The sequence below is a fragment of the Pelodiscus sinensis genome, chromosome 5 (assembly GCF_052426305.1).
Source record: "Pelodiscus sinensis isolate ZL-2025 chromosome 5, ASM5242630v1, whole genome shotgun sequence".
In the NCBI taxonomy this organism is placed as follows: domain Eukaryota; kingdom Metazoa; phylum Chordata; order Testudines; family Trionychidae; genus Pelodiscus; species Pelodiscus sinensis.
In genome coordinates, this window is record NC_143056.1 from 10,129,109 (window position 1) to 10,273,287 (window position 144,179).

The 144,179-nt window shown below is 44.1% G+C and overlaps 1 protein-coding gene across 4 annotated transcripts; it reads left to right on the plus strand.

Moving 5' to 3' along the window:
* Positions 1–2,535: 2,535 nt before the first annotated feature.
* On the plus strand, positions 2,536–62,113 carry TMEM260 (transmembrane protein 260). Of its 4 annotated transcripts, XM_075926284.2 has the most exons (17): positions 2,538–2,722; positions 13,589–13,620; positions 14,359–14,510; positions 31,711–31,833; positions 32,023–32,200; positions 36,437–36,550; positions 40,526–40,705; positions 45,316–45,356; positions 46,792–46,875; positions 47,232–47,349; positions 47,971–48,143; positions 50,382–50,553; positions 53,125–53,273; positions 56,019–56,195; positions 58,194–58,247; positions 59,606–59,696; positions 61,114–62,112. In XM_075926284.2, exons 1-17 carry the CDS (start codon positions 2,614–2,616, stop codon positions 61,384–61,386), a joined length of 2,220 nt encoding a protein of 739 aa, XP_075782399.2. In that variant the 5' UTR covers positions 2,538–2,613; the 3' UTR covers positions 61,387–62,112. The 4 variants fall into 4 exon arrangements, with proteins under 4 accessions (XP_075782398.2, XP_075782399.2, XP_075782397.2 ...); XM_075926283.2 differs by lacking the exon at positions 40,526–40,705 and having other exon boundaries at positions 2,536–2,722; positions 61,114–62,113; XM_075926282.2 differs by lacking the exon at positions 31,711–31,833 and having other exon boundaries at positions 2,540–2,722.
* The last annotated feature ends 82,066 nt before the right edge of the window (positions 62,114–144,179 follow it).

A 144,179-nucleotide genomic window follows, 5' to 3' on the forward strand; every position in this document is an offset into this window, starting at 1 on the left:
GTGCCCCTCAGAATTTGATATACAGAATTTCAATCATGTCAATCCTTAATCTTTTTTTAATGACTGCAAACCTAATTTTCCCAACGTCTCCACTTAGATTTAATCCATAAGACTGTTTATCATGCTCGTTACCCTCTTCTATACCTTTTGTCATTTGTATTCAAAAGCCTTTCTTTAATCTGCCTCAGTACTCCAGGTACGGCCTCACTAGTCTTTTGTACAATCCCATAATGATTTCTGCAGATGTGTTTTTATTCTTCTATCGATACCTCTCAGTATTCTATTTACTTTCCCTAACAACTACCACACAGTGAGCTGGTGTTTTGAATAGTCTGTACACTGTAACCTACAATCCATTCCTTGATCAGCGTTTTACCACATATGCCCATTCAAGGTGTTAAATCCTTAATACTGTATTTGTATAGTTTCTCAGCTGTTTAGTGGGTAAGATGCTCAAAGCAAAAATCCAAAACCACATTAATATGATCCTTGCTCTGAGGTCCTGATTCCATGCCTCCTAACAGTGATGCAACATATTGTTTTACTCCTGATTTACACAGGCGTATGTCAGATGAGAGGGACCTACCTTCTCTGCCTAAGTTCATGAACTGTATGTATAACAATCAGAGTGACAGGGGCAGCAAGAGGTAAACTGAAAGAGGAATGAAATGGGGGTGCTCTTTGTATGTTCCAAGATTAAGGGGCATCATAAAAAGTTTGAAATCAGGCTGGGGAAAGAAGACTGAGAAGTGCAGAAAACCAAAGAAAAGCTGTGCAAAGAGTCGAGCATATTGTGTTTTTATAACACCTACCACAATGGGGCCTTAATTCATCACTTGGAATCTGAGGTGCTACAGCCATAAAAATGGGGGGCTCGTCTACACTGGCCCCTTTTCCGGAAGGGGCATGTAAATTTCACCTATCGTCGTAGGGAAATGCGCGGGGGATTTAAATATCCCCCGCGGCATTTAAATAAAAATGTCCGCCGCTTTTTTCCGGCTTTTAAAAAAGCCGGAAAAGAGCGTCTACACTGGCCCCGATCCTCCGGAAAAAGCGCCCTTTTCCGGAGGCTCTTATTCCTACTTCAAAGTAGGAATAAGAGCCTCCGGAAAAGGGCACTTTTTCCGGAGGATCGGGGCCAGTGTAGACGCTCTTTTCCGGCTTTTTTAAAAGCCGGAAAAAAGCGGCGGACATTTTTATTTAAATGCCGCGGGGGATATTTAAATCCCCCGCGCATTTCCCTACGACGATAGGTGAAATTTACATGCCCCTTCCGGAAAAGGGGCCAGTGTAGACGAGCCCAAGGTGTATGACGTTGCTCAAACAGATGTTAGGGGTTTGATGCAGAGATTACAATGTGAGGTTTTGTAGACCGTGCTATGCAGGAATTCAGACCAAATCATCTTAATCGCCCCTTCTCCCTTTCTTCTTTAATCCCTGTCAATTCAATGACAAAGGGACAAAATAGACTTTTTCATTCTTCTTTGGGTTTCTAGGGTCTAATGTTTGACCATGACTTCAGGGCACACACTTGGAGAAGCTGACATGTCCTTCATTTGTGTGGCTGCTGCAAGTTTCCTTTGCTAGGCTTAGCATGCCAGCGGAAGGAAGGTGAGGACAGTGCACGTGCAGCTGCCTGAAGCCACTAGTGAGAGTTGAGTGAGGCACCGGGCCCAACTGCAAGCAAACCTCCTTCTATGGGTGCAGCTGTCTACTGTGCTATTGACTTCACCCTATATACCCCTTCTCCTGCCATTAACAGTAAAAGGGGGGAAGGAAGGAGGGATGTGGTCGGAGTGGTGGAAGAGGGTGATGCTCATGGCAGCAGTGGGTTGCTCTGATGGAAGGTGGGAGAGGAATGGCCCAGCAACGCCCTTCACCATGCACAGCTGCAAGGGTTGTGCCAGTAGCCCAGAGAGGACAAGGTGGCTGAGAGGAGCTGCACGCTCTAACGGCTGCAGGAGTGGCGCTCCTGAGGGCCCTGCTGCTGCGGGCGAGGGGGAGGCCGGTGGTGTGGTCAGTTGGGCACGCTTGGGTGTAAATCAGGGCCCAGCTCAGCCCCCTCCGCAGGCATGAGGGGCTGGCACAGCAGCTGGGAGGAGCCATGCCCCCAGCAGTGCATGTGCCAGGGACAGCTGTGCCATATGCCTGATTGGGCCAGAGCGGTACCCACGGCATCCCCTGAGCATCCCTACCCTGCGCCCTGGCTAGGCCTGAACTCACCTAGGCTCGCCCTGCGCCCCTCCCCCACTCTCCCCCTGCGCCCCTCCCCCACCTCCTTCCCTCCCACCCCTTCTCTCCTTACTCCAGCCTCCATCCTCCCCCTCCGAGATGGTTTCTCCCAGCCCCCCCCCCCCAGTGGTTTCTCCCGCCTGCAGTCCCTCTCACTACCAGAGAGGGCACCGGGCATAGCGGCATCCCCTCACCCTTCCTCCTTCCGACCGTACCAACACCGACGGGGGGCAGCAGGTGGAGCCAGGCTCGCACCACTCTACCGGTCCTTTGCCCCGCTGCGCACCCATCCCCCCCGCGCGGCCCGCCGCAGTGGATCCGCCCGCCCCGCCCCGCGGCTCTCCCGGAAGGAACGTTGCGCTGCCTGCCTGGAGGCGGCACATGGGTCCCCAGCCCGGCGGGGCGGCTGGTGTCGCCGGGGCGCTGGGCGCCGCCGTGGCTGCCGCGTACGCGGCCACGCTGCCGCCGTCCGTGCCCGGGGGAGACTCGGGTAACGTACCCAGCCCCCCCCCCCCCCCCCCCGCGACCCGGCCCTCGCCCTCCCGGGAGCTGCAGCTGGGCCAGTGACTCCTGCCCCGCCCGGGTCACCCCGCGCCCCAGCCCCCGGGGGGGGTCTTACTGTAGCGGCTGTGCCCCCCCCCTCCAGGTGTATCTCCAAGGGGAGAGACTGAACGAACCCCCCCTCCATACACACACCCCGCATGAGTGTGTGTGGGGGGGGGTACAACCTGCCCCCTCGCCCGCCCAGGTCTGTTTGGAGTCTGGGAAGGGCGGGCAAGCGAGTGGGGGAGAGCGGGAGACCCAAAACAACGAAGGAGTTTGGGGCAGCCGGTGCCAAAGCAGGAAGGGGAATTGAGCCCAAGGGTCAAAGTCTGGGTTCTGAATGGGGACACCGAACAGAAAACTTCAGATGCCCCGTTGGGTCCCTGTGTGCTGGATGGATGTGTTTGCAATACTGTTTCCAGAGAGGAGTTGATCAGAGGTTCCTAATCAGATTGGAAGGGCATATTGAGTAGGTCCTGCAGGAGGCCGGTCTGTTTCTGTTCCATATTTGTATCAATGATTTAAGTAACCTCAGGGAGAGTCCCTTGTAAAGTTTGCAGCTGTTGAGTGGTTGCAAGTGCTTTGGAAGCTTCAAAATGATCTGGGCAAACTGGAGAAAAGACTGAAGTAAATGGGGTGAAATTTAATAAGGACATATGCAAGGTACTCTACTTAGGAAGGAACTGTGAGTTGCAGTTCTACAAAATGGGAATTGACTACCTAGGAAGCAATACTGTAGAAGAGGATTTGATTATCCTAGTGCGGGGTTTCCCAACCTATGGGTCAGGACCCAAATATGGGTCACCATTACATTTCAAAAGGGTCGCCAAGTGTCTACCCAGGTGGCTTTTTGAATTGCCTTGGGTCACCAAGTTTTCCTGAAGTGTCAACATGGGTCCCCATTTGGAAAAGGTTGGGAACCGCTGTCCTAGTGGATCACGAGCTAACTATGAGTCAGTATAAGACTGATGGAAAACAAAGCACATATTAGTCTGGGATATATTAACAAGAGTGCTATAAGACGTGATAAATAATTCTTCTGCTTTCCTCTGTGCTGAAATGGCCTCAAATGGAATATTGTGTCCAGTTCTGGATGCCAGAAACAGGAAAGATGTGGACAAAATTGGTGAAAGCCCAGAGAAGAGCAACAAAAATGATTAAAGGTCTAGAAAATATGATCTATGAGGGCAGATTGAAAAAAAAAAATTGGGTTTGTTCTGTCTGGAGAAGAGAAGACTGCGGGGGACATGAAAACAGTTTTCAAGTACATAAAAAGTTGTAAGGAGATGGGGAGAAAATTATTCTCCTTATCCTCTGTTGATAGGACAAGAAGCAATGGGCTTAAATGGCAGCAAGGGCAGCATAGGTTGGACATTTAGAAAAACTTCATATCGGTGTAGTTAAACGGAAGAATAAATTGGTTCAGAAGGTTACGGAATCTACATCATTTGAGATTTTTTAACAGCAGGATAGACAAAAACCCATCAGGGATGGTCTGGAATGGATAATACTTAGTCCTGCCATGCGTATGGAGGACTGGGTTGGATAACCTCTTGAGGTCCTTTCCAGTCCTATGAGTCTATTAATCATTATTTGGAAATAAGAACATAAGAACGGCTGTACTGGGTCAGATCAAAGGTCCATCTAGCCCAGTATCCTGTCTGCCGACAGCGGCCAACATCAGGTGCCCCAGATAGGGTGGACCGAAGACAATGATCAAGCGATTTGTCTCCTGCCATCCTTCTCCAGCCTCTGACAAACAGAGGCCAGGGACACCATTTCTATCCCCTGGCTAATAGCCTTTTATGGACCTAACCTCCATGAAATTATCTAACTTCTCTTTAAACTCTGTTATAGTCCTAGCCTTCACAGTCTCCTCTGGCAAGGAGTTCCACAGGTTGACTACAGGCTGTGTGAAGAACTTTCTTTTATTAGTTTTAAACTAATCTGGCTATTAAATCGGAAGGGCCAAAAGAACAGGGATCAGCTGATTGAGGGGGACAACAGGAAACGGAGGGCAGGTCAGAGTTTCGCAATCAGGATTTTACAGAGAGACACTGAGCAGAGAACCCCGGGCAGCACCCACTGCCCTTTTACCGCAGGAGACACTTGGGGTGGAAATGAATGAGCAGAGGCTTTTCCCAGCAGGTGAGCATTGAGGCGAGTATATGCCAGTTGTTGCCCTACCAGGCCCAGGAGCGTCTCATGCCCGTCCCCTACTCTCCCCTAGCCGGGCAATAATGAGCAGTAACAGAAGTCTTAGGAAGACCACTGTCCAGTCTGTCTGTAGCCTGTCCATCTGCTTGTCCTGCCTCTTTTTAACTCGACTTCTCAGGGTGAGTGTTCACTTCCTCTGTGCCCAGTAGCTATGCTCTGTATCAGTGGAGGGAAGGTCTTGAAACCTGTCAAGATGCCAGCTTACTCTCTGAGGTTTATATTAGAACAGCACCCCCAACCATGCTGATTTCATGTGGCATCAGGTTTTGTGACATGTGTCTGCATCCGGTCTTTCAGTTAGGGATTTAGGAGGCAGCCTTGGGGGGGACAGTTTGTGTCCAAGGCCAGCTAGTGTCGCAAGCGGTATTGGACTGCTTGGGCTCTTGCTGTTTTGAGCATGCATTTGGCTACATTTGACATGGCAGCGTGTTGACCAGTCTGATTTGTTCTTCTAGTAGTAGAACTAGGCAAAGATGGGAAACAAGCTCCCTTCTTCTGCCGATAGGAAGGTAAAATGTCTTTTCCTCCTGTTCCTTAGGGAACTTGCAAATTGTAAGACTTGTCCTGCTTAAATTTCAGATTTGCGTGATACCTGTTGGATGGTATGATCATTACCTATGGCTAAGTCTGCACTGGTACTTTACTGTAACTTTCTGGCTTAGGGGTGTGAAAATACACACTCCTCACTTCCTCCCCCCTAAGTGCAGCATGTTCAACGCTGTAAAGCGCCTGAGTGAACCAGGCTGCTCTCCTTGTGCAGTTGGATTACAATGAGCACTGGGAGAGCCGTCTCCCCATGCTCGTGCAGTGGCCGCAAGTTCAGTTTAAACTCTTAAGCATAGACAAAGCGCAAAGGTACTTAGAGACGGATCTGCTTTCCCTTTCCCAGCCCATGACACAGCTGAGCAATTTATCAAGGCACTGTCTCTTAACCTCCGAATTCAAGAAGTTTCTTGTCTCAGTTTAAACTGTCATTGCCTCTTGTTGGAAATTGGGATTTAATTAAAGCAAGTAATTTTAGAACTGAAAACCAATTAGACCTATATTTTCATTTTAAATGATACTTTTTCACTTTTTTTCTAGATTTCTGGCCCATCGTCTTTGGGGTTTTTTTTAGTAACATATAACAATATTTCCTGCTTAATATGTGGATATTTTACATTGGCAGCATTACACAAACAAGTTTAAGGCAATATACTTTGCATAATTGCATACACTGAAACAACGTTAAATAGTGTTTCAAGTGATAGGTCCTTAAGGACTGTGTGAAAAATTGTGTTTTCTTTCTCCAAAGTCTTCCTAATAAAGTGCACATTTGGGTCCCTAGATATATGACATGCCTGTAAGTAATCTGCAGGGCTGTAATTTTAGTATACCAGCATTTAGAGACTCTGATTAGGACTGGGCCCCTGTAGTGCTAATGCCACAGAGTCCCTACCACAGAGAGTTTACAAACCACATTTAATGCAAGATGCAGTAAATGGGCAAACAATGGGGTGATGAAGGGAGAGACAGAATGGGGTACCAGTGTCATTTCATTGACTAGCTTGGGCACAACTTAATGACTTGTCATTCTACTAAATATTTTTTTTATTTTAAAAATCTTTCTTTATCGGTTTCCATTTTTAACTATATTATATGTTAATCTGGGATGAACAAAATATTTACAGTAATTACCTTTTCATCTTCTAAAATGATCCTTGCTGGGATACATTCCTGTCTTACCTTAAACGATGCCTCTGGATCTTCACTATAATGCATTTTTACAGTGTGCGGAAAAAGATCTGTGCTATTTTGATTGTGATCTTGCTCAGTTTTTATATCTAGGATACAAATAGGTATAACAAATGTGATATATGTCTCTCCGTGTCTGCTGAAGGTACAAGAAGTAATCAGCTTAATCTGTGGCAAGGTAGATTTAGGTTAGACTTTAGGAAATCTTTCTAACTCTAAGGATAGTTAAGTAGTGGATTAACAATGAGGAGTCCCTGTGGCACCCTTCCCCGCATTGTTTCAAAATAATAAGCGGAGCGTTCACGCTACGAAGCCCATTATTTTGAAAAAATAGTAGCCCAATGTCTGTCTGTAACGCTGAAATGCTGGCTGTTGCCTCTGGGGGGTGCTGTTGCCTGAAATGCTGGCTGTTCCCTCTGGGCGGCGCTGTTGCTGAAATGCTGGCTGTTCCCTCTGGGCGGTGCTGTTGCCTGAAATGCTGGCTGTTCCCTCTGGGCGGCTGTGTTGCATGGGGAGTGCGGGGCCCAAACGTTCGCTTGTACTGCTTGCTCCCCCGTGGCGGCCTGGCTGAGCGGGGCAGAAGTCAACCGAGCGCCACGGCGGGCGGGGAAGGGGGGCGGGGCGGTGATGTGCCGCGTGACAGTGGCTCCAGGCCCTGCCCCCTGACTGTGAACGTCACCACCCCGCCTCCCCCTTTGCCTCCCGCCGTGGCGCTCGGCTGACTTCTGCGCCCCTCAGCCAGGCCGCCGCGTGGGAGCAAGTGGCACAAGCGACCGTTTGGGCTTCATGCCCCCATGCAGCACAGGGAGTGCGGAGCCCAAACGGCCATTTGGGCTCCGCGGTCCCCTGAGTGAGAGGCAGGAGGGGGAGGAGAAGAGAAAGAGAGAGACGGAGAGAGAGAGGCAGGAGGCGGAGGAGAGCTGAGAGAGAGGGGGGGCGGAGACAGAAGGAGGAGGAGGAGAGAGAGAAAGAGACAGGGAGCGAGAGACCGGAGGCTCAGTAGAAAAGACCGACGTGGAGGAGAGACCTGAAAATCCCGTCTTATGACGGGCTAATTGGCTAGTTTTGAAATAACAGGCCAGTTATTTTGGAATCTGTACTCCTGCTTTCCTCAGGCAATAATGCTTATTTCGAAATAGTTATTTCAGAATGGCATTAATGTGGATGTTCTCCTGTTGCTTTTTTGAAATAACTACTCCCCAGAGTCATTCAAAGTAATTACTCCCCAGTTTCTTGGGGCTCTTAAGTTGAGGTAGCATGTCCACATTAACAGAGCCTGCCTCAGACTAATTTTGAAGTTCCCCTGTAGTGAGAACACGCTATTTCGATTTTGCTATTTCGAGAGTTATTTCAAATTTCATAGAATCATAGAACACTAGAACTGGAAGGGACCTTGAGAGGTCATTCAGTCCGGTTCCCTGCCCTCACGGCAGGACCAAATTTAGTTATTTCATAATAATTTCCTAGCGAAGACGTGCCCTTGCAGACCAACAATACTTCCTGATTAGACCATGAATTAAAATGACCGTAGTACCTTGGGCACTGAATACATCTTATGGGAAGTATATATAAAAAATAACATCTGAAATAAAACAAATGAGAAATGCTTGATTTTGTCCCTTAGATCTGTTTGCTCATCTGTTGTATTCATTTACTCCATTCCATGTCTTTTTAAGTTGTAAATATTTTTATATTGTAAGCTCTTCATAACAGGCCTTGTCCTTTTATTCGGTGCTTGTCTGATGCCTAGTACAATGGGGACCTGGTCTATGATTGGGGTTTGTAGGTAGTACCACAGTTCTGCTAATGATAACCTAATGCGATGATAACCTAATGCGTTATGGGCAGGGCTCGACAAATATGCTTATCTACTTGCCTATGGCGAGTAGATTTCAGCCGGTCGTCCCGTTCACTGGCGGCATGTACATGCGCAGTGCAGGTCTGGAGCATGCACGGTACGGGGCTGGTGAGTGGGTTTTCGCCGCAGTCGTCGAGCCCTGGTTATGGGTATGACTCTGCTGTGATGTGTCACAGCCTCGCTGTCCAGTGTAGTATGATTAGCTGTCCGTGATTACAAGAGGCCCTGATCTTCAATAAGAAGAGTGTTGCCGCCAAGATAGCCATAGGGAAATGCCTGCTTTACATTCAGAGGGTTGCCTTGTAATACTGCGAGAGAGAGTCCCGAAAGGCGGACTGATAGATTCCACTTGTAAGACAGAGACATAAGTGATGGTCTTTGCACGTGTGCTGGGGTTTGAGCAGTTGCAGAGACTGAATGACCCTGCGAGGCAGATAATGTGGGATGCGCTCCTGTAGTGTGCCCCTCCGGCTAGCTTCTCTTCTTTCCATTTCATTCTGAGTCAAGTACCAGTGACCCTCTCTGTGTCTGTTGGAGCTTCACTGCTAGATCTTGCTGGGTACTTGGTCATTTCCAGGCCCTCTCTTCCTAGCCTTCTAGACAGGCTTCCACTTAAAATATCTGACTAGGTGTATCTAGGGTTCTTCCACACCATGGCTCACTGGGAGGATCGTGCTTTCACTTTCCAAAATAGTGACTGATAGTGATAAACTGTAGCGGATTGAATCGATAAATGCAGTGCTACCATTGTGATAAGCACTTCTGCTTAAGGCCCAGGGCAGCTCCTTTACCCTTACTCCTGGACAAAAGAGTCCTTTGTAAATTTTGTCCCCTAGAATCTGGGCTCTAAGACCCTGACCCTGCAAACCCTGAACTTCAGTGGTAGGAATAGTTCCATTGAAGTCACGGGGATTATTCATGTAAGTAAAAGTGCGCATGTGTTTAAGTATTTGCAGGATTGGGGGCTAAGGCTGTATGTTGGTTTGAGAGACGGCCTAATATTAAAAAAAAAAAAAAACTGAATTAGAAATTATATATTTAAAAAAAATCCTTAAAGTATAGCTCCCAGAAAATGTAAATGCCAAGAATGACGTATTTATTTTCAGGGGCAGCTTTCTCAGAGTGTTTTGCCATTGCTGGTATTATAATAATAATAATAGCAAAGAGAGCAAATAAAATGTACAGTTCAAAAACTTCTGCAGACATTAAACCAATTTAAAAAGGATCATACTCAAGTTGAAAAGAACGTTTCTCCATTTCAGACAGCAGCGACAAACTTGGCTGGGGATAAATCAGTTTTCAGCGACTGTCAGATTTGCATCCTGAACAACTTTGGTGGGGAAGTCAAAATAGAGGGCCAAAAATGCATTTACACATAGATTTTGGGGGAACAAACTCTTAAAATTATATTCTAAGCCTTAAGACCCACCAAGCTGTCCTCTCTTTTTAAAGTCAATTAAATTTATATTAGTGTCACACATGCCCTGTTATGTCATATTAATACGTAGTGCTTTATAAACACTAATGCCTGCAACATGGCTTATTATCCTCATTCTGCGGATGAACAGGGAAACTGAAGAAGATAGATTAAATGGCTGATGATTTACTCAAGGTCACAGAATTAGGCAGGGTCAGAGGCCAGATTAGAATCAACAAGTAGCCCTGTGGCACTTTAGAGACTAACAAATATATATATAGAATCATGAGCTTTTGTGGGCAAAACCCACTTCTTCAGATGAACTTCAGGAGGCCACAGGCTCACTCGTTTTTAAAGTTACAGACTAATGCGGTTACCCCTTAGAGACAGATCAGAATCTGCTATTCCTGGCTCTTTGTCCTTTGTGCATACCTACAAATCACAGACCCTTAGTAGTTTATCAAGACTGGCACCATTTCCTTTGTCACTTTTGCACAGATCGGTGCATCAAGTGTGGTAGAAGTTTTGGTATGTGTGTTAATACTTTTTTTAAAAAGCTCTGTCGCAGTGCTTGAAAACTGACAGTGCCTTGCATCCTATAACTTTTAACATTGTTTTTTTTTGGTGGTTTACATAATAGGCATTGTAAATAAATATGTCACCCAATATTCTAGAAAGATTCAGTCGAGTCCCTATCCAATGAATATAGCTTGTGAGGTTGTTTCAGATGTTGCCCTATTCTTGGCTCCTGTGGCTGTGGCTTTAGCTACAGGTTAGTACAAAAATTGGCAACTGCCGGCTCTGTTGAGCCTGGTTTTACCTGCTGTTAATCTAACAAATTGGATTATGGCTAATTCAGCTTCTGTGCAGGTATGCAGTTATCGCAACCCCTTTAAAGTGGCAGGAAGCCTAATTCAGGGTTCCCCTTATTAGTGTGGCCTTTTGCTACATTCACAGAGATTGCTAATTCTGATCCTCATGACTCTCCCTTCCACGATGCAGTGTGCTCCACGTGGTTTGCAAAGGAAAACAAGGAGCCGTAGTCAAAACTAGGGATGTAAGCGACTAGTTGAGTAGTTGACTACCCGATAAGACTAGGCTTATCGGGTAGTCAAGTGACTAATCAACTAGTTGCTTTCTTCCCTGCCCCCCTTGCTGCCTCTGTAACAGAGGCAGCAACGGGGGGAGAGGAAGTGGGAGCCGGCTTAAAAGCTGGTTCCCCCCAGTACTGTCTCTGTGGTGTGTGGGGGGCAAGGGAGGCAGAGCCACAGCGGTCCCAGACCTGGCGTGAGCCAGGACGGCTCGGTCCCAGCTTGTGCGGGCCCCGGGAGCTATCCCTGCTGCAGCTCTGCAGTTTAAATATAGCTGCACACCAAACTTCGACTACATGTAAATTGCAGAGCCGCAGCGGGGGCAGTGAGCGACCCCACCCCCCATCGAGTAATTGGGTAGTCGATACAAATTGTATCGACTACACAATTAGCAAATTACCTGCTTCTTAACATCCTTAGTCAAAACTGGGTAATCACTTGGAAGAAATCACAGAGGTTCGCTATGCTAATGTGCCCTAGGCAGTAGTTACAAAAGCTTATGGCCAATACTGCCTGGATGGTGTGTACTGGGGTTTGCACTTTGCTTTCCAGCATGCCTTAATCTTGTTGCAGAGCGTTCACCTAGGAGGAATTTTTGCCTGAGATCTTTAATAATTTTTATGGAACAATAAAGCCAGTGGACACAAGGGGTAAAATCCTGTTACCACTGAAGTCAATAGCAAAATTCCTGTTATGTCATAATTCCACCTTAGGTCTCTACACCCACTCCCGTCTCTACCTACTAATTCTCTGCAGAAGCAAAGAGATAATCCTAGCTTCAGCAAGTTGCAGATAGGGGTGCATGCTATTGAGTATTCTAGAAGGCTCAGTTCCTCCGAGTTGCCCATTTGCATGCAGAATCAAGCCCTGCTTGCTTTCTTGGGTTTATAAAGCTCAGAAATGCCATAGCTGTATTGGTTAAATGAAATGTAGGGGATGAGCAAATTTCAAATTCCAACTGTGTGTTTTGTACAATTTATATTACATGGAAACTTTCCTAAAATAGAGTAGTAATAAAAATAGGACTTGCTTCATTGCACAACAAAACTTAAGGGCTCAGAGGTTTTTGTTAGCAGAGGCAGACCGTGGGGTTTTTTAAATGCTCTAGTTGAGATCCATAATTTTACAGCAGTGACTAGCAGGAAGTGTAAGTTGAATAGCATCTCTTTTTCCAATTGAGTGGTATATCTGTGTGTGTGTGTGTGTTTTTTTTTAAACTTTCTTGTGTAATTCTGATCTGTTATAGCATTATTTGGACACTAAAAATACTGTTATATACACTTAGCTGTTTGTATGGAAAAAAGCAATGCAATTCATACTGTGTTTGTATCATAGTATCATTTGGCCATACATACTCCAAGCACAAGCACCTTAAAATGTGTATAACAGAAATAATAATGACCAGTAATATTGAGTACAAGAGAGAAACTGCAACTCTCCATTGAAGAAAGGGAATAGACGTTAACGGCGTTAGTGATAGAAATGTAGCCGTGTTAGTCTGGTGTAGCTGAGACAAAATACAGGACTATGTAGCACTTTAAAGACTAACAATATGGTTTATTAGATGATGAGCTTTCGTGGGCCAGACCCACTTTCTCAGATCAAATAGTGGAAGAAAATTGTCACAATTTAGAATGTCAGGTAACAACCTGTCCAAGGAGACTTAAATCCTTGATGTTCCATTTAGTGACAGAATATTCCCATTAACTTTGAATTTTGTGACTCTTGTGTGGTTGCCTTTATATTGTTTAAATGTTTGTGTGTGTTAAATATATTGAACATAATGTTTGTAAAATGCTTCAATAATATAAAACACTGTGGAAGTGCTAAGTAGTATTATGCTAACACAATTCCTTTCTTGTTTTTTTTAAATCACAGAAAATGCAAACAAATACAAAGTCTAAACTATATTATATAATGATGCTGTTAGCTGAGTTTAAAATCTAAGAGCAACAGAGTTACATTTTTAAATAAATAATGCTCCAATTTCAAATCGCATCATGCTGTCGCTGCTCTCCTAAATAAACTGATACAGGCATACACATACAATGATTATTTTTGCCCTATTTAAAAATATAAAGCTGTATTTTTTTGTTCATGAGAAATAACCAGATTGTTAAGAAATAATGCAATATAAACTATACAAACTCTAATACTATTTTCCCTGAAAGATATTGCAACAAGCAATCCCATTTTTTTTTAAAATAATGCCTGTAACTTGAATACATCAGGCCATTCTTTAATGAAGCCTACCTATACCTTTACTTATCTATCCATACTAGTCTTGCAAAAAAAACATACAAAAGATATTTTGTGCAACGACATCAGAGGGAGAAAATATTCTTAGAAAATTTCATGCTGTTAAATCTCTACAGATTTACAGTTTTATCCAGTCAAATTAATGCAAAACCCCAATGCAAGCATTTGGATTTTGAAAACTTTGGAGGAGTGTCATTTCCTAATAGTAATTATTGGTTTTACATTATTTTTTCACAGGGGAGCTGATCACAGCCGCATATGAGCTTGGAGTAAGTATTAGTTTTATTGTTTAATCAATGCTCTCATTAACAGTTTTAGGAATTAAGGAAGTTTAATTAAGCATGGAGTAAAGTAGATTAATTTATTTTCAAACCACAGTTTTTACTAACTTATAAGTACAGCACGCGACAATTTACTTCAAGTTTTAAATCCAATTAAACTAAATTATAAAGCAAAGGCTTTACTGTATATACAGTAGCTGGCTTATTATCAACCCAAATTTTGTATAAGCTGGGGAGAATAAAATAAATCGGGTTAACAATTTTAATAAGTTTTATTATTTAATAAACTTTATTATGGTGCATGATCCCTTTAGGCAAGACCTTAGGACTGTCAGCATGGTGGTAATCCGATAGCAGTGTGGTCTTTCAACTTGCTAACCAATAAAATAGTTCAGAATTTGCTTTTTAAAAACAGCCTTTTGAATGACCCTAATATACTGTGACCCCATACAACAAGCAGTTTAAGAAATCATAATGAAATGTGTCACCTCTTTTCTAAGCGAGTCATTATTATGGGTGATGTGTGTAGCCAAATCGACTAAAGAAAATATTTGCTAAGTTAAAATTGGCACAAAAAGATTGTTACAGAGAAGCTTCTGTTCAAAGACTCTAGTTAATGGTGAGATAGACCCTAGTGTACAATACCAGGCTAATGAAGAAGATACTTAGAATGTCATTGCAATTTTTACTTCAGCTGTTGTGAACTTGCTACTGGTTTGTTCATAGGTTGCCCATCCTCCTGGTTACCCTTTGTTCACTCTGCTGGCCAAACTGGTAATTGGTCTGTTCCCTTTTGGTTCCATTGCCTACCGAGTAAATCTTCTTTGTGGCTTATTGGGAGCAGCTGCAGCATCCTTGTTTTATTATACAGTTTTCAGGTAAAGTAGTTACTAGTATTATTTTTTTCTCCTGGCTATCTTCCACCTCTTGGAAAGTTGGGTTAGATTAACCAGCAGTACCTCCTTGCCTTTTTAACCACATTTTATGCCTTATGTTTTGAACTGTAATAAATTCACTTGAATCAGCTAACAATAGTTTAATCTAAATTGGCCTAGGTTCCTCCACAAAAATATCCTTTGAAAAAAATCCATCTTTCTTCTTAAGTTTTTCAGTCTGATAATTACAAATCAATCACCGATCAGTTTAACTAACCAGAACTAATGAAGTTTGTCATTATATAAAGATGCAGATGGTCTGTTTAAATTAACAAGATGAGCTTTACCTATGGGTAAACTGTAAATTTAATTTAATTGCTTGTATTAGAGGCTATGGGCAGGCTAGTGCCTGTCCTTGGTACCTGATTTGTCTTCATCCTGTGCTGCATTCTAGTTATGTCAATGTAATGGATATTTATTTTAATTCAAAATACTCGCAAGAAGAATAATGCAAATAGCAAAGATCAATATTAGCTGCTCCATCTATTGCAGTGGTTTGCTGCTTTCTCTCACTGTAGGTGTTGCATCTGCAGGAGAATTAGAACCTTCTAACCTCTCCATTTTCTCTAGACCTCTAACCTTGTAACAAGACGACAACTGGAATTGCACGTGGTTTGGGATTTTGTTAACCCTGGTTGTCTTTGATGTGGTAGTTCCCTATACTCTTAACCTTAGCCTGACCCATATCACAGAGGATTATGGCAAAAGATAAACAAATTCTAATTCTCTTTTGCAGTGAAAAATAGGATACACTTCATGACTTGAAAATGTTACCAAATCATATCTGAATATTTAAGATGTTCTTTGAATGGAAGCACAAAATGTGACTTAAAATATACCTAAGGAAAAAAATTATGGACTTGAGGCTGTGTGAGTTGGAGTACCCTGAACTCTGACTAACTTCAGTAGACGTTGAGAGCTCTCAGCCATACAGGAATGGGCCCTGTCATTAAACAAACTTTTTTATTAAGTAAAAATTGATATTTTAACATAAGGTACACACCTTAAAACCAAATATGGTCCTTCGTACATGATTTCAAACTTTATCCGAAGTGTACATTTATAGATTGAAAGATCTTTAGCTATATTATCTGCTAGAAAGTTTTCTATAATAGCATATACATAAAATTTAGCGCCATCATTTTTATCCTTAAACAATAATAAATGTAGTTAATGTGTCTAATTAAAAAACTAATTTTTAACAGTATATTTAGCGTATAAACTCTTAGGGCAGGAATTGTCCTTTTTATGCACAGCACCAATTACACTGTCAGGGCAAACAACATAATAATGCTTGAATTAATTAGCAAGAACACTTTCTTTCATGCTCTAAAAATTTTTCTGATTGATTATTATTATATTTCCTATTATACTGCTATCATTAAGAGTCTACCCTGGTTCTTAATTTATAATGCAGACATAACCTTGCATGTGCTGAAACTTGGCCTATGAAGCCTAGTAATTCCCTGTTCCCCACATGCGCGCACACACTTAAAAAAGTTTTCTTACAGGAAAGCAATGTTAAAATGGCAAACTAGCTTTGTGGACTTTTACGCTTAAAGGAAAACCAGGGATTGTAAAGCTAAATTGTATTAGTTCAATTATGTTTAAAACTTATTCAAAAAAGCAGCAAGAACTGGTCAAAGTAACAATCAGTTGTAATCTTTTATGTCTTTGAAATAGCTTTTCCTAACTTAATAATATGTTACTGTTGTTGGCTTTGTTGAGCTTACATGATAATTGATAATGTACATTTTGAACCATTGTGCATCAAATGTATTTCAAAAGTATGGTTTGGTGTTTTAATAAATCAGGAGTGTTTAAAGATGTCTATTTCACAAAAATGCTGTTGCTTTCTGGATCTGTTACACATTTGTATATTTTTCTGAAAATGTACTGGCACGATCTACTTGAAAAGCTTTTAAATTTTCTGTGCTGTTGCTGGTTTTTTTAACTAGGATGCTATCTAAACCAGCTTCACAAATCTTTATATATCTTTGTGCCATAATTTTAATGTAACTAATTAAGTGGCTTCTGAAAACCTGTCAGGGTCAATGCTCATTCTTGCTGTATGTATGCTGCCGATGTTAATAAGAAGATATGTAGATGTTAAGAATACAAATAATTGATGAAGTATGTATCCTTTGGGAACAATGCGGTTCAAGTGGCAAATCTCTCTCCTCAAACAATAGGCACCCTTCAGAAAGGAGCAAGCCATCTCTATGGAAATAGGACTAACAGTGCCCTATTGATTGAGTGGAAGAAGACATTATACAATGTCAGTTGGGTTGTTACAATTTCATTTGTCGTGTGACCTGAACTTAACCTCTAAAAACCTTTCTTCTGTGAACGTAAAACCACCAGCAGGGCACGTTTGCTTACATACCCACTACAGTGAAGTATTGTTTTTTTTTTAAATTTTTGTTGTATTTTCTTATTTCCCAGCATATGTACTGTCAATGTATTCCTTGAGCAGGGTTATTCCTTTGTCAGGCGTTTGTTTGAGATATTTTCATGAGTTTATTCATTCACAGGTCAGAACAATTTATTTTCATGTTTAATGAGAGGCTTTTGAGTCACTGAATAGTGGCATTCTTTCTTATTTAAGAGGACATTACAGTACATACAGGATTAGTGTTGAATGGTGTTCAGTACATTTATTCTTTAAACAGATTTATACTTTGACCAGGTAATTGTTCACATGGTGTTCTCTCTACTTACTGCTGGGATAGATATAAAGAACTCCTGTTCCTTTTTTACCACAGATTTTGTTTCTTAAAACAAAGCCCACTTGAAATGTGTTGATGTAAAAGGCTGTTTTCAGTAAGCAAGACTTTTACTGAATGAGCAGCTTGCTTTTTAGAGCTGCAATTACAAAATATCAGGTTTTTTTCCTCTTTACATTTTAAGGTCCATAAAGTGGCATTTAGAAAGAATTCTCTTCGACTGTTGATAATAGAACTCAATAATTCATTAATTTTTTCCTTTGTGATACTGAGAAACTATATTATAATTTCAGTATGTGGAAAGTATGAATGATTCCTTAAGTTAATGTTCATTCATTTTACAAAACTCTTTTGTGTTTGTCTAATCTGATTTGCAAAATATATTTTTTGGCATCGAAGGTGCATTCTCTATTGTAGAGAGAAGCTCAGTGTTCTACATTTCGTTGCTTTAAGTATATATTTTCTATATATTCATTTCATAGTTGGGTATTTTAATTACCTATGTTGAGTAGCATACTTAGTGTGCAGCAGTCATTAGAGAAGCAGTTATACTTGCAGTCCTAGAACTACAGTAGATGTAATTGTTTCAAAAGTTTCTCTTTTAAGTTTGCAGCTTCAGTGTCAAGTGATGTTGCACTTTGTAAGCTCATTTAAGCTATTGAAAAGAGAAAATAAATAAAAATCTGGCCATAAATAAAAATCTGAGACGGAGCCCAATACCTAAAAGTAACACTTTATTATGGACTCATCTTGGTATTATGTAAATGGACTCTAACATATTAAACGCTCTGTGGTTTATTCCATCATTTTCTGTTTTGGAGTTGTGATCTGCAGTTGGAGAAGAAGTCTTGCAAATCTTGTGTGTTGGAAGGTTAGCAAAATTTGTGATCATTGTTGTGCTCTCCCAAGTGCATTCATGATTAATGGCACGAGGCAGAAGCAAATGTTATCTTTGTTATCAGAATATGTTGCTGCTTTAAAAACAGAACTGTGAGGGGTTTCCCCACACTTGATAGCCTGTCTCCTGGCCTCCCTCTACCCTTATGGGTGCATCACATCTCAGTTTGCTCCTGCAGAAGTAATTGCTGAGCAGTTGAATATTTTCGATGGATTTGAAAGGAGTCCTAAGCGCAAGAGAAAAGTGAGTCCTTATTGCATGTCAGTGTTAACCTAAAAGCACGGAAACTAAGCAGTCATATACAGTAGATAGAGAGGTTCATTTTATATGTTGACCCTGCAATGCACTGAGCTGATGAAATTATAGTTTAGAGTATTTTCCATATTTACATTTTGATTATGTTCCTTTTCAGAAAAATTAATTTATCAAAGTTTCCGTTAGAGGTAGTATAGGGATCCAGGGCAATTTCAAATATTCCAAAGCTATAATGCAGACATTTAATTTATTAATCTGGAATAAATGGGGAGTACTTTACTGCAATCAGAGAACCTATTCTTTTCAATGGTTACACCTTTGACCATCAACCTTTTCAGCAAAGAACAGAACATTAAAATACAGTACCTTAGAGAATGAGGAATCTTCTGACTAAGGTATATTTGGATTTTCCAGATTAGAGATTATATTAGATTATTGCCATTCTAGCATAATATAAAGATCGTCACAATTTCAAAAGCAGCTGTGCATAAGTAACAAGTAGTTACCAAGTTTTAATGAGGGTGGAAGAATGGAAAGTACTCAAATCTTAATTTCCTTTTAGAAGACTATCTGCTGTGACCCCTGGCTAATTGATCATATTTTTTTCCCTCATACTTGATATAAAATAGCATTGAGTTCAGGCTGCATAACGACATTAACAGATCCGTTCATTTGCATTTTGTTATAAAGTAGGCACATTAGGCTTGAATAACTGTGCTTCGTTCTGAAGAAAAAAGCAGGGCAAAACTCCCCCCCTTTTTTTTTTCTTCTAAAGACTGAAGAGTCTTTCCTGACAGCTAGTCAGAGTTAGAATTAGTTCAAGGAAATGTTAATAATGCACTGCCTAGCTTAATCCCTTTGATATCACCAGGTATCCTCCTGTTCATGGGTTAATTGCTTTAAAAGCGAAGGCAATATTCTGAGCGGTGGGCCGCTTCACCTTTTCACAGCTGTTACCATTGAGTGACAACTAAATCCCATGTGTAAGATGAGGAAGAGCTCAATCTCCAATTGGGAGAAAATTTATGTAAACCGCAATCCCTTCAGAATGTACGGAAGTCATAGACTTTCTTGATTTACTCTGCTTTTCCCAGAAAGCTCTATTGTTCACTTTCCTAAGTCCCATCAACCCTTTGTAGCAGAATATCACAGCGGCAGCAGATAGCTTGAAATATATAAATGCTATCATAGCTCTGATTAATAGCAGTGCTTATGAGTCAAGTCTGATAACAGTGCAGCTCTCCAGTCAATTTCAGATACTGCTAATGGAATCTGTCTTCTCCAATTGTAATATGAGAAGGCCTAATTTGCTATGGAGCTTGGAGCTGTCACCAGTAGGGGATTGTGGGGTCAGATGGGAGCTGCCAGGTTTTTGCCCTGCAGCTTGTATCTCTCACTTTGAATAGAGCAGCCCCCTGCCTGCCAGTTAGCTGATAGGCCGCCGTGGGGTTTATGCCACTTCATACAATAGGAAAGGGCTACATAGGCTGACTTTATAATTGTGAAGCGAGCTCATATTTCCACAGCTACTGTGCTGCATAATTTCTAATAAGTGGTTTTAACAAATGTCAGATTATGAAAAGTTTCTTCAATTACAAAAACTTATAAAACATTTAAATTGCTAAATCTGTTTCCTACAGAGTTTCTGCCACTGGAACTAGGCACCACTTATTATGACTCTAGAGTACATATTTCCTAAAGATTTTTTTAAAAAATGTGTTGATCAAATAATAGATCATAACTTATATGCCTCCTTGCTGTTTACAAAGACATGAAAAGAGCAATTCCTCTCTGAATTTTAGCAACTTGAAATACTGTTCTTATAACTTGTGTAATGGGAAGCTATTAACGGTGAACTATTTTTCTTTATGAAGTTCAGTGTATGTGCAGTTTATTGCACTGTTATGGTTAATGCTGCTCATTAAGTTACTCAAATATAGTTTGTGTCAAATCATTGATTTTAAGCATTCATCTGTCTTATTTCTTTGAATGTTTATAACTGTAATAAGCAGGATATTTTTGGTATTAATCATTATATACTTCAAATACTTTTTCTAAATTAAATTCCTTGGGATATGGAAAGTTTCATGCAAAATACTCCTTACCTATAGGCCTGATTTGCAGCCATTTTCGACTGATTACAAAAGTCTGCAGGATCAGGTCCCTGAGATCACAGTCCTCTAGTCTGAGCCATGCAGGCAGATCATTTTGCCGATGCAGAGTCCCGAGGACGATCCCATTGCAGGATCAGGGCCTATGGTGGTAGTGGCTGTCTCATCCTTTCTCGATGGATAGTAGTTTGAAACCATTGACATAACTAAAACTAATTCTCTGTTAAGATTTGCGTAATAAAGGCTGTTCTTCCATGGAAGGTAGACCCACATGGTTTTAAAAATTTCATTGCAGGCTGAAAGCACTTCCTGTTGAATATTAATGTTGTTGTAGCAGCTAGGGGATACATCTTACCTATCTAGGTCATGGGTATTCTACCATAACACCCTGCTTGTCAAATATTGTTAGACAGGGATGAGGGTTTGGTTGAGAGGTTTCATTATGGGAAAGTTTGCAAGCCCCTAATCTACATATTGATATTACCCCTTTACTTCAGTACTCAAGTGCCTCCACCATAATCATCTTTGTCTTCTTAAACCCTTGTACTCTGAGCGGAGCATAGGTTACCTACAAGTCTCCTCCACTTCACTTTGTCTTGAGACAAAACTTCTAGCTGACTCTAGGAGTACCCCAGTTGTTGTCCTTCAGTCCCAGTAGGTCTTCTCCACGTTGTCCGAGGTCTTCCTCTTTTGCGTTTTCCTTGCAGGTTCCATTTGAGAGATTGACGGACTATGTTGAATGATGGTTTTCTGATAGTATTGCCTAGCTATCCCCACTTTCTTCTCTTCATTTGAATGTCAAGTAGTTCTTGTCCTGCTCTGTTTCAAAGCTGCTCATTTCTGACAAAGTCTTGCCATTTGATGTGAAGGATGTACCTCAGGCATCTGTTTATGAATGCCTGTAGCTTGTGATTTGAAGACTTTTGAGTATGCCAGGTCTCGCATCCATACCAGAGCACACTCTTCACATTATATCCACCATAATATCAAATCCCTATTGTACAAACACTTCCAAAGACTGGCTCTCAGCCCTGAAGACTTCAGAGTCTAAGAAATGGAAATAAAATTCCCAGGCGCTCTCTCTTTTTTGTTATGAATGTTGAGGCTGGTCTGGCTCTTTTTAAGTGGGAGTAGAACCAAACATTGAGTTTACCCAACTGTTCTCCATTATTGTAACCCAAAACTATTTCCTGTATATTTTGCAGGGAGTAGCCCATTAAGCAAGGTAATCAGATGGCCGAGGAGAGGACAGGTTAATTGGCTTGAAGCACCAGTTTGTTACCTAACCTCCTGGTGTCCATGTATGCTGTGCGTAAAACTCCTCTCTTCTCACTCTTGATCTCATAAGTGATTGTCTCAGTAGGGCATTGCCTTTTGGGCATACACTGTCAATCAGCGTTTGTGTGTCCATTTTAAAATAGTTGTAATTTTCCTTTTGATGGCCAGTAATGGAGATAACCTGAACTGAGTGTTGTTTTAGGAACTGAGTGTCTCCTCATTGGTGCACAGAGGGTGAAATCCTGATGCTGTGGAAGACAGAAACTCACATGATTGGGATCAGGAGTCCAACTGGAGTTCCTCTTGCTGTCAGTGGATGTCTTTTGTGCATACTGAGGACGTCAATCTGCCCCTTAGTTGCTACATTATGATTTACTCTTCAAGGCGATGGTTGAGGATAATGGTTGAAAACCACCATCACAATATTTGTAATGACCGTGTCCGCAGAGGCTAAGATTGAAGTGTCAAGATTAAACTACCTGTTCATCTCTAGGGATGAGACCTGTTAGGGCAATGCTGAGAAACTTACCTGTTCTAAAAGAGGCGTTCATTGTCCCGGCCCATAGGTCTATCACCATTGTACTAGTTCTACCTTCAATAAAAATTGTTGGTGGTCTGTGGTTCTGGATTGAATACAAAGGAATCCTTTCTATCCCTCCAATGATAGGCAGCCTTATAAAATAAAAGAGGGCCGTACTGGTATGTTGAAGGCAGTGAGGAAACTCTTACTTCATCTGTTTTGCAGCGTTAAACTTTGCTGCTCTAGCAGCGTGCTCTGACAATGTGAAGTGGTTCTTCTTTCAACCTGGCTGAATCAAGCATTGTGTCAGGAAGGGGGACAGGAATTCTGTACCGAGAAGCCTCCGTTGTCCCTTTTGGTGATGCTCTGTATTGTTGACTTGTCCGAAAACTGTTCTGTGTAGTGCAGAAGTTTAAGGGTATATAATTTGGACAGTCAAGAAAACAAAAACTAAAAATCACCAGCACTGCTACTACCCCTCTTCTCCCCTCCCCCACTATCCTACTGAATAACTGGGGATGAGTACCTGGTCTGTTCATTCCCTCTGGGGCATCTGGCATCGGCCACTGTCAGAAGACAAGAAGCTGGGCTAGGTGGACCTTTGATCTGACCTAACATGGCCTTTCTTATGTAAATTCTGATGATTGATTGCTCAGAGTAAACTTTAATTTCTGACTTCTCTAATTTATTATCTTTTTTTTTCAGTGTTATGTTATGGAAAACTTTTCATTTGTAAAACGTGATTATCCTTAAAGTAACTACAAAAGTGCCTTTGTGGTTCTCTTTTCATTCGTGTGGTTTATGTATCAAAGATTTTTTTTTCTCTGAGTGTCAGCCCTGAAGACTCAACCTGGGATCTGAAACTCAAGCTGTGTTCTTTCTAGTCTTTTGCTTCTTCCTGAGCAATAGATACAGCAGTCAGAACTGAAGTGGCAATTCAACTAACGATACTTGAGGAAGAATTCTAATTTAGTATTCCCTATAGTATCTCTTTTGGCTATTCAGTGCTAAGAGCTATAGAAATTTGCTTTTCTTTCTTCAGAAAGTAAGTGAGAGTAAAAGATCCATGTCGCAGACACTCACACAGGGAGGAGCTGGTTTTGTGTAAATCGCTGTCACTATAAGGAAAGAATTTCTAAACTCCCATCTTACTTTCATTTGCTTTTAAAGTAATTACATTTTAGCTTTGCAGTGCGTAATATAGTTGAAATAAGTGCGAGCACTTGAGATGCTTCCATTTTTACTAGTGATTGGGAAATGAGCAAGCCTTTTTTTGTTTTGTTTTTTAAAGAAGCACTAAAGAGAAGATGCTGATTGAAAGAATGATGGTCCAAATAATTTAAGTGAGAAGAGAAGCTCATTAATACAGTCAGGCCTTCAGCTTGTGTCTGCTAGCATTAGGGAATCTACACAGGAGACTGTAATGGGGTAGACTCACCACTGTTTCGGATGGTGTTTCACCAGCCATCACTCTGCTGTCTCCACCAGTTCAGACTTGCGTTGCCTCCAGACTACGATGTTCTCTTCGGGGCATATCCCTCTGACTGTGCGATAGCCCGTTATCTCCCCCACTCTGGGGGCTAGCAGTTCTTTGTCCCAACATTTGCCTCAGTGGCCAACTGCAGGCTCTTGTGTAGCTCCTTGCTTCCGAGTCAACCTGCAGTCCGGTTACTGGCCACTCTCCTCAGTGGCCCGTAGGTTGCAACCAGCTGCCTATTGCTCTGCCTTTCTAGCAAGCGGTCAGCCAAGGTCAGAGAGAGATTCATTTCTGAGCAGCCCTTTATATCTGGATTGCAAGCCCTTTCCTGATTGGCCCCCAATAAGCCCTCTTCTCATTGGTTGGAGTTCCATGCAGTCTTTGCAAGACTCTCTTGGCCCCCTCTATTTCTTGTGTGGGGCAACCGCTCTACTACAGGTACACTCATCTGGATCTCTTGGGTCATTAGATAAAATACCAGACATGAAGACACTCAAGTTATGTGGTGCCAAAAGTTTTGGCTTTGAAGACTTTAGGTTCCACTCTGTCATCTTATTTCCCCTTCTCTGTTTTGTCGAAGTGGGTCGCAGGTGCATGCACTGGTCCTTTGTGGCTAAAAGAGAAAACAAAATAGATAAATAGGTGAGAAAAAGAGGATACATCTAGAGAGGCAGGCAAGAAACATTTCTCACAGAGAGCTACTTCACCGCTCCTCTCCTGGGTCTGTCTGTCCTGTCTTTGCTACTTTGCCTTGGAGTCATAGACTTTAAGGCAGGAAGGGCCTCTTGTATATCACCAAACACCACCCAGCCACCCCTGTGCCCAGCTCAACAAACAGAATTAAACCAAAATGTTAGAGCCCTAAGGAGACTAAACTGTTGTGCACTACGGGGGGAGTCTGGGAGGGACCGTCAGTGGCAGGGCATTTGTTGAGTGTGATGCTCTAAACTTCTGCCTTCAGCAGTCTTGTGTCCTAAACTGTATCTAGCTGCTTGGCTGGGGAACTATTAGATGCTCATCTCCAAGCCTCCACTGCCTCCTGTGACGGGGTGTATCAACCCTGCAGTAGGCCCAAAGCAATTAACCTGGAAGAGACCCCACCCCTAAAGCCCTGCTGGGCGTGCTCCAGCCAGAGGCTGGCTATAAAGGCCTCTGGAGCTCCTCAGTCAGGACTGACTGCCGTGGGGGAAGGAGTGGCTGCAGGAGCTTCAGGGGAGGAACCACAGCCGGACCAAACAGCGGCAGCTAGACTGAGAGGGACTGTTGTGTTATGTGCTGCTCAGACAAAGGAATAAGGAAAGTATCCTGCTCGATGCTTCCCAATCTAGGATAAGCCCCTAACATTTGAGTTTAGCAGCCACTGCCCAACTCTTACACCAGAGGTTAGAATAAGGTTTTAGTGTTTTTGTTTGTGTTTGCCTGCAAAGGGAGGGGAGGGAGTTTTTAACACAGTAGGTTTTAACACAGCATTGAAGTTTCATCCAAGGAAGGATTTACTACTTATCAAGGGAGAATATTCTGGTACATAAAGATGATGGGAAATTTGTCTCAGACTTTGTTTTACATTTAGAACTGTATAGTGGGATTATTTTACTGCATGAATTCCCGGAAAAGATTCCACAGTGGGTTAAAGGCTTTTTCTTTGGAGCCAGAAGTTAGGCCTTGTCTTCAGTCCGCAGAAGATCGACGCTGCTGGAATTGATCTTCCGGGGTTCAGTTTAGTGAGTGTGAAGACTCACTAAATCGAACTCAGAAGCTGCCCCTGCCAGCCGCCGGTACTCCTGTTCTTGCAAGGAGTAAGGGAAACCGTAGGGAGCGTTTGCTAATCTCGGTTTAAGGTAATCCAACTACAGATACATATTCTAAGTCACTGGAGTTGCGTACCTTAAGCCGAGCTTCTGGATCTAATGTTGACCTGGACTTGGTGGTTGAGCTGAGAATTTTAAAAAGATCCAGCCAAGACTATGCAGAGACGTTGCTAAACAATGTTGCTGGATCACAACCTTCTGCTCTTACAACTTTTTTCAACCTCAGTGGGTTGAGGAATAGACTCTACCATTGCTTTACTTAATTTCTGTAATGTCCCTCCTTATCAATCCTTTTCCTCCCTGACTGACTTGAGTATTTGGTGAGGAAAGAAAAATCATTGAAACCTTTGTCAGCTTACTGTCCGTGTGATGACGTTCAGTGACACTGTTTGCAGAGGAGCCTTTCAGAATTGAAGGGTCAAAGTCCATAAAGTTCAGCTATATTTAGTACCACTTCTGTGCCTCTGTCAAGTGACTCCTGCAGTTGTATTATATTATTTGTGGTAGAATGTCTTAATTATTAATTATCCTGATTACTACAGGTTGGACCTCTCTGGTCCAGCACCCGTGGGACCTGACTGCTCCCAAACGAGGGAATTTGCCGGACCAGGGAAGGCCCCCTGCAGCTGGTTCCCCAGACCACTGCCTCTCGCCTCTGCCGGGCTGCCATGGCCCTGGTTCACTTGCCAGTGCTGCAACCCCAGCTCCACTACCGGGACTGCTGCGGCCCTGTCCGCAACTCCGCTACCTGGGCTCCACTGCCAGGCCTCCAGCCCCACTGCCAATAGCTCTGCCAGGCTCCCAGCTGCTGGCCCTCCTGCCGCTGGACTTCCATCTGGGACTCCCTAGTTCAGGAACATCTGTGGCCCTACCGTACCATATGGATGTTGCTGGACCAGAGAGTCCCGGTTATGGGAAGTGCAACCTGTAGTTGAATTGCATTTTATCTGTTAAGGGTTTTAAATTCCTGTCCCAATGTAAACAGTAATGATGTGTAAAATGGCACTTTTCTGTTACCATTTGTTTTGATTTGTATTTTCATAGTGACTAGAGGCCCCAAACTTGTGCAGGGTGCTCGCCACACATTGTAACTGACTATCAAAGACCCTGATCCTCCAGAGGCCTCATTGTGGGTAGACCCTCTGCCTCATTGGCAGCAACCATGCTCTGCAAGGGTCTACCCATATTGACCTCCTTGCAGGACTGGGGCCCATAGAGACAAGACAGACACAGGATGTGTCGGCTACACTCGTGCAAGCCAGTTGCAATCACTGGAATTAGGTGACAGAGAGTAGTTCCCTAGTTGGCCTGGAAAGCAGAATTTGGCCTGTAGAATGTGAACTGGCACAGGGAGGGAAGAATCCAGGGATGCTTGGAACCCATATTGAGTTTGTATGGATGGGCAGTTAGAAACCGAGCACACCTCACATGGAGAGAGCATCGAAATCCACAGTGCCATTTTTAAGGAGTTGTTTTTTAGGTTAGGTCTGCAGACCAGCAGTTGGAAACCACTGGTTTAGGTAAAGTTGCAGCGCTTAATCTTCAAAAGCGGCGAGGAATCCTGTGGTTAATCTTGTAGGTGTGGCATTCTCCCTACAATGCATCTAAAATAGACCCTTGTAATTCAACTACTATGCACAGAGGACTTTTGTAAATATTCAGAATAGATATTTTCTTCCTAATTTGTAAGAGAAAAGTAAAAAAGTAGTTATCACAGTGACTAGCATGGATGTGTAGATGAGAATTTTAGACCAAGACATAGATACAACCATCAAATGAAGAGTTCGGATATCTTGTGCTGCACCTCCTGACTACATGAAGTAGACTTGGCCAATCAAAGAACCTGAACAAATACCATATGCAACAAACAACAGTGCATGGCCAGTTCCTACCATCGCAACTTGAAATCTACACTGAATTCACTGTAGCTATGAGGATAAGAAGTGCACGTGTCCAAATTCACCTGCCGATTTTCCAGTTAGTATAGATTCACTGTTCTTCAAGAACATCTTTGCTCTGAGTGGAGGCTAATTTAGAAGTGCCTAACATATAGGAAGTTCTGGGAAGCAGCAGCTGCTTGTGCTATTTGCTATCTGTAAAATGGGTATAGTGATGAAGGGCCAATAATAAGCATCTATCTCCATGAACTTTCACTGGGATTCGGATTAAGGATGTAAAATCCTGTTTAATTAGTTAACCAGTTAAACTTTATTTAACTGGTTAAGAGTTAAATGGGGGCAGATTGAAAGGCCGCTCCAGCCTCTACCAGTTAACCGTAACCAGTAAGGCTATGTCTACACTACACTTCTTTTTTGGAAAAAGGTATGCAAATTGCGGAGTGCATGTTGCATACCTTTTTCCGATTCTTTTTTCGGAAGAGGTTCAAAATCTCCTCTTTTGGAAAAGCCTTTCTTCCTTGTGAAACAAGGTTTACAGGGATTTTGGAAGAGCGCGTCTGCTCTTCCAAAAAAATTTCGGACGTGGCGGAGTTTTTCTGGGATACTTCTGGTATCCCGGAAAAACTCCATACTGTATATATAGCCTAAGCCTCACCCATTAATTTCACATCCCTAATTCGGATGCCTGACTCCTGCAGGCCTCTGAGAGTTGCAGTACTGCAGAGATGGTGAAATGCAGTTCCAAAATGCCTTGGAAAGGAGTCTGCATTCATGCCAAGGAGACATGATTGCTGTGCTTAGATTTGTCTGTTGTGACCAGGTAACTTTGCACAGTAGGGTCGTGAATGGGTGAGTTCTAGGGGCCTGCATTTAGCTAACCATCAGGGTTATTTCAGGACGTTTGTGATTTTTCAGTCCCACAAAGAGCCTCGCTAAGGGTTCTGATCTCTCAAAGGCATGTTTATCGTCACAAATTAAGTTTAGTTTAAAATGCCACTATCAGGGTGGGATTTTAAAATCTTATTTCTATTTTGTAGATCACTGGTTCTCAACCGGGGTGCACAGAGGTCTTCACAGATCAGCTCATCCAGATATTTGCCTGGTTTTACAACAGGCTGCGTAAAATGCACTGGTGACGTCAGTAAAAGCCAGAATTTCATACCACAACTTGTTTATAATGCTCTGTGTACTGTGCACTCAAATGTAGGCACAATATTTAGATTCCAATTGATTTAATTTATGATGTGGTAAAAATGAGAAAGTAAGCAGATTTTTCCAGTAGTTGCATATGTGACGTTTTTGTGTTTGTATGTTGGATTTTGTGAGCAAGTAGTTTCTAAGCGAGGTGAAACTTGCTGAAAGAGGTACAGCCATCGGGAAAGGCTGAGAGCCGCTGGTGTAGATTTTCCCTTTAAGACTTGATGCCCAAATCTGTGGTGCTGCGATTGTAAACGTGGCTGGTGACTGGGGCTCTGCGGCGTAGCTGTGATACACACAATAACAATGTTACTTGGCTAGCCCATAAATGATTTTGAGTGTTAAGGGGGAAAGCCCTAAATGTGCCACTTACAGTAAACATGGTGTGTCAGTTAGGCCCCATGTAAACTCCTCAGGAGTGCAAAGACTGTATGTGAAGATTGATCCCATTGTTGGGAGCCCAGCACAATGCTAGCAGAGGCTGTGCAAACTTCAGCCAGTTGTGCCAATGTCTCGCTCCCGTGGTGCAAAAAACCAGCTTCCATTCCCATTTGCTGCCTCTTCTCAGCAGCCTTGCCCGATTGCATGGTGGTGATGGGGTGGGGATGTGGGTCAGACCAAATTCACATTCCCCTATGATGAGCTACATGAGGATTTGAATTCAGTGCCCATAGGGGAGAGGAAGGCTAGTGCATCGTCTTACTGAGCCACGTTTCTCTCCTTCCCACCAAATGAGAGCAGTTGTTGTGAATGCAGACATTTCAAGCCGGATCCATTGAAAGCAGTGGCAAAGCTCCCATTGATTGCAACGATTCAGGATGAAGGCCTTGTTATGCTATCCCTGCAAATCCAAATTACGTGCCTCATTTTATTTGTCCACCAATTTCAGGAACCAATTTACTGGACATGTTCATGGAAGCATCTTCTCTTGGGGAAAAAAATTCCCCTTCAGGGGCAAATGTTGTGATGAAATCTATTTTTGGGGGAGGGGGAATGGATTTCTTTTCATGTTTAACTGTGGAATCCTGTGATCTGGTGGAAAAGGAGGCTGTGTTTTCAGAAATGTTACACAGTGAGTCTAAGCTACATTAGAGCTTCTCGTTCTGCCTCCTCCAACCAATCAGCAGCCAGGAGATGATAACACTGAGTTCATATAACACTTTTTATCCATGGGTTTCAAAGCACTTTACAATGGACCTGACTGTCATTATCCCCATTTTTCAGATGGGGAAACTGAGGTACAGGGTGATGGTATGTCTTGCCCAAGGCCATCCAGCAAACCAGTGGCAGAGTCAGGATTAAAGACCAGCTGTTCTGAGTCCCTGTGCAGACCACTAGTCACTAGATCACACTGCCTCCCATCTGTTATTGATCCAGTATGGCTTTGAACTTCCATTCCAACTGCCTGAGCCTAACACCTGTTCGAATCCTTTGGCTTTGCAGTGTTTGCTAAAGTTGCTAAGTTTGTGCTTCTTCAGATCGGGGAGGGGTAGTGTCTCAGAGGAAAGGAGCATATGTAGAGAATGTTTTGCTACCAGCTCCCTCTGTTTTATATCAGGGAGGGTTTGCCTAGGATCTGTGCCCCTGTTCATCTCAATGTTACTATTTTTATATAAATACCTAGTAAGCAAGTGTTGTGTTGGTGCATTTCTCATTCATTAAAAACTGAAACCATTGAAGTTGAATAACCAGTGATTTAATTCCAGCCATATCAGTATCCAAGGGCACGTGATATTTAACAACAATTTATAGCTTGATGAAATCTCTTTCTTATATGAACTTAACCAGTGTGTCAAATACCCGTCTCCAGGGAGAGGCAGGGTGTTTTAAAAAGCAAATCTAAATGGGAGCAGCAGAGACGACAATCCCCAAAATAAACTAACAGCCGCCCTCTCGGACAGAATCCTGGACCACGAATTAAGCATTATACCCTGCTCTGGAAGGCAGTAAGCACAGACTAAGTCACCCTGGGACATGGGTCTTCTACTAGAATGCCCTTAAATCATAAGAACTGTTAGTGTGAGTGCTTCACCTGACACCATTTTAATGGTGACTCAGTGAGAGGCCAGGTCTCCCAGGTAGCCAAACTCTGAATACTTCAGGATTTCATAGATCCAATTAAATAACGAATAGAATAGGAAACCGGAGTAGTTGTTGAGGAAGGGATGTACAGTAGACTTCCGATAATCTGGGACCTAGGTGGTGCCGGATTATCAAATATGCCGGACTATCAGGAGGTACTATAAGCTGGTTATATATACACTGTATACATTATATACTGTATATAAAGTGTTCTTAACCCTTTTTATTGTACATACTGTATACAGTATACTGTAATGTTTTAATTTTTTAAAGCCTTTTTTTACCCTTTTTGCTCAGTTCAGCTGCTGCCGCTGTTACCTTGTGACTCATTTTTTGCCGAAGCTCACTCACTAGGCTCTTGCCATTTTGATTCCGGACTATCAGGAGTGCCAGACTATTGGATGCTGGACTATTGGAGTTTTACAGTAATATGTTTCTTGGGGCTAAATAGCATCTAATGGGCATTCTGCACCTGCTGCAGTAAGCCAATCTGGAAGTCACAAAGGCATCGATTATTGGAGTGGAGTTTGGGCTTGGCAGAAAAGGTTACAAACGTCCAAATGCTTCATGTGTTGCTTGTGTTTTCTTTCTCCTTGCACGTTCACACTTGTTTCTTCCCTTTCTCGGCCATGCTCCAAAGTGCACTTTTCATCCCAGTGCCCTCTGTGTTCTATTTCCACCTCTGCCCAAAGAAACCAAAAGCTCCCTCCTAGGAACCATCCATCCATCCAACCTGCCAACCATCACGAATAACTATAATCCACTCTTTATCCAGTGTCTTGCTGCATTTAAGACTGCACCATTGCTCAAAAATCTGTCAGCTATGAGTATCTGGTTGAAAGCTTGACTCTTTGGCTTGGTGCATCCCGACCCATGATGTCCTCTCTCATCAGGATTTCTAAATTGACTCAAATACCAGAAGTCATCCTCTATGCTGGAAAGAAATATTGTGTGATGCTTGCTAGCCATTGGCTATGGAGGAAGTGCATTCTCTACCTTGCATCATGTACAGTATGGTTAGTACCTGGCCTTCCTCGTTTAAATCTTGTGCAAAGAAATTCGTTAATAATTTATTAACCATAGAATGTTTTGGAAGGGTGCTGGGTGGCAGTCATAATTTCTGCTGCTACAGTATGTTAAAAAAAGGACAATAAAGTAGGCTCTTTTTGTTGGAAAAGAAGATTTCATGTTATCTGTGTTTGCAGGCTTTCTGGCTCATGTGCTGGAGGAATCCTTGCTGCGGGGGTGTTTTCATTTTCTCGTCTAACATGGCAGTGGTCCATTGCAGCCGAGGTTTTTAGCTTAAACAATCTGTTTGTGGGGCTGCTTATGGCACTTACTGTACATTTTGAGGAGGCAGCCGCTGCGAAGGAGAGATCAAAGGTAACCTGTTTTGATCCAAGTAAATAATATTTGTTTTAACATTTATTTATCATGTGCGTGCCTTGTTGGTTTTGAATTATTTTGTTTGGTTTAAAAATTAAGGGCCAGATCTTCAAACGAGCTAAGCTCTTGGTGTTCTGAATGGAAGCTGCGGGATGCTGAGTGTGTCTGACAGTCTGGCCAGACTAGGTAGATTTCAAGCTTCTAAAAATACAGCCACTTATGAAGGCTCTAAGTCAGAGTCATTGGGTGCTGTACAAATGGAAAATTATGATGCAAACAGAGAAAAGTGGCTTTCATTGAAATTTTCTACAGAAAAGTGCAACTTTTTTTAGTTTTCAGGTTCTTATTTTTAAATTAGAAGTCTCTATTTTCCATGGGAACTAGTACACACAAATATTAAGTTTAGTTTAAATCCCCCATTTTCTTTTGCAAGTCTGGATGGAAAACTTTGATCAGCTTTGAAAGTTTGGCTCATACATCTGAGATTACACACTCCATGCAATGGTGCATCCAGACAGTTTTTAAAATCTGATAGTGTTTTCTCTCCATACTACCTAAGCACACTGAGGTCACATTTCTTCTTCTTTTATCAACTGTTTCTCATGACCACTGTAAATTCTCTGAATAAAATTAGCTCTTTAAAAATAACTCAGATTTTTAGACGCTCAGACTAATTCTGCGCTGCTGTAATGGGTTCTCCGAATCATATTTGTTCCCTGGCTGGTGACAGAATAGGGCTTTTTTATTTGGCCTCAAACATCACAAAGAACAATTGTTTTATTGGTTACCACCATTTCTGGATTGCTGACGGCTCTATTGCACCAAGATGTGGTTGACATTCTCAGAGCCATCCAAGGGATTCACATTCCCAATTTCCAGTGGAAGTTAAGGACATGATTTTCAAAAGGGACTAATGGTTTTGATTGCTTCAACATTTGGAGTATCCTACTATGTGTACCTAAAAGGAGGTTGAGTATTTAGAGGGAAGGTGCTCAGGACTTTCCGAGAATCAGGTCCATCCATTTGACACGTCAAGCTTATCACCCAAAATCACTAGTTCCTTTAGAAAATATGATCTGGATGTCTGGCTCTGTTGAGTGGATTTGAAAGTCTCAGATGCTAATACAGGTTAGACATCCCTGGTCCGGCACCCTTGGGACCTGACTGGTCCCAGGTGAGGGATTTTTTCCAGACCAGGGGAGGTCATTTCTGGTCTCCCTGCTGCCACTCCCCGGCCCTGCCCCCCATTCGGGCTTCCTGGTTCCCCCCACAGCCTAGCGTAGCTGAACCGCATGCTGGTTCCTCCTGGCCCCTCAGCCCACTCCAGCTGAGCTATGCTCCCGTTCCCCCCTCTCTCCCACTGCCTAGCTGAGCCGCGCCTTGCCCTCCCCCATATTGCACCAGGCTCCCCACCCTCCCCGGCATAGCATCAGGCTCCTAACTCCTCCAGTCCCCTACAACTCTCTGGGGGACTCTGATCCTGGAACAGCTGTGGTCCAGGTTTATAGGGGTGCAACCTGTATCAGAAACCCTTTGCTGATGGTGAAATCATATTAAGTGTCAGATTATTGAGAACTCAGAAAACAACAAATAGTCTATCAGCACCTTAGAGACTAACAAAATACATAGATGGTATCATGAGCTTTCATGGGTACAATCCACTTCTTCAGATGAATGGAGCAATAAAAGTCCAGGTCCAAGAATAAATAAGGGAAAGGGGATGGAAAGGAAAGGAGAGAAAAAAGTGAATTAGAGTGTTCAAGAAGCTGAGAAGAACAATTTGCACTTTGTCTAAGTGCCCGTTGTTTACTTGGTTAAGTCATTAGGATGTGGAAGGTAGTGTGCTAGTTAGCCAATGTCTTTATTCATACCTCTATGATAGGAATCAAACTTGTAAATGAAGTTAAGTTCCAACCCTTCCCTGTGTATTCGGCTTGTGGAATTGGCCTGAGACAACACGGTGACTTTGAGATCCATTAATGAGTGCCCGGGCAGGTTAAAGTGTTCTCAAACAGGTTTTTGTGTGTTGCATTTTTGGATATCTGATTTGTGTCCATTAATTCTTTCCCATAGAGACTGTCCAGTTTGGCCAATATCCACGGCAGTGGGGCATTGCTGGCACTTGATGGCATAGATCACATGAGTAGATGTGCAGTTAAATGAGCCCAGATGTAGTGGCTGATGTGGTAGGGTCCAGTGATGAAATCGCTTGTGTAGATGTGTGGGCAGAGTTGGTACAGGGCAGCACACCTCCATCATAATCATCCAGGAACACACCCCTGCAGTCAGCCCAGTGCCAACTCCGTCTTTAAGGTGCTGCTAGACTGTTTGTTGTTTTTTAAGTTTTAGCTGGTAAATAATTATATACTTGAACCTCTTTAATCCGGCCACGCTGGGAAATAGGGTGTGCCAGATTAAGGTTTTTTTGGAGGGCTCTGTGGCAGAGTCTGGGAGGCTGCGTGAAGGGGCGTTCACCTGATGCCCCCAGCTGCTCTCGGGCACTTCCCCCTTTCACTGTGGGAGCCCCAGGAAAAGCGCTTACGCATGCTGCCTTTCCCCCCGTGGAGGGGGAGGGGAAGCAGCAGCGTGTAGAGCTGCTTCCTTTTCCCCCTGCCAGGGTCTGAACTAAGAGCGTTCCCAGATCATGTACGGAGGTTCTGGTGTAGTTCCATTAACTTCAATAGATCTCTGACAATTTTCACCAGCTGACGATCTGTCCCATTGAAATGACATAGGCTGGTGGCAGGCATATATTGCAGACAAAACATTAGACAAAAAAAACAAGGAAGAGAGATAAACAGTGAAGTCCCGTGTACGAAGGCTTAGGTAGCACAGATTTCAGAGTGGTAATCCAAGGGTATTTTTTTAATAATCCTCATGCTCAAGAGGCCGTTCCTGAGAGATTGAAGCCATCAAGCGTTTTGCCATTGGTTTCCAAAGGGCAGCATGGAGAACTTGTAATGTTCTGGCATGGAAGAAAGATTTCGATCTGTAGAAGCTTGGGATGGGTGTGTAACAAAGTAGGGAAGGCATTAGCCTCCCCCCCACTCTTAAAATCTTGGACCTAAGCTGCATGCTTTGAATGTGCTACATGTTTGAGAGAGAACCTGTTTTAACACGGTTTTAATGCATTTACGAATAGTTATTGGTATTCTTTCAAATTCCCCCAGCTTGTGAAGCAAAGGTGCTTAAGTTACTCCGATCTGTACATCTGAGAGGGAGAGGAAAAATCATTGCAAATAAATCTTCAAAACCGCTGAAATGACCTAAAATAGTTTCTCTGTCTAGAGCAGTGTTTCCCAAATCGTGTTCCGCGGAACCCCGGGGTTCCGCGAAGTGAACATAAGGATTCTGCGAGAAAATTCCAGTACAATCCCATTTTATGATTTAAAAAAAATGCTTTTAAATACGTGCAATTTAAATATGATCTCATGACCTTGTTTAGCATTTGTTTATTATTATCCTTACTTATTTGCAGTCTACTTTTTCAGCTCCATATGTAAGACTGTTATGAGGGATTCCACAAAATTCTTTCAAGTTTAAAAGGGTTCTTGGCTAAATAAAATTTGAAACACTGGTCTAGAGTAAAATCATGTTTTTAGAGTCTGATTTCTGGGAAGTACTCTGCTCTAGAAGTGATTCCTCCTTTCCAGCAGTGTCCAATTCCCTTTCCAGCCTTCATAAGTTGGGGGATATTGGACTTGAAACCTGTCACTAGAGCGGCCTTGGGCCAATATAATTTTAGGGGAAACTGCACTTTTGGGGAGAAGAAGGCAGGTTATTAGAAGCTACTGTCAGATTGGGGATGGTAGAAGCACCCCAGTGGACACTGGATAGGTGAGGTGATCAAAGGTCTATGACACATGTAGTTAACTACAGGGATAGGCAGTTTATCACTCTGGCATTGCAATTTATCATACAGATACTATCATCATGCACATGGTATGTCACAAGTACTCCGACCACATACCTGTGTGTGCTAGCTAATTATATAGATCTTGGTATAGAACCATTTTTTAAAGACTGAGTCTAAAATAGTTCTTAAATAGACTTCCAGGAAAGCACCTGGCATACTCGACATGCGAGATTTTCTTTGTAAATATTAATAGAACATTGCACACAATATAACTGCCTTTCCATTGTAAGACCACCCCCGGTAGCATTGATGTAGTGTCACTGTTTGTCTGTTTTGCATATGTTTATGAATAATTGTGAGTCCTTTCTTCCTTTCAGATATCGAAAATTGGTGCCTTTTGCTGTGGGCTTAGTTTGTGCAATCAGCACACCATAGCGTTGTATGTGTTGTGCATCGTACCCTGGGTTCTGTTCCAACTTTTCAAACGGAAGGTAGGTGTCTGACCTATTGCTGAGTAGAACGTCAAAGTGTGTCGTTTTTCCAGTGCGGCTTTAAGGGCCGATTGTAAGTGTTAAGTGTGAACACGTATTGCGTTTCCTTCTGACACTGCTTTTTTTATTGAAGCAGCATATGGATGTATGGGTGGCAACAGTTCATGATATGCCGAAGCTAGTCATAATCCACCGACATCATAAAGTCCCAATCCATCAGGCTGACATCACAGCCAAGGATTATAACTTGGATGGATTTTGAAGCTGTCAGGCACATGAGTATTCTCCGAGCTGTTCATTTCTATTGTAAACTCCCTGGGTCATAGAGCATCTTCTGACCACCTTAAAGGTAGCTAGAGCATTGTTTGTACTGTGATGAGGCTACTAATGGAAGTTCTGAGTGTGTGGAAATAGGAGCATATTCCGTGTTTTCTTTAAAATGACCTTCCGCAGACAGAAAAGCAGATCAAATTGATGGTGACTGTAGTCCTTTAAGGAGATGGGTAGGAGCAGTCAGGACCTCACAACTCAGGCTGATGGTGGCAGGGAAATCCTTTTAAACCACAGAGCTAGTCTCCATGTGATGACTTTCTCCTGGTAGGAAATAGAGATCACGTCTCGATACTGCGCAATCTCTTTGCAGCTTTTGTCGCTGTCGGCCGCATCCAGGCTGGTGAGACGAGACAGCCCAGCAGTGCGATGGCTGCTGTCATTCCTCACCATAAGACTCAACTTCATTGTCAACCTGAAACTAGTTGGAGAGGGGGAGAGATGCCATAGGCTGTGCTGTCAGCCGTACACGAGCAACCCCATCCCGCAGATCTCCTTTTCCACAAATGCTGCCAGCGACGATTCAAGGTCTGCAGAAGATCAGCTTTCAGATGAAAGCATCGGGCAGAAAAACTCATCCTGGCCTAGACCAACCTGAAACACCGTCCTCTCCTTCCGTCAGATTTCTCTATTTGCTGAAGTTGTGCAAAATCTCACAATTCGTGGAAAAGTGGATAATTAATTGGGGAGCAACAGTGGTGTTTTCCCACCACCAGCTTGCTAGGAAACTGTACACCTTCCTCCCAGGTAAGGATCCAGCCAGAGATCGGACATCTCTCACTTTCCAGCTGTAAATTGCTGTAAATCGTTGCTTCTGGCTGGATGTGGATGGAATGCAGATGCTTCGGAGGGCACAAAATGAGGTGCCCTGCTGCCATAATAATAGTACCTAGCTCTTATATAATGCTTTTCATCAGTAGATCTCAAAGCACAACAAGACGCAACTGTTCATAGAATCCTAGGGTTGGAAGAGACTTCAGGAGAGTCCAAAGTAGGACCAACCCCCAACTAAATCATCCCAGCCAGGGCTTTGTCAAGCCAGGACTTAAAAACCTCTAGGGATGGAGATTCCACCACCACCTTAGGTAACCCATTCCAGTGCTTCACTGTCCTCCTAGGGAAATGATTATTCCGAATATCCAGTCAACCTGGACCTCCCCCACTGTAACTTGAGACCATTGCTTCTCATTCTGTCCTCTGCCACCACTGAGCATAGTCTCTCTCCATCCTCTTTGGAATCCTCCTTCAGGTAATTGAAGGCTGCTGTCAATTCCGCCCCCCCCCCTCTTTTCTTCTGCAGATGGAAACAAGCCCAAATCCCTCAGCCTCTCCTCGTATGTCATGTGCTCCAGCCGCCTAGTCATTTTGGTTGCCCTCTGCTGGATTTTCTCCAGTGCATCCATATCGTTTCTGTAACGGAGGTCCATGAAATGGAATCAATACTCCAGATATGGCCTCACCAATGCCGAATAAAGGGGAATAATCACTTCTCTAAATCTGCTGGCAGTGCTTCTACCAATGCAGCTGAATGTGCCGTTAGCCTTCTTGGCAACAAGGACACACTACTGACTCGTATCCAGTTTCTCATCCACCTCTCATTTCCCAGGTCTTTCTGCCAAACTGCTGCTTAGCTAGTCTGTCTCCAGACTGTAATACTGCTTGGGATTCATCCGTCCCAAGGGCAGGACTCTGCACTTGTCCTTGTTGAACCTCATCAGATTTGGTTTTGGCTCAGTCCTCCAATTTGTCTAGGTCACTATGGACCTGAGCCCTGCCCTTTAGCGGATCTACCTCTCCCCTTAGCTTAGTGAGCACATTATTATAGCTCCAGCCTTTGCAGTGGCTCCCGGTTTTCTCCCATTGCCAGATGAAGATCTTGAGCCTGACCTTCAAAGCTGTCAACAGGTCAGCACCTGGCTGCATCAGGCATCGCTGATCCTACAAAACGGCGACTCTTCTCTGGCAGTGGGCAGCCAACTAAGCCCGGGATGAAATATGTGAGGTCTGGGGGTAAGCCCCCTGGACTCATCTTCTAGAGAAAATGGTCCACAATCTGACTTTATTCTGCACTGTGAGAAGTCCTGTTTGCCAAAATGTTTCCACCCTTGCTGGCACGACACTCATTTAATTCTCTAATATTCCCTAGGAAAAGCCTTTGTTTAACCAGAGGTGGGTGAAGAGGAGAAAACTCCATGAATGCCAATAGAGTGCATGCCATACAGATTGGAACGCACCTCAGAAATACTTTGCCACTGCGGTTCTGTGCTACAGAAAAACTCTGTTATAGGCAGGCTATGGGATTTAGTAAAATGTCTTCGGAATTAGCTCTACCTCGGTCTTAGGGAACTTCCGCCATCAATTTTTAAACGGCTTTTCAGCGTGGGGAAAGTTATTCTAAACGTAGCCTCTCCCAAAGACACCCAAATAGAAACATCTGTTTTAGTCTAAATGCCGTTCATGACTAGGGTGCCCTGTACGCTGTGCGCATGTGATGCCGCTCAGGAGAAACTCAGATGCTTCACAGCTGTTTAGCAAATGACCCACAGCTGGGTTTTGTGTTTCTGTAGGAATGTAAATTCCTGTTTAGTTAGTTAACTGGTTAAACATTAAGTTTAATCAGTTAATTGATTAAATGGAGGAGGGTGGGAGTGAGCTGCACCAGCCCCATTGCGGCTGGGCTAGAGCAGCCCCTCACTGTGAGCTGGGACCGCTCCTGGCCCCGCACGGGGCTGTTGCTTCAGGCCTGCATGGGAGCCGGCAGTTCTGCGCAAAGGCCCAGCAGGGCTGGCGCATCCCTCTGCCCCTGGCAGGCCACAGGTGTGGGGCTGCTCCTGAGCTTAACCATTACCCCGTAAGCATCAACCCTTCAGGGTGACGCTTACCAGGTAACGGTTAACTGGATATCCATTAACATCCCTTGTTTCTGTTGGTGGTGCAATTTGCACATGCATTGGTGCATGTAAAAAAAATTATTCCACACATGAATGGAAAAGATGAGAGGGAACGTTGTTCATAACCCCCCGAATAAGCAGCTTGAAATAGCCAAAAGTAGGATTTTCAGAAGTGCTTAAAGAAGTTAGGAGCAGCCATCCCTCTGAAAGTCTTGCACTCCTAACTCCTGTAGGCATTTTTCAAAACCCCACCGCTGAAGTGGAACGGCACAGGCTCGCCGGTGTGATCATGATAAAGTAAATGGGAGAACTGACTCCTAAGGAGGATGGTGAGGGGAGCAGTTACATGGGAACAGCCTTTTTTTTTTAATTTTATTTTTTTGCCAGATGGAATACCAGCCAACTCTTAATCACTGGAAAGTGGGTTATCTCAGCCTTGCAGTGCTTCAGCCATCTATGCATGTCATGACATGATTGAAATGTAAAAGATGCAGTGCATATGATACTCATGAGTCCTCGCTAATATTATTTGCTTCACTTAAATTTCACCCTGCCATGCAAAGGAGATCAGTTTGATGCAGTTCCCAAGTAATCCACAAAATCGTAAGGTTTAACATAGCATTTTGTAGGGACTTACTATAAATTGAGAGATCAACTCTGTGTAAATATATTTGATGTTTACTGTATCTGTTCTTGAAGTTTCAGGGTGATTAAAGAAAATAAATGTTGTGCAATATGACCTATTTTGGTGCAGGAACTGTCCCTTGGCCATTTGCTGAAGTTGGGCTTATGCTTCTTGGCTGGTTTGCTGCCTTATCTCTATCTGCCTATCTCATCCTACCTAAATCAAGCGCGCTGGACGTGGGGAGACCAGATGACTTTGCAAGGATTTTTGACCCACTTTCTCAGGAAAGAATATGGGACATTCAGTCTGGTAAATAGAGGTCATTTTCTAACAGAGAAAAGTCTTCTTGACATTATGAGGTAGCAAAGCCTTTGCATTCATTTAGGTCAGCGTCCTGCAGGAGAAGACATTTAAAACATTACCCTTTTATCACTTTATTCCTGATTTTAACCTATTAGTCTATGAGGTTGTTTCTTGGGATAATAAAAGTTGGCTTGGAGAGTGGAAAAATAATGTAATCCACCTGCATGCAATTCGGGGTAGAGTTATTTATTGGAAAATGTACTAGTACCTTCAGTCACAGTCTTGTAACCGGTGGGTATTGTCACAAAGAATAAACAATATTTAAGAAAAGTTGAAAAGTAAATTTTAAATTCCTCTCAAGTGAAATTACTCAGCTTCTTTGGTGTGTTTTTTTTAATGGTAAAACTTGGGAAACTCATCTGTTTAGAAAATGTCACAAACAGTTTTCATTGCTCCCTTTTTTTAAAAGAACGTACTTCTGTTGTGATTCTTAGTATAAATATTACATAAAATGAAGGGAGATTTTTTTTTTTAGTTCCTTACCTCTCCCACAATTTGAAACATTTTTTGATGGTGCACCTCTTCCTGAAAATACGGGAGTTAGTTCATACTTGTCTGTGGTGCTTTGGGGCATGCCCAGGCCAGTCAGCTTCTCTGCCTCTGGTAGCACAAGCAGAGTGGTTGTTATCAATCCCTGCCTTCATGCCTCCTTCAAAGAAGTCATTAGAGAAGAGAAAGTAACTAAAATCTCATCTGGCAAACTCTGAAATCCCATAGGCTCCCAGAAACCAAAGAGTCTCTGTAGAAAAGTCTACTGTGCACAGTAGCATCACAGCTTTTTGGTGCAAGTTCCCTCCTTCTGAAAGGAATACCACTACAACTTCACCTTTGGGCAGTGTGGTGGTAGTATTTTTGGCAAAGACTGCACTGCCTGCAGAAGGTAGCTTATTCCCCAAAGTTCCTGCAGGTAGGAAGAGAATGATCTTCTTCAGAAGGGACTTGGAGGCTTCTTCTGCTGTCCTTCAGATCTTCTCTGTCAACCATCACCTTCTGAAAATCAAGCCACAAGCCAGCTCAAGGAGTTGATCCCTGACCAGCTTGTCCCATGTTCTGCTCAGCTTGGCCTACCCAAGATGAAATCCTCGCCCAGAGTGAAATGTACTCTGGTAGTCTCTTTCAGGCTTCCACCCCTTCAGAGATGGCCAGAGACTGAACAAGATTCTCTTATTTACATCAAGTTAGGAATACCAGCCTGGGGAAATGCAGTGTTCCAGCTCTTCTGGGCTTCTTGTGTTTTGTACATGAGGCCCACATTGGAACTGAAGACTCTCCCACATCTCAGCTCGGCACAAGAGCAAAACTGCAGGCATAGCCAAATGTCTGGTAGTCGCCTGCTAGTTCAAGGCTACTCAAGTTCTAACAGGTATCCAGCTAAAAAGCCAGGTCTTTTTCTGACCTGGGACCAGACGACAGTGTTAAGAGTTCTTGATAACATGCCTTTTGGAGTTGACAGTATCCTTTTTCCTGTAGAGACGTGCTCCCTTGTCATAATCATATTGGCAGAAAGAGTCTCTAGATCCTGTGCTCTTGGAAAAGCATGATCCTTTCTACTTATTCCACAAGGCTGTTGTCATTCCTCATGCTCCACAGTAAGGTTGTTTGTTGTTGCTGTTTTTTTAATGAGGATTAACTCTTTCATAGCTCTGAGGAAATCTTTCTTTCTTCATTTATCCCAAAGTCTCAACACCCAAAGTGTGGTACACGGTAGATGAAAAGGGAAGCTGTTGCCAGTTAGCTAATTGGAACCAGCCACTTCCAGGGAATGTCATCTTCATTTTTTCCCCATCCCAAATGTGTTTGTCCGAAAACATGTAAATCATGTACATGTGTGAATAGCTGGGTGGATCAAGTGCTGAATCCGGGCATATTCCGCAAAAGTGAGGAATACTGTGGCACCTTAAAGATTAACCGATTTATTTGGACATAAGCTTTCCTGGGTAAAACCACTTTGATGTATGGATAAAGTGAGTTTTATTTACAAAAGCTTATGCCTAAATTAATCTGTTTAGTCTCTAAGGCTACGTCTAGACTGCAAGCCTTTTTCAAAAGAGCCTCTTTCAAAAAAGAGCATCTAGACTACAACCAGTAGTTTCGAAAAAGCAAGCCGCTTTTTCGAGAGAGAGCACCCTGGCAGTCTGGATGCTCACTTTCGAAAAAGCACAGTTTGCATTATGTAGCGCCATTTTTTGAAAGAGCACTTTTGAAAAAAGGCATTCTTCCTCGTAAAATTAGGTTTTCTGCGGTTGAAAAAATTGCCACGTTCTTTCGATTTACTTTTGAAAGAACTCAGCAGCAGTCTAGACGCAGGGGAAGTTTTTTCAAAAAAAGGCCACTTTTTTTGAAAAAACCCTGTAGTCTAGACACACGTTAAGGGGCCACAGGAATCCTCATTGTTTTTTGCAGATACAGACTGACACGGCTCCTTCTCTGAGATATATTTAGCGGCATATAAATTAGTTCTAGGACTCTAACCTATTTGGCCCACTTTCGCTGCATTGTCCGGAGTGGGAAGGCCATCATTCCGCACAAGGAAACCTACAAAGCTACAACAAGGTCATCTCCCTAGTTAGTTTTATAAAGCACTAGAGGTTTGACCTCCTCTCTTCAGCAATAGCATCGTTCATCAGGAGGCTGTTGTAAAAAGAGATGTCAAAATAAATGTTGCTAGTTGTAGGGAAGTGGGGAATCCTTTTCCTGTCCTTCCATTCACCTTTCCTTACTGCTCAGGACACCCTCAAGGTCTCATTAGGAGGGTGGTGATTTGGAGTCAAGAATGGAACACCTGGTGATTTCCCTTTTTGGGACTGATTTCTCCTCCTCTATGCTCTAGGGGAACATCTACACTGCAGGGGAAAAGTCGAATTAAGATACGCCACTTCAGCAACCCGCTTCCTTCGCCTGCTCTTACTCCTCGTTAAATGAGGGTTACAGAAGTTGGAGTAAGGAATCTGTTTCGAAATTAGTTTGAAATAACAGGCTTGCTGTGTAGATGCTTACTCTGTAGATGCTTACTCTGTTGTTTCAGAATAACGTGAGTTATTTCGAAATAAGCGTGCAGCATAGACATAGCCTAGGTGAGCTAAGTTCTGTTGGTACATTTGCAACAACCTCTTCTCTGGTCCATGTATGTTGTTAATCCAACGAAACAAAGTGCTGTTGCAAAAAGCTTAATTTTCTCTGCTGCTAAGAATCCCGTGCTTCTATGCAGCTTTGGCAGGAGGACCAAAGGGGCATGTCTATGCTCTCAGGACATGAGGACAAACATGAGCTGCTGCCAGTATTTTCAGGAAGAGAGGTGCAGCCCAAATATCTCAAATTGGGGGCGGTGTGCATCCGAGACAATAAATAAATTAGTAACACATTTCCCATGTGGGCTGCTATTTTTACTGTGTATAAAGGTGCCTTTTTCAAAACTCCACACTGCAATCATGTTCTTTTGAAAAAAAAATTGAAAGAAGATAGGGGTTTTTCCAACGTTGGTAAACCTCTTTCTACAACGAAGGTGCCTTTTCCGAAAGAGCTCTTTCGGAAAAAGGCATGTGTGGATGGGGAAGAGGGAGTTCTTTCGTAAGAAGAGGAAAGAGGAAAAAGCACAGGTGCCCCGGAGGCTACTCCATCCATAGTAATCACAGCTGACATGTAAGATAGCGTCCATACAGTGTGGACGCTATTTGTTGAGAAAGCAGATTGCTTTTTCAATGTGTTTTCGTAGTGTGGACGCTCTCTTTTGGAAGAAGTTTTTGCAGAAGATCTCTTCCGGAAAAGCTTCTTCTGAAAGAAGCCTACAGTCTAGACATAGCCTAAACGGCTTCTATGTGTTTTTAACCGTGGGATGCCTGTGTAGGACAGATTGTCAGGACTGTCACAAAGCAGACATATGATACACATGCATGTTTTCCAGTGAAGATTCTGCAAAGTATATACAGTAAAAGGTTTGTTATCCGTCACTCTGTTCACCGGAAAACTTTAACCAGTTTTGCCCCCCAACCACAATATTGCTGCTTCTTCAAGTGTGCACGCTTGACTCCTGCCTGTCCAGCCGATTGTTGTGGGGCTTCTAACAGCCAGCACTGTGGCCGACATCATCAGCAAGCGTCTCCTTCCCCCTCAGCCTGCCCAGAGCTGCCGAGAGCCAGATCTGCCAGTAGGGGGAGGGGCAGAACAATAAACTTTGTTATCCGGCACATTCAGTTAACCAGCAACCCCCACTCCACATGAGTTCTGGATAACAAAGCTTTTACTGTGATGTTTCTGAAAGGGTGGAAGAAATAGTAATTTTGTAGCATTTGAAATGAAGGAAGTTCTCATTGCACGTATGAAATAGAGTACAATTTATAAGTGGATGTTGAAAGGAATATAAACTGCTGGAAGACTATCACACAGCATAGCTCCCACTAGAGTTTTGCCTTAAAAATGTGAGCTCATTGCTATGATTTGTGTTACGGTCATGCCCCAAGGCCCTAGTTGAGGTCTTATTTTACTACCACGTTGCACCTATACAGTGAAAACGAAAAAGCTTGCAGTCTCAATCTATGTTTTTCTTGCTTTGTGTCTAGGCCAAATCGGAGACAGGATCCCATATGAGAGAAATGTTGCTGTGAGTAAAAGCTTCCATGCACCCCAAAGTTGCAGAGTCATTCCTGTTCCCTCTGCATTATTTGGAGTAATTATTCCTTTCCTGTAACTCTGAGTTTATGGACTTCATAGCTTGGGTGGGGGAGGTCTAGACTGTATGTGGCTGTGCGGGCATGTATGTTTAGACCCAGCGTTGGGCCTGGGATGAATGCACATGATTCCTGTTGACATTCACTCTCTACTGAATAAAAATACTCTAAGGGTGGCTGCCCACTGAGTGGGATGCTGATATTTCCCCCCTGATGCCTAGCAGAGGTGATGTATGCTGTGTAAACCAGAAAGGGCTGTTTTGGAGCAGGAGAGGCTAAATTTCATTTGCTGCACCCAGCCCAAGCAAGCTGGCGGTACACTGGAGTGCCCTGCAAAGGGAGTAATTTTTCCACCAGCCTCTGCAATGGGGGGAGAGCCATTCTCTGGCAGCGGTGTCAGCCCTGGGGCCCAAGGGACAGCTGTGGTTGTTGCAGGCAAGAGGAGTTGATTAGCATAGTGTCCAATTTTCCGCCACTCGCCTGTCAGCGTCAAGCACAGGGCGGCTACTTGCGCACTAGAGGAGGTTTAGCACAGAGTAGCATTGGAGTCTGCCAGCCCTTCCTAATGACTCTCTTTCCAAGTGCAAGAGGGTACGTGTACTCTAATGCAGTGGTTTCAAACGACGGGTCGTAACCCCGTACAGGGTCCTGGAGTGCGGGGCCCCGGGTCTCCTTGCTGCAGAGTGGTCAGGTGACCAGTGGGGTTGCTAAGGCTGCCACCTGCTTGTCCTGGCCCCACAGACTGCACTGCGCCCTGATAGTGGGAGCGAGGGGGGATGAGCGCACAGGGCTCCACGCACTGCCCCTGCGCGCTAGCTCCTTGCTCCCATTGGCTGGGAACCTACTGCTGGCGGCTTCTGGGGCGCAGCATGGTCTGCGGTGCCAGGAGAGGCAGGAAGCTGCCTTAGTGCCCCCACTGTACTGCTGACTGGGAGCCGCTCAAGATAAGCCCCTCTTTGCCCCAGCCTCCTTGCCCCAGTCCTCAAGATAAGTCCCTCCTTGCCCCAGCCCCCCAAAACCCAATCCCTCTCCTCCAGCCCAAAGCTCTCCTCCCCAGCCCCAGCCCGGAGCCCACACTCTAGTCAAATTATGTTGGGTTGCGGGCACTAACAATTTTTTTCAACTGGGTTACGAGGAAAAAAAGTTTGAAAACCGCTGATCTAATGCACTTTTGGGAAACATCCAGACCAATGAATGGTCACTGTGCTGTCTAATAAAATCAATACAATCAGGACAGCGAAAGACAGCGTCTAAACATATTGCAGCATAGCAGGAATAAATTACGCTGTGCTGACGCCGTTCTTTCATTTGACATTACACGCACGCTGGGATTTGAGGGGGACGAACTGATCATTGGTTTCTCCATAGTTTTCAGGTAACGCACATGAAAACAGAACTTGCCTATGCTGTCCCGGCCCTCGCGATCGCGGCGTGTTTATGTACAGCAGTGCCGTAAGTCGGAGTGCATTTGCTCTAGTGTGTCTTTGGTTATTGAATCTTAGCTTTCAGTGACTGCACTGTGCAATCGCGGCACATGCTTTCAAGAAACCTGCTGCTGTTCTTGCTGTTCTGTACTGAGTTACATTTTACTTTGTTTCTGATGGCCTAGTGGTTCTTGTAAATTAAACTTAAACATTTAAAGTGTAGCTCTGGAATCCTGTGCACTTTAGAAAGACAAAAACTTCTATCATTAGTAATGAGGCCAGTTCATTATCTTAGATATACATATATTATTTTTTTTCATAATAAATGCTGTTTTTCTGCCTCCTTTTAATATTTTTAGTAGAGTGTTATGTTGTTTCTTTTAGGGGTAAGCTGGAGAAGTCATCAGTGATATGGTTATTTACTGGAATGCTCTGCGTTTATTCGCTATTCTTTGCTTGGAGGGCAAATCTGGATATTACAAAACCACTTTTTATGGGTGTGGTAAGTTTCATTGTGTATTAATGCTTCAGAGGGGTAGCCAAGTTAGTCTGTAACAGGAAAAACTTAAAAAACAACAAATAGCCTAGTAGCACCTTAAAGACTAACAAAACATGTAGATGGTATCATGAGCTTTCGTGGGCACAATCCACTTATCTGAAGAAGTGGGTTGTGCCCACGAAAGCTCATGATACCATCTACATGTTTTGTTAGTCTTTAAGGTGCTACTAGGCTATTTGTTTTATTGTGTATTAAAGTTACAAAGAAGCACCTATCATGTTCAGTGGGATACTTTTATCTCTCCTAACTTACTTCATTAGAGATGCAGTGCTACATAAAACTCAGTAAGAAGGTAGTGTACTTTCTTACAAACGGTGTGACATATGAACAGGCTGTTGTCTAGATATGTATGCTGGAAGCAAAGTGACTCATATTTTTAAAAAAGCCCCGTTTCTTGTTCCTCTTCCTTTATCTCTGTCCACCCTTTACCTGTGTCTCCGAGCAGAGTCCATTCTGTCTCGGGAACTTGGAAAGGGCCGGGCACACTGAGCTCTGCCACTTACAAGCAAATAAAGACAACGCACCTGGCAGCTGGCTCCATTCTCCCTGTGTTTTGTGCCTTAGGTGGAACGGTTTTGGATGCAGAGCAATGCAGTGGTTGCTGTCCTAGCGGGGCTAGGACTCGCCTCTCTTATCTCCCTTGGAAATACAGTGCTTGAGAACAGTCGTCTACTGCACTGCATGGAGTGGCTTGCTGCTGCTGCTCTTGTTTCTAGTCAACTGTATGCCAGTTACAGGTAACCGATACCCCCAACATGCTTCTTGGTAGGACTTTGTGGGCTTGTGGCATTGTGCGTCTCAGATTGGTGGCGGCTCTAACCGGGCATCTTAAATCTGTGAGCTGCTTCTAACGTTTTAAAAGGCCCATTTTTGGCAATGTTGTGGAGGATTTGGAGTGATTTAAGAGCATGTATTAAGGCAGGAAAAGGCCTAGGGGCTGTTTTCTCTGCTGGCTTTGGGGAAGGAAGGTCGCAGGTACAAAGGCCACATCCAGAGCTGGGTTTGGTGACAGGGCAGGGTCCTTATGGCAACTTCTTGAAGACCTTTTGAAGTGCAAGTGCTGTGTAGCCTCCCACTCATCCTAGAGAAGCACTTCACTATCCTGAAGGCCCTTCCCCCAGAACCCAAATGCCTGGAGCCAGTGTGCCCTGAGATATATCTGTCATCAGGTTTTGTAGACGCCATCTTTCTGATCCATGCAAGGGAGTGCCCACCCACTCTGTTGGCACCACCCTCTGCATCCTTCTATGCTGCTCCTCTGGCCTATGCTTTGAGCTCCCTTTCTAGCAAGAAAACAGCCCCCATGCTTCCGGTGTTCAAACCTGACGGCTGGAGCCATCTGGAATATAATCCCTATTGCCTTCCCCAACTCCTCCTCTGAGGTTCCATTCTGAACCAGAGAGCTGAGACCTCTTGGAGTGGAGGAAGGAAAAATGGTGGTGAATTAAATTGTTTTCTAACAAACAAAGCCATACATTTGGGTGGTATCTCAGCAAGAGGGTTGCACATATCACTAGACCCAAATGGAGACCTTCCGCTGTTGTACTCCAGCTTTCCGCTTGCCCTTTCGGCCTCTCAGGGTACTTTGGGGGTATTAAGGTCTCAACAGAGCCCTGTTCCATGGCCAAGACAAAGATCCTCCATCTAGGATATGAACTAATGTTTGGTGGTTGCAGGCCGAGGGGGAGAGGTTTCAAGAGCCAGAAGCAGTGACCAGTGGGAAGTGGCCAAGGCCAAGTGGGATATTTTGGCTTTGAAAAGGGTTCAGAAAAGGGCAACTAAAATGATGAGGGGTTTGGAACAGGTCCCATGTGAATAGAGGCTAAAGCGACGGGACTTTTCAGTTTAGAAAAGAGGAGACTAAGGGGGGATATGATAGAGATATATAAAATCACAAGTGGTATGGAGAGGGTGAATAAAGAAAAGTTATTCATTAGTTCCCATAATATAAGGACTAGAGGACACCAAATGAAGTTAATGGATATCAGGTTTGAAACTAATAAGCAAAAGTTCTTCTTCACACAGCGCATAGTCAACCTGTGGAACTCCTTGCCAGAGGAGGCTGTGAAGGCTAGGACTACAACAGAGTTTGAAGAGAAGCTAGATAAATTCATGGAGGTTAGGTCTATCAAAGGCTATTAGCCAGGAGGTAGGAATGGTGTCCCTGGCCTCTGTTTGTCAGAGGCTGGAGATGGATGGCACGAGACAAATCACTTGATCATTGTCTTCAGTCCACCCCCTCCGGGGCACCTGGTGCTGGTCACTGTCAGCAGACAGGCTACTGGGCTAGATGGACCTTTGGTCTGACCCAGTACAGCCATTCTTCTGTAAAATTCTTGAGTTCCTTCCTCCCAAGCAGCTCTTCAACTTACCGCTGGCCTCCGAGGCATGTTGGCTTGTGCTCTAAATTAATTTCAGCAGCCTGTCCCAGACCCAGTCCAGTGCCTTGACTGCGTGGGGTCTGTGCAGTTAGGGGAACCACAGACATTTTGTGTGGGAGCTGCCTCTTAATGTTTGTTTCTTTTGAAATGGGCCATGCCCTCAGCCGGTGTAAATCTGCTCTTCCCTGCCTGACTTCGTATTCCCATGCTGAGATTTGACACTATCAGACTTTTCGTTGTACTGGCACTTGCACTAAAACTAATAAATGTTTGCATGGAATATATGGCCCCCCCAAAAACAGAGGTTATGGTGTATTTTTTTTTTTTACAGTTACTGTTGCAACTGGCTCATATTTCTGCCACTGGCCTGCTGTATGATCTTGGGCGAACCCTTTAAACGCTTGTGCCTCATTTTCCCCATATGTAAAATGGGGTTTACCATATGCATAAAAGGCCTTGAGATCTGTGGGTGAAAAGTACTGTTGAATAGCTGGCTGGTATTATATTTATTTCTGACTGCCTATCACAGAAAAGTATTTAAATCCCCATCAGTGTCTGTTCTAAGATGTTTATATTTTGATCTCTTCTGTTAAGCATTTGTGACCAAAGCAGCAATGACGTAGTCGATAAATTTGCAAGGAACCTTTTGTCCTCCATGCCAGAGGATGCAATAATCTTGGTCAGAGGAGACCTACCAGGGAATTCTCTTCGTTACCTTCATTATTGTGAGGGAATGAGGCCTGATGTTACGTTAGTGGATCAAGAGGTAAATACGAGGCAATCCGAAACTTTGCCATAGAAAATAAATGCAGGTTCCGCTTTTCACTTTTTCTGGTGTTTAGCATTGTTTTATAAATAGCCTTATGTACTTCAGGATCTGTTTGACATTTCCAGGCTCTGAGACCTGAAGTGACTGGACTTGACTCAGAAGACTTATTCAGACGATAGTGACCCATTTTCTCTATTGTAACCTTGTGTCTACCACCCTGCTGTAGGGTGGCATGAAATTTCACTTGAACTGTATCACTAGTGAGTTTGGCTTAGAGTGGAACGTGTGCCAGCAAGGGGGTCCCACAAGAGCTGGGCCTGTGGTGGTGAAGTGAAGAAGAATATGGCAAATCCGTAATTGTAAAGGAAAAATGGTTTTTCACCTGTCTATATGAAGATACCAGTATCAGTGTGTGATTGTATTCAGGGGCCCAGGAGGTTTCCACATGATCAGCCATGTAACTTTAATTGAATTTAAAAGATACATTTTCTAAAGATAACAAGTTGTCCGTTGTGCGGTTTGCCTTTGGGCCTAGCTGTGAGTAACTTTCAGACAAAGATCTGGGCTTGCACAGTTTGTAGAAGAATGGTAGAAAGTACCCCAAAGAAAGTAGCCTTGATCGACATAGGGTGGGTGTGCTCAACTATACAATTAACTGATAAGCCTAAGCTTATCCGTTAATCTTGTTGACTACACGCATTTCCCCCCCCTCCTGCGGGGGGAGCAGGAGCCAGTACTGGGGGGGGAGCCGGCTTAAAAGCCAGTTCCCCCCAGCACAGGCTCCATGGTGCAGCCTGTCCCCCTCCTCCCCCCATTCCGAGCTGCTTCCTCTATCAGAGGCAGCAGTGGGGGGATGGGCAGAGGATGCTGCTGTAAAGCAACCTCTGTCCAGGCTCTTTGCAGACAGAAGATGCTTCACAGCAGAAGCCCCGGTTCATGGGGGTCTGAGTCCCTGTGGACAAAGGCTACTCCACATCCCACGGAGCAGTCTTTGTCCATGGGAAGCTCAGACCCCTCCCCTTCTACCCCCTCCATGGACAGGAGCTGCTGCCACCTTTGCTCTGCCTCTGTATCACAGGCAGCAATGCAGGGCGGCAGACAGCTCCCCTCGTGGATCAGCTCCCCCAGCCATCCCTGATAGGCATCTGTGTGGGGTGGCAGGGGACTCCCCAGGAGTGGGGCCAAAGTGCCCTGGCTTCCGGCCCCATCCCCAGGGACTATCGAATAGTCGTGTAACCGATAATATTTCATGCGGTTACGTGACTATTCAGTTATACGATAGCCAGCATCCCTAGATCTACAACCACGGGTCACTTGCTCTTGTGGTTGATGCCGGGCTATTCCGATGAGGCAGGTGAAGTGCTCAATGCGACGTTCCTGAACACAGATCCTTGAAAACAGAGGTGGCAATGCACCTTCTCTCAGCGGGACTCTGACAAGGTCCCCGCAATGGAGCGCCGCCATCCTATCGGAAGCTTCATCGTCTAGTGCCAAAGAACGTGGCCTCCTTTGCCCAACCTTTGACCTCCACTTGTCTCCCCTAGGGTGTGGTCATGTGTCTGCTGACCTCTTTTGCCATCTTCTGTCCTCTTCTTCCACATACCAGTTTCCTGGGAGGAGAGCTCCCTGAAGGAGTTCATTGTACCCCTTCCTTGGAGAGGAGGGGGAGCTTAACCAGTGGTGCTTCAGGTAGATGCAAGCACCAGGACCGTGGTCAGAATTTCTACCTTCTGTGCACTCATCTCAGCAACATGAGCAACAGGAGGTGGGAGGAGGGAAGAGGCTGCCCAAGTAATTGATAACTGAAAATGCCCAGATGTCACTTATTGCCAATAGTTGTGCTGTGTGGAAAGTTACTGGACCTAAAGTCTTCTGTCACTGCCCAGTGAAGAGAGAGACTCTTGTGGGTGCAGAAAGGCACCCGGAAAATGTTAAAAGGGGGAGTAAGTCCCTCACCCATCCTTACAAGGCCTTGCAGGAAGGGAGCAAGCACCTGCCTCCCCCTAAGCCTTATGCAGAGTGCAGTATGCCAGTGATAAGGCTTGGCATTTTGTGCAGGGTTGCAGCTCTTTCCCTGCACTCTGTGCCCTTTGCAGTCTTGAGATTTTCCATGTTCCTAGTTGCACAGTTTTTATATGCCTGAGGCTTCCGTAACAAGTCCTTTTACGTTTATATTGGTGCATTTGCAGGGTTTATTACTTCCCTTGGAGCCCTAGAAGCAGGAGAGAATTGTTTAACGTGGAAAAAGAGATCACCTATTTCACTGTGTCACAAATGAGCCCTGAAACCTTGGAGGTGTAAAATGATCTCTCTTGCAAGGTTTTTTGATTTGCTTCCATACCCAAAACATGCTGCCTGATGTTTAACCAAGCTATAACCTCTTCGCACCAGCTTTATTCGGTGGATCTTTTTACACATGCAGAGATTTTTCTTTTTAGACTCTCCTGAGCTTAAGTTGTTGGATATTTTTTTAATCTGTGCAAGTTTACATTTTTGTACATGGGTGGGTGGGGAATTTTGTCTTAAAAGTTAAAATAATTTTAATCTTGTTTGTATCGTTTGTGGTAGATGATGACTTATGCGTGGTATTTACCAAAGATGGCTAAACATTTGCCTGGCGTGTCTTTTCCTGGGAGGCGGTGGAATCCTGTGGAAGGAATATTACCTGATGGAACACTCACATTTAATCTCCATCATTTTCTCAAAGTAAATAAACAGTAAGCATTTCTTTCGTGTAATAGTTTTCCTAGAACCTTTAAGCTTTTTTTCCTGAAATTGTTTACGTAGCAGCTTCTATTATGTTCCGATAGACCAACTGTCTGCCCTGACTTCCCCGCTGATTTAATTAAATACCTAGGCTGAAGGAACACTGTCCAGGTATAAACGTCATTGTTCAGCGGGAAAAATAAAAGGTGATTAACACAGAAAGCTTGTAAGATCTTGGCACAAGTCAGTTAAAAAAAGCAAAGTTGCTACATACTTGAAATCACCACAAGCGGAGAGAAAACTGTTGTTTATTTCCTCTTTGTGACACTCCGGCCATTTTAGAAGTATAGAACACGTATTCCAGGAATAAGCATTGCACAAAATAGCTCAGTAATAGCAAAGAGAGGGTTAGGCACTCACATGAATAAGAATAGTGTCCACATATTAAAGAGCCAGGAGAAACCTGGCCCAAGGGCTTCAAGGCATAAGATGAGAGCCGGGTGTGATGAGGAAGAAATGTTTCCATTCCATGATGTTATGCAGAGGTGGGCAATAACTTTTGAGCGTGTGTGTGTGTGTGTGTGTGTGTGTGTGTGTGTGTGTGGGGTCCCCTGGAAGGGGCGGGGCCTCGGATAAAAGGGGTGGGGCCTCTGACAGAAGGGGCGGGGCCTTTAAATAGCAAAAGTTAAAAGGGGTCACAGCTCTGGCCCTGCTAGCATATTGCCTGGGAGTTTGAGTCCTTTCAGCTGCTTCTATTTAAAGGGCTCCAGCCTTTCCCGTGGCTCCCAGGCAACGTGCTAGGGAGCAGGGCCAGGAACAGCCGCGTGGGCCGGATTCAGCCTGCTGAATGGCTTTTGCTTACCCCTGCGGTAATGGATCTCCGCTGATTGTGTGAACTGAAGGGGTGCTCTTACCTTACTCTGAAGTATCCAGAATTGGCATTTCAGAGGTGCACTACTGTCTGGAGCATTAGAATTTCTGTGGATTAATCTAAAGTTAAGTGGCCTTGCCAAGTGGATGTAACACAGCAGTGGTTTCACTCTTCAAAACCCAGCAAGTAAAATGCTGTGCACGTTACATTATGCCAAAGACAGTGTGTGCACTTAGTGAATTAAGACTGTGACACACACAAGAGGGTCGGTTGTATAAGGATGGGTAATTTAGTGCTGTGTGCACAACGGCCATGTCTCCTCACTGCATTTCTCTAGGACAGAGCTGTGTGGTCTGGACACAGGACTGGAGCTGGGAGCCCCTGATTCTGACTCCTGCCTGACACCCGCTGCATCAGCCATGCTGAGCGTGTTACTTAACGCTGTTTCATAGCGCCACAGTTCTAAGATTGCTGGCCTGCATTAACTGTTAGGGATAGAAAGCCTTGCCTGAGACCTTGGTCTGGTCACTTTCCCATCGTTGATCTCTGAAAAATCTGCTTCTACATGTGAGTGTGCACACGCCTGTACGCTCTCACACTTGGAAATGCTCCTAGTAACCTGACGGGTTCAGCTGTAGAACTCAGGCTGCAAGAGATTTCCAGTTTGCTACCCGGTGTCCAGTGGCAGGGGTGCTAGAAACCTCTTAATAGATCAGTGGGATGGGAAGAGGGTGTTAGAAAAGAACTGGCTACGCAAAGGCAGATGGGGAAACAGGGCACCTGTACTGCTGATACTCATTCCATCCTGCCTACCTGGAATTTACCCAAGCAACGAATTTACCCAAGTTCACTTTTTATCTTACGTACTATGTAAAAACACTTATCAATTACATCACTCTTTAGGCCCTAATTTAGAAATGTGAGCACCCATATAATGCATAATCATAACCACGTGGTGAATATAATTATACCCGCTCCTGTTTACTGTTTACAGCTTTTTAGCTGATGTTGGCAGGTTTCACATCCCAAAATGTGTGGCATCAGCAACTTACAAGGGGTACAGGAGATGTGACCCTGAATGTGTGATTCGCAGTGGATAAGGGAGTAAGGAGGGTAGCATTGCTAACACATAGGCCGTTCGTTAAAAAGTTACATCTTGGGTACAGCTGGACAATCTGGGAAGGAGGAATTAAAACAAATTAATAATCAATAGAAGTAGAGTCTGCCTGGGCCGTGCCCTGTTACCATGGTTACAACTACCAAGACCCCTTATTTAACCCTTACACACCCCAACAGAGGGGTGATGGACGATGCAGCACTGGTATGTACACCTGTGCCCGTGTGCACCTGGCTAGCCCCAGCTGGCTACTGAATAATGAGCCACCTCTCCCAGCACAAGCCAGGAGAGCAGGGATCCCGCCCCTTTACTCTCACTCCCCCTCCCCCGTTAGTCACATCCTGGCCATTTCAAGACGGTCAAGGAGACCCATCGCCCAGCCTGCCAATGGCAACGGCCATTCTCCCTCCCTGGAGCTCTGTGGGCGACTTTTGTCACCAGGGCTGCCAACAGAAGCCTCAGAAGAAAACCAGCTGCTGCCAGCACCTTGGCTGCGTTAGAGGCGATCAGCCACCTAGCAGGGGAGGCATTATCTGCTGGGGTGTTGCGATAATCCCCCCTCCTTTTCAGCCCCAAGTCGCACATATTCCCCGCATGCTGGGCTCCGATCATCTCCCCTTTTGTGGCCTGCGCCTTCTCTCAGGTGCCGGGCTTAGTACTGGGCGGTGCTCGGGAGGAGCTGGTTTCCACAGTAGCGGTGAGTGACGCAGTGAAAACGAGAACACAGAAAGCGTTTACAGGTAACGTTGTTGCTCTTCCTTTTGACAGCAAGGAAGCATTTGCGTGCATCGGGCTTAACGAAGGGGACTCAACGTGGAGAAAAAGTTATTCGCTTTGGCCCTGGGGCTCCTGTGACAAATTGGTTCCTTCCGAAATTGTTTTTAACCCAGGAGAGTGGATTCGTCTTACAAGAAATATCTACAACTGGACTGAAGAGTATGGAAGGTCTGGCGCATGGGTGTTTTAAAGCTTATTTGGCTTTCTTAGTCTCGTAAATCAAGAAGGACTCTGTGCAGTGTCTGCATATGATTTAGTCTTCTACTACCGGCAAAAACAGTGTGGGAGCTGTGTGCCGCCGAGTGTATTCACTTCGCTGTCAGTCTGCAGAGAGCTAGGCTTAGCGGTATCATCCTAGTGTTTCTCCACATGGAGGCACCTCTCACAGGATTAATAATCCGTGTCTGAGGCTTGGGAATGGGACAACAAGGATCTATAGGGTTGGTGAGGTGCTTCACAACTGTAGACTTATTGGCATGGTAATTCGAATGTGAGGGGCCGCAACACAGCTAGGTAGGGGCTCTTCTAAAGAGCCATCTCACACCGTTCCTGGTTGTCGTCCGCGTTGTGATCCCTTGTCTTCATGAGCGCAAAGGCCTAAGGTCAGTGGAGCACTTAAGCACATGTACATAAGTCCTTTTCTAGTCCGTGGACCACTTAAGCCAGTGATGGGCAACCTAGGCCAATGAAGGGACCACACGAGTGGCATTTTTCATATCAGCGGGCTGCAAGATTGTCCTAACCACGATGGTCTCCTCGGTTAGGGTAGTTGTGCTCACTGTACTTGCGTACCTAGAATTAGCAGCATGTGCCGATTGAACCACAGCAGCACTTTGGTGGGATGCAGAGGGAGCGCCTGGCTCTCACTGTCCATGTTGTGTGCAGTAAGCAACACACCTCACTTCATGTGCCCTTGCTTCACATGCATGTCACATTAGTAATACTGGTGGGGAAAAAACGATGCAGATGGAAATGACTGGAATCTGGCAACCCTACACATGGGCAACGGTAAACAAATCGTCTTGCTGGCCACCCACAGGACCCTGGTAGACTGCAGGTTGTGTACCATGGACTTAAGAATGTGCTTAAATCCCAGTGAAGTCAGTAGCCTTTAAGCATGTGCTTACATGCCTCATAGAATCATAGAACTGGAAGGGACCTTGAGAGGTCATCAAGTCCAGTCCTTGTCCTCACGGCACGACCAAGCACCATCTAGATGATCCCTGATAGATGTCTATCTAACCTGCTCTTAAACGTCTCCAGTGATGGAGATTCCACAACCCCACTAGGCAATTGATTCCTGTGTTTAACCACCCTGACAGCTAGAAAATTTTTCCCAGTGTCCAACCTAAACCTCCCTTGCTGAAATTTAAGCCCATTGCTTCTCGTCCTATCCTCAGAGGCCAAGGAGAACAATTATTCTCCCTCCACCTTGTAACACCCTTTTACTTGAAAACCGCTATCGTGTCCCCTCTGTCTTCTCTTTTCTAAACTAAACAAGCCAATTCTTTCAATCTTCCCTCAGAAGTCATGTTTTCTAGACCTTTAATCATTTTTGTTGCCTTGCTGAATGAGAATTCATTGAAGTGTTTTGCTGAATCTCAAATTCTAGTCCCCAACAAAATCGTTTAACTATTTTAAATAGTTTTCAGTAGTTCCTGCTTCAAAGATGCTATTTATATTACTATTTCATGCCCTGGATACTAAAAATATGAGACTTAGGTCAGTTTGGTGCTTACTGGACTCAGATCTGAGACTTGGTCTCTTTTTTCTGTTTACAGGGCCAAGAGCATGAAGGATATAACTTAGCTAACTCCCAGAGCATCACAAACAAAGCTACAAAGGGTGCTTATTATCAGCCCACCCAGCCTGTGTGTAGCTAGGATGCTGTGAGACATGCATAAAAGGAGCATTGGGAGATTATATCTAGAGAGAAAAAGTAGTTTATACAGGAGGAGGTTTATTATGAATTCCTTGCTGCTTTTGCCCTAGATTCTGTGGCTATATTCCTTCTGCCTAGGGGATTTATAACCTGGTGCATAGGAGGGGAAGGGGTTTCTTGTAGACTGCAAGATGACCATTCAGTGGGTGATGCGCATGGAGTCCGGCGGATGAAATGCAGTGCTGTCGGCAGTGTGGCTGAATATAACTTGCATTCTTTTGTAGGTTTGATCCAACTTCATGGGAAGCTGTCGCAAATGAAGAAATGTGGCAAGCCAGGTGAGGTTGCCTTCACTTCCTGGCCTCCCCTGGCTAATGATTTCAATTCATTGGAGTGCATTATGTCAGAGCGGGTGCTGTAATAGCAGATGTTCCTGAAGTGAACTGTTTCCCCCTCAGAAAATAAATAAATGTTTGTACCAGGCTGGGCAATCATTTTTGATGGAGGGGCCACTCCAAGAATTTGGAAAGTGGTCGAGGGCCGCACTCTTCTGTGATATTAATGGAGGAGGGTCTGGGATGGCGGTTGGGTGCAGAAGGGGGCTAGGGGTAAGGAACTGGGGTGCAGAGGGAGTGTGGAATCGGGCAGGCCTGAATCCAGCCCATGAAGCGTATTTTGCCTGGCCCTGGTCTAGAGGAAGCCAGGCCTAGAAGGGAAATTCCCTGTTATTTGGCTTGTACATCAGCTTGATGAAATGGTTAGAACTGACTGAATTCTGGTGACTGGGGGCCTGCAGGATTGTGGATTTTGCTGCAAATGTCTTCACAAAGGAGAGGATAGTTTGGAGACAGAGTGCAAAAAGCTCTTTGTGTCAGATGTAATCCATCTCAAGGGGAGAAGAGATGAGTTGCTGTGTACTGCTAGAAGGTTTACCCAAGAGTTGCTCGGATCCTTAACTCAGTTTTTATTTTTTGGAAAATAGAATGAAAATGTCCAAGCCTCGTTTAAATCGTTGCTCTGAGGTGAGGCTGGGGAGGAGGGTTCGCTATGCAGGCTGCCCTGGGGAGAGAGGACAACCTTAGCCCTCTCTCACATCAGCAGCTCGGGGCCAGGTGAGAAGCCCCTCCCCATGGCACAGCTGGGGGAGAGGTGCATGTCCCCCGGCTGGGGCAAGTTCAGTTTTGTCTGTCCCCTGCACTGCCCAGCCAGAGTGAAGTGTGCAACAAACTGTGCACTTTCCCCTCGCTCCCTGACGAAAAGGAACAGCCAGCAGTGTCCTTGTATGAATCGGGGGGGGGAGGATCTTCACCTCCCCTGCCCTCCCTAAAGGATGCTTGGGGGATGGGAGTCTCGGGGATGGGGCAATCCCAGAAAGTGGGGGCATGCCCCCAGCCAGCCCCTTTCACCTGCCTGCTGATTTTGTCTCTTTTCCGTATGGTTTTCTGGGAAGCAATCCCCTTCCAGTCACGTTCCATTTTCCTGGCACGACCAAATCCTGTTCTTGTTTTAAGTTCTGATAAGATAAAGCTGCAATATGGTGGTCCTAGCTCTTACTGTTTAGGAGGAGTTCTTGGACAGACAGACAAACTCTCTCAAATATATAACAGACGTTACAAGGGACTTTTGTGGATGCATCTTCTATGAGACAGTATTGGAGGTTTTTGTCTGTTAATATGAAGTTTATTCTGTTTTCTAGGATGAAAACCGCCTTCTTTGTCTTCGACCTGGCCGAAACTGCTAGTGTGTCTGTAGATATAAAATCCCAGTTTTATACATTTGCATATGATGTAGGTAACTTTGTTGTCAACTTTTCCTCTCTTTTTGTGTTGGCGGTGAGCTATCTTTAGCACCCTGATACCATAGGAATGCCCAGGGCACATATTCATAGTTAGATAGCATGAGTGCAGAACATGTGCTTGTTCATCCAATCCAAGTCCATAGCAAATTAAAATGGGATTGTTCAGGGAATATGTCCGTTCCTATTTCCCCCTTTAAAAGCCTGCCTCAAAGTGTCACAGCCACATGTTTAGATGGTCATTCAGTTAGTAAGTAAAGGTAATGCTAAAATGAACTGAGCTAGCACCTTGTTCTGTAGAATTATGTACTCCCAGTCCAGGCCAATAAAGCACTGTGTACGTTAGTCCTCATGTCCATGCACAGCTGTGCCACAGCTGAGCCAGCAAATATAAAATCAGAACCACAGAACTAGGAGACCTCTAGAAGTCATTGAGTCCAGTCCCCTGCACTCACAGCAGAACCAAACACCATCTAGACCAAGCGTGGCAGGTGTTTATTTAACCTGCTCTTAAATATCTCCAGTGATGGAGATTCCACAGTCTCTCTAGGCAATTTATTCCAGTATTTAACCACCCTGACTATTAGGAAGTTTTTCCCAACGTCCAACCTAACCCTTCCTTTCTGCAATTTAAACCCATTGCTTCTTGTCCTGTCCTCAAAGGTTCAGGATAATAGTGTTTTTCTTGCCTCCTTGTAACACCCTTTTAGATACTTGAAAGTTATTATCATGTCCCCTCTGTCTTCTCTTTTCCAGATTCTAAAATCTGTACTCTGAAAATAAAGTTGTACTGCACATCCCACCACTAAGAATACTATCTGTGACCTCATTAGCGGCTCATTGGTAGTATCTTACTGATAAAGGCGCTATCTCTACCAATGGGGATTGTTAGTTGAAGCATGTCTGAACCCAACAGACGAACAATCAATAACTTTCTTTAAATTGTTCCTTACTGTGTAGCACTTTAGAGTTTGAGTCATCCCCTCTTCAGGTGGATTTTTAAGTATGTGCCTCACTTTTGAGCATGCGCATGGTCCTGGTTTAGATATCCTGACCTTCTGAACTATTAAATGTCTTCACATTTTTTTTTTTTTATCCATTACAGTGAAATCTCTTTTCCGTCATAGAACATCTCTCTCAAGGAAGCACATTATGGCATGGAATGGGGGTGATGTCATTCATTCGTAACAGTCTAAAAAAATAGCTATTCTATTAAATGAAATATTTTTTGCCATCTAAGGATATTTCAACTCTCACTTCTCTATGTGACTACTAGATTGATTTTGCAGGCTAGATGTTGGCCTTCAAAACACTGTTTATCTTGTCAGTTTTCTTAATTCTGTTCCAGTTTGAAAAGGCCAATAAAGAGGAAAATGTGTGTGCCTTTATCTTTCATTTCTTTTTTACAGTCATACAAGGAAATCATCAGTTTGCATAAAAAACACCCGGTCAATTGGCATAAAAACTATGCGATAGCTTGCGAAAGGATGCTGCGGCTCCCTAAGGTGGATGTGGACCCCGAAGTGTTGTTGTCTGAAACAGTAAAACATTTCCTCCTCTATACGGAAAAAGCAGAGGACGATCCACAACGAGCGGATATTTTGCAGGCTGTAAAACACCTGAAGGCAGAGCTGCAGGGACTGAGAAAAATGAAAAGAGATTTGAAGTGGCGAGTTGTATAGAACCCTTTTGTGGACCTGCTTTCTGGAGTGTTAAAAGTTCTGAAATTGGGAGGTAAAATTGAATCAGTCCTTAACTACATCAGAACGTTCTGTAAAGACAACAGTAGTAATAGCAGAAGGAAATCAAGTGGTCTCCTGGATGACAATGTAGCACTGGTCTGTCTTTTGGTGTTGCCAAATGAAGAATTCTGGTACCCAGCATGAGTTTCACATTGATTTGCGTAGAAGAAAATGTTACCAAATTAAGCACTATGGGGAAATCCAAAATACCGTGCCTGCAAATACATCCATTGATTTTATTGGATATGTATAATTACTTCATAAATATATGAAATTCATTTCCCATTAACAATTCCATTTGTGGTCGAGTTCTAGCTATGTAAAATATTATTTTGTACTGTATTACACACTACTGAGAGAGAGAGAGAGAGGGGAACTCTATAATCAACAGGAGTTTGGGATAGAAGATCATTACCCTTCCTGAGTAAAGCCATGATTGAGTTACACAGGTTATCCAGAAAGTGCTGGTACAACCTTTATACCTTATGACACACTAACCCCTCCTGTAGCTGTCATAGATATGTATTCAAAGTGTTAGAAATGGTGTTAGCTGAACTACTCTTTCTTTCCTGTAGAGCCGAGCGAGTTGTTTACAATGAATCTGTATCAGGCTCAACGAACCAATAAAATTATCTACAAATGACCTAAAATAGCTGTTCTGTATTTTGTTTTATTATTGATTTTAACCCTTTTGCTTTGGTCCTTCAAGCTAAGTGCTGGGCCGTCACTGACAAGGTAGTACAAAGCTCTTGTTTCTGCAGGCCCTTGAGATATTTTTAGATTTAGAGAAGCTGTCACTGGTCCAACATGGAATCTTCGTCGAGGTGATTTTGGGGGAAGAAGGAGGTAGGTTGATTTTTTTTTTTTTAATTACAGTTGAGCAAAGCTACCATGGGGCTTGGAATGTTAGAATAAGTGGAGATTGAATAACAAATAGAGCGAAGAAGAAATGGTCAAAAGTGTACCATCTATTTATCACAAGGCGCTGCAATTCACTGTATGGATTCCAGTAGAGTGTGGGGGAGGGTGTGGGTGGGAGGGGGTGGATTCCAGTACTCTCTGTGTGTTCGATAGGTAATATATCTGTGTATATGTGAATCTGGACTCTTAGTCCACTTACCATTGTTGGTATTTCTCAGATATTCCTCATGTGGACCTCTCTGTTTTAAAATGTAACAGCTGAAATCCATTCCATAAAGGCTTAAATGCACACTAGGTACTTAAAGATCATACCTAATGTCTGAAAATTCCTACCCTCTGGTTGTTACAATATTAAAAACCGATATTTTCCTTTTTTTCTTTCCATTCGGATTACAGGGTACATTTGGCAGCACGTTTTGAATAGCCAGTCTCTCGAGGTCTGTGGTAGGGGATGTGCAAACATGGAGAAGAATAGGAAAGTGTTGTTATAAAGCCACATAATAAATTGCAGGGTGGCTCACTGCTTGTCTACACGAAAACTTAGTCGTGAGCAAGTGGGGGTGAGGAATGCACTGAGCGCATGTGCTAAGAGTCCCTGTGGACTCTGCTACTGCCCACTACAAGTTCCCGTGGTCTGCATTCCCTTTGTTGCACTTGGATCTACCTCACGTTGAAATTGGAAGAGGGAGCTTGTAGTATATGGCAGACACTGAGTGCATGAGGGGCTAGTGTGGAGTTAATTTCCACCTCAGCATGCCATGAGTTCATGTAGGTAAGTCGTCAGGTGTGTGTTAATTCATAGTTTCGTAACTGACTAGATTCAGGTTGACAGTATCCTTTAATTTCCCTTTTGTCAATTACTGTACAAGTAAAGCCTTCATATAAAACTACAGTACATCATACATCCCTGCATACCAGCCTTTAAAAATAAGCATTATTCTCCTTTCTGGTGATCAGTTCTTCAGCACTATGGGTGACATTAGGCATTTCTTTTTTAAATGTTTATTCCCATATTAGTCTCAATCCATTCCAGCAAATGTAGTTTAGCAGTTTCTATCTTGGTTAGATGCCACTTCTTAGATGTATAGTTCTGAAGTAATTTGAAGCCTTTGTAGATTCTAATACCTAGTTGGAAGAAAGGAGAGAGCCACAGAGACATTTTAAACTGTGATCTGATTAAAATTATGTGTTGTATGTGTTTTAGTAAGTAGCGGTGCAAACAGGAGAATTCTCCCACAGAAAGATAGACTTCCTGGTTGGAAAAGTATTAGAAATGTGGGGCTAGTGAACAGCTAATTTAGGGGGCGGAGTGGGAATTCCCCTGTATTGTCTACTTTCCAATACAGACAGACAGACACTCACAAATGTGCATGGCTGCATATATACCTAGATAGAAAAACACTGTGTGTATCTAGAGCTGTAAATCACTGATTGTCATGAAGGTAAAACTGTGGAAGCGACAGACGTTTCAAGATTCCGTTTAGTGAAACCTTTTGCATTAGGTCTGCTGGTACTTTTATCCAAAGTGATTGTTCTGTGAACATTTCCAAGCCTTCATGCTGGACAGCAGCGCTCAGAGATGCTGGCAGAAGTTTAATTTTTATCGGCTCCTCTTAGGTGGCACCCTTAAGTTTATCAAACAAGCAAAGCTGATTTAGTCTTCGTTAGGCTCAGTTGCATGAATCGGTTGCCAAGTAAACAGGATTTTGCATTTTCCTAATTACTTTCATGTGTGTGTGTTACCTCTGTTGGTTCTCTTGCAGAACTGGTCCTAATAATTAGTCAGACTCCTGCTGCCTAAATGTAAAAAAGGAGACTTCTGAGGGTTTCTGTTATAAATTCATTTCTGTTACAAGCATCTTTTATACATATTACTAAAGGGAGCGCACTAAGAAATGCAAATAATAGTTCTTTATTTTATTATGACAGTTAATTAATAGCAACCTGTTTTAATGAATAAAGTCACTCCGAGTCCTTCAGCACTTCCTAAGTAGAGGCCAGAATCTGTAGGGATTCTTTTTCCCCCAATTGTATAGCTCCTAGACTCCAAGCACTATATAGGCCTCTGTATAGAAATGCTCACTAATGAAGAGGGAGGGCTAGAAGCTTGTCTGCATTCAAAGATCACTGGTGAGTCATTCAGCAAGAAAAGGCCCCTTACTAGGAATAGTCACAGTTCCGTGGCATTGTACTAGCGAAAGGGTCTGATCAAAGGTCTCCCGTGGAGCTTGCATGGTTCCTTTTCATACCACGACCATAATTAAAACCACTAATTCTCTTTTAAAATGCTGCAGGATGCCATGTAGGCATCTGTCTGGAGTGTCCTTTGTGATGTCATAAGCTGTTAAGGACCAGTGCCGAGGGCTTTTGAGTGAAATGCCAGTCACGAAGGTGCTTCAAGACAAGGGTGCCTCTAAAGGCTTGACAGGACCTTGACTACACAATTCGAGCTGAATTTGCCCCTTGTCAGCTGCCAGTAAATAAATCTCAAAGGGGGAAAAGCTGAAGTTTCATTACCTGATCCGTGGGGCTTTGTTGGTTTTGGCATCACACAGGGGAAGCTCTTGCCCCTCCATTCTCTGGGTTTGAAGATGTCCATTGGAGCCTGCCGAGTCTGGGTAGGGTTCAGCGCGGAACCTTTTGAAGAGTGTCAATAGTTGTAACAGTTCAGCTGTTAGGAAGACAAATAAATGGAGGAGCTCATTAATCCCCTTTTGGCTCTCGGTGCCTTTTGCCCTTTTATCACGGCCTTATTAGGCTCCTGCTCATCTTGAACCAGAAAAAAATGAATTGAAGTTGTTGAGTCCTAATTGGCAAAGACTTTTAATCATGGGCCAAGACATTTCATTGACTTGAAAGTAACTTCTCCACAGGGAGGGACCAAAGAAAATTTTTTTCTTGGTTTACCTTAAAACAAAACTAAACAAAAAACCCGGCAGGGTTCAATGCAGTGTAAAATGTTAAGGAAGCAATTGGTAAATGGGAAGCCAGGTCTGTGCTTACATTACTAGTTTATTTACTGCTTAAAAATAATTGGGGAGCCAGAATTCTAATGGAAAGATATTCTTTCCTGAAACTGAGTTGCGTTTTGGGTATCTGCATTACCTTTAAATACTTATGTAGGCAGTGTAAACACCTACTCGCTCAAAACAGCACACTTCCACAGAAGCTATTCTCCCCAAGCCAGCGAATAATGTTTTATATGGTGGAAAAGTTGATATTAATCATTTGCGACCATTTATGCAACACATGAAGTATAAGGATACTGCATAGTTTCCATATGCCCAGTGATGATTGTGATACTGAGAGATCGTGTTACATCTAATAACTCTGATAGCTCATGAAACCAGGGGCTCTCATCCTTTTCAGACTATAGAGCCCCTTTCAAGAGCCAGATTTATCTTGCATAGTCCTAAGCTTCACCTCACTTACAAAATCAGACATACAAATATGGAATTGCCCCAGCACACTATTACTGACAATCTGCTTCCTTTCTACTTTGTACCCTATAATAATAAAATAAATCAGTTGGAACACAAATATAGTACGTGTCTTTCAGTGTTTAGAACAGTATAAACAAGTCACTGGCATTTTATGAAATTTTAGTTTGTACCAACTTTGCTGGTGCTTTTTATGCAGCCTGTTGTAAAACTAGGCAAGTATCTAGAGGAGCTGATATATGCGCTAGAAAACTTCTGCATCCCCCTAGGGGTAAACGTACCCCTGCACCAAACTAATAAAAAGGGTTTAAATCAATCAATCCATAACAGTAGGCACCTAGGTGTTTTATTGTAAACAACATTTTTATTTCAGCTGAAATTAAATACGACTTATAGAATTAATTTAAATAGAGAATTAATTTAAAGCTGTTTTCCTCCTTCCACGCGTTAAACAACAAATCATTGTTTGCATGTCTCAGAATGCTTTTAGGCTTATACTAAAAATGTGATGGTCCAGCACATCCTGAAAAAGATCAGGGTCACTCATCATGGCATAAAATCCTTTCTCTGATTTTCACGACTTAGCTTGTGTGTTTTGGAAATTTACCAGACTGGGCTTCAGCCTTAAGGATGGTATTTACAAGCTTAGATCTGAACAAAAAAAGTCCTGATGAGTTTCTGGCTTGCTTTAAGTCATCTGGTTAACTGCAGCACCCACTCAGAGAGGCTGGGGGTGGATTGTCTGGATTGCTCATCCTGACTCTTGTCACAAATGCAAAACGGCTCTAAAGCTTCTGCTCACAAATGAATGAGTCATGTTTCCAGGGAATTCTGGGAACATTTAAAGGACAAGATCTTGGCACATCATGACATGAGCAAACATGCAGCTAAAGCTTCTGCAGTGATCATGATATCAAATGAAGACATCATTGTCAGTACCCTCTAAAAGTCTGTTTAATTTGGATCTGCATTGCAAGCCTAATTCGAGCACCAGTCATACAGCAATGTTCTTACCTGGAGGTAGCCTAACATGCATATAAGTGAAGCGTTTTCCATATGAAATGTCTTTGCAATTCTTTAGTAAGTTTTTTTTAAAAAAAATTATTTCTAATCTCTTCCCAATAAGCCTGCATACAGTCTTGGGGCGAGATTTTATATTTGATGTAAAAGAATTACTGAATGTTAGTCTCAAAATAGTGACTATTTGCAAGTGTCAGACTCCATCCTAGTGACCAGGAAAGTTTGCTACTCTGAAAGCTCCATATTAATAGCAGGTCAGGGGCATTAGAGATGTTTAAAGTTGGTGTCCAGTATGGCTAGTGTCATAAATAATTTAAAACAAAATGAGTCTGAGTGTCAGGACCTAAATTTCTGCATGCAACCCAACTCATAAGGCATTTGGTTAAAGCCGAGTTGCTCAGATTCAAGGAGAATGGAAAACAATACTCGAATAGTAGCAATCTCCTTGCCATATGACCTCTCTTCATAAAGCTTTGAATGCTCTTAAATATGCCACCAGGCTATGTAAGCGTGAATCTCGAGAATGCTACAGATTGGCTGCATGATGGACCTGCTACACTTTTGCAACACCCCTTATTTGATATTTTTTGTATTTTTTTCTTTAACGTTGGACTTTTGATTCAGGAGCTCACACGGCGCATCCCTTAATTTAAAAGCCCCTTTACAATTGATGTTTAAGGGAAAGGTAGCCCCCATAGCTACCCTGAAAGGATGCCTGAGAGCATCTTGACTTTTTTGTGGCATGCAAAAATGTAACATTTCAGTAAAAACTTCTTTAAAAATGAGAGACCGAAGATGCAGACAAAGATCTGCCCCAATTTACAGCAGCTGAAGTTGTGGTTCAGATGTGTGCAATATGTTCTGTAGGGGGTGCTTTTTAATGCCAAATAATCTTATTTCCCTAATATACTGGGCTTAACTTACCTTGCAGTTTTGCTTTTTGTATTGCAACAAAATGGTCTGATCTAGAGATGTGAATGGTATTGATCATCAGTGAATCTGATATTCATGACTGCTCTTCATCTACTCTAGTGTTTCACCCACGTGTTATTTTGCATAGGGTGGAATAAGATAGTTGGAATAAGATGGCATTAAGGAACATAAAGGTCATCCTACATAATATAGTGTAGGCTTATGATGTCTTTGCATTTAATATGTAGGAGAAATAAGGTAATTCATATAACATTTTTGTATGAACTAATTTCTTGCCAGTATGAAGAACACCACTTAGATGCTTAAACAAATGGTCCTGCAAAACCTTCTCTGAGACTTTGCAGATAGATTTTAGGTTGTGGTTCAACAGCAGGGAAAACACATTTTAAGAACCATACTAGACCATCTGATTCTTGGAGACTGATCAGTTGCATTAGCATGATTAGTCAATTCCACACTTAAAATCTTTTGAAGAATTGGGTTTGGTTTGGGTAGGAAAAGCCCATTTTTACAGTTGAAACAGTTTGGAACACCCATAATTCTGGTTTTAACTAAAGAGATTGTTTCAGAAAATGCGTGACTGTATCTCTCTCTTGTATGAGAAATTTTAGAATGTGGGTCCTAAAACTAGAACAGTACAGTAGTGTATCGGGGTGACCTGAATTGTTCATGGTTTTTCCTTTTTCCCTAAGATTTGCTTTGAAACTTTTCACTATGCATTTACATGTTCTTTTCTTCAGTTGTCATTATTTATGAGTAGTTCCTATTTAGACTTCCTGTTATGCAAAAATTAGCTGGTTAAAGTTTAACCTCAGTTATTGTTTGTTTTCCTGCCAGTACAATAAAAACCCATGTTGCTATGACAAATTTGTATAGTAAATTTGAGTCTGTGACAATATGTGGCTTTATAATATTTTCCTTGAAAAACTGAAAGCTAAAGTAGTACTGTATCCAATGTCTAGCAAGATTATTACATTAATGGCACGTAATAGCCATAGAAAAGTAGATCTTAATTAAAATCCTTTTTTACTTCAGTCCTAATGTATGCTGTCCATCTACTAAAAAGTGCTAGCAGCGGTGATTTTAACAAGCTACTAGATACTTCATTACCTAGCATTACTGGTATAGATATTCACCAATCTGTTCTACTAGACTAGAAAACAAACTGCCCAGTGCTACTCATATTTACTATCTGAATATTATTTATGGTTCTGTCTCCTATTTCTGTTGTGCCTGATGTTCATTACTATGTTGACAACCCTTCTGTTGTAGGATTCTGCTAATGTAACCTTGTTTGGTCCTCTGGTTCCTGTCTTCTGCAATATGGTATTTAGTGAGCTACTGAAACACTCCAATCCTGGAAATACTGATGCGCCCAATTAACCTTACTCAAAAGAGTAAGTACCATTGACTTCAAGGAACTACTCACATGAGTAAAGTTTAACATTTGCATTAGTATTTCCCCATCAGAACATTTGTTTTTGATAAGATATATAAAGGAACCTTGCTATTTAGAAAGCTGAACTCTGGGGATCTTACTATATCCTTGAGATTTTCAGTTTTTAAAAAAAAAAAAATTAGTTACATTGTTTAGTTCATTTTAATTCTTCCTGCAGCCACGGGTTGTTGAGAGAGACTGGATTTGTGAAGAGTGGGTGACCCTTAAATACCATAATTCTTTCCAAAGATGGTTTGGGATTTTGCGGTTTCATTAGCATTTGCGGATAGAAATATATTTAAATTGGCATTATGCTAAGTGATTATTCTTACAGGATGTGAAATTAAATAAATTTTGCACAGCATGAAATTATTCCTGCCACGTACTGAGTTTGGTGGCAGATCTTTTGGTTTGGACTGTGAACAACACCGGATGGCAAAGAAACAAAACAGGGTGGTGGGGGGGGAAACCCTACCAAAGGTAAGCCCTTGTAGCAAAATATTTTTGGCTGGATCAAATATTAAACCTGCTAGTACAGATTTCACGCTTTGCATTCAGAAAGCAGATGCAGAGGGATGATGCCAAAAATTAATGAGAAATAATATTCCTTGCCTTGTGTACTCTGTCCAGTAGAGGGCACAACAGATAAGTATTGTGTGCATTTCTGACTTCAGTGGAGACTGATAAGACTTGTTTGTAATTGCTTCTGTAAAAATATGTAGCTGCATGCTTGTGTGCTTATTTACATTTTGGAATGTGATTCAGAATGTAGGCTTTAGATTTATAACTTTGTTTTGATCTATCAATGAATAGGAGACTTTCATTTGTTGCAAGCTTTATGTTTACAAATCCACCGTGTTAAATTGCTGGATTTAATTGTTAAAGTACAGTGAATTATTGCAATTATTGTTGGCTATTTTTAAATATAAATTCAAACCTTCCAAACTTTAATAGGAAAAAGCTTCCAGAATCGTTTTTACTGACTTTTCAGAAAGCATAAATGAAAATTTCAATTAAATATTATAAGACTAGGAGATGGGGAAAATGCAGAAAAAGGAATATGTCATTTACATTTTATTTAGGAAAAAGTATGCTGTGTGTGTGTACACACAGTTTTCAAAAATCACAGTTACATTACTTAATTCATTTTAATTCTTCCTGCGCCCATGGGTTGTTGAGAGGCTGGGTTTGTGAAGAGTGGATGACCCTTAAATACCAGATACAATACATTATATAATAACAAAATGATCAATAAATATTGGAAAAAAGTAAGTCTTTGCAATTTCAAAATTAAATACAATCCTATAAAGAGTGGCTGATCTATTATATTTTAATTAGAAAAGAAATGAAAAAATGATTTAAGGAAAAAAAGAATTTTAAAGGTTTAAAAAACACAAGTTTGTAAAAGTATTACATTAAAGCTGTAATGAAAATGGGAAGAAAATGTTTGGAATAGATTTAAATTCATTGTCTTCATTTAAAAATAGACGTTTTCCTTAAATGCAGTCCTTTCAGTAAATAGTATTAACTAGGGAGAAATGTAGTTTTCTGAATAACTAAATTTTGTAACTCATATAGTTTTCATTAAGTACATTATATAGTATGGCATATGTTAAACATGTACTCCATAGTAAAACGTAATTTGGAGATCCTAGTTCTTAAAAACGTTAACAATGACTTCTAGTGCCCATAACTCTTGCAATTGTAGAAGTGTGGCAGGGGGGACGGATATGAAAACAGTGACATCCTCTAACAAGCCAAATTAACCCAAGCCTAGTCCCTTTTGTAACTGCAAAGCTTTAGCAAAGATTTTGCAAAAGATGGAGCTCACCTTTGCATTCTTCTCGAAAAAACTCTGAAAAATACCCACTCCCCCCAGGTCCCTTTAAATGTGAATGAGAGAATCTTTGGGACAAATGAACATTCCATGTAAACAAGCTTAGCACTTTACTTGCATAGACCAAAAAAAAAATCTGTTTTCATGTTTTAGTCGGTTTCAGATGTATTGTTTAAATCAATGCTTTCCAATTTCGTGAGGTGGTGATTTGGTTGGGTTGTAATTTTCCAAGGTGTATGAGGCAAATAAGATTTTTGAAATATCTCTGTGGAGTGGTTTAAAAGCTAGAGAATCTGAGAGATTGTAAGTCTGTGTTTTAAAAACAAAAAACAACAACCAAAATCACACGACAGTTTAGAGCTGCTAATACTGAGCTGATTAAGAGTAGCGGTTATATAAAGAGCAGCCAGAGTCCATATTGTAAATAAGTTTTGATTGCATCCGTGAGAAATATCACTCTAAAGCTTTTGAAGGGTTGGTGTAGCTTATTGGGTTTTGCGGTGAATTAAGTGCAGATGAAAGGTGCAGGATTGCCAACTCCCCACAACCATGCTTGCACATACGTGTCACCCAGGTCTGTGAGAGCTAGGTCTGTTCTGGTGCAGTTCTAACCAGTGGATACTTGATCCAGTGTAAGGTAGGTCAGGAGAAGGGGGGTTGGGTGTTCGATCCTCTTTCAAAGTTCATCTGTGGTCAGGTATGATGTGGCCACGACAGTCCTGAGATAACATTAATTTAAGAGCCATGATGGTCTACCGACCACTCTGCTAGCAAGTAGGAATCGTGACTGCCACTGTCGTGCTTGGAGTTGGAAACAACTTTGTGCTGGGTGACTCCAGGAGATGGGTGGTGACCTTTGTGTGCTAATTTGGCCAGGGGCTGCAGACAGGCTCCTGGGCTAGATGGACCTTTGGTCTGACCCAGTATGGCTGTTCTTCTGATCTGCGTGGTATAGGTTTCACGAGCGCTGTGGGATAGACCTGAGCACTTTCTGTCTCATGTAGGTGGGCACGTGCTAAGGTTCAGCGTTGGTGTATAAAGCTGAATAAGCCACTTGCTAGGGCAATACAGTCCTCTTCTGTCCATAACCAGGTATATGGTGGGTCCTAGAAGACCTCGTAGGTCTCTCTCATATGTGGAGGACCAACGGTACTGAAAGGAGGCTGCAGCACTAGGCAGTGACGAGATCTGACTTTGGAAGTTGAAGATATTCTTTTCCTCTCCTACAGTGTCTACAAGCAGCAGGGCAGTGATGAGCTTGCAGGGCCTTGCTGGTGTCTCCACATGGAAACAAAACGGAGCCAATCTTGCTTTGAAGAACTTTTTGTCTACTTCACAAATAGCATCTCTCTTGGCGGGCTGGCTGATGTCCTATGTAGCACGTCAGCGAAAGAACAGGAGCCATCGTTCTCCTTTGCTTTGTCTGAGTTTCATTCAGGGCGTCAGGAGTTTCCAGAGATGTGGTCTGGATGGGCATCCCTTGGCTCCTTCAAGCTGTCTTCCTCTCCTGGCTGGGGAATGCTTCAGGCTATTAGAAGTCAGCATTGTTGGTGTTTTGTTTCACGAGGACAAGCTGCTCACCCCCTTAAAGCAAGTGGTGTAAAACTTCTCCTGTTAATCTTGCTGATATGCCCGTGTCTCAGATCTCCTCTTCCTGCAGCGGATTGTTGGGGAAAGCCTAGCATTAGACCTGGGCTCATTGTGCAGAATGCATTTATTTGTTCCTAGTGATGAACAAACTTCAGGCCTCCTTGCTCAGACTATTAGGTCTTTCTGTGATGTGTGGCATATTTGATTATGAAACACTTACGCTTCACTCCTCCCCATGACCTGTTGGGGATGAGTGGGCTGGGTTTACATTGGTGCCATTCATTCTTTTTCAGGAAGGACTGAAAGAGCTGTTTGGGTAATTTCGTCCTCAACCCCTTAAGAGGCTCACCTGCAATGCTCCTTCCTATCATGCCATCTGTTTAAGGTGTATGTGAAGCTGCAGTAGGAGGCGGAGAACATAAGAACAGCCATACTGGGTCAGACCAACAGTCCCATCTAGCCCAATATCCTGTCTGCCGACAGTGGCCAATACCAGATGCCCCAGAGGGAGGGAACACAACAGATAATCCTCACATGATCTCTCCTCTGTCACCAATTTCCAGACAAATAGAGGCTAGGGACACCATTCCTACCCAACCTGGCTAATAGCCATTGATAGACCTAACCTCCATGAGTCTTTCTAGCTCTTTTTTGATCTGTTAAAGTCCTAGCCTTCACCACATCCTTTGGCAAGGAGTTCCACAGATTGGCTGTGCACTGAATGAAGAAAAGCTTCCTTTTGTTTGTTTTTAAACCTGCTGCCTCTTAATTTCATTTGGTGACCCCTAGTTCTTATATTGTGGGAATAAGTAAATTACTTTTCCTTATTCACTTTTTCCATACCAGTCATAATTTTATAGACCTCTATCATATGCCCCCTTAGTCTCCTCTTTTCTAAGATGAAAAGTCCAAGTCTCTTTAATCTCTCTTCATACGGGACCCGTTCCAAACCCCTTATCATTTTTGTTGCCCTTTTCTGAACCTTTTTCAATGCCAATGTATCTTTTTTGAGATGAGGCGATCACACCTGTATGCAGTATTCAAGATGGGGGCGTACCATGGTTTTATATAGAGGGAATAAGGTATTTTCTGTCTTATACACTATCCCTTTTTTCCCCATGATTCCTAACATGCTGTTTGCTTTTTTGACTGCCGCTGCACATTGAGTGGATGTTTTCAGAGAACTATCCACAATGACTCCAAGATCTCTCTCTTGAGTAGTTGTAGCCACATTAGACCCCATCGTATTGTATGTATAGTTGGGATTATTGTTTCCTATGTGCATTACTTTACATTGATCCACATTAAATTTCATTTGCCATTTTGTTGTCCAGTCTCTTAGTTTGGTGAGATCTTTTTGAAGTTCTTCACAGTTTGCTTTGGTCCTAGAGTGTTGCTTTGGATTGCAGTTGTCCCGTATGCTCAGCTAGCACGGGGATGAGTGTGGTGTCGATATCAGTGCTGATGAGTCTCACCCCCATCTGAGTTCTAAAGTCACCTTGCCTGGTACTGGGAAGAAGTTGTGGTTCTGAATGAAAGCCGGCTGGCATGAATTCTGTAAGAGTGAGATGGGCAAGGAAAAACTCCGCAAGGCATGGATTTGGGGGGCTATGGCTGACCCCTTCACTGAAGTATTTTCACCCTTTGTCTCCAGTGTTCACTCTTAAACTTGAACTGTGTTTTTTGCTGTCCCTAGATTTTCAGACAGCATTAGTGACCATTAAACGATAATGTGGACCTTGCCACAGACAACAAATGCCTTTGTCACCTGGCTGGGCTAGCAGGTGATGCCCTTGCAAAATATTTGGAAGGTACCTCCGGTGCTGAACGTGGCTGGCTGCTTTGTTAGTGGATCGCGCCAGTGTGGAAAGAACATCGGAGCATTCCACACGGACTCCCCATCTGGATGCAGTCTCAGGTGCCAAGTTAGTGGGAAAGCCCTGAATCGCTTGCGTCCTGGCTGTCTGAAAACGCACCTCTGCGACTGGGCCCTCTGGTCTCACCACAAAGCCCTGGCTGCGTCCTCCCAGGATGGAGCTCTGAGCGAAGGACCACCCAGCAGTTTTGGAAGGCATCTGTGGTCCTTGGAGTTCCCTCCTTCTGGTGCTTTCTTGCAGCTCAAATGTGATGGAATTTCAGGTGTAGCTCAGGTGAGTTTTTTCCCCTTTTAATGTATCCGGGTCCTATCCATATGCTTTGGTTGGCTCTTGCTTTTCCTTGATTGGGTCACGTTGCAAAGCGCGTTCGGCCCATCAAACCTGAATAGCGGTGGTAGAGGCTGGGAGTTGGTTTGAAGGGAATGCGCTGTTGCCTACAGTAGTTAGTGGTAGAGTCTGGAATGCATCCCGAGATCACAGCGAGAAGCCCAATGTAAATAAACAGCTGGTACTAGAAGGGCGAGAGTTGCATAACTGGCACCACCCTCCCCCGCAAATGTGACTGGATCTAGGGCTGACAGGACTCGGTGCCGGCTCAGTCATTGGCCTCTCTGAGTTTGCTGACAGGGATGGGATGATAAGGCAAGGTTGTGAGGCTGTTCCTTGTCCGGTAGGAAATGGACTGTGAACTCAAGCTCTTTACAGGCAAGTCCCTGTGAGTTGGCAACAGCTTTTGGTGGGTCCTTGTAGCCAAGAAGGCTAACGGCATATTGGGGAGCATTAGGAGGAGCACTGCCAGTTGGGGAAATTATTCCCCTTTAGCGAGGCCGCATCTGGAATACTGCGTGCGATTCTGGGCCCCCTTACAGAAAGGTTGTGGACGCACCAGAAAGCCCAGTGGAGGGCACCAAAAATGATTAGGGAGCTGAAGCACATGACTTATGAGGCGCAACAGAGAGATTTGGGCTTATACAGAGGAGAAGAGTGAGGGGGGATTTGATAGCAGCCTTCAACTTCCTGAGGGGAGGTTCCATAGAGGAAGAAGAGAGTCTTCTCTCAGTAGTGACGGATGGCAGAACAAGGAGCAATGGGCTCAAGTTGCAGTAGGGGAGGTCTAGGTTGGATATTAGGAAAAACCGTTTCCCTAGGAGGGTGGGGAAGCACTGGAATGTGTTCCCTAGGGAGATGGTGGAATCTGCATCTGAGTCCCGGCTTGACAAAGCCTTGGCTGGGATGATTGAGTTGGGATTGGTCCTGCTTTGGCAGGGGGTTGAACTCGATGACCTCCTGAGGTCTCTTCCAGCCCTAGGATTCGGTCACTACATAACAAGGCCGGGTTTGAACCTATGAAGCAGAGATGAAAGGCTGTTTCCATTATCAATCCCTTCCTGAGAGGTTGCATTTAACAGTCACCCATGGACTGAGGGTGTCAATCCTGTTGCTAGAGCTGCCCTATGGAAGGGCCTCCAAGACACTGGTGTTCCCAACATCCTCCTGAGGTCAATTCAAGGTCTATATGTTGATTCAGGATGACTGGTGTGATGGGGGGAGCCCTAGGTGAGATGGGGGGAGCCCTAGGTGAGACAGGTTTTACAGAAGATCTGGGCTGAAGCAGGCTGTTGTGCTGTACAACGGATTCGCTTCTTGAGCGTGTCTCCAAAAATGCTAGCGTAGCCATCGGCACAATTTCTTTTACCAACCTGAATTATGCAGGTGATGTCGCCCTGTCTGGCCAGGATACAGATGACCTTAAAGATGCGCTAGAGAGTTTTGTCCAGTATGTGGCAGCTGCCCATAGGCTAAGGCAGTGGTTCCCAACCTGTGGTCCCCCGTCCTTTTTCTCTTCTCTTCTCTTCTCTTCTCTTCTCTTCTCTTCTCTTCTCTTCTCTTCTCTTCTCTTCTCTTCTCTTCTCTTCTCTTCTCTTCTCTTCTCTTCTCTTCTCTTCTCTTCTCTTCTCTTCTCTTCTCTTCTCTTCTCTTCTCTTCAGCTGTGCACACCAGGACACAGCTTGCTTTTGATCTCAATCCCCGGATGCTAAGGGAGCGAGGGGAAAGGGATCAAAAGTAAGCCGGGACCCGGCATTCATGGCTGCTGCCCCTCTGCACTCCTGAAGTTCCGCCCTTGACCCCAAACCTCCCGAAGTTCCTCCTTTGAACTTTGTGAACGTTTACATTTGAACTTATACATTTCAAATATTTATCAAGAAATGGAACGCATGAAAACAGCTATATTGTTTGGGGGGAAGGGTCCATGAAGTTCAGAAAAAGGGAACAAAAATGATTATGCATTTGGAATGGGTCCCATATGAAGAGAGACTAAAAAAACTTGGACTTTTCAGCTTAGAAAAGAGGAGACTAAGGTGGGATATGATAGAGAACTATAAAATCGTGACTGGTGTGGAAAAAGTGAATAAGGAAAAGTTATTCTCTTATTTCCATAATGTAAGAATTAGGGGTCACCAAATGAAATTAATAGGCCGCAGGTTTAAAACAAATAAAAGGAAGTTTTTCTTCGCTCAGCGCACTGTCAACCTGTGGAACTCCTTGCCAGAGGATGTGGTAAAGGCCAGGACTTTAACAGGGTTCAAAAGAGAGCTAGGTAGATTCATGGAGGTTAGGTCTATCAATGGCTATTAGCCAGGATGGGCAGGAATGGTATCCCTAGCCTCTGTTTGCCTGGAAATGGGTGATAGGAGAGGAGTCATGTGAGGATTACCTGTTGTGTTCCTTCCCTCTGGGACATCTGGTATTGGCCACTGTTGGAAGACAGGATTCCGGACTAGATGGACCCAGTATGGCCATTCTTATGTTCTAAGTTCTAATAAGTTGAAAAGTGGTCCGTATGTTCGAAAATGTTGGGTAGCACTGGACTAAGGATTTCTTGGCCAAAAAAGAAAAACAAAAATCCAGCATGTCCATGCCAAAGCTATGATACAGGGCATCTGGGCTAGCAGACAAATTGTGGAAATAGTGCAAGATTTCATTTACCTAAGCAGGAAACTGCCATTAACTGGGCCCAGCCAGCCAGATATCCTAAACTAAAGGGAATCAGTCTAGTAGCCCCACTTGTGAAGGGTCTATATGGCGCTTGAAAACAAAAGAAGTTGAAATGTGGATACGAGAGCACGAATGCATCAAACCTGCATATTTCCAGTCTTTTCATACAGATTAGGGTGTTGCTTAGTCAAGACATCAGCTGGCAGGAGACGTTTCATATGCATTGCCGGTGGGGACTCCTGGGAGCCAGGTGGTCTGATTTGATCGGTAACAAGGGATGTGCTATTAAGAACTGGCCTCAGGAGAATTGAATCCACCATTGCTCACCACCGGCTGGCCCTTTTGGGTCACACAGCCCAGCTCAGAGACGAAGTCTCTGCCCTTCAAGCCGTGGAGATCAGATGTGAAGTCAGGAGGGGACATTGTCCGATCACCGACTGGGAGTGGCTACACAGCCGTCCGTCATTGGCTGCACTTGATCAGTTGTCGCTCTGTGGAGCTTTTAAACGCCTAGAATAAAACCGTACAGCGTGACCACGGATGCGGGGGAGGGGATGCAGAGACTGATCTTGGGCTAAAGGATTTGGAGCGGGGGAGAGGTTCTGAGCTGAGCTTGGGGCAGGGAGTTGAGGTGCAGGAGGGGATTCAGGGTGCAGGCTATGGGGTGGAGTTTGGGTGCAGGGGGACTCAGGGCTAGGGCAGTGGTTTGGAGTTCAGGACTGGGGCTGGGGTTTGGAATGCGATCTCCAGCTGGGCACTGTTTACTACAGGTGGCTTCTGGGTGGTGGTGCAGGGGGCTAGGCAGGCTCACCCTTACCCTTGCCCCGCACCACTCCCAAAAGCAGGCAGCAAACTCTCTCCATCCCGGCCCCCATCTGCTCTGTGAAGATGGGGAACAGCGTGGGGGTGGGGCACCCTGACATTAGCATCCCCCCTCCTCTTCTTCCCATGCGCTGCACAGCAAGCAGCGGGCACCTCCAACGTAGAGAGCAGGAGCTGCAGTACTAAGAAGGGCAAATGAAGTGCCAGCACTTGACAGCCTCCCAGCCAAGATCACCTGTCAGAGGTTCTAAGATCGACCAATAGATCCTGATCTACTGGTTGGGGACCACCGATGTAGAGCATCGTCCGGGGCAGGGCCTATTCCCCAGTCAGAGAAGGTGCAAGAAAGAAAAGTTATAAGCCCAGGGCTGCAGGGTTAGCGTCACAAAGCTACCGAGGATCAATGTAACCCGCACACCTTGATTATGTTGTCACTGTCATGGCTTTTTTACATGAGAATAAATGCAGCTGCCTACTTTTTATGGGTCAGATGCTTCTCTATCTTGCATCAAGCATTTGTACTCACTTTGGGTGGAAGGACTACAGTGGGGGAAATGAGACCTGGTAAGTTACCCCTTTGTACAGTCACTGCCATTGTTCATTGTTCACTGTCATTCATGCTTAAATTCGACACTTTACGCCTGGGTTTGAATAAAGAATCTAATTACCTTATCCATTACAAAGATAGCTTCCCCAATTATCACCTCTAATGTCATTAGCTCACAGACATTTACCTTCCTCCCCAGCCCCATGCCCCTTCTGTTCTGAAATTTGATTTGTCCTTTTCATGTCGTCTTCATTTTTTTTAATTGTATCCTTTGGTATGCTCAATGACTTCTTTGTTTCGGTCTTCACCGAGAAGTCTGGAGGTGTGCCTAACGTAGTGAATACAAGCAGAGAGAGGGTAGGTTTAGAAGATAGGATTCACAAAGAACAAGTTAAAAGTCACTTAGGAAAGTTAGATGTCAGCAAGTCACCAGGTCCTGATGAAATGCATCCCAGGATACTCAAGGAGCTGATAGAGGAGGTATCTGAGCCTTTAGCTATGATCTTTGAAAAATCATGGCAGACAGGGGAGATTCCAGAAGACTGGAAAAGGGCAAATATTGTGCCCATCTATAAAAAGGGGAATAAGAACAACCCAGGAAACTATAGACCGGTCAGTTTAATGTCTGTCCCAGGGAAGATAATGGAGCAGGTAATTAAGGAAATCCTATGCAAACACTTGGAAGGTAATAAAGTGATAGGGAATAGCCAGCATGGGTTTGTGAAGAACAAGTCATGCCAAACTAATCTGATAGCTTTCTTTGATAAGATAACGAGCCTTGTGGATAAGGGAGAAGCGGTGGATGTCATATACCTAGACTTTAGTAAGGCATTTGATACGGTCTCGCATGATATTCTTATTGATAAACTAGGCAAATATAACTTAGATAGGGCCACGATAAGGTGGGTGCATAATTGGCTGGATAACCGTAGTCAGAGAGTTGTTGTTAACGGTTCTAAATCCTGCTGGAAAGGGATAACAAGTGGAGTTCCTCAAGGGTCTGTTTTGGGACCCGTACTGTTCAATATCTTCATCAATGATGTAGATATTGGGATAGAGAGTACGCTTATTAAGTTTGCGGATGATACCAAACTGGGTGGGGTTGCGACTTCTTTGGAGGATAGGGACATAATTCAAAATGACCTTAGCAAGTTAGAGAAATGGTCAGAGGTAAACAGGATGAGGTTTAATAAAGAGAAATGCAAAGTGCTCCACTTAGGAAGGAACAATCAGTTCCATACATACAAGATGGGAAGCGACTGTCTAGGAAGGAGCATGGCAGAAAGGGATCTAGGGGTCATAGTGGACCACAAGTTGAATATGAGTCAACAGTGTGATGCTGTTGCCAAAAAAGCAAATATGATTCTAGGTTGTATCAACAGGTGTGTTGTAAGCAAAACTCGTGAAGTCATTCTGCCGCTCTGCTCTGCACTAGTTAGGCCTCAGCTGGAGTACTGTGTCCAGTTCTGGGCGCCACATTTCAAGAAAGATGTGGAGAAATTGGAAAGGGTACAGAGAAGAGCGACAAGAATGATTAAAGGTCTAGAGAACATGACCTATGAAGCCAGGCTTCATGAACTGGGCTTGTTTAGTTTGGAAAAAAGAAGATTAAGGGGGGACATGATAGCGGTTTTCAAATATCTAAAAGGGTGTCACAAGGAGGAAGGAGAAAATTTGTTCCTCTTGGTTTCTGAGGACAGGACAAGGAGTAATGGGCTTAAAGTGCAGCAGGGGAGGTTTAGATTGGACATTAGGAAAAAATTCCTAACTGTCAGGGTGGTCAAATATTGGAATAAATTGCCAAGGGAGGTGGTGGAATCTCCCTCTCTGGAGATATTTAAGAACAGGTTAGATAGACATCTGTCAGGGATGGTGTAGACGGAGCTTGATCCTGCCTTGAGGGCGGGGGGCTGGACTCGATGACCTCTTGAGGTCCCTTCCAGTCCTATTATTCTATGATTCTATGATATATGGTTGTGACAATTTTCTTCCACTATTTGATCTGAGGAAGTGGGTCTGGCCCATGAAAGCTCATCGCCTAGTAAACCATCTTGTTAGTCTTTAAAGTGCTACACAGTCCTGTTTTTTGATTCAGCTACACCAGACTAACACGGCTACATTTCTATTGCCATTGTTCGAGCGTCATTATTATTATTAATTTATTTTGCGGTAGTCCCCGGAGGCTGTGGCCCTGCAGTGTGAAGCGCTGTACAAATATGTGACACAAGGATGGTCTCTGACCCACACAGTTTACACTCTGTGTAGAAGATGAGACACAACAAGTAGGCCCAGAAAGCCAGACAAGGGGGAGCAAAGGGCAACCATGAGATGTACGTGATCAGCATGAGATGTCTCCGTGAACCGGCCCTGTAACTGCTGCTGAGTTTGCGTGTAGATATCACGGCAGAAAGGAGGGGCAAGAGGAAGATGTGGCAGATTCATATAGGAAGGTCCTTCCGTGCAGAAGAGACAGCGGGGGGGGGGGGGGGGACCAGAACAGAGATGGTTGGAAAATTTAGCAAATGAACAATCCAGGTCTGCACTGTCGGAGCAGTGATACGAGCCAATGTGTCAGCACTGGTGTCCAACCAGTCGCGAACTAGCCACCCTCAGCCAGCCAAATAGCCACGTTGTTCAAGCCAAATAGCCACATGTGGCTAGCGGCTAGCATGTTGGACACCCCGGGACTGTAAGAGATGATGGAGAGAGTGGAGTGGGTACTGAAGGGCTTTGAAAATGAAGAGGGGGGAGTCGGTGGTTTCTGGGGAGGAGAAACATTAGGGACGTGTGTTGGGTATGTAGCGGAATAAGAGGGCTCGTAACATGGGTGAGGAATATTCATACAAGAGTTTGTTGTGTGTGTTGTGGCTGATGGCCAAGGGGTGAATGTCACCCACAGCTCGTGCCGCAACGTAGACAGTGCAAGAGGAGGTGGTTGAAGGCTAGAAGTATGCCTCTTTATACTCGGGACCGGTGTTCCCTGTAAGCTGGGCACTTCTGCGGCCGCTCAGGAAAAATTCAAATGCCACCTAGCTGATTATCAGAGTGCCCATAGCCAGGTTTTTGTGCTACGGGTGGTGCACATGCCTTGGTGCACATAAAATTATTCTACACATGGGCACACACAATTCCACCCATGGATGGAAAAGATTAGAGGGAATGTTGGGCATGGCCCCCAATGCGAGCATGCAGTGACCATGCTGGGGAAGCCCTGTATCTCCTGGATGGCTGCAGTGGAAGAGAAATGCAGAGATGTGGAGGCAGTCTGAGGTGTAGTGCTGCTTCTTGCTTCGGGATGCATCTTTCCCTTCTCCACTTGTGCATCACGTTCCCTCTCCCCAGCTTGCAGCCATTGCAGCATTTGCCTGTTGTCGTCGATGTGAGCACATTGTGTTGCCATGCTTCTGTTTTGAAATATGGCACATGGCCTCCCAGGTGAAAGCCTGTTCATGCTCCACGGTGAACGAAGACTTAGGGCCGAGTGCCGGAAGGTTCCATGCAGCGCCCCTCGTTGTGGTGTCGCTGAGGTGGGGAAATCCCCGTCTTTTCTTAGCAGCCCACCAAACGTGAAGAACCTGCTTCGTTTCCCACACAGGCTAGGGTCGAACCCCCTTCTGGCTTCCACAGAGGAGCAGGATGGAACCCCTGTTCCCAGACACATGTGCCAGCCCCGCTGCTGATGGCTGACTTCTGAAGGCTGGCGGCAGGCTGCTGTGTCACAGAGCGGTGTCACCCACGTTGAGGACGGGGCCGGCCCTGAGGCTTGGTGAAGCCGTTTGTGAGCCGGCAGCGCATACACGTTGTGCCAGCTCCGCAGACGTGCCACCCCGGCGGTCCCCTCGGCTCTGTGGATGCAGTTAGGACCCAGAGAGCAGCATACACCAGAGACAGGGAGTGCCGATCGTCTTGAATTTTACACAGACAAAGCTCTGCAGACCAGCCGGGCGCCCGCTGGAAAGGCCAAGGACTAGGAAAGACAAGCAAGGTGGGGATATTGCTGGGGCATTGTTCAACTGCTCCCACGTTTAAATCACCAATATCTAATCTTGTTCCTGATTTTTGGTCCTTCTCTCCTCTCTTTTGTACGCTGCTTTTCCTCTGTCAAGGGGGGCCCGTGGTACCCCAGCCAGCCAGCCCTTCATGCCAGCTGCCAGAGGGTGCTCTTGCCTAGCATATCTGGCTCCTTCCCCCAAGACCAACTGAATTTGGCTACTGCTGTCTGCCTCCACCCGCATGGTTCCAGGGATTCCGAGGTCGCACGCCAAAATGCGGCTGCTATTCCACAAGGCTGGATTGGATCGCGGACTCCATAAATCTTTTGGCTACATTGGGCACTGCGTGTTTCACCTACTTTATACAAATAGGAAATATATATGTGTGCGTGTGAGAGGGAGAGAGAGAGAGAGAGAAAGTGCTCTGCAATAATTTCAGATTTAATTGGAAATTTAGTAAATCTGCTAAAATATTCAGTGGTTTCAATTTTTCCTCTTCTGTAAGAAACAAAGGATCCTGGTTTATCATGTGTCTTTCAACAACTTTAATTTCATTTGTAGATTACGGATGGAAGTAGCATTTCCACTCGATTGCATACTGGGCATTAAGACGACAAAAACGTTCATTGTCTGAAGCACTCAGATTTTTTTTTCCAGACATTAAGCTGTAGGTGGCATTCTTTATACCTGACATCAGAGCACTTTTGTCAGGCGTTTAGTTGACAGGATTTACTGCAAACCTATCTGAGGTGTGCGAAGCAGTGAAAACAACAAAATGTTTCTGCCGGGTGGCAGGGTTTGGTGAAGAGGGCGCCGGGCTGATCAGCCCCGTTAGGGGAACTGTTGCTTTTCAACCCACGTCAAGAAGGATTTGTAGTGTGCTTGGAAGGGACTGAATGGGAAGAGAATGGTTTTGTTTACAGGTTTTCTCATCAAAATAATCAAAAGCCTTGCTAGAGGGAGCAAACTGGACTGAGATTTCCCCAAGCCCATGAATCCTTCACACCGTTACGGTCCATGTGGGCTTATTACATTGGTGTCTTCACTTTGATTTGTGTTAGCCAGAAGACTGGTCTTATAATTACAGCATTGGTTTGGGACTTGGGCCTTGTCTACACTGGAAAATGGTACCATGTTAGCTATACAGTGGGGCTGTGTCTAGACTGGCAAGTTTCATCTGATTTTGTGGAAAAACTTGCCAGCTGTCTACACTGGCCGCTTGAATTTCCAGAAAAGCACTGACAATCTCATGTAAGATCGTCAGTGCTTTTCCGGAAAAACTATGCTGCTCCCGTTCAGGCAAAAGTCTTTTTCCGAAAGACTTTTGCGCAAAAGGGCCAGTGTAGACAGCATAGTACTGTTTTCCGCAAAAAAGCCCCAATCGCGAAAATGGCGATCGGGGCTTTTTTGCGGAAAACCGCGTCTAGATTGGCCACGGACGCTTTTCCGCAAAAAGTGGTTTTGCGGAAAAGCATCCTGCCAATCTAGACGTGCTTTTCCGAAAATGCTTTTAACGAAAAACTTTTCCGTTAAAAGCATTTCCGGAAAATCATGCCAGTGTAGACATAGCCTTGAAGTAGTGGTAGCATTATACCATCCCAGAAAAGCACTGCTAATGTGGGAGCAGCTGTTCTGGCAAAACTGGAGTTTGTACCAGTATAGTACAGCCACCTGCCTGCTTCCAGCCTTTGGACAGGCCTGCTGATGGGAGGGCAAAGGGGCTATGCCCCAAGCCCTTTAAATCACCACCGGAGTGCTGCGCGGCACACTCTGGGCCAGCAATTAGTGCTGCTTGTGGAGGTGGGGTGCCATGTGGCACACTCCTCAGCAGTCTGGGCAGCACTGAGGACCAGCTGCCCTTGGCTCCGCCCCTTTCTCCTGAAGCCCCGCCCCTTCTGGGAGCATGGAATCACCCTCCCCACCTTGCAGGCCCGGTATGGCTGTTGGCTCCTCTGCCCAGGAGTAAAAGCCTACACTGGTGAAAGCAGTTTTGCTGGTGTAACTGCGTCTACACTAAGGGCTTCTGCACACCCGTTCGCACCCCTGGCTCAGGGTATGTCTACATTACCAATGTTGGCAAAACGTATGTCCCTCAGGAAGCTTTGCCAGCTGAAGTGGTGGTGTGCCTAGCACTACCTGGCTACACTGCACTGCATCAATACAGATGTGCTGCTGTAGACATAGCCTAGGCAGCTGTGCCGGCAGATGCCCCTAGTGTAGACCTAGATATATTGGCAAAACTGGGTTTACTGGTACATCTGGCTTTCCTGGCCTGAAGCCGTATCAAGGCGCTTGAAGTGGTCCTTGGCTCTCCAGTGGGGAGGGCGGCTATTCCGCCCCACTGCATCAGGCAGCAGCCGTTGAGTTTAATGCCTGTGTGGGGCGCCAGCAGTAAGCAGTCTAGATTCGTAGCCCACTCAGATGGGGAAGACCACGAGTAGTCTTTAGCAGGAGATGCCGGGCGAAAGTCTCCAACATACAGAGCTCTGGGCAGGGGACAAGCTTCTGCTTCAGCCTCCTAGCTCAGGTCGCCTGCAAAGAATCTGGAGCCCACCACAGCCTGATGTCTGGGGTGAACCACAAGCAATGCACAGGCCTCCTGGCCTAGAGTGAATAGCTCACCACCCTTGGAATGGGGTTGGAGGCAGGCGGTGGGGGAGCCAGCCCTACCCTACTCCACCGAGTCCCAGCCCGGACCCTAACAGGGATCCACCTAAAACACACTGATCTCTGCTCTGGTTTAAAAAAAAAAAAAAAACCACACAACACACACACACAACAACACCACACACACACCAACAACAAAGGGCTATAGTCTGATTTCCCTGGTCTACTTCCTACCCCAGCCTGGGCAAGGAGATCTGTAGTCCTAGGATCCTCTGTCTCCTCAGGATACACCATGGATGGCAGCCCCACATTCTCCTCTCCGGGGTGAGTCGCCTCCAGCGCAGAGCTGTACATGGTTCAGGGTTAGCTCTGGAGTTCTGCAGCAGGCTGGAGCTGGTTTCCTTCCCTGGATCTTTGCCCGATCAGCTACTGGACCTCCCTTTCTATGCCCTGCACCACCCCACTTCTTCCAGCAAGAGCAGCAGGCAGAGAGTAGTGGTCCCTCACTGCAGGCCAGGGGAGGCCATTTCACCTCAGTGCTGTGCTTTATGCTAGTACAGCTATACTTACAGGGCTTTCTGCGACCGCTGTTGAAGTCAAGGACGTTCCTGATGTTCTCCAGGGTCTCTTTATTGAGCTGTATTATAGGAGCAATCTTGGTGATTCACAACCTGTTGGAGGAATATTTCCGTTTTCTTGGTGTTGAGCGTGAGGGCGAGTTGGTTGTACACCTCAGAGAAAGTTGGGCTGGTTGTGTTCTTTAAATGCCAGAAACTTGACTCCCACAGCAGGTCATGTTCTCCCAAATAAGCTGTGGCCAATGGATAAGGGCCACCTACCTACCTAACTGGAACAGCAGGCAGGTTACATGGCTGTTTTGAGATGGGAATTTTCCAATGCCTGAACTTTGCCCCCATTGAAATCAGTGGCCTCCGTTGAAGCCAATTGCAGTTTTACTATTAACTCCATTGGCACCTCAAAGCCAACGTGAAGAAGTGAAATATTGACATAAACTGATGGGAAATCCAAGCCCTTGACTTGCCAAAATGAAGAAAGACTTTGTTGCAAGATTCCCAGTATTTTGAGATCCAACAGAGACAACAGGAAACAGAAATGGGAAAGGAGGAAAGAACATGTCACAGCTCAACTCAACACTTTTCATTGTCAATTGTCATTTGTGACAGGTTTTGTGGGTGTCACATTGGACTGGTCTCATTAGCCACCAGTGATAATTGGCTGTTTTATGGAAGACAATCATTTTCAAGGTCTGAGGTATCGCCAACAACTCATGCATATAGGAAGGGCAGTAACTATATTGGTATAAGGTGCCGTTATACCACTATAACTGCACCCACATTCGAGATTTTTACCAATATAACTTTTGATAGTTAAAGAAAAAAAACCAAAAAACCTCTAGCTGAAATAGTTATACCAGTAAGCAGGCCTTTGCTAGTACAACTATTGGAATGTGAAGGCATGTCTAGATGGCACCTCCAGGAAAATTAATCCAAATTAATAAAAAAATAATCCAAATTAATTCTGAGTGAGGGTGTTCACACAAGAGTTATATATGCAATTTAACTAATCCACTTCAAATTCACTCCTTTAATTAAAGTGGCCTTACTTCAGTTTGTCTTAATTCCAGGTTAGCTTAGAAGTGAATTAAGGCCACTTGAATTCTGAATGCGGGTATTCACACAGGGATTTAATGTGGTTTAACTAAACCACTTCAAATTCATATCTTTAGTTAATTCGGATTAACTTTCCTGGCTGTCCCTTTGTCAACAAGCCCAAAGTCTCATCTCAAATGTCTGCTAGTCTGGTAGACCTGTAGTAGTCACCTACCTACCTAACTGGAACAGCAGGCAGGTTACATGGCTGTTTTGAGATGGGATTTTTCCAATGCCTGAACTTTGCTCCCATTGAAATCAGTGGCCTCCATTGAAGCCAATTGCAGTTTTACTATTAACTCTAGTGCGAGCAGCATTAGGTTTTTTGAGTAAATCCTTTGTTTATTTTTTTCTCTTGAAAACTGAGCTCCGCTTCTTTGAAAATCCTTTGGCCATAATTCTCTTAGCTGCTGCAATGCAAACTGGCCACAAAAGCTTCTAAAGAAATCAAGCCCTGTGTGAGCACTGGAAGAAAGAAAGAAAATTGTTGCCTTACCCTCAAGTTGCACATTGTTTTCAGGGGAGCAAAGGGCGTTCTCTGGGAAGAAGGGTTTTATCCATTGCAGGGAAATTGGATTTATTAACATGCCATGATTTGGGATAGAGGGGGGAACATCTTTTGTTTTCTTTGGACGTTCTGCCATCATTAAACTGGATTTCAAACCACCATTTATTTATTTTTTCTAGGCAGTTTTTGGCATCTAATGTTAATCCTGAAATTGGAAACCACAGTGGATAAAAGTTCTATGTAACTTGCTTCCAGAACAAATAAGGTACAGCAGCTAATTTTAGTGTTAGATTTCAGGAAGGGGGGGGGGTGGCATGGGGTGGGGAGAGACAGCATGTCAGCCATCCTTCAAATGCAAGAGCAAAAATTCCCCCAAGTTTGAGATCTAGTGCATGTAGAGAAGGTTCATTTTCAAAATTGCCACAGCCTGCACGTAGGCGGTATTAGAAGACACCATGACAGTAAAGTAGTTTTATGCATAGCGGCTTAGCTAACATTTTGAAAACTAGTTTAGTGAAGCTCTCAGGTTTAAAAATACCAAGCCCCAAAGTTTTAATGAAACTATGCATGGTTCAAAGTATCATAAAGAGCACCCAAGAACTGCTTAAGAGATCTCTGAGTGGAAATTAGAATGGATCTTTGGGACTGATGCTGTAAAGTCTGTCTATTTTGACCTTTTTCAGTCTCATATTAAGGCTACTGAAAGTGTGTTTTGTTTGGCTAATGCCTGGGGCTGTAGCTATTAGGTCTATTAAACGGATGCTGCCGCTGAAGTTTTAGTATGCATTAATTGACTGATAAGGACTTGGGAATCAAATAGCTGAAGGAAGGGTTCTATCATCGATTTTTTTCTTGCTTTATTTCTCTTTGCTTCATTTACATCTCAAGCCCTATTGGTGATCCAAATTTGAATAAAGCCAGAGCTTAAGTAGTGATTAGATCTCAATAGCTCGGATTTTCAATGAAATTGCTGCTTCCTCCCCCCACCTCCTCCACAACCAGATGTATTTAGAAATAGTAGCGAAAACTGACACCTGGGGTAACTTTATCATTTAAAATGAAGCTTCCGTGTATGTATAAAAAACCTGCTGAAATGCAGGCAGTACTTGATAGGCCTTTGACTTTGTCAGTGTCAGGGGTTAGCACAAAACAAAGCCAGGCTAAGCAAGCCTTCAGCAAGAATGAAAGCAGATAAGAAAACCTCCCTCCTCATTCTCAGGTTAGCTCTTTAACCGTGTCATCCAAAAATATGCATGCAAAGCAATGATCCTGTAAATTCCAGAATAAGAAGTAAACCATCAGGAATATATAATGAAACAAGGAGCTGGGTTTTTTTTAATTCTGATTTTTATTGTTCGTATTGGGAAGCAATATTTTTAACTCCAAAATTCACCTTCTAATCCTTAAGCTGGTGATATGACAGTGTCAAATATGATGGGATTTTGTGATTCTCATTACTGTTATGTATTGTTCTTGATTTGTATTCCATATTAATATTTATAAATGCCATAAAAATAGTTTTTTATGGAAATTGGAGGCCCCAAGCTTACCTTTTATATTGTCAACCCACAAATGTTACATCCAATATAGTTGATTGCATTTTAGAACATAAATGATTTTGCAAACAATCCACTGGATGCTGGTTATGGTTGGGTTTTGTGTGTGCGCTTATACAATGAAAAGCTGCAGATACAATCTTTTAACGAGTGTTCGCACAAACTGGCATTCAAATGATAAAGCATAAAGGAATGTTGATTGTAATGCCAGAGTGATATCAGACAGACAGGGATATATAAACAGGAAGGAAAGTATGTTTGAATTCCAAAAAGTATCCCTCAAATAGTAAGGAGAGAAACAAAGTCAATAGTCAAATGGAGTTTGGTAATTAACCATTGTCTTCTGGTGAGTAATTTGAATAGCTACCAGCCTCCTGGTGAGACTGTTCTTTTCCAGTGTGAATTCTTTCATGAAAGAGAAACATTGGAATTGTCTGCCTGAGAATAGATACATTATTAGTAGACAATAGATGTGTTTTACAGGATGGAAGGATGATCCAAGTGATTAGGGACCTAGCATGGATCTTGAACTGAACTCAGATCTTCCTCTTTTCCTGTGAGACTTGGCCAAGTTGCTTAGCCTTTGCATGACTCATTTCCCTATAGTAGCACCCACTCAAAATGCTGTTGTGTGTAGAGAAACATTAAAGATTGTGAATAGGTAGCAGGTTTAAAACAAACAAAAGGAAATATTTCTTCACGCAGCACATAGTCAACCTGTGGAACTCCTTGCCAGAGGAGGTTGTGCAGACTAGGACTTTATCAGGGTTCAAAAAAAGAACTAGACAAATTCATGAAGGTCAGGTCCATCAATACGTATTAGCTAGGAGGGTAGGAATGGTGTCCCTAGCCTCTGTCAGAGGCTGGAAATGGGTGACAGGAAAGGGATCACTTGATGATTATTTGTTCTGTTCGCTCCCTCTGGGGCACCTGGCATTGGCCGCAGTCGGAAGACAGGACACTGGGCTACATGGACCTTTGCTCTGACCCAGTATGGCTGGTCTTATGTGAAGTGCTCAGATACTGCCATCATGGAGGCAGTAGGGGTTTGGGTGTATTGGCGCCTCCTAGCCCAGCAGTATCCAATACCCACTTGTCTGAGTCCTGCAGACCTTTCTGCAAACATGTACGGGCTCTGGTGTTTCTTGGCAGGCAGCTTGTATCCCAGAATGCCATGTGTGAGCATATATAGTCTGAACATTTCCTCTTCCTGCCTGCTCTTCACATGGCAGCCTTTAATTTCACAGGGATGGACGCTAAGGGATGTTGTGAAATACAAGCAAGTGGTGTGTGCTGGGATGTGCATTATGAAGGAAACCCCAACTTGCCTTGGTAAGTAGGGTTGCTGGACGGTTTTAACAAAAATACGGGACACACTTGACATTACATCACAATCGACATTACATTTGATTTAGAAAATACTGGACATTTCTATTTTCTCAATTTGTTTCCCAAACAGAAAGCTCAAATACTGGACTGTCCGGTTCAAAACCGGACACCTGGCAACCCTATTTGTAAGGCACTGGCTCCTCTGTGCCCAATCCACAGGGGATATGAGCTTGTTACAGCCGTAATTAGAGGAGGTTGGCTCTTTCCTTCATGCCGAGCCACTCATGCTTTTAGTGCTGGAAGTGGCCAGTTCCACCCCTAGCTTAGCTGCCCGCTGTCATTATACTGTAAAAGACAAGACTTCATGGGATCTCTCCTGCCTGCAGAGAGTGAAGAGGGCACATGGGTTTCTCCCAAAGCCCCAAGGTGCCCCCTTCCAGGGGAAAGGAGGCTTGCAGTACCGATGGGATGGAAATCTCAACAGCACTGGGAGGAGACAGCAGGAACTGCAAGCTTCCTGTACAGGGGAAAGATCCTGAATCAGAATGTGAAACCAGGCCCACGCCCCTCAATTTTCCGGCCACTGCAGGGAAAGTAGCTGGAGGAGGAGCTTGCACTGAGTTCAGCTGACTCTGCTGGGTACATTTTGCTTTTTTACAAAATGGGAAGAAAAAAATCCCCCAATCTTCCCATTTGGGGTTTAGATTTTTGATCAAAATGGTTTGCATCTCAGTGATGATAATCAATGATGATAAGCCTGAATGGTTTCCATGCCTCATGGCTATGACCATGTCTTCACTACGTGGGAAGGTTGAATTAAAATATCCACTTAAAGCTATGTTAATTACATAGCTGGAGTCGACATACCTTCATTGGAGTTTCCATGCGGCCTCCACAGCAAACACTCCCATTGGCTTCCCTGGCTCCTTACAAGGAGCAGGAGTACTGGCCTTGACAGGGGTCCCTCTGAGTTTGATTTAGCAGGTCTATACTAGACCTGCTAAATCAAACTCTGGAAGATCGATTGTGGCTGTGTCGATCTTCCACATAGTAAAAACATGGCCTTAGTGTGTTCCAGATGTGCACGTGGGATGAATCCCAACAACCACCATCAATGAGGCAAATCCACTCTCTGACTGTGGGACAGCTGTGATTGGGTGAATGACATGGGTGCTACTGGACCAGTCCCATGCTGGAGGAGTGGGACAGTGATATATTAACAGAAACTGCCCAATGTGAGTCTCTTTCAGATCTGGGTAACTGAGGATCCAAATCTGCTATTGCATGCAACTCCTCCCTACTTTTGCATCTCCATATAACTCCGAACCCCCCACATCAGTCCACGCTGAGCCTGGCATCGTGCCCCCACCCACTTTGCCAGTGATTCTACCCTTGCTCCCCTGTCTCAGTGCCATCCCCACTGTGCATTTCTCCCCACAGCCCCCTAGGCATGGTACCATGTCCCTGAGTTCATCATAAAGGCCTCAGCCAAGTCCACATTAAAGCCTTCTTTGAGACCCTCTTTTCCAGTGCTGCCTGGTGGTTAAAGCTAATGTATAAGAATCCCCTTGTTGTTCTCCTGCACTTGCCCTGTCTCCTTATCAGTCTGTTGTTAGGCCTTGTCTACACTTACTGGGAGATCCATGCTGTGAAGATCGGTCTCCCGGAGGATCAATTTAACTGGTCTAGAAAGGACACACCAAATCGACTGCTGATTGTGCTCTCATCGACACCAGTACTCCAACGGGTCATGAGCAGTAGAAGTTGACAGGAGAGTTTCTCTCATTGACCCTCCACCCCCGCAGTAGAGGATGCTGCGGTAAGTCGAACTTAAGGTACGTTGACTGGCTATGCTATTCATGTAGCTGGAGTTGGGTACCTTAGTTTTACTTTGCCTCCAGTATAGTCCTGGTCTTAGACTATGACCTCACAGAGCTAGGACCATTCCTTTTGCATATTAGCATATCATGAGTGTAACCATAACCAAAGTTGCAGTGGGAGAAGACTAGATTGGATATTAGGAAAAAACTATTTCACTGACTAGGAGGATGGTGAGGCACTGGAACGGGTTACCTAGAGAGGTGGTGGAATCTCCATCCCTAGAGGTTTTTAAGTCGTGGCTTGACAAAGCCCTGGCCAGGATGATTTAGTTGGGATTGGTCTTGCTTTGGGGGCTGAAATTGATGGGCTCCTGAGGTCTCTGCCAGCCCTAGGATCTGTGATTCTAAATAATTGAGGTTATTGAACCCTTTAGAGATGCACGTGATAATGCTATTGCCTGAGCATCGGAAGGCTTTGTGTGGTAACGGTTCACAAGACGTAAGCACTATCTTCCAGTTTCTGGCTATCACTCAGTTCTTAATTTGAATCCTTTTTAATCTGAAGTAAAATTGCATTTACTGATGGATGAAGCAGATCTGAATGTACCTGAAAAGCCAGTAGACAGTTAGAAGAATAAACTTTTGGTGCTCCGAAAAGTGAAATACAATGGAAACTGGCATGACTGTGGGAACCAATCTCTTGAATGACAGATCTTCCTCTCTCCCCACGTCCCCCAAAGAATTTAACCTGCCATATCAGAAAATTGAGCCTTCTAGATCACTATTCTGCCTCGGGCAGTGGCCAGTACTTGATACTTCAGGAAAAGACAAACATCCCCTCCCCAAGAACTTATGCAGCAATGCTGTCTGTGGCGGATCAGTTTACACTCTGTAGCAGGCGCTTCAATTACACTTTTAAAAAAAAAATTGCCTTCCATAACTGCAAATGTGATTGGTCACCAGTGAATCCAAATCTTATTTAAATCTATTCACAGCATGTGGGTGCTTCTCTGGGTGAGTCAGGGTGCTAGCTCACAGGAGGAACATAGGGATGCATTTTTATCACTGGCTGTGGGAAGGAAATGACTGGTGTATGCAACTTCTAGGAACTACAGTGAGGGGTGGTAATTCACCCAGCTCTGCAACGGAAACTTGTCTCGTAGCCTAGCTTGCCGAGTTAGTGGTGAATAAAACCCCTTGCAGCCTATTCACTCTGATGCTATGCAACCTTTGAAGCTCTGTTTGTCTGTCCCCGTACAGGACAAGTCATCCACATTTACCTGAAACGATCTTGCTTTTTTCTCCCAATAGATGCTGCTATTGCTGCACTGCTAATGAATCTACTTTTGAAGCTTGCCCCGATAATTTATAGTTTCTAGTTTCCGGAGAGGGCCTTGTTCAGGGGTGGGGAACCTTTTCTGGGCAGTCCCACAAAAAAATCAGTCGGGGGTTGCACAAAAGTGAGAACTAAATAAAAACCCAAACAACAACCACAACAAAATCTCATGGATGTGGCCCCAGAGTGAGAAGGAGAAAAAAAATTCCCTCACACACCAGAGCCTGGGAGGGAGGGGGGAAGGCTAATGGATATTGTGACACTCCCCCACCCCCGCCCCGGCTCTGGGGTGGGGACAAAAATGAGGGGTTCTGTGTGGGAGGGGCTGCTGGAAAGCAGGCTTGAGGTGTGGGGGGTTGGTGGGTCTGGGAGGATGGTAAGGTGCAGGAACAGGTTAGGAGTGGGGAGGGCTGGGCGAGAGGTGGGGTGCAGGAGTGGGGGTGCAGCAGCAGGCTGGGGCTGGGTGGGTCATATGGCTGGAGTACCAGCACTGGCTCCCCAATATTACAGGGAGGGGAACTCTGAGCCTGGGGGGCCAGATCCAGGCAAGCCAGTGGCTGAATCTAGCCCCTGGGACGAAGGGTCCCCACCTCTAATTGCAAGGGAACAACCAATGTCATGATCACAACAATGGAGGTTGAAATGGCGGCTTTAGGGGATGGGGAAGTACAAGCTTGGATTTGAAAAGCCTTTCCCTGAGGAAAACGGATGCCTCGTTTTGGACAACTTTCCTTCCTGCTTCCTCTGCTTATCATTCGTTCCACCTATTCATAAAAGGGACTGAAGCAAAACAGAGGCCTTTGTGTTCTTTGCTGGCTGACTTAATGAGAGGGGAGTTTCAGAATTGGGGAGTGGGTGGGTGTGCTCGCGTACCATGCTATGAATGCCTAGAGAGGTGTGGGGGTGGGGATTGGGGAATAACAAATGGGAAACTGAAGCAGAAAAGCCAAAGGGAACCTTGTGACCCACCTGTCTCCTGCACAACTTGGGCCTGACTCTGATCTTGTGTGGCTTTCACAGGGTGTGCAACCCCCTGGACTTTGGTAGAGAGATTCCTGATTAACTTGGCATCAGAATCAGACTCACTGTGAGGGAAAAAAATGTAGGTTTAGCTGTGAGCCCCACCTTTAGCGAAGAGTTTCTAATATTTTCCATTATAAGGCCCAGTTGCTTTTAACTTTCCCATACTTCCACGTTCTGTGCCTGCCTTCTGCTGATTATTCGATTGGATTTGATTCTTATTTAAGTGTCAGCTACCAGAGTTCAACTGTTGCTCAGAACAAAGCCAGCGGAGAATAGGTTAAAAATGTCTTGCTGTTGTTTCGCTAATGAGCTCTGGCACGTCCGTGCTTTGGAGTGCACGGACTTGAAATTTGGTGGCGAGGTTGCCTTTATGGCAGTCGGATGCTCTTTGCAGCCTTGTAGAAATCAGCCCATGTTTGGCCAGGTTATGAACTTTTCGTAAGTGCTTGTAAGGAGAGCTGAAGGCTCTGCAGATTGCATCCCCATTGAGCTCTCTGCCCCTCTCCAGGGTAAGCAGAACTTTTCCTCCCTTGCACCTTCTGGCAGCCAGAGGCTACTCTGGCACCAGGAACTGAGAGCAAAGGGTCTGTGGCTCCATCCTGTGCTCTCAATTCCCCCACTGCTGGAGGAGGAGAGCAAGGAAGCTCGCAGTGAAATGCAGAGGGGTGAGGAGTGGAGACGGGGCGGAGACGGGCTGCAAAGTGGGAGAGAAAGAAACAATCTGTGAGGCAGAGCATGCTCAGTATGGGTGCAATCTGCCCCACACAAGGGGAGAAGGGCAGAAGGGGGAACAGGTAAAGAACCACGTCGGTACCCCCTGGAGCACATTCCCTATCAGAACTTGGGAGTAGAACACAGACCCCCCCGAGTCTCAACATTCCTCTGCCGTGACACCCACTAGAAAAGGGGTTCGTCAACTTCGAGTAGTGGCTCTACATATGAGAGTAACAGCCTACTGCTGCTACCAGCTATTTCATTAGCTCAAATGTGCATGGTCTGTGAGGGGGGAGGGGTCTGTGGGATGATGAAATTTTGGTGGTTTAGTATCGTTCCACGTGATAGAATTTCTGCGGGTTTTTTGTTGTTTGCTTTTTATTCAACATAGAAAATTACATTAAAAAAGATATTAAAAGACTATTATGGTTGCAGAAGCAAACACTCAAAACTTAGGCAACGTCAGCAGTCAGGTTTCTAGTGCAATCTTAATTTGACCTCCCTATGCAGATGCATTATGATACAGTCTTTAATTACATGATCACATATAATTTTTTCCACAGAGTCTCTGCCTCATTCGGTGCACAGGATGGATGGAGCTTGTGCTATAGGTAGCTATTCATTTCTTTTTACCCTTAGTGGGTGATCCTAGGCCCTCTTTCCTGTACGCTATGAAAACTCTGCACTGAATAGGAGTGATTAATTAAGAACTACATTGTGTCTATCAAACTAGCTTCACTTGTGGCTTAAACTAGGCTGGGACCAGTGCTCCCAATAGCGTGGAAGGCTGCTTGTAAAGTTAACGTGTGAGACTTGGATTCAGTTCCTGCCTCTGCCACAGATTTCCTGTGTGGTCTTGGGCAAGTCTCTTAATTTCTGTGTCTAAAGTCATGTCCCATCTGACAGGGCATATGAGGATAAATTCTTTAATGTTGGTGAGGTATAAATACTTCTGGGAATGGGTCATGTACAAACCTACCTAGAGAAAGACAGATGATGAAAGTCTAAGGCCTTTGTCCAAAGCCCACTTCTGAATTTAATACATTCCTCGCACACTTACATAACATGTGAAAAATGTTTGCATTTCATTCTTTAAGTAACAGAGAAAGTCAAGGTGGCTGTATGGGAAAGCTTAGAATTTGAAAGCAATATTCTCCTCTGCCTGCACTACAAGGATTGAAAATGACATCTTCCGCATACCCAATTAAAATTCATACCTTTTAACCTTCCCAACCATCTGAGATCTGTGTCATTAAGGCGGATTCAACAAGATGCCTTGATATTCTAAATTATTTGTATGCCTGGTATTCCAAATAAACATTTGTGAAATTCATTTCAAAAGATGTTAACACTCGTGAAACCCATGTGCCCCAAAGGGATTATATAAATTTCCATGTCAAATATTTGAAGCAAAGCACTTGTACAGAAACAGTGTTTTTTTGTGTTTTGATGCCTTTCATTTCCATAAACTAGATTACTTTCTGAAATTACTTTCACACAGAGACCAATTTCTATTGAATTCCAGTCAGTGAGCTCCTTGGAGTGTGATGTGAATAAAATATCGACAGGCTATGTAGTAGCTGGTATGCATATGCATGTGTGTTGTATGAGGAGGGCAAACCAAGTTTAGATTTTATCAGTAAGAGGTTTCATAGACAGAGATTTACTGTCTTAGGGTAATTGCTAAACAACTATTTCATTTACAGCCTAACAAGAAAGCTCTCTGGATTTCTGCCTCTGTCTCTTACCTGGCTAAGAACAAGCTGATCTGTCTTGTTAAGTACTGATTTGCTGGCATGCAGCTGTTTCTGGCTGTCAGTGGTTCTTCAACAGCAAAGTTTTATCTGCTTCTTGCAAACCCTGATTCTGCCAAAAAAAAGTCTCTCCCCAAAAAAGTGATTCGCGCCAACATTATCTTTATTATCCTCCTTTTGCCTACCCTGTGAAATGGTCAAATGCCAGGTTTCCAAAAGAGAAAAGAAACACTTGCAAAAAAAATGCTTCAGTTTTAAGATTAAAAGTTTGACATAAGCTACTCCTAAAACTTCTGTTTTACACCATATCTTATTAAATGTCATAGATTTCTATGGGATTGGCTTCTGAAATTGTTCGCAAGAGAATAGTGGGGACAGCAGTAACATCTGTGATAAATGTGGGCTCCAGGATTCAGATTAAATCTTGAGCTACAGAGGATACCAAAAGATCCCTTGTACAGGACACATGCTGAGTTCTCTGGGTTCAAAACAAACCAAATCTCTGCAGACCAGCTGTGCAGTTGGAATGGTTTCAGAACATAAGAATGGCCATACTGGGTCAGACAAAAGGTCCATCTAGCTCAGTATCCTGTCTTCTGACAATGACCAATGCCAGGTGCTTCAGATGGAGTGAACAGAACAGGTAATCATCCAGTGTTCCCTCCCCGTCACCCTTTTCCATCCTCTGACAAACAGAGGCTACGGACACCATTCCTACACATCCTGGCTAATAAGTTTTGATGAACCTTACCTCCATGAATTTATCTAGGGTTTTTTTTTTTAACCCTGTTGAAGTCCTGGTCTTCACAATATCCTCTGGCAAGGAGTTCCACAGATTGACTGTGCGCTGTGTGAAGAAATTAAAAAATCAACCCCCGACGAGCTACCACCAATTAAGGATGGTGCATTTGCTGTTTCTAGTTATCATTTCTAGTGTGTGATTTATAGACAATGGGCAAAATTCTTCTCGTGGTGCAGCACTGAGGAGTTTCTTCTCCACAATGAGGATAGTATAATAAATTTTGCACTTGTTCAGCACGTGGCACTCCCGTTGCCATTGGTGGAAATTTCACCTGCAGGATCTGTCTGATAAAACTGAACTTTCAGTCCGGCTGTAGTTGCAGTTGTGGCTCACTGCCCCCCAAAAGTGGGACAGCAACTACACTGGGATGTGCAAAGATTCACTCTACACGCATAATTTAAACAGCATCCCATCCCTTGATAGGTGCTTGCAGAGATGTCAAGTCACTCGTTTGGGCTTAGACAGTGGTATGCTGCAGGCGAAGTCAAGCTGAATTGCCCCCTTCCTCTTGATCTGAATGTCCTGGGGCCGGGCAGTTCTGCTGCTGAGAGACACAAGGAGCCTACACAGCTGTTCTCTGTGGGATTCCAGCCACACCACTGTTAATCAGACCCTGTTGGGGCAACTTACGGTGCAACGCTCTGGTTTTGATGGCCTTGTGTCTTCCTCTGTCTCCTTTGACCTTTGGAAGTTGGCGGGTTCCCGACAGACTATTTTGTGGCAGCAGCATGTTGTTATCACCCTTCCCTTTTGGAGTTGTGCCGTAGCCTAGTGCACACCAAGTGGTGGTCCCATTGTACAGGTTGAATCTCCCTAGTCTGTCACTGTCTTGTCTGGAATGATTTTAGGGAGCCGGATGTCCACTTAACATGGGTGTGGCCAGATTTCCCATGGGCTTATAAAGTTTGTTTATAGCCACCAGTCCTAGTTCTGTGTTCTGTGCTGTTATTTAGCTCTCATTTACCCCTAAGTGTCTCTAAGAGCCCAGTAAGCAACGGAAGTGTTGGTAATGCTGCTAGACAATATTGACGTCCCATAGGCCAGCAAATTCTCTGGTTTGGCACTGGTCAGGTCCCAGGGGTGCTGCACTAGAGAGGTTTATCCTGTACAGTGAATCTGAAGAAGTGGGTTTGCCCTTGAATACTCATGATTTTATTTATATAAAATATGTGCAAAGATTCACTCTACATGCATAATTTAAACAGCATCCCATCACTTGATAGGTGCTTGCAGAGATGTCAAGTCACTCGTTTGGGCTTAGACAGTGGTATGCTGCAGGTGAAGTCAATATATATATATATATATATAATTTGCTTGTTTTTAAAGTGTCAAAGGACTACTTGTTTTTAGAAGTTAGTGAATACTCATTTTGTGATAGTTACACAAGAACATCAGCTTGCACTCAGGGAGAAAGTGCCTAAGCCAAAGGTGAATCCTTTGATGTCATTTTTTGGATGTTATTTCCTAGGGTTTCTGTTTTAAGCAAATGAAATTGGGATCTTAGGTTGTAATGCCGGTCACAGTAGTTCATACAAGAAAAAAAAAAGTGCAGAGCAGTGAAACAGAGTGTGAGCCAACAGAAAACCACTGTGCATGGACAAAGAATCAAGCCCTGACTCTAAACCGAAGTGCTGTACATCAGGAATCACTCAACCTGAAATTAGTGTAAGCCCAATATTAGATCATCATCAGCTCCTTGGAGGGATCTGTATGGGATCTGCTCTGGGCACCAGAGTCAGTAACTGTAATATGCACCAGCTCAAATGCACATCAAAATTACTTTGGAAGATCCTACCATATGTAAAGTCAACGGGAGCATTTGGAGAAGCCACCCCACTGAGATGAAATTCAGTTATGCCAATGGAAAAGGGCCTTTGACTCAAGCTATGGTTTTCCCCTGGATGGGGACAGCCACACTCCAGCACAACAGGCTGCCAGAGCTGTGCTCATCTCAGGCAGGATGACTTCCCCACACCTCTAAATGTGCATTTGTGGTCCAACCAGCAGGGACATGTGACTCAGGACTGGGTGCAAAGTTCATCTCCCACGGAAACGTCAAGCAGCAAGCTCGTAGTTGGTCCTTTCCTGGTGCCTGTGCAGTGTGCGGGTGGAAAAGGTGATGATTATTTTTTGATCGTGGTTAAGTGGATAGGGGACAAACCACCCACCAAAAAGAACCCCCTGCCTAAACGTTCAGGATGGGATGCTCAAACCCTTTCTGCATGGGCAGAAATCGGCTCCCATTGGAGTCAATGGTAAAATGCCCATTGGCCGCTTCCTGCCCCCACTGACTCATTTCCCCCTAAGAACCCATAGTCAGGCAAGATTTTCAGCAGTGAGACACAGATAAAAGGCTGGTCCCCTGCCACTGCTAATGTAATGTCAAAGTGTGAAGTAACAGCTCAAAACTGGGCTGCAAGACATTTTCTCTCTCTTCCGTGTATTTATTTAATCTGGTTAGTGCCAGTCTTCAGGGGCAGACTTTGCAAATCCCCAATTATTTTAGGCAGTTAATCTGGTCCGAACCAGACTGGGGGCCAGCCTGTGTGCTCCCCGTGCTATCAGAGCTAATCAGAAGAATGCCAGTCTAGTCTATAAGCAGACTGTATCCAGGCCATTTTAATTGGCTAATCTGGTCACACGACAGTCTATTGGGCAGGCTAGGTGAATGGCTATGTTAGTTTAGTTAATGTCATTTGTTTGCTACCCCAGCTGTCTGATTAACATCTAGGGTATTTTTATTAGTTAATCAAGTGTGGGGTCAGTCTTGTCTGTATGCAGCCCCTATACTATTGCAGTTAGGTCTGGTTTGTCACCTTCAGTGTTGTCTTATTGGTGGTTGGACACCAGAGCTATAAGGGAGTTATGGCTCAGTCTCTCTCCTTTTCCTTGCAAGTATTACTTATTTCATGTGTCTAGCTTTTCTGGTGGTTAGTGTGGTGTGTCATTCTTCTTACGTGGTCCTAGTTGTATTTCAACCCAGTAATACTTTCTCCTGTGCTATGGAATCACGACTATACCCATCAATGCTAATTACAAAATACATATGGGCTGTGTCTAGACTGGCCACTTTTTCCGGAAAAGCAACTGCTTTTCCGGAAAAACTTGCCAGCTCTCTACACTGGCCGCTTGAATTTCTGCAAAAGCACTGACGATCTCATGTAAGATTGTCAGTGCTTTTACGGAAATACTGTGCTGCTCACGTTTGGGCAAAAGTCTTTTTCTGAAAAACTTTTGCGCAAAAGGGCCAGTGTAGACAGCAGAGATTTGTTTTCTGCAAAAAAGCCCCGATCGCAAAAATGGCGACTGGGGCTTTTTTGCGGAAAAGCTCATCTAGATTGGCCACGGATGCTTTTCCGCAAAAAGTGGTTTTGCGGAAAAGCATCCTGCCAATCTAGACGCGCTTTTCCGAAAATGCTTTTAATGGAAAACTTTTCCGTTAAAAGCATTTCCAGAAAATCATGCCAGTGTAGATGTAGCCATGGAGTTTTAAGACAGCAGACAGCAGAAGCGTAGCCGTGTTAGTCTGTAGCCACAAAACAATGAGGAGGCCTATGGCACTTTAAAGACTGAGGCCAGGTCTACACTAGACCTGGAAGATCGGCTTAAAATATGCCACTCCAGGTATGCAGAATACTAGCTGGAGCTGGCTTACCTTAAGCTGAGCTTGGTGCTGTCCCCACTGTGGGAGGTCGATAGGAGCAAATGCTCCAGTCAGCTACATCTGACGTTTTTTGCCCATGAAACCTTATGCCCAAATAAATCTTAGTCATTAAAGTGACACAAGACTCCTTGTTTTTGAGAGAGTCTGGTAGTCTTAACTATAGTTAGGGGTTACTTCAACTAACCTTCCACCCCAAGTTTTATACCTATTATAATCTGTGAGAATTTAGCCCCAAGACTGACTACAGTAGATCGGTTATTGATAGAAAGTAGGGTTGTTAGTTTTGGCCGGATACTTTCCTGGAGGTTTCATCACGTCATCATCTTTTAATTAAAAGATTAATCTTTAACTCCTGGAGACTGATGGACAATCCTGGAGGGTTGGCAACTCTAAGAGAAGGGGAGCCCCTGGTGCGTAATAGGGACAACACACTGCTCCTTTTATAGTATTGCATTTAGTTGCCAACCAGACAATAGTTTGCACCCTTCAGTCTGGTAAAGGAGAGACTGACACAGAATGCATGGTATATGCATGACTCACACCATGCCTTGCAGAAAAACCGTAGGTGTTGGTCTTACATCCTTGTGGTCACTACCAAAGGTCATCATATTAGCATCTCCCACTATCAAGAGGAGAAGGCCAGGATTAAAAGTTTCGAATGTATTACACTGGTACCTGCTGGGTTCACAGATATTTATGAAAGTTTTAACTCCTTTTCCTTATTTAAATGTCCACACCTTGCTACTTTTGAGGTTCACCATTTTTCAGGTATGGACTCATCAGTTCTCCTTGTATATGATAGCCTTTATGTCTCTTTATCACCATAGTAACAGGCAGTTACCTTAAGAAAAGTGCTGAAATAGATCTACAGTAGAGGGAAAGGTTGACCCAGTGATGGAGAACAGAGGGTTTTGTGGTAAGATTTTGGACTGTGTGTCAAGCAATGAGCTTTATTCTTGGATCTGCCAAGTACTTCCTGTGAGATGGGACATGTACTTCACCTTCCTCATCTGTAAAATGAGGTCTTATATTCTAGGCCAGGGGGCCTAGGTAACGTTATTGTACATAATTTACTACTAATATTTTCCTCGCTTCCCAGACAGGGCATTGCGTGGCTGTTGGTGAGATCCATGCATGGAAGGTGCTGTGCAAGAACAAAGTGGTGGTGTTCTTTTATATATAAAAGCCGGGTTTAGAAAGGAAAACAGAATAAGGAACTGGATGCTCACTGCTTTGTGTGAAGCCAAGCAAGTGTAGAGCGAGGGGAATGTGAATTTGCCAGTGGAAAAGCAAAACCCTTGCAAGAAATCCGTGGTGCAGCCAGGGCCCAGTTGTGAGAACTAACCCTGAACATACTGGAGTTGTCGTTGGAGGTCAATCTGGAGCCGACCAGCCAGGGACAGAGCTCTTCAGCGAGGCTGCTTTCTCGGCGGATTCCTGTCAGGGAGCCCTGTTCTTCTGATGTTGCGTATGACATGAGGCAGGCCTACTTCACTAGAGAGTACAGGACGCTAACACCTTGACAGGCCCCATCTATTCCACCGAGCAGGGTGCAGCCGAAGGCTACCAGGGTGCCGAAGTGCAGCTTGGGAACGGTCCTTGTCTTATCTGTGTTGAAGCAGTTGGCATGAGAGCAGTTTCCTGGTACCCAGAACAGGGAAATCCTGAAGTAAATGTGAGTAGACACGAGGTTAAAAAGAACTAAGAGTTAGGGCAGCTCGGGGTCACCAGGTCTCCCAGCAGGAACAGGTGCATGCCACTCGGCTTTTGGCTGGCCGCCAAAGGCTCAGATGTGGAACTTGTGCCGGTCACGCATGAAGGACAGACACAAGACCGTCTGCTGTGACTGTGCACCACCAGACAATGAGTCGGTTTTTTCTTCTCCCCCCCCCCCCCCCACACTGCAAATGCAGCCACTCACTGAGTGGCTGGTGTCCAGGTTGTTGTGCAGTGATTCTGAGAGCGGCTGTGTAAGCATCAAGGCCTCCTGAAGTCAGTAGTGACACTTGGCAACATTATTAGATCTCCAAGACTCTTTTGTGTCTTTTCTGCTTGGAGGGGGAGAGAGGGGGGAGAATTGAAACCTGATTTGCGTACGCAACTCAGGCGGCTGCATGTACAAACTGCCACTTGCATATGCAAGTATCCAGCTGTGCATTCAGTTGCACCATCTGCACAAACAAATGCAGATGCCTGCATATTGAGTGGGCTCTAGTCAGCATTGGTTGAAAATGTGGCCAGCGTAGGCAGTTAACTCGCTGAGTTTCCTTGCTGTTGGAAAGGTTAGAATCTAGCTGTCAGAGCAGAGGAGCTGTGTAATATATAATATGCAGGTTTTGGTACTCCCTCCCTCCCCTTCCGCCCACACAGCCCTTGTATTTCATGGTGTCTTTCTGAGACTGTTAGTTATACAAATGCCAGGACTTAGAGAAATCACTACTTCACCACATAAACAGGGAACAGATAAGAAACCTCCCTCTCTGTTATGTCATAAGTGTCTTACAGTCAGAGAAGATACACCTCAGTTTAAATCAGGGAACACATTTTTCTCTCGTCTCCTCCATGTCTTCTCTTTTCTATGTTCCCTTTTCTCAGGCTGCGTGAGCAAGAGAGGCCTCCAAAAAGAGATCACTTCAACACAGGACTGCAGCGGCAGAGGCTAGAGAAAAAGGACAGGGTAAGAGATGGGCTGTTGTATCCAGAAAACGTGCCACAGCAAGTCAGAGGAGCTGAGGTCTGTCTGTGCTAATTTTCAACGTGTGGATAATTCATTTGACTGAAATTAGCAACTGGTCACTATTGTGATTCCATCTTCTGTTACATGTTGGGGGGTGTTTGTAGGGCTGCTGCGTTGCCCCCAGAGGATGATGTGGGGTTCAGCATGCTAGCTTGGCCATGAGGCATATCAGTGTTGATGTTTTGCATTTATTGTATTTCTTATTCACTTGGCACTTGTAACAGTTATAACATGGCACTTTGCAGGAATCTTAAAAACCTGTCAAAAATACTGTCTCTCCTTAAAAGGGATTTAATAAGAAAACATCCTCCTGGGTCCAATGTTCCCTCTAATTTTTCCTATCCGTTTGTGGAATAAATGTTCTTATGTGCACCAAAGCATATGTGGATGGGCACCACCAGTAGAAACATGTGCTGCTAGCTGTGGATTCTCTGCCAATCAGCTAGGCAGCAATTGAATCTCTCCTGGGTGGCCATCCAAATGCGCAGCTTACAGGGAACACTGTCGGTGTCCTCCCTTTCAGAGAAAGTTGTCTGCCCCGGAACTTCAAAACCAAAATAAACAAGAGTTCTCCTCTACGCTACTTGGCCCAACAAACCAACAAAATGTCTCTGGTAATCTGAAGGCTTCCTGACTCAGATTCTTGGGCACAGTCGGTAAGAGACACAAATCCGTTCCACTGCTTATTCCGCATTGTCGGTCCTGGAAAGCCATAGCGCAGGCGAGGTGGCGTAAGACAGAGGCACTGAGCCCTGTACCTTGTGGTGCTGTGCCGATGGTCACCGCCATTTTGAATGGTAACCAGAGGCCCATCTGAAGGGCGAGCAGAAGTGCTGCACTCTTGTGGAGGCTCTCCCTGCTCAGAAGATGGGGGGCATTATTGTTCTCCACTAGCTGGGAGTTCATAGGCAGCCTTGGACTAAGCAGTTGGTAGGGCTCTAACCCACAGTGTAGCGAGGTCTGAATCTCAGAGCCAAGGGGGCAGTCTCTGGGTCCGCTGCAGGGGAGAAAGGCCTTTAGGGGTCACCAGTGCTCTGGGCATTCGACACCGAGGCCTTCACGGCAATCGAAGTGGCGCTTTTTAACTCAGGGTGACTATTTAGTTTTACTGTGGCACGAACGAACGAGGTTAGCGCTACACCCTCACCTGGGACTGACCTCGCCTGCCTCCCCGATGTTTTACCTCAGGCTAACTGAGGCAAGCATGTTAGCTACCCTGAGGTAAAAATGAGTCTCTTTTTAGCAGTGGAGACAAGGCCTGAGACAGTGGCTCTGAGTGGCAAAGAGTTGCTGTGACAGGCTGGACCCTGCTAGTTAGAAGGAGCTTGTTTGCCTCTGAACTCATGAAACTATGAGCTTCAGTGGGATGAGACTGGCCAGGGACCTGTCAGAGAGATGCAGAAAGGGGCCTGCTTTCTTTTTTCCCCATCTGAGAAGAATCTCAAAAGGCTCCCAAATCTGGAGAAGAGGGATGGTTGGAGACACTGACTCAAGCTTGCTGAGGAGAGCCCAGGAGGAGGAAGAGAGACGGGAGTGGAAGTCCTAAAGAAATCCCAACTTGGACCTATCTAGTTTGTTTGGAGTAGATGATTGGATTGTGGGCTGGTGCCCCTGAGATTGTTTAATCTGGCTGGACACTCACAGACAGAAGGTTGTGGAACCTCCCCATGGTATAGGGGAGACGCAAAGGCACCGAGGAAGAGGGAGGAAGTAGAGTGGGTTTGAGACTCACAGATAAGCTACTACAGTGGGGAAGCTGAGCAAACCGATCACGCTCACTTCTTTTACTGAGGCCCAAGGCTGGAGCTTCCCGTCAAGAGCAGGTGTCACTGTCCAGCCAACTGATGGGAACCCATCACACAGGCACTGACACGTCCAACGTGACCGAGAAGGCAACTGTCGTCTTGCTGTCCTCAAGTTGAGCCCCCTGCTGCATCAGCATCACTCGTGTCTTGTCCAGCTTGAATCTCAGCCAGTTCAGTCCTATCCAGAGCTAAGCTGTAGTTTGAAAGCCAAGAAACAGCAAACATTGAGTTCAACGAAAAGGATAAAGCACAATGAGTTTCATGCACCTCTTATTGCTCCTACAGTGCATCATAATCTCTCCAAGCACTGAACCACGGGGCTAACCCTATCTAACCCTGCCTTTGAAAACCTTAGGAGAGGGAGGAAACATTACTAACCACCGCCTTCTATTACAAGGCTACTCCTTCCACGCAGCAACATGCATCAGCGTCGTCTGCTGAGGCTCTGTATCAGACTGGAGACATTTGGTTTGGTTTTCTTCTGAACTGGACTGGAAAACCAAACTAAAAGGCTGTGTCTACACTGGCCACTTATTCCGGAAAATCAGCCGCTTTTCCGGAATAACTTGCCAGCTGTCTACACTGGCCCCTTGAATTTCCGGAAAAGCACTGACAATCTACTGTAAGAAATCAGCTGCTTTTCCGGAAATACTATGCTGCTCCCATCCGGGCAAAAGTCCTTTTTCCGGAAAACTGTTCTGGAAAAGGGCCAGTGTAGACAGCACAGTAGTGTTTTCCGCAAAAAAGCCCCGATCGCGAAAATGATGATCGGGGCTTTTTTGTGGAAAAGCGCGTCTACATTGGCCACGGACACTTTTCCGGAAAAAAGGGCTTTTCCGGAAAAGCATCCTCCCAATATAGACGTGCTTTTTCCGTTTTAAGCATTTCCGGAAAAGGGTGCCACTGTAGACGTAGCCAAAATGTAAAGTGTTCTGCTGACCAGGATGAAGAATCTATCATTAGGGACTAACACTGCATTTCCACAGCGCTCTTCTTTTTTTCTGTTTTTCCTTGAATGCGTTCTATGAAAATGAATCAAGATGACGAAGAAAATGGCAGCAAAATCATGCCTTGAAACAACTCCATTTTCATTTTGAAGTACAGATTTATCTAAAGATGTACTGTCAGTGACTAGTTTTTGAAGGTATCTATTAGACCTCTGTGTTTGCTTGTATGGTCCCCTGTGATTTGGATAAAAAGGGCACATAATTTTTGTAAAATGTCCAGTTCTCTTTATAAGTGACATACACAGAAGAATGTTTTTAAATCAGAATTTTCCCTAAATAAAATGTAAAAGACCCAGTCAGGCAGATCTGTGGTTACCAGGAAATTGATGCTGTGGAGATTGATCTCTCAGAGCTCGATTTAGCAGGTCCAATAAGGACCTGCTAAATTGATCACTGATCATGCTTTTGTTGACTCTGCCACTCCTCAAGATTTGAGGAGTAAGGGAAGTCAATGGGAGAGTTTCTCTGGGGGATGCTACAGAAATTCAAACTAAGGTACTTCAATTCCAGCTACACTATTCATGTAGCTGGAGTCGCGTATCTTAGGGTGTGTCTAGACTACAGAGTTTTGTCGACAAAAGTGGACTTCTGTCGACAAAACTACACCTGCGTCTACACTACCGCTGAGTTCTGTCGACATAACATCGACAGAACTCAGCAGTTTTGTCGACGCTGGTAAACCTCATTTTACGAGGCATAACGCCTTTTGTCGACAGAGTTCTGTCGACGGAAGGTGTTATTGCATCTAGAATAGTGATAGAAATGTAGCCGTGTTAGTCTGGGGTAGTTGAAGCAAAATGCAGGACAATGTAGCACTTTAAAGACTAACAAGATGGTTTATTAGATGATGAGCTTTCGTGGGCCAGACCCACTTCCTCAGATCAAATAGTGGAAGAAAGTAGTCACAACCATATATACCAAAGGATACAATTAAAAAAATGAACAAATATGAAAAGGACAAATCACATTTTCATATTTGTCCTTGTGATTTGTCCTTTTCATATTTGTTCATTTTTTTAATTGTATCCTTTGGTATATATGGTTGTGACTACTTTCTTCCACTATTTGATCTGAGGAAGTGGGTCTGGCCCACGAAAGCTCATCATCTAATAAACCATCTTGTTAGTCTTTAAAGTGCTACATTGTCCTGCATTTTATTGCATCTAGGGTTGTGTCTAGACTACAGGGTTTTGTCGACAAAGCAGCTTGCTTTGTCGACAGAACTGAATTAGTCTAGACGCTCTTTGTCGACAGAAGCTTTGTCGACAGTATCTGTCGACAAAACTTCTGTCGACAAAAGCCTGTAGTCTAGACGTACCCTTAGTTTGACTTTGCCCCTACTTTAGGCCTGGCCTAAGGGTAGAGTCTCAACCTGGCCTGGACAAAGCTACTGGATACTATTGGGAGTACATATTAGTGTGCATGAATGTCTCCATGGGGACTAAACATGCCTTTTGGAAAGACTCTCTCCTTTCTTGCACTTTGGCTATGATAATTTTTCTAATTTATAGAGAGTATGACCCTGTTAGGAGTCTTCCTTTTCTTCAATGGGCCTTGAATCGAGTCCTGGGTGTTTTGAGAAGTTCATGCTGTTATTAACACCATCTACAGCCAGTACAGGGTTTGGCTTATATTTTGCTCTTTTCCATAGTGTATGTGCACTGAATTAATGGCAGTGTGTTCAAGCTGAATTAATAGCAGTGAAGGCTGGTGCTATCTTTGCGTACGTTGGAGGCCAGCGGATGCAATCTTGCCAGAGATAAAAACTAGTCTGTGCTTAGACGGAGGGATATTGGGTGGGGAAGTACACAAGAGCACCCCAAATGCCTTGCTACAGCACTAATGACCAGATAAATATCTGGGTACAACCTGTACAACTCAGAGCACCTCTACGTTACTGGGAAGACAGACGCTGTGGTGGTCAGTCTTCTGGTGCTTGATTTAGCAGGTCTGTGGATGCTGGGGTGTTTCTCCCATCGACTTCCCACAGTGAGGACAGCACCCTAGCTCAGCTTAAGGTACGTCCATGCCAGCTATGTTATTTATGTAGCTGGAATTGCATGCCTTAAGCCAACCTTCCCCCATAATGTAGACCTGGTGTCAGACATGTAATTGCTGGGTGTGCATGTTGCGAGAGAACCTTGAATATTAACTCCAACATACAGCCAATACAGTATCTGGCTTATATTTTTCTCTTTTCCACAGTTAAGAAGGAACTGAACTATTTTAAATGGAGGGGGGAGAGGCTCCATATTCATCTAGGTGGATTGCTCTTTCTGGTGCAAAGAAGGTGAGTAGAAGACTTCATAATGCTCTCAAAGCAGGCCTGCTTAGCTCTTGCTGTGTGTGTCCCTCAAGTACTCCTTCCCCAAACAACTCTCCAGGAGATAAAGCAGATTTTAAACCTTAGGTCCTCCAATCAGGAAATGGAAACAGTTGTATGGTTCAATAGAAAATAGCAGCCGTGAAAAATCTGTAAGGTAAAACTTGTGCACACTAATGAATGAGAGACTTTGCATGGAGAGAACAAAGTCTGAATTCTGAAACTGAAAAAGGTGGTGGGGGGGAACGACTGTATTTTCCAAATAAATGTGTTAAGTTCTACCTCACAAGCAGTGTGTTTAGCCCATTATCCAGCAGATTCATGGGGTCATACTAAAATAAGTCCAATCCAACCATTCCTAGCCACGGATGGCTGTTGTGAGTGGTCTGTGGTGTCTATAGAACTGGTGGGGGTCGGGGACTGTTGTCCACTAAAGATTCCAAAAGTGCAAATCAAGCATACAAACTATGTAACCATCTCATAACCAATTCAATAGAAATGAAGGGCCTGAATCTTACTGTTCTTATTTACATGGACAATCCTATTTAAATCAGTGGGACGACTCACATGAGCAAATGAAATGGTCACGGGGTAACGGGATGGCAGAGTTCAGCTCTAATGCTGCAGTGTAATCACAGTATGTAGAACTAAGATGGAAAAAAAATCAGTTGTAGATCTGAATTCCAAAGGGTTTATTATTAATTTTCACTTTCTGTGCAAAGTCTTTGTTGTAATTATTGCAGATGCATTTTTCTACATAAAAACTTGCCAGCCATAGATGTGTGACATTGGGGATCCATATTATATCCTTCCAGAAAAATTAGTTATTTTGCACAAATGAGCCAAAACCTTACCTGGCATAAACCTGTGCACCTCCATAGAACTTGTAGAATTTTGCCACTATACATCAAATCTAGCATCAGGCCCAAATGTCTAGAGATGCAAAGTTTTCATGAATAATTATAGAACTTTGGTGGGTTGTAATGTTTTGATTCGAAAAGTCTAGCTGCTGCTGCTGTTTATTACATGTGTAAGCCTTAAGGAATTAGGTCACACTGACAATCAACATGAACATTTTTAATCATGAACTTTGTGACAGGAGGACAAATGTGGAAATCTCAGGACCAAATTATGTATAATTGCTGTTCAACAGGAATCACTCCAGTAAATTGGCAATTTGCAAATGGAGGTAGGAGACATGCTGCATTGTTTTAAACAAGTTTACCAAACATATAATTAACTCAAAGCTACCAGCCACCTTTTTATTCTGAATCGGAGCTCCATTCAGAGTATGGAACATGCCTTTCGCATCCTCACCCATTGAGTGTTTCTTTATTAGGAATTCGTAAGGACTCTGTCCCTGGAAGGTAAAAATCAAATATAAATAATAGTCAGTCTCTTCGGCCTGGACAGAGATCACAAGGCAGACCCGGGAATTGAGATATATGGATGTTCCCCAATCATTTAAAATGCTTTACCTCTCAGAAGTGGAATAAAATACACGTGAGTGTCACAGGTCGAAGGCTTTGTGGTTTATTGAAAGGTGGTCTGGAGTCGTCAGTTTCCACAGGTCGCCCAATGCTGTATTTATATGGCACAGTAAGTAATACACATTATTTTTAGAGCTGACCAATAATTCACAGGGAATAGCTTCCTTTAAAATGTAACATCTCTTTCCATTTGTGGGTCCTTCTGGAACATATCTCAGTTTTCTCTAATTTGTTACTTGAATAAACTTGATTGATTTTCATGGTTTTTTTTTTTTAAATAATTGCCCTGTGGATTGACAGAAAATAGTTCATTTCAAGTCATTAACAAAACACTGTGACCTCTGCTGGTGACTTGTCATGGGTTGCATTAGACTGGTTCTTTTCCCAGATCAGATGAGAGTAAGTCATGATCAGGAGAAGGGATCGATCCTGGGAGCACAGTGTAACTTAGAGCAGCCCTTAGGTTTCTCTGACTTACACATGGGGTTATTTCAGCCTTGAGTGGCCCCAGGACTCAGGCACTGGAGAGATTTCTTACTGGCAACCCCCCCCCCCTCCTCCCGCCATGAGGAATACCACCTAATTCGACTTAGGGCTTTATTCTGGAATCCTGTTTCAGTGCCATGTGTAGACGCGGGCAGTTACTTCAGGCTAGTCACTTTCTAAAATGGCAACCGGCCGGGAACATGCAAATTAAGTGCGGGATATTTAAATCCTGGGCTTGATTTGCAATTCCAGTCACCCTCATTAGCCTCCCTAGATCGATCTAGGGGGCTAGTGTAGACGTACCCCTAGATACTTTTAAAACTGTGGGCCTTAATGTCTCTCTGGCTACATCTACACTACAGAGGTTTTGTGCAAAAATTGCCATTTTTGTGCGAAAACTCACGGCGTGTCCACACCTCAAGTGCATTTTTGCGCAAGAAAATGTACAGTGAATCGAGAAAACAGAGGGTTTTTTTTCAGTATAGGTATTCCTCTTTCTGTGAGGAATAACTTGATTTTGTGCAGGAGTTATTATGCAAAAGGTGTGTGTGGATGGGCAGCAGGGGTTTTTTGTGCTAAAACAGCCTATCGAAAGAAGCACAGGTGCCCTGGTGGCCATTCTGTTCATGGCAGTCAGAGCTTTCATGTGAGAGAGCATCTATACAGTTTGGACACTCTCTTGCACAAAAGCGCATCGCTTTTCCAATGCACTTTTGTAGTGTGGCTCTTGTGCAAGAACTTTTTGCAGAAGATCTCAGAAAACTGAGAGATGCTCAGGGAGGACCCACAAATGGAAAGAGATGCTACATTTTAAAGGAAGCTATTCCTTTAAAATGTAGCCTATGGGCCTCAGTTCTCCTTCTGTAAAATGGGTATAAGAGCACAATAGGAGGTTTGGGAGGATAAATACATGAAAAGATCATGAGGTGGTGCATTATGAGGGGTGGGGGTGGATAGCCATATAAGTACTTTAGGTAGATAGATAGAACCAGTGGTCAGCATTAAAAAAAAAAAAATCAGTGGTCGCCACACGCAGTAGCTGAGATATGACATTTATTTCCTTTCCTGAGTTGGGGGTTGTGATATTGTTGAGGATATTTTGTGGTAATTGTTATTGACCTTTCTAATAGTGATCACAGGGTATGTCTACACTACAGCACTAATTCGAACTAACTTAATTCGAATTAGTTAATTCGAACTAAGGTAATTCGAACTAGTGCATCTAGGCCTAAAAACTAGTTCGAATTAGCATTTTGCTAATTCGAACTAGCATGTCCACATTGAGTGGACCCTGAACTGAGGTTAAGGATGGCCGGAAGCAGTGCTGGCAGGGCATCAGATTAGGACTTAGAGCGTGGAGCTGCGGTCTCAGGCTAGCCGAGGGCTGTGCTTAAAGGGACCCGACCCCCATCCTGGACAGACAGTTCTCAGGGGTTCCCCGCTTCCAAAGCAGTCCTGTCTTGGAGTGCCCTGAGTGCCCACACTGGGCACATCACAGCACTCAGCCATCAGCCTGGCTGCACTTGCTGCAGACTGCCATCCGGGGAGGTCAATTGGGGGGCTGCAGGAGAGTTTCCACCCCAAGGAGCCCACAGAGCCACCCCAGTCCTCATCGGGAGCTCGTACCCCATTCCTCCCTCACCTCCTTCCACTTACCCATCCCTAGCCCCCCTTCCTGATGTACAAAATAAAGGACACGTGTGGTCAAAATAGAAACTCTCTTTATTTAACAAAACTGGGGGAGACTGGGAAAAGGAGGTGGGAGAGGGGAAGAGAGAGGCTGGGAGAGGGGAGGGCAACTAAAATGATCAGGTGTTTGGAACAGGTCCTATATGAAGAGAGGCTAAAGAGACTGGGACTTTTCAGCTTAGAAAAGAGGAGACTGAGGGGGGATATGATAGAGGTCTATAAAAGCATGAGTGGTGTGGAGAGGGTGCATAAAGAAAAGGTCTTCATTAGTTCCCATAATAGAAGGACTGGAGGACACCAAATGAAATGAATGGGTAGCAGGCTTCAAACTAATAACAGAAAGTTCTTCTTCACAAAGCAAATAGTCAACCTGTGGAACTCCTTGCTGCAGGAGGCTGTGAAGGCTAGAACTAGAACAGAGTTTAAAGAGAAGTTAGATCAAGTCATGGAGGTTGGGTCCATGGAGTGCTATTAGCCAGGGGGTAAGAATGGTGTCCCTGGCCTCTGTCTGTGGAAGGCTGGAGATGGATGGCACGAGACAAATGGCTTGGTCGTTGTCTTCGGTCCATCCCCTCCAGGGTATCTAGTGTTGGCCGCTGTCGGCAGACAGGCTACTGGGCTAGATGGACTTTTGGTCTGACCCAGTACGGCCATTCTTATGTTTTTATGGTCTAAGATCAGGGGTCAGGGTCTCACTGGATCACCTTGATTTTCATGCAAACCTGCTCCTGGGTGGCCAGGCTGGCCACTTTCCTGTGCCTAGTGTGGAGGTCGTGGACATTGGAGGACTCCCCCCAAACCTGGATGAGGTCCACGATGTCCGCACTAGACCAGGCGGGTGCCCGCCTCTTGCGGTCCCGGGCAGGCTCCTGGGATCCGCCAGCCTGGTCCCAGGAAGAGGCGGAGGGCTGGGTGGCAGCGGGTGGCTGGCTCATGCCGTGCCAGGTGCAGGGTCTGCTGGCTGGGTGCTGGCAGGCTTGCACCTGGCATTGGCACCATAGCCAGACCGTGCCCCTTTAAGGGCTCTGGGGCCAGGAGGGGGGCAGACGAGTTTCCCTGGTGGTGCCCAGAGTGTCCACCAGGGCAAGCTGGGGAGGGCTAGCCTCCAACTAGTTCGAATTAAGGGGCTACACAGCCCTTAATTCAAACTACTTAATTCGAACTAGGCGTTACTCCTCGTAGAATGAGGTTTACCTAGTCGAATTAAGTTCGAACTAGCGGTTTGTATGTGTAGTGCCTATCAAAGTTAATTCGAACTAACATCTGTTAGTTCGAATTAACTTTGTAGTGTAGACATACCCTGTACAGTGACTACCCAGAGCAGTAATGTTTACAACTTTGCCATCAGGGTTTGAGAACTAGCTGTTATGTCAGTATCTGTTGTATTCCCAATAGGTCGTATAACAAATACTGAGGTATTGTTGTCTGATGGTCTGAGGTAAAGGACGGGGGATTGTAATGCACAACCATTGCACTGCTTTTGGCCTCTGCCTTTATGCAAAATATGTCATGTAAATACATGTGCCTCATTGGGACATCATTAATACCGCACATGTTACCATAATTTAGCGAATATAACCCGTGGGTTATACTTTTTTTTACAAACCCTGCGCCCCCTCCCTCCCACGGGGTATATTCGGGTGTGGGGTATATAGGGTTTTTTTTACTCACCAGCAGTTTTTACTCACCGGAGGCTGGTGGTTCCTGCGGCTGCGGAGGAACCAGGGGGATAAGTGCTCCCCTGCTTGGAGGCTGGCAACTGTGCAGGAACCAGGGCGGTGAGTGGCTGGCTAATCCCCCCCCCCCCCCCCACACACACACACTGTAAATTAGCAAATATACTCCCAGCACAGAAAAGTCTTGTATACCCCGTGGGTTATACTCAAGCACGGGGTATATAAGATCTTTTTTACTGAAATAGAAAAAACCGCGGGGTATATTCAGGTGCAGATTATATTTGGGTGCGGGGTATATTCGCTAAATTATGATACATGTAAATATACAAGGCCATCAACTTTCCCTAGTGCTGAGTCCGCTGGACTGGTCTGTTAATGCCTAAGGGCTGCCCTACTGGTTCCTTGATGCTTAGGAAGTGTCAGGATAATACATTGCAGCTCTGGAAGAGTATCAAATACGGGAGAGTATCAAAGGCCCTAAAGGGAAAGGCAGGAGAACATGAGAGATGATAGCTCCTCGTTTCTTGCGGATTGGAAGTATCGTGCCGTAGCGCCAGGCAGATCTGCCCCGATGTAAGGACCAGATTCTGGGGTCCTCACTCCTGCTGAAGAATACTGCCCTCTGGGAGTTGCCTCGCTGACTGCAGGGGGGCTGTGGGAGTGGAGAGATGGGGTGGGGTGAGCTGCTGTTCAGTATGATGAAGGCATCAGAACCAAGATGCAGGTACAAAGTCAGTGGTCTGAAAACAGCTCAGCAGCAAAAGACAACGTCATCGAAGTGTCGCTAAAGGAGCTCTTAGAACGTGCATCCAGCGTAGGACGATAACGGGCCTTACCTGGTTAAGAACCGGCAGACCAATCACACAGCGTTACCTGGCCTGTCACTTAGGGTAGGAATGACTGTTGGGAGTTTAGGCCAAGGGACTGGGCGCGCCTACCTGGAGGCACAGCCTGAGACACCTGTGTGGAATGAGCTGGCAGCATGGATCCCACTGCTCGGTGTGGAGCCCTGTTGGAGAGTGGGAAGAAAACACAGTGCTTACGTGTCCACTATTGCATCAGACCTATAAAACCACTGCTCCCAGTTAACACATTTTACCATTTGCTTCCCTTGCTAGCTCAGATTGTTGTAAATCTTCAAATGCAAGCAAAGTGACTTCTAAGCATGTCGTGTTCGTAGTGGGGGAGGAAGGGGGAATTGTAGCTGTTTTTATTTGGGCAGCGTTCTAAAGCTCTTAATGGTGGTATAAGAGTGAGCTCGAGGTTAAGATGTTAGGTTTGAACTCAGGAGAGCTGGGATCAAGTCCCTGCTCTGCCACAGACTTCCTGTGTGCCCCTGGAGAAGTCTATTAACCTCTCCGTGCCTCAGTTCCCCAGCTGCAAAATGAGAACCTTCATACCCCCTTTCTAACAAAAAGGTTTGTGGATGACTTAATCGCAGCCTGTAAGTATCTACAAGGTGAACAAGTGTTTAGGAATGGGCTCTTCAGTCCAATCAGACAAATGCAGACTGAAAATGAGGCTCAATGTATGTAGTTAATCATTGGAGCTATTTATCAGCAGTTGTGTGGATTTCTCTGTGCTAGGCAATTCTCAAATGAGGATTTGCTGTTTTTAGCAAAGATCTGCTCTAAGGGTTATTTGGAAGAAGTTCTAGGGCCTGCGCTACACAGGAGGCCAGAGGAGGTGGTCACAATGGTCCCTTCTGTCCTTAGAATAGATGGCTCCTATTGACTGTATGTATTTAATTTGTAAACTGTGCATGGCAGGAACTCTTTCTTTGTTAGCACAATTAGCCCCCACCCTCTAAATCTCAGAGGTGCACATTAGCCAAGCACTCAAGAGACCCCCACCTCTGTCACAGGCTTGAGCCTCTGTGCCTCATTTTCTCCATCTGTAAAATGGGAGACAATAATACTTACATCCTTTGAAAAGTGCTTTGAGTTCTATGGAGGTGTAGCAAGGCAGTCCCCACTGCCATGGGCACCTCCTACTGGTCACTCAGTGAATTAGCTCCTAGGTACTGGAGTGCCCCCTTCTGGCTGGTGTCATACCTGCTGTTACCTATTTTTCTCCATCTCTGTGTTAGGACCCACGTCCCTCGTCTTCCCTCTGGGTACTGCCACAGTGCCCCCACACGCTGGGGTCCTCCCCCTCTGGGAACCCTCAACCCCCTATGCCCACCTTGCCTCAGTGACTCACTGCCAGTCTTCCTTTAGCCCCTGCCTCAGGGGCAAAATGCAGTCTGAAATAGCCACTCATCATTGGCAAGGGGATGCGAACCTGCTGCCTTTGCCTATCCTGCCATCTCTCTGCAGCTCTAGTAGTTTCAGGCCTTGCTTCAGGCCCTGCAGCCTGGGAGTTTGCCTGGCCAGAGCTTCGCCAGCCCTGTCCTAAGCCTCCAGCTACTCTGGCAGCCAGGTCCCCCCTGCTCCACAGCAAGAATGAGTCTGTCTCCACCTCTCCAGCAGCCTTTATTTATACTGCCCTCAGCTGGGCCCTAATTGGCGAATACCAGCCACAGCTACTGGCTCCACAGCCTCAGCCCTCTCCTGGGCTGGGTTTTGACCCTTAAAAGGCCAGTGCGGGGCAGACACCCCGTCACAGGAAGGCAACCGCTATTGGAGAGGTTGGTGTTATTACAGGTGCTTCTGTAATACAACTAATATAGTGATGTTGTCAGTGTCCGGTACTCAAATGGCATAACTAGTTGGTTTTGCTTTATTGTTCCTTTTCAGTCAGGGATTAAACTAAAGCAAAACTATGGCAACCTTACACATGACGAGGCTGCATGGAGATATCAGGGGTGTGTCTAGACTACACCCCTTTTTCGGTAAAGGGATGTAAATTAGGCACGTCGATATTGCAAATGAAGCTGGGATTTGAATTGTCTGTGCTTCATTTGCATAATGGTGGCAGCCACTTTTTTCCGAAACAGGGCTTTTTCGAAAGAAAAAGAAAACAAAAAAACCCTGGCAGTTTAGACAGGGATCTTTCAAAAATAACACTCTTTTTTGAAAGGCCTGTACTCCTCAAAAAATGAGATTTACAGGATCTTTTGAAAAAAGGTTTTATTTTCGAAAGATCCCTGTCTAAACTGCCATGGTTTTTTTTTAAAAAAAGCCTCATTTTGAAAAAAAGCAGCAGTCACCATTATGCAAATGAAGCATGGGAACGTCAAATCCCAGTTCATTTGCAATATCGATGTGTCTAATTTACATCCCTTTACCGAAAAAGGGATGTAGTCTAGATATACCCCGGGTGTGGAATAAGGCCTTTACGAAATTCTAGGTGAATGCTTCCTTAGCTCTGTGCTCCCGTTCTCTGAATGGCAGGCAGTTACATCTGGGCAGTTTTGTTCATTTGCTGCTGAATGTAAATATCAGAGATGTGAGTCCTTTGGGAAGCTTACATATGCTAATGATTTATAGTTGAATAATTTTTTTACATTAAAGAACAATATTACTATTTTCAAACTTTGCATTCCAAACACTGAAATTGAATTAAGTATTGTTTAAAATAACAATAATATAAATTTGTTTTAAATGAATTTAGTGTAATTCCACTGTTTGGAATGTGAATGTGTGAAAATATTACAGCTGAGGCAAGAGTAAATATCCAACTCTATTAATTTTATTGAAGTAGCGGATAGATCCACATGAACTATTTCTGTGTGTGTTTGGTTAATATTTTACTGAAAATTGGTGTTAGCTCTGACTAATGAAAATCCAAACTCACTTCCCATATGAAGGTGTAAAGTGCACCCAACAACTTAATAACGAGTTAACATCCAGGGACTGTTCTTAATGGTCAAATAATAATAATAAATAAATAATAAATTAAAAAAAACCCTCCATGGAAGAACTGCCAGCATGGATACACAGCGTAGAAGAGCAGAAGTCAGAAATTCCAAGTGCAGTTGCATCTAGCCCAAGTTAACATGGAGGGGGCATAGGACAGAGAAGCCCCAGCAGAATGATAGCTCTCAACATAGGCATGGTCAGACTGGATCAGACCAAGATCTCTCTAGTCTAGTATCTTGTTTTTAGAAGTCACCAGCCCCAGCTATGTCAGACGAATATGCTAGAAGCCCTCTGCAGGAAGGGAGACCTCTATTATAATAATACCTCTAGGTTTAATATATCACTTTTTGTCCACAGATCTCAAAGCACTTTGCAAAGGAGGTCAATATTCTTAGCACCAGTTGATGAATAGGCAGATTGAGGTACAGATATCTGGTTCTCATAGGGGACTTTAACCATGCTGACATCTGTTGGGAGACCAATACAACCGTGCACAGACAATCCAGGAAGTTTTTGGAGAATGTTGGGGATACCTTCCTACTACAAGTGCTCAAGGAACCAACCAGGGGCCATGCTCAGCTTGACCTGCTGTTCACAAACAGGGAGGAATTAGCAGGGGAAGTAGATTTGGGTGGCAACTTGGGAAGAAGTGATCATGAGATGGTTGAGTTCAGGATCCTGACCAAAACAAGAAAGGAGAGCAGCAAAATACAGACCCTGAACTATAGAAAAGCAGATTTTGACTCCCTCAGGGAACTGTTCGGCAAGATCTCCTGGCAGGCTAATATGAGGGGCAAAGGAGTTCAGGAGAACTAGCTGTTTTAAAGAAGCCTTATTGAAGGCACAGGAACAAACCATCCTGATGTGCAGTAAGAAAAGCAATGTGGTAGGCAAGCAACTTGGCTTAACAGAAAATCTTTGATGAGTTTAAACACAAAAAGGAAACTTACAACAAGTGGAAACTTGACAGATGACTAGGGAGGAGTATCAATATATTGCTCGAGCATGCAGGGGTGTAATCAGGAAGGTCAAAGCGTTACTGGAATAGCAGCTAGCAAAGGATGTGAAAGATGACAAGAAATGTTTCTACAGGCACGTTAACAATAAGAGGGTGGTCAGGGAGGTGTGGGCCCATTACTGGATGAGAGAGGTAGTTTACTGACAGATGAAGTAGTCAAAGCTGAAGTACTCAATGCTTTTTTTGCCTGTTATTGCAGACAAGATCCGCTCCCACATTGCTGCACTAGGCAGCACAGTATGGGAAGGATGTGGGCAACCCTCAGTGGAGAAAGAGGCAGTTAAGAACGATTTAGAAAATCTGGATATCCATAAATCCATGGGGCCACATCTAATGCATCCAAGGGTGCTAATGAGTTTGTCCCATTGACCCACTACAGTGAACCCTGTACACTAAGTCAACGTGAATTTTACAACTAGCTCAAATTGCGTAGTTTAGATAAACTTTCCCCCATAGTGTAGACTAGCCTTAAATGTCAACATTTAAGAGAGATGGCAGATGTGACTGCAGAGCCATTGGCCATTATCCAGAGAGTGGACTAGATGTCATCTTAAGGTGTACTTTTTCCTGCATGCCTTATTTTGCCCAGGGGTCTAGCTAGACCCAGAACAAAGTTAGTGGGTCTAGCTAGACCCTTTTCCTAGTGTAGACCTTGCCTCAGATTCAGACTGGTGATTTAGGTCTGGAAGTCTTCCTATCGCGTTTGTTGTATGGGGGTTTAACTGTATAATTATTATTCAAGTCAGTGGATATATATACACATTAGGAAAATGATCACAATTAATAACTAAGCCAGGCTAGGACTGAACCAGGGCCTGGAAACAGCTGGCAAAGCACCCAAACAGCAGACTGGCACTTCTGTTATGGTTGTGGATAAGACCTCAAAAATGTGAACTGAGTGTAACAGAAGTAGTGATGAGTTTGCAGGAGGCCTGGAACTATAGCTCTGAGTGATGTGAACTGCCCCAATGCACCTCAGTGTAAGATTTTTATCCAGCTGCTCAGTGATGATAGTCTGAGAGCTTGTTTCCATTGCCAGGTGGATCGATGCTCTGGAGATCATTCCACCAGGGATCAATTTATAGGACTTAGTGAAGAAGACCCATTAAATCAACCACCAATCACTTGAGCATTGATTCTAGTACTCTGCCAGAATGAATAAGGAGAGTTACTGAATTTGTCCCATTGACCAACTGCAGTGGTCCCTGTACACTAAGTTGACGTGAGTTTTACAACTAGCTCAAATTGCGTAGTTTAGATCACCTTTCCCCCATAGTGTAGGCTAGCCTTAAATGTCAACATTTGTTCATTCTTTCTTTCCTATGTAAGAAAGGAGAGGGAGAGTCACAGACCTGCTCAATCTACTCTGGCACCAAAATGAGATGTCGCTCATAGGTGGTAATTGGGAGGTAACATAACCTAGTCTTCCCCAGCCCCATCAAGGAGACAAGCCCCACAGCCTAGTGGAACCCATGGACATATACAACCTCCCATGAGGAGAACCAATTTCAAGGAGCCTTCGTGAGAGAGGCAGCCCACACAAACATATTTTTATATCTTCCCAGTCTACTATGAGCAGCATTGCTTTTTGGCAAGTCTGATGAGCAGCACTTGTTTTGTGGTGTAGTTGGAAGAATACCAACAATTTTGATGGGCCTGATCTGACCCATGAACTGCTCCTACTAATTGATCCAGACTGGGCAATGAGTACATGACAACAAAAGTTGCTAATGTTGGGGGGAAAAAAAAGACCTGTAATTGAAAATATTCCTCCACATATCTCCACAGTGGCTTTCGTAGGCTTTGCCCAAGATCAGAAAGCCTTCTGCTTGGAATGGTGTTGGGCTGCTTCTTGGAGTTAACTTTCTATTTCGATGAATCCAGAAGTTTATACATCGTAGAGCTATTGGTTCAGGCTCGCTACAGACTCAGGCAGACACCAGTTAATTGGTTGCATTCAGTTCACATTTTTAAACTTTCCTATCCAACAATAAAGACTGACAACTTACTTTGAAAGAATGAGAAGTGAGATTCTGATGGAACCAAATGAGTCCAGGTGCTAGGTCCTTATATTAACGCTTTTTAGTACCTTTGTCAGTGATCTGCTGTGTGAACGTAGGTAAATAAATCCCTTCACTTGTCTCTGCCTTGGTTTCCCATAATACTCCTGTTAGTGTATTTAAACTGTAAGGAGTTTGGATTGCCTGCTGCTCTGGTACTGGGACTGAACGATGATCTGTCGGTGCTTGTAACGGGGTGGCACTCACCTCCCATGAGCGCCCCCATCTGGCCAAGTGCCTGTGTCTCAGTTTATAGCCTCTTTCAGCTACTCCAGCCGAGTCGCATAGCCTGATGTAAATCACAGCCCCTTCTGAGGCACATGTCTAACAAGGGCCCATCCCAATTTCCTCGGCTAGTGTCCCTCTGTCTCTCAGTTTAGTTCCCCACCTTCAGGGCTTCCCTTCCCACAGCTCCTCACTTTTACCTCAGGGCGCGCCTCTCAAGTCCCATAGTCCACAATAGCTCTCCTTGTGGAGCTCTCCATGGTGCTGCTGCTCCGTCAGCCAGCCAGCCACAGTCAACCTTTTCAAGGCTCTGGAGACACATTGAGCTGACTCTGGTCCTGCAGCTTCTTCTTATAGGCTTTCCTGGCCCCTGATTGGCTGGTTTCTCCTTGGAGGACTTCTCTATGGCCCCTTTCTGCCCCATTACAGTGCTATTGACCTAGTCCTCATCATCAGAAAACAATACAGAACTAAATCTTAACTGGCCACAGCCAATGCAATTGATTAAACCTTTGAATAGAAACCCACCCTTCACTGAATTGTGAAATCTGACTTAAAAATATCTCTGAAAAAAATAAAACTGTTGATCCTGAGCCTCTTAAAATGGGCAGCCAATAGTGATTGCCTGAGCCCAGATGACTTCACGTGCATTTGAGCTAATACACAGATCCAAAGATCTAAATTCTCACATTTAGGAGTTAATCTTTCAGGGATAAGTCTTTCACTCTTCCTAGGGTATGTCTACACTGCTGGGCTATTTTGGGATATTTCCGTTATCTTGAAATAGCTATTTTGCATCTATTGAAGCAGCCTGTTATTTCAAAATAGATTTTGAAATAATGGGTGGCTTGTTCCATGAGAGTTAAGGGGCATTTCGGAATATTGAGTTATTTTGAAATTTGGCACTGAGTAGATGGCATCAAATTACAAAATAAGCTATTTTGAAATACACTCAAGATAAGCTACACAATTTGCATCACAAATTGCATAGCTTATTTCACGCCATGGTGCTGTGTAGCTGCACCCCTAGTAAGTTTCAATGCCATAAATCGGTGAGTGTTTTACACTGATCCATCTTGGATGGGTATGGTATTGATGATCTAATTAATACTATTCCTCTAATACAGGACCTCATTCTTTGCATAAGGCAAAATGCCATTTCATGTAGTTCTGTCTTTTGCACCCAAAGCCCCTGCTCTTAAAATTCCCATTTCACTTCATTTAAAATGCACAACAGTCACAGCTTTTATGCTGCACAAGATTTGTAAATATATTCCGTGGGGAGCCAGAGTCAAACCATCCCACTCTTCTCCATTCAAATCCTATAGAAAGTAGATTTTCCCACTCCCAAATCCAATAGCTTTTTAGTAACAGAAAATCATAGAATCTTAGGGCTGGAAGAGACCTCATGAGGTCGTCAGGTCCAGCCCCCTGCCCAAAGCAGGACCAACCCCAACTTATCATCCCAGCCAGGGCTTTGTCAAGCTGGGATTTAAAAACCTCTAGGGATGGAGATTCCACCACCTCCCTAGGTAACCCATTCCAGTGCTTCACCACCCTCCTAGAGGAACAGTTTTCCCTAATATCCAACCTAGACCTCTCCCTCTGTAACTTGAGACCATTGATCCTTGTTCTGCCATCCGTCACTACTGAAGTCTCCCTCTGGAGACTATATATGATGCTTTAGCTATATCTACTCTATTCTGTAATATTCTGTGATCAATTAAAAAAACCTTTGGATTTACATAAGGTAAAGATAATCCAAGGAAAACAGCTGAAGGTCAAAAAGCCAGAATATAAGGTCATCCAGGGATCACAGGGTTCATGTCACGAGGTAGGAAAATAATGTTTGTTTAATTTGACAATTAACATAGGTCTCACCTATTGATCTAAAATCAAATATTAAACATGGTACATTATGACATTGTATTTATCAATCTGGAATTGTACCAGTGGCATTTTCAATGGGACTGCACTTCAAAACGCAAGCTGTGTCAGCCCTTGAAAACATTGCCGAGGAAAAGGGTAACAAAGATTTGCAAGGCAAGTCCTTGCCTGTGATGTAGACACTATTAGGAACACAGTTCTTTAATATCAGCACAGCGCATTGAGGTCTTTGGATAAAAGGTGCTATCGGAAGCTCATCGGCTTATTGCTTGTATCACAGAAGTTGATGGACGGAAGTGTGTATGAGATGAAATGAATAAGGCCCCAGATGAGACTGAAGCCTGGTTTGGTGGGTACTGGTTCTGGCATAGGCACAGGCCCCAAAGAGGTGTGAATGGAAATAAGACAGACAAAAGGTAGTGGGGGAATTAAAACCACAGTGTGGTGAAGTGACATGCCCAGGGTCACACAGTATGTCAGTAGCAGAGCCAGGAAGCGAACTAGATCCTGGTGCAGAACCCCATCCATTAGATTACACTGACTCTTCAGTGTTCTTCCCTAGTATTGTTCCCTCAAAATTCTCATCTTTTAAGAAGGGATTCACACAGGTTGTACCTGTTCTGTGTTTGTTAATCCAAATTAGATACTGGCTGTTCTATGTACGGAAGAAATATGCTTCAGTTCTTTTAAAGGGGAATGAGAAGGAGCTTGAGTGTAGGCAATGAAATTATTCAAGTGGGGTGGGGTGGCCTTAGTGTTTTGCACAGACAGGAGTGGGAAAAGGTGAGAAGAAAGGAAGCCAGAGCTGCTAAGAACACAGTAGTCAAGATGAGAGACAGTCAAGGTGGAGATAAAAGTTTTAGCATTGGAGGTAATGAAGAAAGGGCAGATTTTCAAAGCTTTCTCTGAAGACTTTCTAACTATTGCTGTTATAATTCTTTGGCCTCTGTTTTTTTTTTCCTGAATTATTTTGAGGCAAATGATTGTCCCTGGTTTTCATATTGTACATACCCATACGCAAAATAGATACACATGTATAAGCTGCTTTTTCCTAGTCTTTGTATCATTCTGAATTTATTTTCCCCCTTTTATTATTGATTAACACCCATGTTATGTCTAGACTGCCACTTTTGATCAGAAATAGGTACGCAAATAGTTTGTCAGAAGAGGCTTTTCCAAAATTTGACCCATCTACACTAGGTCAAATTTTGAAGAAACCTCTTTCGGAAGAGCCCTTCTTTCTCATGGCATGAGAAATACAGGACTTCTGAAAGAGCATGTCTGCTCTTCCGCAAAAAATACCAGAAGAGCAGCTGCATTCCCTGAATATAGCAGAGTTTTTCCAGGATACCGCCGGAAAAACTCCATAGTCTAGACCAGTGGTCCCCAACACGGTGCTCATGGGTGCCATGGCACCCGCCAGGGCATTTATGTGTGCCCGCCTAGTGACCAGGGCTGGCCTGAGCCATTCTTGTGCCCCAGGTGCCTGGCACATTTGCGGCCCCCACCCTGGGCACACGGTGCATGTGCGGTGCCGCCCCTGGGCGCACGGTGCCACCCGTGGGTGCCTGGCAGCTCCAAAAGGTTGGGGACCACTTGTCTAGACATAGCCCCAGTTTTGCATCTCTGACCATTTTTATTCTCTTATTGCATATTCTTTCCTCTAGGTCATGGGGGCATAAAGCAAACAGTATTATACTTAACACAACCCTTGTGGTATTCCACCTATCACCTCTCTCCATCCCCAAATGATTTCACATATTGGTGCTCTATGTCTCTTGTCTCCAAGTGAGTGTGTTAGCTGCTTATATGGTTAGCCTCCCATCTCCCCCCTCTTCTCCCCCCCCCCCCCCCGCATATTTACTGACCTTGTGGATTAATCTATAGCAGGGCACTCTAAGCTTTCTTGAAGTCTGGGTGAATTATGTCCTCGGCTTCCCATCTGTCAGCTCTTTATTGCCTTGCCTTCTACAGAGCACTGCCAACAGAACTGGAAACTTTGTATGAAATAGAAAAGAATCAAGAGTTTGTGTTTCTTTTACTGCTTTTTGTGGGGGAGTTTCTAGTTGTGCTTTCTCCTTACAGGAGCCACATTTAATCAGGGTATTGCTAGCTATGAAGATTGATGGAATTTACTTAAAATGGGTTAAAAGTGGGATCTGTCTGTCTGTTTATAATTCCATCATGGAGAGAGCCAGATTGAAATGGAGACTACTGTTACACTAGTTTGTCTGGCTTAGGAGCAAGGGCTAAATATTTTGGTGTGTTGAAGAGCATGGGGGAGAAATACAGTATAAATCTGCCTGTAGGAAAAGAGTGGCTGAATCTTAAAATCTTGGGGTCTGATCTAAAGCCTAAAAGAGTTAAGAAAAGTCTTTCCATTGAGTTCCATGGGATTTGGATTAGGCTTGTATGTTGGATAGTCCACAGCAGTGTCCCCTGTAAGGTGAACACCCAGGAGCAATTCAAATGCCACTCAGCTGATTATCAGAGTGCCCATAGGACCCACAGGTGGCAGCACATGTTTCCACTAGTGGGGCACATCTGCACATGCTTTGGTGCACATAACAAATTTTATTCTGCACATTGATGGAAAAAATTAGAGGAAGCATTGGTCCACAGTCTGCATTTAGGGTGTTGTCTTTGCAATGAGAGTCACCCAGGTTCAGTATTCTGGTAATGAAACATACAAGGCTTAAGAATGTCTGGAATAACAGGGAGCATTATCCTATAGACAGGCCCTATCGGGGGTGGGGGTAGGCACCACCAGAAGACCATTTGGTCTGGGCCTGAGGAGACAAAGGGGCCTCAAATTTTGAAAGTCATAATTAATTCTGTTACTGTAAAGTGATTTTGCTTGGTCTAGGGGTGAGTTTAATCTTTAAATTAGATGTTTATCTCTGCATAGATTTTTGTATCTCTGTTTTTTCTTGTGTGTCTTTGTATACAATAATCATATCAGGCTCAGCTGTAAGATACCTCTTCATCCCGTTTTAGATCACCTTTCAAGCCTTTTTTTGTGATAATAATCTTTTAATTCTAGTTGTTTAATAAATGTTATATCTAATCTGGCAATCGCCCCGTGTTCATATTCATAATAACGCACCAGTTATTAGAGGAATTTAAGAGCAGGAACATGTTAGATGAAATTTCAAGACTTTGACATGAGGTTACAAGGGCCGTAGTAAACAACACCCCCAAACCATTAATATATTATATTACAATTTTGTCTAACCAATAGCCGTTAGCAAATTAATTTATTGTGGGTTACTGTGTTTTGAAAGAACCCCTTTATAAATATGGAGCAAAGAATTGAAAGCGGTGCAAGTAAGAGATGGCAAAAGCAACAGAGTGAAGTACAGTTAAGAGTTTAAAGCCAATAACATAATTTCTCATACAAAAGACTCCTCAACCATTAGACAGTGATCATATTGACCATGACACTTCTAGTTCTGATTATGAAAACTTTGTACAGGTTGGACCTCCTTGGTCCGACCCTGTCAGGACCTGACTGGTCCCGGATGAGGGATTTTGCAGGACCAGGGAAGGAGGGAAGGTCATTCCTGCCCCCCCCCCCCGCCCTGTCACTGCCCACCCCCACCCATGGCCTTGCCGCCAGCCTCCCAGCCGGTTTCCCCCTGCCACCAGCCCCTCTACATTCAGGGCTCCTGGCTCCATTGTGGCAGCCCTGGTGCTGCATGCACAGCCCCTCTGCCAGGTACCCAGCCCTGAGGGGCAACCACTCTGCTGCAGTCTAGCCGGGCTGCTGGGGGGACAGGCCTGCTTTGGCTTCAGCCTCGGTTGGCAGCGTGGCTCCTCCTGGCCTCACCAGGTAGCTCTGCAGGTGGCAACGGGGCTGCTGGGCTCTTTGGTTTGCTGCCGGGCAACAGCTCCACTCCTGGCTTCCTGGTGCCACTGCCAGGCAGCCCCATGGTCAGGGTCCCAACCCCATGGGGCAGCTGCACTACCTCCTAATTCTGCGGGGCAGCTGAGCCACTTGGTGGTAGTGGGGCTGGCCAGGCTCCTGGTTATGCTGCCAGGCAGCCTCCCCTCCACCTCCCAGTCTCACTGGGCAGTTTGGCTGCTGGGCTCCAGCCCCACTGCCTCTCGCCCCCTTCCCCACTCCTCCCCCCCTGGCAGTGTTGCCACTGGATGGCAGCCCTACTGCTGGTTTCCCATTTCTCTGCCACAGGGCACCCCTGTGACTGGGCTCTAGCCCTGTTGCAGGGCTCCCAACCACCAGCCTTCCTCTGAGACTCTCTGGTCCTGGGACAGCCGTGGTCCTGCCATACCAGGGATGTTGCCAGACCAGAGAGTTCCTGTTAAGAGCGGTTCAACCTGTATCCACAAATGACATTTCAATGCCACTTCCTCAAAATGAGGAGGTCATTAATCAAGACACAGAAATGCTAACAGTAGCAGTAAACACAGAAACTGATAACTGGAAAAATCTCTGTGAGCACATATTGAATGTCATTTTTTTCTTTCTGAACAGGGATTGGCTTTGTTAGGTTCCAGCCAATGTAATGGTGATCCTACAAATGGAAACTTTCTTGGTATACTTGAGCTTCTTAGCGAGTATGACCCACTTTATCAGGTTATGTTAAGCATGTTCGTGAATCATAAGATAGCGGAAAACTGATGCAAGTCCATTTTCTGTCTACCAGAATACAAAACAAGTTTATTGAGCTGTGTGGGACATTTGTGCAAACAACAATTCTTGAAGAGATATGACAAGCAAAGTACTTTTCAATTATTATTGATGCAACTCCAGACTGTTCTAATAAAGAACAGATGACCTTGGTTGTTCAATATGCTAAAATTGCAGGAAGTTCAAAAGTTTCAATTGAAGAATGATTCATTTTGTTCTATAATTTCACACACAAAAAATGGAAAAGAAATCACCACTTGTCTATGATAAATTTTGGAAGGCTTCAAATTAAATGTTCAAGTCTGCATATGGCAATGGATCCAATATGGCTGGGAAGTAAAATGGAGTACAAGCAGTCCTTCTTGAGCAAAATCCAAACTGTATTTTCTCCAGTTGTGTCAACCACACACTAAATCTTGTTAGTGTTGATTGTGCTGAATCATGCAAGGAAACAATCACATACTTTGGAACAATCCAGCAATTGTACAACCTTTTCAGTAGCAGTCCTCGAAAGTAGGATATTCTGAAGTAGCATCTGCCTTTCATGACATGTTTCCTTTCATGGCATATCGACAACGAGATGGTTAGCATGAATTCATGGCGTTAAACCAGTTGCACAGCATTTGGACTCTGTGAGAACGGCTTCAGATGAGTTTGAATCTCTTACTCTCACAGCACAGGCTTACACTGAGTGTGTCAATTCAAAAGTATACATCCAAATTTGAATGCATTTTAATGTCATCCATGTGGATGAAGCTGCTAAAAATAATCCACAAAACTAAATTTATAATTAAAGCATTCAGTGCTACACTAGATGTTGAGAGGGATAACACTGAAAGACTTCTTAAAGATATTCAAAAGATTTGTGATCAATGGGACACAATCCTTTCTGAGTCCAAATCAGTAGCACAGGGTATTGACATTTCATTTGAGTTTTCCACCAATCACAGCCTAACATCTCAATCTGATGCAGAAAGGCACCATTAAGTCAATGTTTGTTTTATTATTATTGACTCCATCATATCTGGTTTTACACATCGATTTGAGTCACTGCGACAAATTTGTACCCTTTTTGGATTCTTTCGGGAGTTCAGAGAACTAAGTGATAAAGATCTGTAGTCAGTGGCTGAACAGTTTCAACAAAGGAAAAACAAAAATGTAAGAGATCTGTGATGAGATCATCTTCCTGAAATGTATATACTCTACCAATTTTAAATTGGACTGCAAGCCAAAAGCACTGCTTCAAGAAATATTCCATCTTAGCCTGTTGACTGTATTTCCTAATATCACAATTGCATTACATATTTTTGTCAGTCACCCTGCATCAATGGCTTCAGGTGAATGCACATTCAATGTGTTAAAACAAGTAAAGAACTATCATTGTTCTACAGTTGGACAAGAGCATTTGAATGGGCTTGCAATGCTTAACATTAACAGTGGTGTGGCACGTAAATTAGATTTTTATAAATGAGTTTGCACACAACAAAGCCAGAAAAGCATTACTAAAATGAAGAGTTTTGCTTGCAGTAGAAACTCAAAATTAAAATTACATTTGTAATATACATGCTATTGGAATAATTACTTAATTGTTAACTAATAAATATCACACGGGTTCATTTTCATATATTCTTTTGATTTTAGTAGGACCCAGTGGATGAGAAGTTAGATACATCAGGAGCATGGGGCTGGGGCCTCTAAACTCAAAGGGTATGTCTAGACTGCATCCCTCTGTCAGCAGAGGGATGCAGATTAGGCGGGTTGACATTGCAAATGAAGCGGGGTTTTAAATATCCCACGCTTAATTTGCATAAAAATGGCCACCGTTTTGCAGACTCAGCACTTTGGAGGTTTACAGGATCTGTCAAAAAAGGCTTTCTTTCTCGACAGATCCGCCTCTAGACTGTCACTTTTTGCTGACAAAGTGCTGAGTCGGCAAAAAATGGCGGCCATTTTTATGCAACTTAAGCATGGGATATTTAAATCCCTGCTTCATTTGCAATGTTGACCTGCCTAATCTGCCGACAGAGGGATGCAGTCTAGACATACCCAAAGTGGCCTAGGCCTCTGTCAGTCTCTGAGAGGGCCTGGCTATAGGCTCGGAAGTTGGAGATTCCCAGTATAGCCGTGGGCATTGCTAAGTGCAACTAAAAGGAGCTGGTTTTGCAGTGCACTGTAGCTGACAAAAATAGTCTGTGTGAGTGAGAAACACACGTCTTAACAGGCATTGGCAGGACTAGGGTTTGTTCCACGTGCTTTGTGAGAGATATTTTTCTTTATTTGTTCCTCTTGCTTTATGCTTCTTTGAGTGTGCTACAGTGGTTCTCTGTGGAACACTTGCTAGGGTCCACAAAGAGCAGGTAAGCTTCCTTGTTTAAACTATTTTTGGAGTCAGCTACACTGTATTGTGATAGCTGCTCCTTTTAATTGCACTTAGCAATGCCCATGGCCATTCTGGGAATCTCCCCCTTCCTCGGAAAATGGAATGTCTGTCTTGTGGGACATTCTGTTATTTCGACATTTGTTTTTATCCCAAATGGGGACACACAGTTGAAGTACAGAAACTTTATACAGGACAATCCTGTCTGGAAAAAATGTTTGGGAATTCTTGAGAGTTTTCTTTGCAACTGAAGGGAAAGGTTTCATTTTGAGTCAGGTCAGTCTTCATCTCAGTGCCTGCCTGGGCAGCCCCTTTGCCTTGTGGGAATTTTATTCGATGGCCACCGTCTCCTTTATGGACCCAGCTCCCTAGTTGGACTACATCTCCCAGCAGGCATCACTCTTTCCTCCTGAGGTGGTCCCATAATGCCGGGGTTCTCAACCTTTCCCTTTCTGAGCCCCGCCCCTCCCCCAACCTACTATAACCACTCCAGGGCCCACCTGTGTCACGATAACTGATTTTCTGCATATAAAAGCCTGGGCCAATGTTGGGAGGGTACAAGCTGTTGGTTGAGAACAGCTGCTGTAATGCACCATGATCGCTCCGGCAGATGCAGGGATCATGAGTGACCCAAACACTTCATTTTCATTCTTCTGAAATTTATTCCCCCCCCCCCCCCGTGGGAAATTTGGATTCCAGTGGAACCCCATTGGCCAATGGAACAGTTATTTGTTTGAAAATGTTCAACCAGCCCTCGGTTTGCCCATGCAGACGTATTTCTCTTCTACCTGGGATTTGCACTGTTTGTTTCAATATGAGGCGCAAGGGACCGAGTTCTGTTGTCAGTTGCAGCAGTGTGAGGCTCCGCACTATCTCAGCTGGCTTCAGCGGAGTAATGCCGTTTTTACGCTGTTGCTGCTGGGAACGGGATTTGACCAAAGAATAGGTTATGGCTAGTAGAAAAAATGAAGGGAAAATAGACTATGGGGGTTAGATGCTTAGCTGGTGTAAACCAGTGAAGCCAACTGAGTTACACTGATTGACACCAGCTGAGTATATAAATACAACTCTGTTGTCATTACAAATGTCTTTACCATCTCTGTGCTATTTATTGGTGTTGATAAATGTGAAGTAGTGCACACTGGGAAACATAATCCCAACTATACATATAAAATGACAGTGTTTAAATTATCTGTTACCACTTAAGAAAGAGATCTTGGGATCATTATGGATAGTTCTTTAGAAGCATCCACTGAATGTGCAGCAGCAGTCAACAAAGCAAACAGAAGGTTGGGAATCATTAGGATTGGTAGATAAGAAGATAGAAAATACCATATTGCCGCTATATAAATCCATGGTATGCCCATATCTTGAATACTGCATGCCGATGTGGTCACCCCATCTCAAAAAAGATACATTGGAATTGGAAAAAGTTCAGAAAGGGGCAACAAAAATGAATAGGGGTTTGGAACAGGTTCCATATGAGGAGAGATAAGTAAGACTATGACTTTTCAACTTGGAGAAATGATACAACTAAGGGGTGTGTGTGGATATGATAGAAGTCTATAAAATCATAATTGGTATGCAGAAAGTAAATATGGAAGTGTTATTTATGCCTTCTCATAACACAAGAACTAGAGACAACAAATCAAATTAATAGATAGCAGGTTTGAAACAAACAAAAGGAAGTACTTCACACAGTGCTCAATCAACCTGTGGAACTCCCTGCCAGAGGATCTTGTGAAGGCCAAGACTTCAACAGGTTTCAGAAAAGAACTAAACTCGTGGAAGTTAGGTTTATCAGTGACTATTAGACAGGATGGGTAGGGATATAAAGTGTCCTTCTGTTTGCCAGAATATGGAGGTGAATGAAGGGATGGATCACTTGAAGTTTACCTGTCCGTTCATTTCTTCTAAAGCACCTGGCATTGGCCACTGTCAGAACATAGAATACTGGGCTAGATGGACCTTCGGTCTGATTCAGTAAAACCATTCTTATGCTATTTTGTAGCTTTGGTTATAAGAGTGAAGTCAGCATGGTACAATCCTGCTCACTCAAATTTGCAGTGAAGGTTTCTTGTATTTTCGGTTCATTTCCTGGTGCACACAGAAACGCTTGTCTCTTGATACTTTCCTCCCAGTCTGACCCAAGCTGGTTGTCTAAAGCCCCCCACCAATTCACAGCATCTTCACTTTAAAGACCTCATGGTCTTCTTTTGTTTGTATCCTCACTTATGCTTTAATCATATGCGTCAACACAGCCGTATGCTGCACCTGCACGTATGTGTCTGAGGGAAGAATTTGGACTTGCAGTTGGTTATACATTAGCCACATGCTAATTGCCTGGGGTAACATCCACCGGATGGTAACTGTGTTCTCATTCCTGTTTAGAAATATGTGTCCTAAATATGTGATTGGATGGATTGCTCCACTCTATTAACAGCACTATCATTCAGCATCACAGTGATTGGTATTTTCTTTGCCAACTAATTATGACAAAAAATATGCATTAGATGATTTTTGCCTGTTCTGTAGACATTCCAAAAACTATTTCTTAGGCTGTTTAGCCAAAAATGTTTCTTCCTCATCCGCTTTCATGATGTTCTGCTTGTGACATGTGATGATAAATTCGCAAAGGAGTGCACCTAAGTTGTGCCCTCAAAATGTTCTTACATCTCTGTTGGGCCTACATTTGCACATGTAGGTGGCCATTTCTAAGGCAACGTATCCCACAATGCCTGTCCTGATGGCTTGGCTCAGTGTTTTGATCTTTGCTGCCCTGCAAGCATGTGCCCCTCCCCTTTCAAAGTCCCGGGAAGTATCTGACAGCTGAGTGAGCCACTCCATTTGGGAACAAAGAACAAATCACAGGAATGATCCTGTTCTGCCCTTCACTAGGGAGAGAGACAAACACTGCGCTGCTTTGACATTCCTCAGCACTGAGAGCTCCCAGCAGCCAAGGAGGCAGTAGGAGAACTTGGAGGGAATCCTCAGATGTGAAGGGATCTGCTTTGCCTTCCCACAACACTGCGCTGTGGGATATGTACCCAGGGGCGGCCCGAGATGAGCTGCCAGCAACTGGAGCCCTAGGCGGAATGCACGATCGATGCCCCCGCATCCAAAGCCCTCATCATTGGGTGACTGCTGAGTCTGCCTATATGCACTGGCTGCCCCTGTACGTACCCACAATGCATTGCTCACACTGTTGATGATGGTGCCTCTAGTGTGGACACGATCTGTCGGTGGAGGGACCCATGTTTACAGTACCGAGTTTTGTCAAAACTTGGTAGTATAAACGCAGCCCAAATGTAGCTCAGTTGATTGCACGTGCAATTGTTTGCCGGTGAAGAAATCTGCATGTCAATAAAGGGCAAATATCAGTTTGGGTGTGTAAATGAAGGATTTAGGTGTGCTCTCTGCAGTAGAGCATAATTAGGCCATTGCTATTTTTTTCAACTCCACATTAAGATTTCCTTATAATTCATGTGGGATGTTTGAAATAATCCCCATGAGCGTTAAGGCCTGACCTCCCTGATCCGAAACTGTATCAGAACCAGTTTTAAATGTGGTTCTCCAGACAGATGGTAGCATTGTTCTCAGATCTTGCTGCAGACTCGTCAAAGGATATCCATTGCCTAAGTTTGTGCTGGTTCACTTTACAATCCGGACGTTTCATGCACCACAATGCACCACAAATATGACATGTCCTAGAGCTGCCTAAATAACAGAGGCGAGAGAGGCTGAGAGCCTGGGATTTGAGAGAGGCAAGATGAATGATTGTGCCCGTGCCTTCTGAAATGCTAAGATGAGTGAAAGAAATGTGAACTGCAGATGGTTGGGTATAAAAGAAATCTCTGAAAGATCTGAAGCCATACAGGTCTGTTAGAATACTTTGGAAAAGGGGACTAGGGGCATAGCAGCCTTCTAAACACCAGGTTTGCAAAAACCAACCAACCAACCAAACAAACAAAAACCAGTGATCTTGAAACCACAGGTTCATATCTCAGCAGGGTCCCCCATCCCAGCTCTTTCTCCTCCTCTGACAAGACCTCTGTGCTGTGTGGACACTTTCCCATAGGATCTGTTCTCCCAGACTGGGCCAGTCCTGTGAGGAGCTAGGCCATAGGCGATGTGGCCTAGTGATCATAGTCAGGAGTAGCCATGGGTGAGAGCTGAGAACAGTAGCTGATAGTCAGGAGTAGTAGGGGGGACAAGTAGGGTCTAAACGGGCAGGGTCTGCCTGGTTGCTCTCATCCCTTTTCACTTCCTGGCTTAAGTAGTGAGTATGAGCCAATCAGGAGGTGTCAAGTCTTGGGCGCCCCCTATAGGACTTTCTATGGAGCCGTCATTCCAGGAACAGAAAGGTGCCCCTTCATCTTTCTTCCTTGGTGGCAAAGAGGAAGTGCTAGAGGTCCCAATAGCCCCAGTTCCAAACCCTTGACTCCTTACAAGAGATCCATCTAGTCGAGTATCTCACAGGGCAAATGCCAGGTCTTGCAGAATAAGGTGTAAGAAGCACGTCAATAGGCAGCAGTGGAATCATCTGCCCCAGAGGAACTTTCTTCCCAGCCCCCATTAGTTAGAGGTTATCTTCAGATGTAGAACATATTCTACCTTGTTCCTTGCCAGAGTCCACATCCCTAATATATGAAGTCTAATTTTTTAAACCCCTGCCGTTGTGCAGCAATGACTATCCCCCCTCTCCAGATGTAACTGCATAATTTGCAATGTACTTGGGCATGGAAAACCCCATGTATGAATCTTATCCTTTGGGATAAATGTTGTACTGCCATTTACTGTGTGTCCCGTGTTCTCAGTGGGGTCCAGTTCTGCTTAAGGGTGTATATGACAGAAATATTTTGGCCATTGTATAACCAAGGTCCAGGAATTTGATTAGCAACAGGGACAGCGGTTCAAAGAACTCTTGGGTAGGTGGGGACAAATTATGTGTGTGTGACTTTGAAAAATGTCATGCTCATAATGCCATGAAATAACAATCAGAGGCTTGGAAAGGGAACAATGCTTCCATGTATGCCCAATTCTCCTAAATGGCAGTCCTGCAGAAACAAGTTGTGTGCGTATTTATTTTGTTAATGTATAAATATGCTATTGTTATGAACAGATGTCATTTCCAGTGGGGAAAATTTAGAGGGGATTACATTGTTTCGCTGCCACATAAATGGATCTTGGATGGCGAGCTGCCCCTGATTATGAAAAGCTGCAATTAAATTTTAAAGCAATAAAACACAGGTTAAGTGTTCCCCTAGTTACTGCTTTCCTGCAAATACTAGGGTTTAAAGTGGTAACCTGAAGGAGTTCTGGAGTGGTCCTCTGGGTCATATCTACCTTATTTTTAGTCCCCATGCAAACTGGGGGGAGAGAGGACGGGCATCAGGAGTGTGTGTGTGTGTGTGTGTGTGTGTGTGTGTGTGTGTGTAAAACCCAATTTTTGCTTTTCAGACTTGGACCAGATTGGAAGCTAAGTCCTGAAACATGGTTGTTAAATGTCTGAGCTGTAACTCGTCTTCACATTGCAACATTTGATGTACAAGGTAAATAGAATGGCTCACCCAGATCAGGTTTGTCTGGTGTATATGGGTGGTTGTTGATTTTTTTTTTAGGAACAATCTTATTTCATTGCAAAACCCTCCCCTTTCCCCTCAGAAGTGACATGATCAAAAGCTGTTCCTTCTTCAGAGTGATTTCTGGTAACCTCCGGAGCAGTTTTTTTAATTAAATAAACCTCATCTTGTCTAGCTTTCTGGTCAGCATTTTGAACCCCCTGCAGATGGGGCTGAAGGATTAACAGCAAATCCTTCTCGACCTAGCTCTAGCAGATGGGCGGCATGTGTCTGATAAATACTAGGACAAGGTCTGCTTCCTCCTGTTTCCAGCAGATAGACAGTATACTCTGTAAATTAAATTTAAAATGGTGGCCCTTTCAACCCTTAGAATAGCAAAGGAAACAGAATACAAATGATATGAATTTCATATTTCAAGCACATTGTCACCTTGCAACAACTAAGCTATACATCACCTGTAGTACCTCCTGGGAAGTCTGGGTCACTCATATTCTGAACTTGTAGTGTACACAATGGACATATGTATAAGCACTTTATTGCTCAGGGCTTTATTTGCATATCAGTTTGCAGAGCATCCTCTTTGTTATTTAGTATCTTATTGAGTTTGCAGTTGCTCCATGTAAGCCAAATTCCCTGCAGGTGCAAAGGGGCAAAACTTCATTGTAGTTAATGGAGCTGCACTCGTTTCGGTCAGGGCCGCACTATGGAACAATATCAACCTAAGGTACGTGACTAGCATAGCTGGAGTCAACGTACCTTAAAGCGAGTTGCCATGGGGGTCTTCACTGTGTGTTGTGTGTGGGATCAATAAGAGAAACTCTCCCATTGACTCCTCTCACGCTTCTTGTTCCAGTGAAGTAGCAGAGTCGACAAGAGTGTGATCAGTGGTGGATTTAGACTGTCTTTACTAGACCTGCTGAGTCAACACCTGGGGGATCAATCACCACAGTGCTGATCTCCGGGTAAATGTGGACCTGCCGTTACACTGGCAGAGAATTGGCTCTGCATGTCCCTATCCTTCCAGAGGTGCTTGGTCTGGCGGGGGGTTATATTTAAATGTCAAATAGCATCAAATTACTCTGGGAATGATTACAAAGGAGGTGAACAATGAGAAAGAAGGTAGATGTTATGAATATGTTAGTCTGTGTCCCGCTTAGCAAGCTCAGCCTGGGTACGCCCATGAATTTGCCAGCCCGTTAATTGAGAAACTATAAAAAGTTGTATTAATCTTTTTGTTTCAGGAGGGAAATGTGCAGAAATATTTGGGTGTGATTCCTGCGCCATGGCAGAGTGGTTCCATTGCACAGAAGAATTCCACCAAACTTGGCCATTGCATGACTTAGTCCAAACTGTCTGCCCCTGCTGACAAGCTGGAGACTTCCAGGGATTCTTGCCTGCTGTGAGATAATTGATCAGATTCATTAGCACGGGTAGATTACTATAAAGCATGGTGCCTTGGCTTTTGAGACAGGTTACCTGTAATATCCATGGCAAACATGTGGAGGTGAATAGCTTGATTTTCCATGGCATTGATTTTCCGTGACACCCAAATACAACTGAAATCAATGGGAATTGTGGGTATTCAACACCTCTTCAAGTCAGGCTGGGCGTTTGTTGGAGTGACATAGAAGATGGGAGGGTCTGATTCTGAGCACGCCCAGTAATGTGGAAAAACCCCCAAAAAGTCTTTAATGAGATTGCTATCCAGGAGGAAATGATCTTTCTCCCATAAGACACGAGGAGGGTAACTTCTCAGATAAGTTTGCCTGGGAATTAAGGAAAGAACACATAGCGAAAGTAACCTGAAAGTTGCAAGCTAAGGACTATCCCAACCACAGTCCTTTTCTGCAGAGGCAGCTGGATGCATAGATAATAAGACCAGAAGGGATCACCATGATGATTTAATCTGACCTCCTATATAACACAGGCCACAGGGCTTCCCTGAATTCATTCCTGTTTGAGCTAGAGCAGGTCCTTTAGAAAAAACATCCCATCTCCATTTCAAAATAGCCTATGACTGAGAACCCACCACAACCCTTGGTAAAGTGTTGCCGTGCTTAATCTACCTTGCTAGAAATGTACACCTTGTTCCCAGTATGAATTTGTCTAGCTTCAACCTCTGACTATTGGATCTTGTTATACTTTTTTGCCTGATAGACTGAAGAGCCCTCTGTCAAATGGATGTTTCCCACATAGGTATGTAAAGACTGCCACCAAGGCACCCCAGACCCTGGTCTCCGCTAAGCTAACCAGTCTGAGCCCTTTAGGTCCTTCCCTGTAATGAGTGTTTTCCAATTCTTGAATGATGCTTGTGTCTCTGCTCTGAACCCTCTCCAGTGTAGCAACATCCTTCTTGACTTGTAGACACCAGAACTGGACATGGGATTCTAGCACAGGTGTACCAGGCACAGGAACAGAGGTAAAATAACTTCTCTACATCTGCCATTTTGGTCACAGGATCGCACCAGGAGCTCATGCTCAGCTGATTGTCTACCATGATGCCCAATTTTCTTCTGGAGTTACTGCTTCCCAGGATAGACTTGTCCGGCCTGTACATGTGGCCCACATTCCTTGTTCCTAGATGTATATAGTTATGTTTGCCCACATTTAAACACATATTGGTTGCTTGTGCCCAGTTTATTAAACAATCCAGATCAATCTGCACGAGAGAACTGTCCTTTTCATTATTCACCACTCCCCCAATCTTTTTGGTGATCTGCAAATGTTCTTAGTGAAAATTTGATGTTTTCTTCCAAGACACTTAGATTGCAGAGCTGCAGGCTTGTTTCTTTGAACAGAGTCAGTTACAGATAGGCTATTGCTGGATAGACACACTCTTGGGAGAGGGTAGCAGCAGAAGGATGGAAGAAGTGAAGAGTTAATTTAGAATTTTAGGTCCAGATGCTCAACGGATGCAAAGCGACACACCTCTGTTGAGTCTGACGGCATTATTCCACTTGACACCAGTTAAAATTCTGATCCACAGAATCACAGAAATTAGCTATGGAGAAGGGCAATGTAGTCCATCTCTTTGACAATGTAGGACTGTTCCCTATGGCAGATTCTCCCTCTCTTTGTTAACTCTAGTTGTAAATGACCAAAGTAGTGGCGTGTCTATCATTTCCCCTTGGGAAGTTTAATAAATCTCCTCATCAATCGCATATTTCCTGAGATACAGCCTAAATTGTGCCCTGTTTATTTTCTTCTCATTTCCCCTATCTCCTCTTGTGCCCCCATATACAATCTCTCTCAGCTTGGTGAAGGTCAGCTACAACTGGCGGTGCAATGGATGTTATGGAATATGCTCACTGCCTCTTCAGGTTGAGTCATGAGGATGGAAAGCATTCCTGTAGGGATAGGTAGTGAAGTTGTCTTCATGCGCTTGATGTTCTTGCGTCTGCAGCATTTTTTTTGGTGGGGAGTCGGGGGGAGGACTGGCTGTGGAACTATTTTCCCAAGTTACCACAATATCAATGTGCAAAATGAACCAGGCAATTTATTTTTTGGTTCTCCAAAAGTACTAATTAAGTCAAAGCTGCCTTTCACCTTCATACTACTACTAACATTAAAGTGCAACAAGGGGTTGTATAACTAGTTACTGTTACAAGGCTCTAGCTCAAGAAAGTTAGGATATGGCGGAAAAAGCCAAAGCCAAAGTCACTGACCTGACATACCTGTCCGTCTGCTGAGGAAATATTTACTCAGGCCATGTCTACACTAGGAAACTATTCTGAAATAACTAAAATCGATTGAATAACTCCTGATTTAACAAATGAGAAATAGTGTGTCCTTACTAAAGGGAAGCCTCAAAAGTAGTCTGAGGCAGGTGCCATCAATTTGGGCACACTACCTCGACTTAAAGCCCCAGGAAGCACTGGGGAGTAATTAGTTCAAATTACTCGGGAGTAGTTATTTCAAAATAGTGGCACTAAAGTGTTCATATTACCGCTATTTCAAAATCAGCATTATTCCCTGAGGAAAACAGGAGTACAGATTTTGAAATAACCAGCATGTTATTTCGAAATAACAGGGTTGGTAGTATGGATACTCCCCTTATAAATTCAGCCTAGGGGAGGTTATTTTGAAATAACTCCCTGGTGTAGACCAGAGCTCAGACTCCTATGGGACAGAACAATCTATCCTTACTAATGAGGGTGGAGGTAGTTGCACTGCCTAGGAGCAGAGGAAGGACAAAAGGCTATGAGTGATACAGTTCATTTCTGGGCTCTCCCTTTCTCTAAGGAAGGAACAGTCTGCTACTGGGCTATAGCAGAGCGGGGGGAAGAAAATCAGCAGGGTTTTTTGTGGGAAATTAAAAAAATGAAAATAAATCAATTTTTGATGAAAATACTTGTTTTTCAATTGGCAACCTGGAAACTGAATATTTTGGAAATGTTTCCCCCTCTGTGAAAACATTGGTTCTATTTTCAAAAAAATGGGGCTTTTTTCATGGAAAACAAAAAATCTCCCAAAAAACTGATTGTTATTTTGTTAAATTAAGATTTTCAAGGGGAGGGGGACGATTTTGTGCTTGGAGAGGAAAATAAAACCAGAAAATGTTGACCAAACTAAACTTTCTGTGAAAGATTTTATCTTGGTTGGAAAAAAAATGGTTGAAACAATGTTTCCATGAAAAAAAAGCTTCACGCGCTTCTAGTCTATACTAGTAGCAAAAAGCTTCTCCATCCATGCCGCTCAGCTCTGCTGGTGTGGGTACATTGAGGAAAGGAATCAAAACCTTCACCCATTCCCTACCCAGCTGCATTCAGCTGGGGGAGGAGTAGCCTCAACAGATGAGACAGAGCCCAAAGAGGGCTAAGGGACTTGCTTGCTGTCCTGTGGAAGTACACAAGGCAAGATGCAATGGCTCCCTGCAGTAGCCTGCTACGCCGTACGCCAGTGGTGAGCAGCCTGTAGGCCACATGTGGGACACTGGAGCTCCGCTTGTCACCCACGGATTCCTGGCTGTCCCCAGCCCCCACGTGGCTCTTTCAGTTCTGGGAGGGTGGAGGAGGAGCACGAATCAAGTGATTTGTGTGCTGGGAAGGAGTTGGAAGTGTGCAGCTGTGGTGCCCTAATGCACAAGAGGTGCATGGAGAATGGGGGCAGACAGACGGCCAGTGGGCCACGGACTGCTGCGGCCCACTGAGGTGAAGGAGGGCCACTCATGCAGCCCACGTACGATGTGTGGTAGCCCACGGCTGCCATAAGCCGAGCCATGTATTTCGTCTGCTGAAGAAGCCCACGGACCGGCAACACGTAAGGTACAATGATGAAGAATGATGATTTAGCCTCTACTTTAAAGTGACACCGTGAACCTTTTGAAGCCAAGTGAGCTGTTTTTTTTTTTTTCCCAGGGATTCCCCAAGTGGATGGCTGTCAAAGATTTTAATATACTGCAAGGCACTGCAGCTAATTCTCAAATCTCCTGCAGAAGGATTTTGCAGAGGGGAGCTATGATGCAAATCCTTTTGAAGGCTTTTTTTTTTCAGTTTGAAACCTATAAATAGGAAAGTAGGGCAAAATGACTTTGACAAGTTTAGACCTCACCTTCTTTAATTACTCTCTTTGGATCAACAACCTAACTGCAAACGCTTATCTACTCCAACATTATGCACAGGTTTGGGAGTTTATTTTTTAAAGATCAGTGCATGACAATTCTGTGTTAAGAATGCATATTTTTAATACCTCCGGCCTCTGGAGATTTCCATATTCCAGTTCATCTTTATGTTTATAATTGATGTAAGTGGTGACAGGGTTGATTGCACTCGTTGTAAATTCAATGTAAAAAAAAGACACTCCAAGAACGATTCTGTTTATTCTGTGGTGCTGGATTTTTTTCATTTTGTAATCAATAGGTCCAAAAGTATATTGATATTCTCATAACACCACTGAAAATAATAATGCAATTGATCATGTATGCCTATGATCTAGTGTGACTTCTTTTGAAAATGACGGTTACTATTTACTGTCCAATTTGACTGAGGTTCAAAACAAAGCACAGTAGATTACTCAACTACTTTTATTAGTATTACTGTAGAGCTTGGAAGCCCTGGTCATGGCCTTGGACTCCATTGTGTTAGATGCTGTACAAACAGAGAAATAAGACAGCCCCTACCCCAAGGGGCTTGCAATCTAAGTATAAGACAAGAAACAACTGGACACAGACAGACTGTAATTAAACAAATGCAATATATCCACAATGAGGATACACTCTGGTTGCAAAAAGCAAGACAGTTTGTATTGCTTATAAGGAGCAAGAAAGGTGCATGAGTAAGTGTATGTGTTTATACAATGTACTATATGTCATCATGAGTAATTGACGTAGATGCTGACTTGGTATGGTTTTGTTTTGCTGCATTGCCGGAAGCCAGTAATCTGTCAGACATGCATGTATTGTGATGCGTAGAGGCCAAGTCCTTCATGACTGCAGATACCATGGTTAAATATTAGTAGTTGTGTGTTCACCCCTACTGTCAGGTCAGCTATGAGCCGGGTATATACAGGCATTCCCCGGGTTACGTACAAGATAAGGACTGTAGGTTTGTTCTTAAGTTGAATTTGTATGTAAGTCGGAACTGGTACATATTGTAGGGGAAACTCAAGCCAAACATTTCTCCAGAGCTCAGTTTTATTCTCCCACACCTCACTTCCCTCAGTCCTTTATTCTCAAGCTGAGGTGTCTGCCGAGAAAAGCCGCTCTGCGTCTCCCTAGTCGTCTGGGGGGGGCTAGCTTCGTGTCTCCCTGGTCTGCTGGGGGGAAGCAGCTAGTGCGGGGTTGCCTCACCCCGTTTGTAAGTAGGGATCTGATGTAAGTCGGATCCATGTAACCCGGGGACTGCCTGTACTCTGATATATGTCTTGTATTTCTTTTTAGGATCCAGAGACTGAACTGGGCTGGGAGCTAGATGTCAACCATTCTCCCAGGACACTCCTTGTGGCTCAGCAAGTCCCCCAATGTATCCATTCCCATCTACTTCAGTGAGTGCCCCAGCTGATGTACAGGTCCTTGGTGGGTACTGGAGCATCATGGGGAGGCCAATTCTAAAAGGTTTTGCACTCTACATAAGGCAAGTGAAAATGGGGTTTTGCCTCTTGCTCTAGTTCTGATCTCATGTAGATTTTGCACCCGCCTCAGACTCAAACAAATTGAACCTGCACATCTGAAAGGAGTGTACAAAGCCATTAGCTTCCCTTTGGGTTCTTCTGCCACATTTCTCACTCCTTGTGTCAAATTATTTTGAGTTCCTTAGGTATTCCCTGGGCTAATTATAATTCATTCATTTGTGAGCGTATTGATGAGTTAAAACCTTTCCAACTACTTCTTTATGGAATTCCAAACGCAAACTGGTACAAGCCATGATTTTGGCAAAACTTCCCTACGAGTATGAATTTGGGCTCATTATGTTACAACAGCTGTTGATTAAACTTCTGATACAATTAAAAGATAAGAGCTGATTAAAAGAGCAACACAAAACCAATTTATGCATGTGTACATTGTGCAGTACAATCCAGACCAGTGCAGGGCTGTGTCATCACCTGCCCTGCAACTGGGATGCCTCAAAATGCTTTGCTGCTGCAGCTCCCAACTTTGGCTTCTCACAGGTAGCCTGTGGGTCACACCTTTTCTGTGTGTAGCCACAGCCCTGGGCCAACAACTCTGACCCAGCAGCCTGTCAGCAACCACCAGCCACACTTTGACTCCCTCGAGCCTGGCTTA

What these genes read in the sequence shown, in the direction of transcription:
- TMEM260 (XM_075926284.2), top strand. Translation starts at nt 2,614, where the DNA reads ATGGGTCCCCAGCCCGGCGGGGCGGCTGGTGTCGCCGGGGCGCTGGGC. An exon ending in TTTTATTATACAGTTTTCAG is followed by an intron (nt 14,511 to 31,710) that starts GTAAAGTAGTTA and finishes CTCTCTCATCAG; the next exon opens with GATTTCTAAATTGACTCAAA. An exon ending in TTTATACATTTGCATATGAT is followed by an intron (nt 59,697 to 61,113) that starts GTAGGTAACTTT and finishes TCTTTTTTACAG; the next exon opens with TCATACAAGGAAATCATCAG.